At 45.9% G+C, this 140909-nt stretch overlaps 4 protein-coding genes across 9 annotated transcripts; all 4 read left to right on the top strand.

Moving 5' to 3' along the window:
• The first annotated feature begins 1130 nt into the window (after positions 1–1130).
• Rapgefl1 (Rap guanine nucleotide exchange factor like 1) lies at positions 1131–12777 on the top strand. Its single transcript, XM_076870965.2, has 15 exons — positions 1131–1650; positions 4382–4460; positions 5335–5470; positions 5687–5784; positions 8139–8251; positions 8466–8633; positions 9482–9579; positions 9682–9804; positions 10324–10502; positions 10619–10709; positions 11237–11287; positions 11615–11702; positions 11937–12001; positions 12374–12428; positions 12653–12777. The coding sequence occupies exons 1-15, from the start codon at positions 1131–1133 to the stop codon at positions 12775–12777; spliced, it is 1989 nt and encodes a 662-aa protein (XP_076727080.2).
• A 13960-nt stretch (positions 12778–26737) lies between these two features.
• Wipf2 (WAS/WASL interacting protein family member 2) lies at positions 26738–76906 on the top strand. 5 transcript variants are annotated; one of them, XR_013092676.2, is made up of 9 exons: positions 26738–26894; positions 46472–46603; positions 56891–57023; positions 57727–57843; positions 58818–59474; positions 68087–68293; positions 71495–71596; positions 71998–72339; positions 73303–76906. XR_013092676.2 is itself a non-coding variant. In XM_076870261.2 (9 exons), exons 3-9 carry the CDS (start codon positions 46541–46543, stop codon positions 72036–72038), a joined length of 1320 nt encoding a protein of 439 aa, XP_076726376.1. In that variant the 5' UTR covers positions 26738–26894; positions 45004–45363; positions 46472–46540; the 3' UTR covers positions 72039–76906. The 5 variants fall into 5 exon arrangements, 4 of the variants coding, with proteins under 4 accessions (XP_076726376.1, XP_076726375.1, XP_076966662.1 ...); XM_076870261.2 differs by adding an exon at positions 45004–45363 and having other exon boundaries at positions 71998–76906; XM_076870260.2 differs by having other exon boundaries at positions 71998–76906.
• A 2850-nt stretch (positions 76907–79756) lies between these two features.
• On the top strand, positions 79757–89840 carry Cdc6 (cell division cycle 6). The gene is made up of 12 exons (XM_076870969.2): positions 79757–79826; positions 80606–80822; positions 81636–81917; positions 82046–82245; positions 82869–83044; positions 83379–83485; positions 84180–84319; positions 85264–85364; positions 86520–86584; positions 88675–88877; positions 89216–89356; positions 89639–89840. Exons 2-12 carry the CDS (start codon positions 80645–80647, stop codon positions 89726–89728), a joined length of 1683 nt encoding a protein of 560 aa, XP_076727084.2. The 5' UTR covers positions 79757–79826; positions 80606–80644; the 3' UTR covers positions 89729–89840.
• Positions 89841–105453: 15613 nt separating this feature from the next.
• Positions 105454–140324, top strand: Rara (retinoic acid receptor alpha). Of its 2 annotated transcripts, XM_076869217.2 has the most exons (9): positions 105454–105633; positions 117494–118032; positions 131920–132068; positions 133249–133390; positions 135358–135518; positions 135767–135943; positions 137047–137251; positions 138051–138209; positions 138800–140324. In XM_076869217.2, the coding sequence occupies exons 2-9, from the start codon at positions 117855–117857 to the stop codon at positions 139015–139017; spliced, it is 1389 nt and encodes a 462-aa protein (XP_076725332.1). In that variant the 5' UTR covers positions 105454–105633; positions 117494–117854; the 3' UTR covers positions 139018–140324. The 2 variants fall into 2 exon arrangements, with proteins under 2 accessions (XP_076725332.1, XP_076725333.2); XM_076869218.2 differs by lacking the exons at positions 105454–105633; positions 117494–118032 and adding an exon at positions 126095–126801.
• The last annotated feature ends 585 nt before the right edge of the window (positions 140325–140909 follow it).

Here is a 140909-nt window from a genome sequence, read left to right as displayed (position 1 = left end):
ATTATTTGGAATGCAATCTGAATACACTATTCCCATTCTATTGCTATGTGACACTGTGCTTGGTGGGCTTGATGATGTTAGTTGGCAGGTGGGTTTGTCACCCATTTCTGTGGCCCTGCTTCCTTCTACCAGTGGGCTCAGGTGCCCTCATATTCCTGGTCTCCTCCCTTCTGCCTACTATTTCTTTTCACCCAAACTAGACCTGCCACAACCTGCTGCTCTCTACCTGGCTCTTACTTGCTTGCCAGTACCTGCCTCACAGGCCAGCCCTGCACCACCTACTATGCCCCACTAGAGAGGGCAGAAGGGCACCGCCCCCAGTGCCAAAGCCAATCCACCCAAGAAGGCTTCCTAGCCTTTCTTATTGGAGTTAAAGACCAAGTATTCCTGTGAGTATGGTAGAGGTGTGCAGGGTTCAGCAATCTTTGTAGGTCTCACCTGTTCTGTACAGGTAGGTGAGTCCAAGTGCAAGCTACAAACCATGTCTGGCTATTTGAAATGATGCTAAGAGACCCAGTAATTCCATAAACCAGGAATCCTTCTCCGTTATTAAGTCATTCCCTCGCCTTTGCCTTTAAATTCGCGTCTGCTCTGAACCCAAGCCCCTGTTTCCTTCATGGTCAGCCCCAGCACCCAAGTTCAAGCCTCGCGCGGCCCGGGGGGACGGACCCAGGGATGGTAGAGGCGGGAAAGGGGCGGGGACTGGGCAGGGACTAGAGAAGGGGGCGCGGTCTCTGTTCTGCCACCTTCCCCCCGGCGAGGAGCGCAGCCGCCGCCGCCGCCGCCGCCGTGTCCTCTCAGCCTTGCGCTGGGCACGCTGCCTCTGCCGCCGCAGCCCGGCCCAGGCGCGGAACCCGGGGCACTGGCCCCGTTGCGTGCCCACCCTTCGGCTGCAGCCGGCATGGGCAGCTACTGAGAGCGGGCTCTCCTTCCCTCTGGCACCTCCCCTGGCCACTGGCCACTGGACTTCGGCCAGCAAGCCTCGGCCACCTCTAGTCCCCAGTCCGGCGCCTGGCACGGCCCTCCGCTCTGCTCCTCCGGCTCTGAGCATCGCGTTCCTGCCCCCCCCCGCCCGCGCCTGGGACACCTGGGTCCCCCGGCGGCCCTTAGGAGAGGGGCGGGGGGGGGGTATGAAGCCGCTGGAGAAATTTTTGAAGAAGCAAACGTCGCAGCTGGCGGGACGGACGGTGGCGGGAGGTCCTGGCGGGGGTCCGGGGAGCTGCGGCGGGCCTGGAGGGGGTGGGGGACCTGGCGGGGGCGGCGGTCCAGCCGGGGGACCGCGGCCGCTGCAGCGGCGTCAGAGTGTGTCTCGCCTGCTGCTCCCAGCTTTCCTCCGGGAGCCCCCAGCCGAGCCAGGGCTGGAACCACCCGCTGAGGAAGAAGGGGGAGAGCCCGCGGGGGTCGCGGAGGAGCCGGTCAGCGGAGGACCTTGTTGGCTACAGCTAGAGGAGGTGCCAGGGCCAGGGTCGCTCGGGGGCGGGGGACCCCTGCGCTCCCCTTCTTCGTACTCCTCAGATGAACTGTCCCCAGGCGAGCCCCTCACTTCACCGCCCTGGGCGCCCCTGGGCGCTCCTGAGCTGCCGGAGCATCTTCTGAACCGGGTTCTGGAAAGGCTGGCTGGAGGGGCCACCAGGGACAGCGGCGCCTCAGGTAAGAAGTCCACAGGCTCATCCATCCCAGAGCAGGGGGTGCCCCTGGTTCCTCTTCTTGCCCTTGGAGAGTGGAAATGGCCCTGAGCCTGGGTGTGAATTTGAGGGCTCCCCCTAAACCGGGTAGGGACTGAGCTAAGCCACAGACCCTGTCTCAAGCACAAGAGGAGCAGCAGTGCCCACCTTCATTCCCGTAGCTGTCTCACCCATCAGGGAAGAAGCTGAGCCTCCTCTCCTTCAGCTACCCTTCCCCTCCTCTGGACATTTTAGCCACCATCTTCCATGGGTCCCTGCTGTTGACTGCCTCCTCCTCTGCCCTTAAATTGGGACCTGACATATTAAAATGGAAGCTTCTGAGCTCAACCTGTGCCGCCTTCGAAACGTGCCCAAGGCCTGAAAAACCTGACAGGAGTCCCTGACTGTGTAAAAGCCCCAGAGCACAGGCCAGCCCACTTGATAAATCAGCCTGGACAAGGCCCAAGCTGCCTTTGGGGGGTTAGGCAAAGGCATCTTCCTTAGCAGCTTGGTAGGGGCTAGCATTCTATTTGGGGATGGACTCAGACAGTGTTTGTGAAGAAAGGGGCCTCAGCATCAGGGCCTGTGCATCAGGGCCCTGCAACATCCAGGGGAGTTGGGGCTTTTCTGGCTCCCACCCTTCCGGTGTCAGGCTTTTGCTCTTGGCTGCTTTAAAAAATAATAACCACACCCTGAGAGGCTTATTCCCTAAATGATGATGCTATTTCACCCCTCCCCATCAGCACCTTACTAAGGGGCCTTTAAGAAAACTGAGTCCCAAATTACTGGTTAGTGCTGAGGTAGAAGACCTCGGACTCTTAGGTCCAACTCTAGACAGGCATTAAGCATAGGAGGGTCTGAGGTTAGAAGCCCAAGTTGAGACCCTAAAGATGGGTGAGGGATTACACTTTGCTCTTAGCCCTCTGCAAGGAACTCCAACCTAGGTGTGTGGAGTGGGACACCTCCCCTAGATTTTTCTCAAGGTCTGGGTCCTCTCCTTTGGCTCAGGCTACAGTCGCCCTGGGGAGCTGACACCTTTTGGATTTAATTAGAAAAATATCAGACACACACAGCTCTCCTAACCATAACTTCCCGCCTACACCACACACCCTGTGTCTCTATGACACATTCCCTGGGGAGGCTGTGCATTGGACCAGAGCCTGCTTTGGAAGAGACAGATGCCAAACTATAGCCCCCATATCAGCATCTCCCCCACTCTGTCCCATGCTCCTCTTTTGCTCTGTCTTTGCTTTCCTGTGAGATAAAGAGACCTCCTTATTCCTAGTCACTGTTCCTGGAGCTGGGGGTCAGGGCTGAGAGATCTCTGACTTACTTCAGAATATAGCAGTGTAGCTAGGTAAAAAGGAAAAGGGAGAAACTGTCTTTGCCCTTCCACAGGGGGCTGGTGCTACAGACTCTGCTCTCTCCCGTGGGGTGAGGCTCCTAAATTGATTATTACCCATATTATCTGGCCAAGCAGGCTGTATCCCCAGAGTAACTGGTTTGGGAAAGCCCAAACCAGTCCCAGAGTGAATTGAGAATCAGCTTAAACTACCACCCTGATACTTCCATTATAACCCATGTTCTCAAGCCATTTTGGTTTCCTCCCAGGGCGTGTAGGAGGAAAGGGCTTACAGAAGGTCCTCCACACCTAGCCAGAGCCTCTCGAACATCTGGGCAGCCCCATCTCACCACTAGGTTCTACCCTGACACTTTTCCCTTCTTCTAACATATTGAGAAAAGAGCAAAGATGCAGGAATCAGGGTTCTTCCAGCTCCAGGCAAGTCCCTTCTAGCACTGGGCCTCAGTTTCTCATTTGTGAAATGAATATGGTTGAAATAGATGATTTTGTGTTGGTTCTTCTTCATCTTCATAGCTAGAATAGATGGCCTGAGATGGTGAGCCAAGGTCTGTCAGAAGCCTTGGTTTTGTCCTGGAGCAGTGCCTGGGGACCTGGCCCTAACCTGTCCTGGTGAAGACACCTGGCTCCCTCCCTGTGCCCTGCCTGTGTGTGCCAGGAGGCTTTGCCCCACCCCAGGGCTGTCTGCGAGTCAGGGCGACCTTGTACCCGGCTGACTGGCTGAGCCAGGCCCAGACAGGGGTGTGGAAGGGAAAAGGGTGGTGAGAGGAGCCCCTCCCCTCCACCCTTCCATCATTAACCCTTGCATCTCTGGGCATCTAGAGTACACAAGCTTTCTATTTAAAGCCTCTGAGATCAAAGAGATGGCAGTCCCTCCCTCTCCATTTTAATGGGTCTCTTGTTCCCACCTGTCTGGGTGGAACTCAAAGTAGTGAGGTAGGGAGCAAGGAGGGGAGGAGGGATACATACGCATACCACTGACCCTAACCTCTCTGTTTGGAAGTTCTCTTTGTCTAGAGACCCTTCTGTGGGCTACTTCATTTTTCAGGCAGTTCTCAGGCTTGGTGTGCTATCTGACCAACTTTCCACATATACCAAAGAGAAGTATGCATTGCTGTCAAAGGCACACCTCCTTCCCTCCAGCTGCCTTGGCAGCTGCCAGCCCCACCCCCGCGACAGCTGCCCAGGATCTTCACACATGTGTGTGCACGTGTGCAGAGCATGACAAGGCAGGTGGCCGGGGCTCCAGCCTGCCTAAAGAGAACTTGCCCTTGGAGGCCAGAGAAGGAGTGCAGGAATTCCAGTCTGGTCCTAGAAGTGCCCTTCTGACATTCGTGGCACCCATTGATCTCCACAGATATCTTGCTTGATGACATCGTCCTTACCCACTCCCTCTTCCTCCCAACGGAGAAATTTCTACAGGAACTACATCAGTAATATCCTTTTGTGGAATTTGTAAAAGATAGGCCAGGAGGCAGCCCATTTTCTCTATCCCACATGTGACATCAGAGCCCAAGCTCTCCCCTAGAAAATATACTCAGCTTTTCAGTTCACCAGCTGTGTCTCTTTAGGTAGATCACCTCACCTCCAGGGGCTTCCAGTTCTTCTGTAAAATGGAGGTAAATAATACCTGCCCTGCCTACCTATGGCCTGCTACAAAGATCAATCTGATAGTAGATGTGAGAGTTCTTTGGCAACTGCAAAGACCTGTATAGATGTAAGGTGTTATTATCCTAATAAGGGTGCCTCTCTTCCCACTGAATTATTCTTCTAAACATCTGGTTGTCCAGTGCATTATTACAGAGTCTGCTGTCAACATCAGGTCTTGGCTGGGCTTCAGTAGGAGACCCTGGCCAATACAGATGAGCCACTGGCCAGCCTGTTCATTAGATCTCATATAAGCAGATAGCCTTTCACTGAGTTATTTTAGAACCTAATTCTTAATGTCAGGTCACTGAGTAAGTAGAATGTCTTAGATTCTCTTAGCAACATCAGGCCTCACAAAGCAATAAAGTCAGGTTTGTGGTGCAACTGTAAGCTCTGGGCCCTGGGCTGGCCAGAGGATGGGATGGGTCTTGGGCAGGGTATTCGGGTATTCCTAAGTGAAAAGCTAACAGGAAATGGATGTGATCAGGTGGATGCCATCACTACCTATTCTATGCAAAAACCTGGGCTGGCACAGGAGAAGGTCTTGGCTCCAGGACCCCTGGCTCCTAGAGAATATTTGGGGGTAGTTTAGCCTGCCATTGCTTCCCTTCCCAATTTCCTCAGGCTTGCCTGTCCATGGGTTTTTCTTGACTTAGGGGTCAGCTTTGTTCGGGCAGGGGTCCTGGAGGGCCCTGAGGGGCTAGGCCGGAAGCAGGCCTGTCTAGCCATGCTACTCCATTTCTTGGACACCTACCAAGGGCTGCTGCAGGAGGAAGAGGGGGCCGGCCACATCATCAAGGTGGGCCTGGGGAAGAAAAGGTGGGTGAGCAAGCTATTAGCTCTGGAAGGAAGCCCTTTTGAAGGAGACATACTCCTCAAGTTGGGTATCTGGAAGCAAAAAATGTCATTGGGTCTTGGATTATATGGTTCTTCTATGCTCAAAGGCATGGAGTCCCTGCCCCAGCCCTTGCAGAAAGTGGTACCTGGAATGAAACCCCTGTCCTCCTCTTCTCAGGATCTCTACCTGCTGATTATGAAGGATGAATCCCTTTATCAAGACCTCCGAGAGGAAACACTGAGGCTGCACCAGCTTGTGGAGACAGTGGAGCTGAAGTGAGGGAAAATGGGTTGCTGGAGGGGTCAGGAAAGAGGTCCCCTGAATTCCTCTATTACAGGGGCTACCTCTGGTTCTTTGGCTCAACATAGTGTTGTTGTTGTCCTGTGTATGTGTGTGTGTATATGTGTGTGTGTGTGTGTGTGTATGTGTGTGTGTGTATGTATGAGTATGTGTGAGTATGTGTTTTGTACCAGGGATTGAAACCAGAGGTGCTTAACCACTGAGCAATATCCTCAGCCCTTTTTATGTTTTATTTTGAGACAGAGTCTTGCTTAGGGCCTTGCTAAGTTGCTGAGGCTGGCTGTGAACTTGCAATCCTCCTGCCTCAGCCTCCCAAGTTGTTAGGATTACAGTTGTGTACCACTGCACCTGACTTCAATATGGTTTTATTTTAGCCCCTTTCTCTTACTGAAGGGTGACACAGAGCACTGTGTCCAGTCATTTTTATTGTCCATTCACCCATCCATTTGCCTGTTAATCCAGTGATGAACTAGTTAATATTTAACAACTAATGCTCAGGAGAAAGAGCCTTGATTCTTAGCTTTTGCTGATTCCATGGCATAAATTCTGTCATCATTTTGATTTTATGATGTCATTGAATATGGAATAGAGAAGAGATGTGTGTGGTAGCTAGATGTTATATAGCATTTCCACAGTACTGATACACTAGAGGTAAAAATCTCAAAAGCACAGATAATAATAAACTGTACCAAAATAATTAGCATACTTCCTTTTATGTAATAATTTATTTGAGCACATGTTTATAAAATGTGTGTTTATACACACATACATGCATATTTTAATGGCTGTGTTAAATATAAGTTGGCAAAATCCCTCAAAATTGAACTCATGAGCTGCCTTCAGGACACCACTGCATTTCTTCATCCCTTCTGCCCTTTCAGTTTTCTCTTTTCCATTCCCACCACCATGGCCCTTGTATAGGCCTCTTTAACTCTCACTTGGATTTTTTTTTTCTTTTTCTTTCTTTCTTTCTTTCTTTTTTTTTTTTTTTTTTTTTTTTGATACCGGGGATTAAACCCAGTGGTACTTAATCTTTGAGCATGTCCCCAGCCCTATTCTTTTTAAATTTTTCAAATTGCCAATGGACCTTTATTTTATTTATTTATATGTGGTGCTGAGAATTGAACCCAGTGCCTCACACATGCTAGGCAAGTGCTCTACCACTGAGCCACAAACCCAGCCCTCCCTAGCCCTTTTTTATAGTTTATTTAGAGACAGGGTTTCACTAAGTTGCTAAGGGTCTTGCTAAGTTGACGAGGCTGGCTTTGAACTCACAATCCTCCTGCCTCAACCTCCTGAGCTGCTGGGATTACAGGTGTGTGCCACCACACCCATCTCTTACCTGGATTATTGCCGTAGCCTCCTACTCAGGGCTTCAGCTTGTGGCCTTGCATATTTCTCCCTTTCTTTACATCGACAACAACAGAGAGATCTTTCAAACTTGTATAAACAATACCATCACACTCCTGTTACAAAAGCATCCACACTCTCTCACTACCTCCAAGACAAAGCTAAACATATGAACACAGCATTCAACACCCTTCTCTTTCTGCCTTCTGTTGAACCTTCCCACCTCATATCCCACATCTTTTTCTACCCTTGACACTCCCTATATAGCTCACCATTCTCTCAACTCCTGTGCTTTCCCAGATTCCTGCTGTTGCTTATATCATACACCCAGAATGCCTTCCTCCCACCTCTTTCACTTCCTGTTGTCCTTCAAGGCCTAGGTCAAATGCCATCTTCTCCATGAAAGTGTCACACAGATCCTCCTTTTAGGAATAGCTTTCAACATCTCTCTCCTGTGCCTTTTTCACATCACCAGTACCTCCTGCCTGGTGTTAGAAGTAGCTGTATGCACGTATGTCTCCCTCCCAGATTGTGAAGTCCTTGTTGGCAAAATTCAGAAAACATCTGATGGCCTACTACCTACCATGTGCCAAGCAGTGTGCTAGGCCCTGGAGGATGAAAAAAAAAAATTCAGTAAGAACAAATCCCAGTCCTCAAAAGTTCTCAGTCTCATAGAGGAAATAAGACATGAACATAAGCAATATTGTCCCAATATTTACAGCATTTGAGGCAAGCAAGTGACCTTTCCTGGTGGGGGGTGGATCAGAGAAGAACTGGTGGAAAAAGGGGCATTTGATTTGGGTCACTTGGTCACTTGTCCCATGCTGGTCATTGTCTTCTCTTCTGATCCCTTTAACCACCTTCTGAAAGTGGAGCTGGTATGTCCTTGACCCAGTTCTAATATCCTTGCTTAATGTTGCCTGCTTAATACTCCAAATGCCCAGCAGAGCTTGCTGATGCCCCACTGTGTCTGTACCAGGATCCCAGAGGAGAGCCAGCCACCCAGCAAGCAGGTAAAGCCACTCTTCCGCCATTTCCGTCGGATAGATTCCTGTCTCCAGACCCGAGTGGCTTTTCGGGGCTCAGATGAGAGTGAGTATCACCATTAGAAAAGGCAGGGCTTCCCAAGTGACTTGGGAGAATTGTGGGGTATCTGGGTCTTGGGTACCATCAGAGGAGTCTCCCTGTGTAGTGGAAGTAGATAGTACACTTATCTTCAGAGGCTAGCCTCTGGTATAGAACCAAGGTGCCCTGGAGGGGCTGGTACCTACCTGTGTTGAAAAGCTGCTTTCCTGTCTCTGTGCAGTCTTCTGCCGAGTCTACATGCCTGACCACTCTTACGTGACCATACGTAGCCGTCTCTCAGCATCTGTGCAGGACATTCTGGGCTCTGTGACAGAGAAGCTGCAGTATTCAGAGGAGCCTGCAGGGCGTGAGGATTCCCTCATTCTGGTAGCTGTGGCTTCCTCAGGAGGTAAGGGTCAGTGCCCTAGGGCTGAGACAAAGACTGAATTCTAGGTCTTTGCTACTCAGAGTATGATCCTGAGTCAAGCCTCATGTGCATCTCCTGGGAGCATTTAAAAAAATCTCAGACCCTACCCCAGACTTTCTGGATCAGAATCTCCATTTGGCTAAAAAAGACCTCCGGGGGATTAAAGTTTGGGAAGCACTAGCCCAGTACCCTGGGATTCTGATTTGAGTGCTGCCTCTCACTCACCTGGGGATTGGGTTCTAGTTCTTTTTTCAGGGTAAAGACAGGGTGGTAGGGCATGGCGGCACATACATGTAATCCCAACTGCATAGGAGACTGAAACAGGAGGATCACAAAGTCAAGGCCAGCCTGGGAAATGTAGTGAGACCCTGTCTCAAAAACTACAAATGGCTGGTATATAGCTTGGTGGTAGAGCACTTGCCTAGCGTATGCTAGGCCCTGGGTTCAGTCCCCAGTACCACAAAAACAACACAAAAAGATGCAGGGGTTCTAATCTCTGTGGGGAGACAGAAGGCCTACAGTGTATCTTATTTTTCTCTAAGAAAAAAAGTCCTGCCTTTCCAATGTCACAGGGACAAAAGAATGAGGAAAAAAAAAAAAAAAAGCTATGAAAGAATGTTGGAGGTTAAAAAAAAAGGAAGATCATAAATGCAAAAATAATAAATATGATAAGTATGGCAGATAAATATGGCATCAACTGGTGACAGCATGAGTCCCACTGGTCTAGAATGTGTCAGTGCAGGGCTAGGTGTTCTGGATGCGAAAGGAGACAGGGCCCGGGATGTATGAGGGAAGGGGTGGGGGGTGCTAAGCAGCCTGTTCTCCTGCAGAGAAGGTCCTTCTCCAGCCTACTGAGGACTGTGTTTTCACCACACTGGGCATCAACAGCCACCTGTTTGCCTGTACTCGGGACAGTTATGAGGCCCTGGTAAGACAAGGTTTTGGCTGGGAGCAAGGGCTGAGGGGGCACTGTGAACAGTCCCTCACCCTGCCACCAGGAGCCCAGCCCCTCTGTCCCTGCCTGTCACAGGTGCCCCTCCCTGAAGAGATCCAGGTCTCCCCTGGAGACACAGAGATCCACAGAGTGGAGCCAGAGGACGTTGCCAACCACCTTACTGCCTTCCATTGGGAGCTATTCCGATGTGTGCATGAGGTGGGGACTGAGGCTGGTGCTGGGCATGGGGCAGGAGGGAGAAACGAGCCAATGGGAGTCAGTGTTCCTAGCAGACCCTCCTGGTTAGATGGCTCAATTGTAGCATGCCCTTGAGCAGTGCACAGCCAGGACCTCCTCAAGCCTTTGTCTTCTCAAAAAAATGGCAGAGAGAGACTCCATACCTGAATGACTTAGGGCCAAAGCACAGCTTACCCAGAAACTGACTCAGGGTAATTTTAAAATATTCACTGTTAAAGAATTTTTAAAAAAGGTAAGCGACAATAATGTCTCTCAGGTGGTTGTCTTGAGGAGAAGTCAGCCTTTAGCAGGTGCCTGGCACCTAGTAAAATGCTCAATAGATGGTGATATCCTATTAACCTTGGTTCTCTCTTGCTTCTTGTCCCCCGCCCTCCGCTCACGCTCTGGGCTCCTGCCTCCTGCATTTCCTCGCTCCCTGTGCTGCCATCTTCCCACCCATGCCCTGACACCTCGGTGGCCCCTCTGTCACTTTGGGTGTAGCTGGAGTTCGTGGACTACGTGTTCCACGGGGAGCGCGGTCGCCGGGAGACCGCCAATTTGGAGCTGCTGCTGCAGCGCTGTAGCGAGGTCACGCACTGGGTGGCCACGGAGGTGCTGCTCTGTGAGGCCCCGGGCAAGCGCGCGCAGCTGCTCAAGAAGTTCATCAAAATCGCAGCCATGTGAGTGTGGCCAGCTGCGGCGGGGAGAGGGGCACACAGAGGCTCAGCAGCCGCAAGCTGCCAGATGCCCCCCTAACCTGCCAGATGCCCCCCTAACCCTGGCCCGCACTTCTCAGCTGCAAGCAGAACCAGGACCTGCTGTCCTTCTACGCTGTGGTCATGGGGCTGGACAACGCCGCCGTGAGCCGCCTGCGGCTCACCTGGGAGGTGAGGAACCACCTTCCTTCCTTCTCTTGCCATGGAGCTAGCTCAGTCATCCCGTTTCGGGGATCTTGGCATCCAGGGCTCACCCCAGTTCCGTCTCCTGTGATTACCAATAGTCTTTGTGCCGGTTGGAAGCAGGCGCCCTCTTCTGGCAACTGTAGCCCCAGGTCACAGCTTGTGTCACGTCTTCTTGGTGCAAATTGTTAAAAAGCCAAATTCCCAGACTGAGAGGAACTGACTTTAGGAGTAAGGCTGAGTTTCAGCCAGCAACCAGGTGGCTTTGCTATGCTCCTTGTCATAGTACATGCATGAGCAGAAGTCTCACTTTTCCCAGAAAAATTCAGTCCTCTGGGTTCTTTCAACTTCTGGACTTTTCCAAGGACTGACTGCTTCCCCATCCACTGGCTTCCCACCACTGAGCAAGATATGCCAGCCCTTTCCCCATCTAATGCTGGGAATTAGTCAGGTGTTCCTGTGAAATCCGAGGAGCTCCACTCTGACATCTCTTCTTCTTCCTTCAAACTCTGCAGAAGCTGCCAGGGAAATTCAAGAACTTGTTCCGCAAATTTGAGAACCTGACAGTGAGTGGGTTTGGCTCTTTCCACTGCCCTTGGACTTTCATCCCTGTTCTCGTAAACCCTCTGCCTTCAGCTTCCTTTTAAAGGTTTTTAGTGCCTGGGACACTGCTCCTCTACCCACCATGCAGGAAGGGGAAAGGTGGAAGTATTGCTACCCTGTTTTCCCTGGAGGAGGGGAGGAAAGCAATAAGCCCCTCCCTGTCACACACCCAGCTAGACACCCACACACCCCTCTAGCTGATTGGGCAGGGAGATGAGGGAAAGAGTGGGAGACATGTTTGGGGTACACTGAGCCCATCTGTCTCTTATTCCTCTTCTGTGGAATGCTAGGATCCTTGCAGGAACCACAAAAGCTATCGAGAAGTGATCTCCAAAATGAAGCCCCCTGTGATTCCCTTCGTACCTCTGATCCTCAAAGGTGAGAGAGTCACTGCCACACTGTGGTTCTCCTCTCCACATTTCCTTTTCCCAAGCCCCAGTTCTGACTCTCAGTCCCCTCTCAGCTCAGCTCTATATGTCCTACTGAGGAGACTTCCAGACTGAAGTATAGACTGGCATATAGGACCCTCCCCCATATATGGTTCTATATGCCATGGCCCTTTGGACCTCCTCTCCTCTGTGTGCCTCAAATTTGACTCTCTTCTTCCCCTAGACCTGACATTCCTACACGAGGGGAGTAAGACCCTCATAGATGGCTTGGTGAACATTGAGAAGCTGGTGAGTAGATCTGCCAACTCTCTGTCCATGAGTGAGGGGCTTTGTCCTCCCCCTCTCTCCTGTCACCTTCCTAAAATAGAAGTCTTCCTCCATGGTACCCAGCTGGCCTAACAGACTCTCGGCTGTCTCCCTGGTGGCATCACTGTGGCAACCCACCCATGGGTGGCAAAGCTGACAGGCCGCTTGGGGGCAACTCTACCCGCCAACCCACCTGGTACCCACCTACACCCTCTCCTTTGGTCCCCAAAACCCTTCAGAACTGGGAACTTGAGAGAGTAAAACCAACAGAGTTGGAGAATGGAGGTGGGGGGTGTGTAAGGGGGAAGCATCTTTCTGTGCCCTTTTCAGGGCTCATTTCTTGTCATCTCCCAGCATTCAGTGGCCGAGAAAGTGAGGACAATCCGAAAATACAGGAGCCGGCCCCTCTGTGAGTGCCTAGTACCCGGGGTTCTAAGAGGGTTTGGGGTGGAGTGCTGGCTGAGTGGGAAGGTTAAGGGGACCTCTGTCCTTAAACATGTTTTTACTTACACGGGTCGTTCTCTCCTTGTGCCTCCTGCCAAACACCTATCCTAATCTTCATGTTTTGCCTGGTGTATGGAGAGGAAGAAGGGAGGCTGGGAGCCTGACTGCCTCTCCCTCCCTGCCCCCCAGGCCTGGACATGGAGGCCTCCCCTCACCACCTGCAGACAAAGGCCTATGTACGCCAGTTCCAGGTCATCGACAACCAGAACCTCCTCTTCGAGCTCTCCTACAAGCTGGAGGCTAATAGTCAGTGAAAATGGAGGGGCTGGGCTGCCCCCACCAGAGTCCTTGACACCTGGCACTCAAGCACTTTGCACGATGTCCCAACAAATTCACATGGAATATATTTCCCCTGGAGCAACTTCCTGCCCCATGGGGAAGAGTCAGATGGACTTACCTGGATTCATAAGCTCATAAGCTTATTCATCCTTCTGAAATCCCTTTACCCTTGTTCTTTCACGCCCCAACTACACTAGGTGTGTTCCTGCCTTTTTGAGGAAAAGGGGATAGAGTGCTCCTTCCTCTGTCACCTCCCAGTGAGGTCTGTTCCAGAGATGGCATTTCCAGCCTCTTCTTCCCAAGCAGCAACTCACAAGACAGGCATTGTGGGAGGCACTGGCAGCTTTCTTCCCCACTGCCTGTCTGGCTTCCCCTTAGTCAGGGTTGGGAGCCCTGGATGTATCCCTGGGATTATTATCCTGTGTGTGTGTGTGTGTGTGTGTGTGTGTGTGTGTGTGTCCGTGTCCCATCTGGGGAAGCAGGAGTGCATCTGGCGATGGAGGGAGGGTGTTATGTATGCTGGGGGGATTTTTCCTTCTGTTTGGTGCTACCCTTGTCTGCTCTGCCCTTGGGACAGCGTGGTGTGCTCCCCCACCCACCCTCGTTCAGTGCCTCCTGCTGCCCTGCATGCCCAGGCTTGTGAGCCAAGCTGCTCCCAAGGGCAAAGAGCAGCAGCAGGTGGAAGGGTTACCCATCAGCCCTGTGAGTCTCCCACCCAGACCTCCCCAAGATCCCTAGATGGGCTCTCATGAGACGGTAAAAGATGCTCAGGGAAACACAGGCCTAAGCTGCCTATAGGACCCTTCCTCTGCCTTGCAGAGGGGCACAGCAGTCTCAGGAGTTAGGGGTGCCTGCTCTCCATACTCCTGCTCTTTGGGGTGTCTCTTTGCTAACAAGGGCATTGTTATCTTGTATCTGATGCTAACAACACAGTCTCTGTCCCTTTCTCCCAGTCTTGACACCCCTTGGTCCTCCCCATAGAGCTGGGTGGGGTGGATCTCTGTAAAATAACAGGACGGGCAGATTCCTGAAAGTGGGGGGGAAGGAGCAGGCAGAGACTGTAGAGGTGAAACTGGACTCGATGACAAAGCCTTTGTTACCTCTGTCTCTGCTCCCTCTCCCATTATAGGGCTCCAGGGCTGCAGGGTGCAGGGGCTCCTGGCAGCTACTGGGTGAGGTTTCCGGGCACAGCCTCACCCGCCTTCCTGGCACCACTCTTTCCCTTTTGAATAGGCAGTGGTGGCAGTGGCAGCAGTAAAAGTGGCTGCTGCTCCTGCTCTGGGGTGTATATATTTTTTACCCAAAGCTCTGGAATTGTAAATTTATTTTTTAAAACTCAAAGAGGGAAAGAGCTTTGTATAATATGTAAACATTGTATCATAGGTTATGTTGTACAGTCCCTTTTATACAGCAGTCTGGTTCCTGTTTCAAAAACTATCTGTGGATATACACAGGCACCATGCCCCACCCACCCACTGCAGCCCTCACAGTGACCATGGCCCCTCCTACACCCTGCAACTGCTGATGCCTGCTTCTGTCCTCGCAGCCCCAGACTTTCCACCCTTCCTCCTGAACCCTCTCAGCAGCCTTCTCGCTCCAGTTCCCCACCCCTCCTTGAACATGGTAACCCCCTGGCTGCTTGCCCCTTGCCTTGACACTGCCCTGCTGCTTTCCAGGGGCTCGCCAGCCCACACCCCACTTCCCACAGCTTTAACAGAGTGAACTGTGTGTATTGTACAGGCTCGGTTGTCATTGCAGAATCTGCTGGGTGGAGAGAAAGCCGATAAAGTCTATGAATCAACTGCCTGCTGTTCTCCGTTCTGTTTCTCTGAGGCTGGGGAAAGGCTGAGGGATGGGAGAGGGAGTGGTCTCTCAGGGCTCAAGACCCCTCAGCAGGACTGTCTGGAGTGACTTGGAAAGTGTGGGTGAGAGGAAAAGGAACCAGCCTCACAAGACCTGTCACTAGTGACTAGAACTTGGAAGAGTGGACATTTTTGTTCTTACATGGTATAGGTGTGTGATGTTTAATGCTAACTCTGTAAGGTAGAAGATGGAGACTGAGCAGCCCCAGAAGAAGATCCAAGTTATAGAATGAGAGATGGGACAGAACTTGAACCCTAACCCAGGCCTATCTGTTGCAAGTAGCAAGCACTATTCATTCAGCCAACGGCTATGAGTTCCACCAAGGCACATGGAGCCTAGTGTTAGTCTCGGGAGATGGTTAAGCTCCAGGAAACACACACTCAAACAGCTGCATGGAAGCCCTTAATCTCATCTGTTCAATCTTCTTCATCTCAGAAAACGGTGCTTTCATCCACCCAGGTTTTCAAGGCAACATTCTAGGGATCACCCTTGATGTCTCTTTTTTTCCCCCATCCTCACTCATCTCATTGGCCAGTCCCATCAGCTATAATTCCAGAACATATCCTGATTGACCCACTTCTCTACGTCTCCCTTGTGACCCCCCTAGTCCATCCCACCTTCATATCTTATCTTCCTTGGATGGCAACGCTGCCTCTGACCTTGTCTCTCAGCTTCCTCTCTCTAGTCCATCCCATCTGCTACCAATCAGGATTCCATAGGGCAGCCAGATGCTTAGTGTGTGTGTGTGTATGTGTGTGTGATGGAGCTACATTTCCAGCCCTGAGTCCCCTTAAGAGAAGTTGAAGTAATCTTTACATGAAAAGTAAAAAGTGGTTACTCAATGAGGTGGGAGGATCAACCAGGCAGGGGCATGAAGAAGCCCTCTGGTGTGATAGAAATGTTTTTATATTGTGAACATTATTATGAATATACTATGAACATTACACAGGGTGTATATGCACTCATTGGGTTCATAGGGTAAAATCTACATTTTATCATAGTTATGTTATAGCTCAAAGTAATTCAGATTGTAATCCTAAATTCAGAGTGTCACCTATTTTCAATAATACTTAAATTAAAAATCAAAATCCTCCCTCCCTGTCCACATCTCCTACCCTTTTTTCACTCACTCACTCTGCTCTGACTACACTGATCACTTTCTTGTTCCTGAATCACCTAACACTCATTTTTTTTTTTTTTTTTTAAAGAGAGTGAGAGAGAGAGAAAGAATTTTTTTAGTATTTATTCTTTAGATTTCGGCGGACACAACATCTTTGTTTGTATGTGATGCTGAGGATCGAACCCGGGGCTGCACGCATGCCAGGCAAGCGCGCTACCGCTTGAGCCACATCCCCAGCCCCCTAACACTCATTTTTAAGTTTGCTGTTTCCTCAGCCTTGTCTGACCATTTGATATCAAGATCCGGCCCCTCCCTCACTGCCCCTCCCTCACTGCCCCTCCAGAGCCTCCTTTTTTTCCTTCCAGGAACTCCTCATACATGTTTCTTTGTATATTTGCTTAGTGTTTACCTGTTCCACCTTAGCTCCATGAGTGTGTCTTGTTCATGATCTAGTACCCAGAATCATATCTGGTCTATAGAAAATGTTCATTACATATTTTTAAAAATATTTATTTATTTTTAGTTATAGTTGGACACAATACCTTTATTTTATTTATTTTTATGTGGTTCTGAGGATCGAACCCAGGGCCTTGCACATGCTAGGTGAGCACTCTACTGCAGAGCCACAACCCCAGCCCTCAATACATATTTAAAATTTTTTTTTGTAGTTGTAGATGCACAGAATGCCTTTATTTTATTTATTTTTTTATGTGGTGCTGAGGATCGAACCCAGGGCCTCACTCATGCTAGGCAAGCACTCTACTACTGAGCTACAGCCCCAGCCCAATACATATTTCTTTTTTAGTTGTTAATGAACCTTTATTTTTTATTTATTTATATGAGGTGCTAAGAATTGAACTCAGTGCCTCACACATGCCAGGCAAGCGCTCTACTACTGAGCCACAACCCCAGCCCTGTTCAATACATATTTGTTGAGTAAATAATGAGATTGGTTGAAATGGGAGCCAGAAGACAGGCACAAGACACAAGATGATAAGTGCTCTAGGTATTAAGCCAAGGGGGTTCACTCTTGGCCTGGGGATGGGGAGGACAGAATAAGAGACATTTTCTTGGAAGAGATGACCCAGACCTCAAAGGAGGGATCGGGTTTGGTAGTGAAAGCATGGAAGTAGGAAATTAGGGATGAAGCACTGGAAAGAACTTGGGAACTGGGCCTTTTTAGCATGGAGAGCTACTTCTGCCCTGTAGGACTGGTCATTAGGGGAGCTAGAAGTGTGGAGGCTGAATAGGTTCTGCTCTCCTCAAAGGGTGCTGGCATCTCACTGATGGACTCCTTGAGCAGGTGAGGATGGAGTCCTTGTTGCCCCTCTTCCCCAGGAAGGCAGACAAATGGTGTGGATTATTCTTACCCCATCTCAGCCACCTTCAGACTCATCTGTTACCTATTTTTCAGAGTCGATAACGAAAGTTGCCGTTCTTTGTGCTTGGCTTTGTGTGCATTCTCTTATTTAATATTCCCAACAACCTTTGAGGTTGGTTCTATCCGCTCCACTTCCACTTTCCTGATGAAGAATTGAGGTCTTGAGATTTTTTTTTTTTTTTTTAAAGCATACGCAGAGGCCAAGTCCCCAGATTTCACAACTAGCAAGGATTCAAAGCCAATTCATTTCTGACTTTACAGCCTATACAGATCACGCTCTATAAATCCTGGGAGTCTGAATAGTTGAGAATTATCTGCTTTGTTGCAGGTGGCTGTGGCTGGCAGAACTTTTTTTTTTTTTTTTTTCTTTTTTTGGGGCGGGCAGAACTTTTTCTATTCATTTCTTTATCCCACCTGTGTTCAGAGAGTCACCCAAGACCAAGAAGTAGCAGCAAAAGGGCTCTGTGGGCTGAGGCTGGGGGAATATGAACTTATATAGTAGCCTAGCACCTCCTAGACTGGTCAGCAATGAACAAAAGGATGAAAATGATCTGGAGTGGTCAGAAGACCAACGTAATAAGGTACCCTCTTGATGGGGTATAGAGGAGAGCAAGGAATTTAGGCAGTGCCCTAGTCTTCCACTAGGTGTCACCACCAGAATTACTTTCTCAAGGTACCTGGGGATGAGGACTAGCCCACAGCATAGAGAAGGGGAATTTACATTTCTTGGGGTCATTTATTTATTTATTTATTTTTGGTGGTACTAGAGATTGAGTCCAGGGGCCCTTTACCATTTTCTATTTTATTTTATTTTAATTTATTTTGGTGGTCCTGGGGATTGAGTCCAGTGGTGCTGTACCACACAGATACATCCCAGCTTTTTAAATTTTTATTTTGAAACAGGGTCTCGGCTAAGTTGCTGAAGCTGACCTCAAACTTACGATCCTCCTGTCTCAGCCACCAGAGTTGCTGGGGTTATATGTGTGCCTCAGCCTGCTCCTTTTAGGTGTAGTTCCTTGGTTGTCACTTAAGCCCTCTCCTCTTTTCTCTATAATTCTGAGCCGAGATTTTATTATTATATTTCTGTTTGGGGAGCTCTTGCTGCATAACAAACTATTCCAAACTGAGTGGCTAATGGACAACAACCATTTTATAACTTCTCATGAGGGCTCAGCTCTCTCTCTCTCTCTCTCTCTCTCTCTACTGGGCTTTGAACCCAGGGGCACTTTACAACTGAGCTATATCCCCAGTCCTTTTTATTTTTTTTATTTTGAGACAGGTCTCACTAACTTGCTTAGGGCCTCTCTATAGTTGCTGAAGCTGGCCTCAAACTTGCAATCCTCTTGCCTCAGCCTTCTGGAATTGCTGGGACCTGTAGTCTTGGCTTGGACCTGGGACTTGGCTCAGGGAATGATTCTGCCCGTCTTGCTTTAGGTCTCTCACATGGCACTGTCAGAAGCTGTCTGGAGCTAGACTATCTAGGATGGCTGGCTCCCATGTCTCTCACCCTGGTAGGAAGAGCTGGGCTGTTGGGATGGCTGGAATTTCTCTTTCTCCATTGCTAAGGTCTCTTCTTCCAGATTTCTCATAAGGGATCTTAGAGGTGCTGAGAGCACAACAGTGGAAGCTGCCAGGTCTTCTTAAGGCTTAGTTCCGGACATCTTAAGGCTTAGTTCCAGACATAGGATGGTCTCGCTTTTGCTGCATCTCACTGGCTTAAGAGAGTCTCTAGTCAGCTCAAAGTCAAAGAGTACCTGGAATCCTGCTTCACTGAAAGCCACTTTTTAAATAAATATTTTTACTTGATACCTTTATTTATTTATTTATTTACTTACTTATTTTTATGTGGTGCTGAGGATCAAACCCAGCACTTCACATGTGTTAGGTTAGTGCTCTACCACTGAGCTACAACCCCAGCCCCTGAAAGCTACCTTTGGAGACCACCTACCAGTTTATGAGTCCCAAATTGCTACGGCTCTTTTCAGTGACAGAACCAAATATCCACTGGTCTACCAAGCATCTCTTCTTGGGCATCCCAAAGGCTGCTCAGATTCCTTGACCTCCCCAAATCCTCTTCCTTTCAATTCTCTCCAGCCAACTGTTAGCCTCACCACCACATAGGAGTTCGAGCCGGAAGCTTAGCCATCATCTCTCACTGCTCCCTCTCTTTAGTCCCCACATTCAATTTCTTAAATATATCTAGAACTCTCCATCTCTACTGCTAATAACCTCTTGATCATGGCTAAGACAACTGCAAACTGTCCATGTGTGTACACACTTGGGACATATTCCGTTTAATATTATCTCCATTTTGTGGATGAGGACCCTGAGGCTGGCAGAGATTGGAATAAACTTGCCTAAGGTCTCAACCAAGCAAGAGAGAACTAAATAGTGACAAGAACTAAGTTTCCTCCAGCTCAGCCGATAGGCAGCTCTGCCTCTAAAACCTAGTGCCCCCTGTCAGTACAGATAACTGTCATCTCTCCTTTGGACTTCCACAGCTGCCTCACACCCAGCATTCCTTCCTCCATGTTGGCTCCATCTAATCCATTCTTCATGCAGTCAGAGGGATTTTTTAATTTTATTTTATTTTATTTTATTTTGAGAGAGAGAGAGAGAGAGAGAGAGAGAGAGAGAGAGAGAGAGGGAATTTTATTATCTATTTTTTTAGTTATCGGCGGACACAACATCTTTGTTTGTATGTGGTGCTGAGGATCGAACCCGGGCAGCACGCATGCCAGGCAAGCGCGCTACCACTTGAGCCACATCCCCAGCCCCCCAGAGGGATTTTTTTAGAGTACAAAGTGGTCATGGCACTTCTCTGCTTATAGTTTTCAATGTTTTCCCTCCTGCGGTTGAGGTAAAATCTAATAAAGTCTTTCAGAAATTGGTCCCTGTCAACTTGACAGTATAGAATGGGGCAATGGTCTACATGGGGACATTTTGGAAATTTGAGTTTTTGTCATTTTCAAGTAAAAAGACATGCTACTGGAATTTGGTCAGGAATTCTAGAGTGTTGCAATACAAGGGATGATTCCTTATAACCAAGAAGTCTCTTGGGTTTCACAAGACTTTTGGATGACCTGCTGGATGTACTATGTGAAAAACGTCTTTGTAATTAACTGATCCCAGGATCTATCTCCATTAACCGTACACTCAAGGGAGAAGGGAACAAGTTTATTTCTGGATTTCTGGATTACTCTTATCATGAGAATGTAGTCCTTTGAATCCCACCTTTGTGGAAGGAGAAACTCCTGCTAAATTCCTCTTATTGAGGTTGTTCTGGGGTGTTCCCTTTTCCCATGAAACATTCACAAAAATCTCAAATTCACCTAGTTAGGCAAGCACCTTCAGAACAAAAGCCTGCTTCAGTGTTCCACTTACATCTCTCTGTGTCCCCTGCCTTCACTTACTGTGTTTTGCCCTGGAAATTCCTTACTTTTCTAAGCAGTGCATCAAAGCATTTGAGATTTTTATTTTTTATTTTTTTGGTGGAGGGAGGGGTACCAGGGATTGAACTCAGGGACAGTTGAGCGCTGAGCCACATCCCTAGCCCTATTTTGTATTTTGTTAGAGACAGGGTCTCAGGGTCTCACTGAGTTGCTCAGCACCTGGCTAAATTGCTGAGGCTGGCTTTGAATTTGTAATCCTCCTGCCTCCGCCTCCCCAGCTGCTGGGATTGCAGGTGTGCACCACCACGCCCAGCTCAGCATTTGAGATATATTTTTTTTAAATATTTATTTTTTAGGTATAGATGGACATAACACAATGCCTTTATTTTTATGTGGTGCTGAGGATGGAACCCGGGGCCCGCCCATGATAGGCTAGCGCTCCACTGCTGAGCCACAATCCCAGCCCAGCATTTGAGATATTTAAAAAATATTTTTAGGGGCTGAGGCTGTAGCTCAGTGGTAAAGTGCTTGCCTCACATGTGTGAGGCACTGGGTTCAATCCTCAGCACCACATAAAAATAAATAAAGATACTGTGTGTTCATCTACAACTAAATAAATATTAAAAAATATTTTTAGTTACAGATGGACAAATACCTTTATTTTATTTTATTTTATTTTATTTATTTTTTAATGTGGCACTGAAAATCAAACCCAATGTCTCACACATGCTAGGCAAGCGCTCTGCCACTGAGCCACAACCCCAGCCTGAAGATTTTTTTTTTTTTTTAAGAGAGGGAGAGAGAGAGAGAGAGAGAGAGAGAGAGAGAGAGAGAGAATTTTAATATCTATTTTCCAGCTATCGGCGGACACAACATCTTTGTTTGTGTGTGGTGCTGAGGATTGAACCCAGGCCGCACACATGCCAGGTGAGCGAGCCACCGCTTGAGCCACATCCCTAGCCCTGAGATTTTTTTTTTTTTCAAACATTTTTTTAGTTGTTGATAGATCTTTATTTTATTTATTTATAGTGGTGCTGAGAATCAAACTCAGTGCCTCACATATGACAGCCAAGTGCGCTACCGCTGAGCCATAGCCCCAGCCCTCTGAGATTTTTTTTTTTTTAATATATTTTAGTTGTCCATGGACCTTTAATTAATTAATTAATTAATATGTAGTGCTGAAAATCAAACCCACAGCCTCTCCCACATGCCAGGCAAGCATTTTACACTGAGCCACAACCCGAGCCCCAGCATTTAAGATTTTTTTTGATACTGTGGACTGAATTCAGAGGCACTTAATCACTGAGCCACATCCCCAGCCCTTTTTTTGTATCTTATTTAGAGACAGGGTCTCACTGAGTTGTTTAGGGCCTTGCTAAATTGTTAAGGCTGGCTTTGAACTAGTGATCCTCTTGCCTCAGCCTCCCAAGCCACTGGGATTACAGGTATGCACCACGATGCCCAGCAGCGTTTAAGATTTAAAAAAAAGCAGTTTTATCCAGGATTTTAGTTGTTTTTAGGTCTTCCAGATTCTTAACCTGAAAAGGAAAGCACAAATATGCAATATTTTTGCACATATTTTATATGACCTGTCTTTTCCTGTAGTGCAACCACTATGTAAATTGTTTTGTATTGTTCTGAACTTTACCAAGAGTTGTTCACCATTTTGGAAAGTCAGACCAATGGCAATTCTGCCTAACTCAACTCTCCTCGGTCAGTCTATATTTGTCCCTATCGCATTCTTAGTGATTCTAGGGCTGGGGGTAGAGTTTCCTATTTTTCTCTAATTTCCATTTCAGAATAGTGCCCAAGTATTTGCATATTGAAATGCCTTCTTCTTGTCTTTATTTTTCTTTAATAGCCAGAAAATTATATTGATCTGCTTTTTAAATTGTGTATCCAGGTAATTTATATTGCTTGTTAATTTCACTTCAGAGTAGTAGAGTTGAATATTTGGTTTTTAAAAAGATGAATTGAAGCGAGGTATAGCAGTGTACCTGTAGTCCCAGCTACTTCCATGAGTTTGAGACCAGCCTGAACAATATAGTGAGACGCTGTCAAAAAAAAAAAAAAAAAAAAAAAAAAAGATAAAAAGGGGACACTAGGAGGGGACAGATTCATTGATGTGATCTTTAGAGTTCAAAATCTGGAGAATTTCTGCTATTTTGAAGGCATGTGACTTAGAGCACAATGGTTAACTTTTTGGCATTGGGGTGTAGGTCAGTGGTAATGTTTGTGCTCAGCATGTATAAGACCCTGGGTTCAATCCCCTCCCTATTCCCCTTCATCCCTCACCCCCACACACCTCAGAAAAGATGGTTAACACCCGCAGTTGTACACACCTGTAATCCCAGCAACTCAGGAGGCTGAAGCAGGAGGATTGCAAGTCAAAGCCAGCCTCAGCAACTTAGCAAGGCACTAAGCAACTCAGTGACACCCTGTCTCTAAATAAAATACAAAATAAGGCTGGGTGGCTCAGTGGCTGAGTGCCCCTGAGTTTAATCCCCTGTACCCCCCAAAAAAATAAAGAAAAGAAAAGAAATAAAGAAGAAAAGATGGTTAACATTTTGAGTCTTGGTTTCCTTGGTTTCTTCATCTGTAAAATGGGGGTGGTATTATGTACCTCAGAAAGTTATTGTGAGGATTAAGTGAGTTATGATATGTGAAGTTATAATAGGACCTGTCACATGGTATTAATGTCAGACCTTGCCAGGCATTGGGGACGTGCCTGTAATCCTAGCAATTTAGGAGGCTGAGGCAGGAAGATCACAACTTCAAGGTCAGCCTTAGCAACTTAAGTGTGGCCCTAAGCAACTGAGTGAGACCTTGTCTTAAAACAAAACAAAAAACAAAAAAAGAAAAGAAAAAGAAAAAGGGCTGGGGATATAGCATGGTGGTAGAGTACTCCTAGTTTCAATTCCTACTACCACACAAACACACACTTACACCCTCCTCCCCCTCACACCTACACACCCACAAAGTCACAGGCCCCATGATTATGTCTTTGACCCAATTTCTTGTCTCTTCCTGAAGTTCTAGCTCTCATCACATCAAAATACTTTTCTTGGAAAATGCCATGATTTTTCCTGTTTTGCATATACTCTCCCTGGAATCCTCCCTTCTTTGAAACCCTGTCTAATTCCTATCCATCCATCAGATCTCACTCAGAAAATGGGTAACAGACTTACTTAGCTCTTTCTTCATGAAGTCTATCGCTATCTCCACAAGTGATGTGTCCCTGTTTTCACCACAGTGGCTGCCCTTATCACAGAGTGATGTTACAGAGCACAGGGGCTTACATTAGCTACAGAGGGCAGGGAATGCCTTCTGTAGAGGGGCATGAGCTAAGGCCTGAAAAATTAAAGAGGATAGATAGTACAAAGGCTCTGAGGTCAGGGCTGCCTACAGGACCACAAAACATAAAAGGGATTGAGGAGGGTACAGGTAGGACATGAAGATGAAGATCTGGGAGGCTCTAGCAAGAGTTAGGATCCACTTCCACATTACCTCACCTTCAAGCATGCAGAAGTACATACCTGGACAGCTTTACTTTATTTATTTATTTATTTATTTATTTATTTATTTTATTGGTTGTTCAAAACATTATAAAGCTCTTGACATATCATATTTCATACATTAGGTTCAAGATGGTTATGAACTCCCAATTTTACCCCAAATACAGATTGCAGAATCACATAGGTTACACATCCACATTTTTACATAATGCCCTATTAGAGATTGTTGTATTCTGCTACCTTTCCTATCCTCTACTATCCCCCCTCCCCTCCCCTCCCCTCCCCTCCCCTCCCCTCCCCTCCCCTTCCCTCCCCTCCCCTCCCATCTTCTCTCTCTACCCCATCTACTGTAATTCATTTCTCTCCTTGTTAATTTTCCCATTCCCCTCGCAACCTTTTTTTTTTTTTTTTTTTAAAGAGTGAGAGAGAGTGAGAGATTGGGAGAGAGAGAGAGAGAATTTTTTTTTAATATTTATTTTTTAGTATTTGGCGGACACAACATCTTTGTCTGTATGTGGTGCTGAGGATCGAACCCGGGCCGCACGCATGCCAGGCGAGCACGCTACCACTTGAGCCACATCCCCAGCCCCGCCTCGAAACCTCTTATATGTAATTTTGTATAACAATGAGGGTCTCCCTTCATTACCATGCAATTTCCTTTTTTTCTCCCTTTCCCTCCCACCTCATGTATCTGTTTAGTGTTAATCTTTTTATATCAAAGTAGACATTTGGTATTTGTTTTTTAGGGATTGGCTAGCTTCACTAAGCATAATCTGCTCTAGTGCCATCCATTTCCCTGCAAATTCCATGATTTTGTCATTTTTTAGTGCTGCGTAATACTCCATGGTGTATAAATGCCACATTTTTTTTTTTATCCATTCATCTATTGAAGGGCAACTAGGTTGGTTCCACAGTCTAGCAATTGTGAATTGTGCTGCTATGAACATCAATGTAGCAGTATCCATGTAGTACGCTCTTTTAAGGTCTTCAGGGAATAGTCCGAGAAGGGCAATAGCTGGGTCAAATGGTGGTTCCATTCCCAGCTTTCCCAGGAATCTCCATACTGCTTTCCAGATTGGCCGTACCAGTTTGCAGTCCCACCAGCAATGTACAAGAGTACCCTTTTCCCCACATCCTCTCCAGCACTTGTTGTTGTTTGACTTCATAATGGCTGCCAATCTTACTGGAGTGAGATGGTATCTTAGGGTGGTTTTGATTTGCATTTCTCTGACTGCTAGAGATGGTGAGCATTTTTTCATGTACTTATTGATTGATTGTATGTCCTCCTCTGAGAAGTGTCTGTTCAGGTCTTGGACAGCTTTACTTTTGCATCCATTGATCTCTATGTCTGGAATGTGTTCCTTGCTTCTTTGATTATTAATAAAATCCTACTCATCCTTCAAGGCCAGTTAAAAAACATTATGAAATCTTCTCTCATTCTTTATCAGGAATTAATCACTCCTTTGTCTGATGTCCCCATGGCATTAATCACATGCTGACTTGTAGCTCAGCTAGCTGTTTACATGCCAGTCTGCCCACCAACAGGGTGAGTTCCTGAGTACAGAGGCTCTTAGTCATCTCTGTATCAATCTCCTGGTGCCTGGCCCACATCTGATACATAATGAGACAATGACTTGACTAGTGGGTGGGGTCCAGCACTACTCATGGTGGAACAGAGAAGGAAAATAAAAATAATAACAATTATGGCTTATCACGTGTTGTCCCATTCATTACCTGATTTGTGCCTTCCAACAACCCTAAGAGACAGAAGGGACAGGCATATGCATCAATTTTACAGACAGGGTCGCCAAAGCCTTTTAAGTTGTGGGGACTAAGTCCCAATCCTGTCTCTTACTTCAGATTCAGCGCTGGGAATGGAACTGACCCAAAGAGCAGTTTGAGGATATAAATCAGTGGGATAGGCTGCCGTGACAAAGTGCTTTTGTGGGTGGACTTGGGAGAAATCCTCAATCAGTTGCCAAGGAGTTAGCAATTGCGCCAGGAAGGGCAAAGTATTTCTGTCTCTGAGCCAAGCAGCTGAAGGATTCCGCAGCACCATCTCTCATCACTGCAAATGGGAAACCCTTGGCCTACGAAAGATACCGTTTGGGTCTGGTGGCTCAGTTGATGTAAAAGATGACTTGTTAGCAGGGGCCTGCTTCTCTGTTGCCATGACAACCAGAACTTGCCTATTGGGCCCTTGCAAGGTTAGTTGAGGCGTTCTCTTCGTTAACTCGAGATTAGGGAAAGACACTTAGGGAGAGGGTGTGTATGCGAGCGCGCCTAGTGGACTAAAGATGAAAAAGAAGTATATTCAAGAAACACGATAGCTGAGTGGTTCTCCACCTCGGTGACATGTTAGAATCACGCGCATTAAAAGTCCCGATACTAGGCTGCACTCGATCAATTAAATCAGAATCTCTGGGACTACAACCCTGACATCAGTAGCTAGTTGAAGCTCTCCAGGTAGTTTCAATTGTAATCAAAGATGCAAATCCCGGTTTTAGCTGCTAAGCGGAGTTCTTGGGACCTTCTCAAGATGGCGACCGATCCAGCCACTTCCGTCTTTACGTGCGCCGGCAGGGGGCAGGTTTTCCAGAGGCGCATGCGTTTAGCGTCTCTTTGCTCCCCGCTCCCTCCTCCTTTTTCCCCCGCCTCCATTTTGTTCGCGGACGCTGGGGACGGTGGGAGCACATCCATTTCCGGGTTGGCAAAAGGGGCGGCGGCGGCGAGAAAGAGAGCTTGCTGGGGGGGCGAGTGAGATAAGACGAAACCAGAGCAGAGGTGGCGGAGGATTCTCTCCCGGAGCAGCTGCAACCAGGTCGGAAAGAGGCTGAGAGGGCTGGGTCCGTCGCTGAGGTGACCTGCGGACCTGAGTTGGGAGGGAGACCGGGAGAGGGGGGCTTTGGGCGGGGCTTGAGGAGAGTGGGGGCACCGGAGGAGGGGCCTGAGGGGGAGAGAGGGGCTCTGGGGGCGGGATTTGGGGAAATGGGGGTTGGGTCTGGAGAAGCTAGAGTGGGGGCGTGGGTCATCTAAGGAGGAGTGGTCAGGAATTGGTACTGGGCGGGCGCGGACTGCGAAGATGGGCGAAGTGCTTTTTGAGAGACAGGAAATAAAACATCTTGAAGGGTTGGTTGAGGTAAGACGGAAACTCGCGGTGAAGAACGAGGTAACCGTGCGCAGAAGGGGAGATGGGAAGGGAATACCTGTTGGGAACAGGTAATTAGTAGGATGCTCTGGGTGAGGAGGCCCGTGTGACATTTTGAGAATTGATTTAGATAAAAAGTCATGGTTGGGAGGATGGCTCAGGAAACTGCTTACATTAGATAGAATCTTACAAGCGTTAGTTGAGAGGCAGTCAGAATGCAGTTAAAGGTTGGACTGAGAAATGTTGAGATACGCTTTGGTGCACCTGGAGTTGAGGGGTTCGTGTTGGAGTGCTAGATGTGGGCGTTGTGTGTGATTGAGTTGCTGATCAGGAAGGAAAATTCTGAAAAGATGACATTGTAGTGAGGAGTTGGAAGAAGCTGGGAATTCATATTTTTAAAGGGACTTGAAAAATACTGTTTTGGGCTCTTCCAGGGCCCATCTCCTTTTCTTTCTTTCTTTTTTTTTTTTTCGTGCTGTTATTTTTGACTTTTTGGTTTCCGAATGACTTATTGAATGTTTCCGGCTACTCTTCTCCTTTTATGAACCAGAATAGAGCTTAGAGAGTAAAAACTGTTCTAGCACACCTCTGGCTTTACTCATTAACTTTGAGGCAAATCATTAAACTCTTCATTTTTTTCCCCCTTTGTAGTATAGGAGGAATTTACTTTTGCATCCACTGATAAAATTCTACTCATTCTTCAAGGCCAGTTAGAAACCATTTATGAAATCTTCTCTCATTCTTTATCAGGAATTAAATCCTCATCCTGTTCCCTAAAAGACTGTGTTAAACAAGTGAGATGTTGAAGTGGTTGCAAACAAGTGCTCTGGAAACAAGATTGAGATATTGCTATTTGAAAGACATTTTTCTTTCTCTTGGTCGTGTGTGTATAATAATGTATATATATGCACACACACATATATATATACATTATTACATAAAATGTATATCTGTGTGTAAATATATATGTTTCTGTGTGTGTGTGTGTGTATTGCCAGGAAAGAGTTGGTTTAGATTTGATGCATATTCAGTTTTTAAATTATATCCCATATCCCCCCGCCCCCGCCAGTAGTGGGGATTGATTTCAGGGCCTTGGGTGTATAAGATGAGCTACATCCCCAGTCCTTTTATGTGCATGGTACTGGAGATTTTTTTTGTAAATATTTTTTTAGTCATAGTTGGATGCAATACCTTGATTATTTATTTATTTACTTATTTGTTTTATGTGGTGCTGAGGATCCAACCCAGGGCCTTGCACATGCTAGACGAGCGCTGTACTGCTGGGCCACAACCCCAGCCCTGTACTGGAGATTTGAACCCAGGAGTGCCCTACTAGTGAGCTACATCTCAGCCCTTTTTATTTATTTATTTAATTTTTTTTTTTTTTTGTCGTTGTAGATTGACGGAATACCTTTATTTGTTTATTTTTATGTGGTGCTGAGGATTGAACCTAGTGCCTCACAGATGCTAGGCAAGTGCTCTGCCACTGAGCTATAGTCTCAGCCCTTTTTATTTTTATTTTTTAATTCTGAGACAGGGTTTTGCTAATATGCCCAGGCTGGCCTTGAACTTGCCATTCTCCTGCCTCAGCCTCCTGTGTTGCTAGGATTACAGGTGTGCACTACTGCATCTAGCTTTTAACTATTCTTTTAAAAAATTTAAATATATGTATGTTTTTTAGTTGTAGATAGACATAATACCTTTCTTTTTATTTATTTATTTTTATGTGGCGCTGAGGATTGAACCCAGGGCTTCACACATGCTAGGCAAATGCTGTGCCACAACCGCAGCCCCAGTGTGAAACTTTTATAGTTGAAAATTTCTTATTATTGTGTTACATTTTATTGGCTACCATCAAAATGAAGATAATTAGAGTTGGGAATGAATGAGGTCAGTTGATGGAGACTAGGAGAAGGTAGTATTTTATTCTTGACAGAAACTGGGTTTTTTCATGAGCTCTTTTTTTCTTTATTTTTTTAGTATTAGATGAACATAATACATTTATTTATTTATTTTATGTGGTGCTGAGGATCGAACCCAGTGCCTCACACGTGTGAGTCAAGCGCTCTGCCACTGAGCCACAGCCTTAGACCCTCCATGAGCTCTTTGAGAATTCACTGAAAAATAATATTTTGTATAATTGAGCCTTATGCTTTAATCCAGTCACTATCTATGGCCTTGTTGTCAGTTGGTAGGGATGAGTGTGCTGTGGACAGTTTTAGCTGCTTTACTGTTTTTTTTTTTTGTTTGTTTTTGCTAATTTTTTTTTTTTTTTTGGTAGTGCTAGGTATTGAATCCAGGGCCTCTTTCCAACTAGACCACTCTACCACTGAGCTATATTCCTGCTTCATTGTTAATTCTTCAAAATCCTGTTTCAACATTTTTTTTTTTTTTGGCTGGGGGGGGGCGGGGGGGAGGGGTGGGTACTGGAGATTGAACTCAGAGGCACTCAACCACTGAGCCACATTCCCAGGCCGATTTTGTATTTTATTTAGAGACAGGGTCTCACCGAGTTGCTTAGCACCTCAGGCTGGCTTTGAACTTGCAATCCTCCTGAGTCGCTGGGATTATAGGCATGTGCCACTGCACCTGGCTTTTTTAACTTCTGTAGGCGTGATTCTCTCTACACTTTGCACATAGGTAAACTTATTTAATCTAGAAGTGTTCCTGAAAGTCTTGGCATTTCTGAGGTTCGAGGTGGATTTGCTAAAGAGAGGGCAGTTTTTAATTCTATCTCCCACTTAATATCAGAATGGTGTTTACCCTAGTTAGTACTGATTAGCTGTGTGATGTCAGCACAAAGGTGAAATGCAGGAGAGACTGGAAGATATTGAGAACACTGGGGTTTTCAGGTTTTACTGATGGCTTTCAAGAAGGGAAGAGAGGAGTCTTGTGTTGAAGAGAAAATTATAGAATGTTTTTCTTGATTTCTTCTGCTTTCTGGTTGGCTCTGGTGCACTTGGTTCTATTTTCCTACTGCTGAAGTAGTTCTGAAATTCAACAGGCTGTTGGTTCAGGCTGGTTGAGTAAACTATAGCCTTCACACCCACTCCAGGAAGAGCTGCAGGCTGTGGTATATATGTACTTATAGGGGGTAAAAACCTGTGTAATATTCAGATTTTTCAACCTACAGTGTGACTTTTTTTTTTAAACGATCCTGGGGACTGAACTCAGTGTCGTGCATACTAGACAAGCGTGCTGCCTCTGAGCCCTTCAAGTTTTTTTTTTTTTTTTGCAGTACTGGAGATTGAGCCCAGGGACACTCTACCACCAAGCTGCATCCCCAGCCCTTTTTATTTTTCTTTTGAGACAGGACCTCACTAAGTTGCTGAGGCCTTGAATTTCCTGCCTTAGCCTCTGGAGTTGCTGGGATTAAGGTGTGTGCTGCATCTTGGTTCATTTGTTGTTGTTGTTGTTGCTTTGGTATTGGGGATTAAACCCAAGGGCACTGTACCACTGAGCCACATCCCCAGCCCCCCCCCCCTTTTTTTTTTTTTAAGATTTTTTAAAAGATGGACACAATATCTTTATTTATTTTTATGTGGTGCTGAGATTCGAATTCAGTGCCTCACATGTGCGAGGCAAACACTCTACTGCTGAGCTATAACCCCAGCGTGCCCCCCAATCCTATTTTGTATTTTATTTACAGACAGAATCTCACTGAATTGCTTAGTGCCTCGCTAAAAAGTCTTGCTGAAGCTGGCTTTGTCTCATGATCCTCCTGCCTCAGCCTCTTGAGCTGCTGGGATTACAGGTGTTAGCCACCATGCCTGGCTATCTTGGTTCTTTTTTTTTTTTTAATAGTTTTCAGTTGTAGGTGGATGCAATACCTTTATTTTATTTGTTTATTTTTATGTGGTGCCTCACACATGCTAGGCAAGCACTCTACCACTGAGCCATAACTCTAGCCCTCTTGGTTCATTTTTTTTTTCCTCTTTAATATTTATTTTTTAGTTGTAGTCGGACACAATACCTTTCTTTTTACTTATTTATTTATGTGTGGTGCTAGGATTGAATCCAGGGCCTCGCACTTGCCAGGCCAGCACTCTACCGCTGAGCCACAACCCCAGCGCCCCCCCTTGGTTAATTTTTAAGAGGTTTCTGAGATAACTTACAGAGGCTCAGAGCTCCTGGGGAGGCTTTTGGTATAGCTTGCTTCCTTAATATAATGTTTTTCAATTTTTCCTGTTCTACATTTTCCCATTGCTCTGCTTGAGCTATTACTAAATGGAAAAGGGCAGATTTCACATTTTTCCCCCCTCCTTTTTAGTTTCTGGTGGATATCTTGTCTGTGTCACAGTTTGATATCACCAGATTGAAAAGATTCTTGACTGCTTCAAATGGGGAGGGTGACAGAAGCTGAGTTGGGTTTCCTGCACCAGAGAATGGACTCTGTCAAAGCAAAAAATAGTTGCAGATACACAAACCAGGACTTTGAAGCTGTGACTAACATTTTGGCAACATGCATCCCTTTGCCAAATAACTTCTTTTCTTCTTGAGTGTGATTGTTGATCTCCTTCTCAAAGTAGGCTCTTGTTGCTACTGTTCTTCACACAGCTCCCAAGCAGAAGTTGGCAGAGTTCCGGTTGACTGACTGTCTCTTGAGCCTGTATTAGAGTGGATGGGGCGTTCTATGGCAAAATGAGGTTCATTGGCAGATCCTGAGAGCTGTTCTGCAAGGAAAGAGAGGCAGCAGTCTTTACTGAATGTTCTTGCAATCATTTTTTTTTTTTTCTAAATTCAAATCTGGTTCTTATTCATCTAGTGATTAAATGCAGAATCATTGCCTTTGCCTAGCTTTGCAAGTCTAGGGCATTGAGGAAGAAAGGTAGTATTTTCCAATCTCTGCCCCAAATCCCAAGCCTTTGAGCCAAAGGAACCTTATAAGCTAAGTTTACGAACATTTCTTTCTTTCTTTTTTTTTTTTTTTTTTGCAGTTCTGAGGAATGAACCCAAGACTTTGTGAATGTGAGGCAAGTGCTCTACCATTGAGCTACAACTCCAGCCACCAATGAGCCTTTCTTTATATAATTTAAGAAGGTATATTAAATTGCTGGGCATGGAAGTGCATGCCTGAAATTCCAGCTAATCTGGAGGCTGAGGCAGGAGGATTGCAAGTTTGAGGCCAGCCTGGGCAATTTAGTAAGATCCTGTCTTAAAATAAAAAGGACTAGGGATATAACTCAGTGATAGAGTGCTTTCTTAGCATGTAAAAGGCCCTGAGTATGAACCCCAGTATGGCAAAGAAAGAAGGGAGGGAAAAAATGCTAAACACAACATTATGATGTTAATAGAGGAAAAAACTGTGGTAGGTTCTTTAATGTCTGTGTCACTTTTAAACCTCTCAAGATTTTTGACTTAGAATACAGAAAGAATCCATGGAGGCATATAAGTTATCAAATGGAAGAACCAGGAATTGGCTCCTACACTTAATATAATTTAGAATGACTGTCTCTACTTTGTAAATACCCCTTTGTTTTTCAGGGAATAATTAGCTGAAGACTACTTTGTTTCTGCTAAATCTTGGGATAGATTTTTTTTGGTACTGGGAATTGAACTCAGGCACTTGACCACTGAACTACATCCTTAGCCCTGTTTTGTATTTTATTTAGAGATAGGGTCTCATTGAGTTGCTTAGTGCCTTGCCATTGCTGAAGCTGGCTTTGAACTCACAATTCTCTTGCCTCAGCCTTCTAAGCCACTGGGATTACAGGCGTGCATCACCATGCCTGGTTTAGGATAGACTTTGAAGATCTTTTCTTGTAATGTATGAGTGGCCCTATGTTGCAGATAACCCCCAAATGAATCTTCTTATTAACTTTGGAATCAGTTTTTTTCCTGCCATCATTAGTTCATAGTATTCTGTTTCTAATATGCAGGTTCAAATTCAGAGATTTTGATATGGTTCAGGGCTTTGCTTGTGGTAGCAAATATTGGAGTTATGTTTAATGTCTCAAATCTTTCTTTCCTGAAAAAGATCTGTATATGTAAGTAATATAGTATACTTACATGTACAAATTCTTACAAGTTTTAGAACTATTTTAGTTTCTTAAACTTGGTGGATTCAAATAAACTTCATTTGGATTTTGAAGCCCCTCAGTGCAAATAATTTGTTTTTAGTCAATATTTATATTTCTTCAGTATTAATTTACTGACCTACTTTCTATGCTTATGAAAATGCTGAATCCAATAATCTTTTGTTTTAAAAAAATATTTATTTTTTAGTTGTAGTTGGACACAATACCTTTATTTTATTTATTTATTAAGATGTTGACAGACTTTTATTTTATTCATTTATTTAAATGCAGTGCTGAGAATCAAACCCAGTGCCTCACATACATGCTAAGCAAGTGTTCTACCACTGAGCCACAACTCCAGCTACTTATTTATTTATTTACTTATTTATTAAAATACTCTTTTTAAAAAAAATTTTTTTTAGATGTTGATGGACCTTTATTTTATTCATTTATTTATTTGTGGTGCTGAGAATCGAACCCATGGCCTCACACATACTAGGCAAGTGCTCTACTACCGAGCCACAACTCCAGCCCTACTTATTTATTTTTTATGTGGTGCTGAGGATTGAACCTAGGGCCTCACACATGCTAGGCGAGCGCTCTACTGCTAAGCCATAATTCCAACCTTCCTTTTTTTAAAAAAAAAAAAAAACCTGCTAATAATCTCTTCTGACTGGGAAAACATTCCCCATATGTATTCAGAATTGGGACACTTGGTTGTTGAAAAATGGAATTTAAAGTGGTACAATCTAGTATGAGGTAGTATGTCTGAGATTTGTGGATAAGTGAGTTTTTTCAGTTTCCATTTCTGCCCTCCCAGTGCTCATTAGGCACGTAAGGTGTTTTGTCATCTAAGATTCAGGTATGGGGTATTTAAACTGTTTCTGTCTCTCAGAAATAAGGACATGACTATTTTTAGAAATTATTTATTTAATTTTATTGATTGATTAATTGATGGGTACTTGGAATGGAACCGAGGGGAGCTTTATCACTGAACCACATTCCCAGCCCCCCCCCTTTTTTTTTTTGGTACCGGGGATTGAACTCGGGGGACTCAACCTGAGCCATATGAGTTAAGCGCCTTGCTGTTGCTGAGGCTGGCTTTGAACTTGGGATCCTCCTGTCTCAGCCTCCTGTCGCTGGAATTACAGGCATGTGCCACCGTGCCTAGCCTTTTTTTTAAAAAAAACTTTACTTATTTATTTCGGTGGTGCTGAGGATTGAACCCAGTGCCTCACACGTGCTGAGCTACAACTGCAGCTCAAATTTTATTTTTCAAATAGCATAGAATTCAAAAGGTAAAAGATATACCCTCAGATATACATTCTACCCTTCTCATCAGTCCAATTCATTGTCCTGGATGCAACTGATACTGTGTTCTTAAAATCCTTTCTAGAGATACCATCCATGTATAAAGCAAATGTATATATTTCTTGCTTGAAAAAAAAAAAGACCAAGTGTAGCACACTGTTGATACTATCTGCATCTTTTTTGTTGTTGTTCTGGTACCAGGGAACCCAGGAGCGCTTAAACACTGAGCCACATCTCTTACTTCTTTTATTTATTTTGAGATAGAGTATTGTTAGTTGCTTAGGGCCTCATTAAGTTGCTGAGACTGGCCTCAAACTTGCAGTCCTCCTACTCTCAGACTCCTGAGTTGCTGGGATTATCCTCATAAGCCACCATGTCAGGCTCTTTTGTTTTTTAATTTACTTTGGCCATTATCCTTATCAACAATAATGAGTTTGATACCTTCCCTGAACTGATAATCTTCTAATTGTTTCCAGTCTTTTGCTATTACAAACTATACTGATAGATCTTCTAATTGTTTCCAGTCTTTTGCTATTATAAACTATGCTCCAGTGAATAACCTTGTGTATGTGAGTATATCTCTAAGGGTAAAGTCTTAGAAGTAGAATTTCTCAGTCAAATGTGGTGGCTCATGCATAATCCCAGTGACTTGAGAGACTGAGGCAGGAAGATAAAAAATTTGAGGCCAGTCTCAGCAACATAGTGTTGACCTGTCTCAAAATAAATTAAAAAGGGCTGGAGATGTAACTCAGTGGTAAAGCACCCTGGTTTTCAATTCCTAGTATGGGAGTGGTGGAGGAATAGAATTGTTCAAGCTGATTTTTTTAATGTTTCTTTCTTCCTGTTTTGGAACTAGGGATTGAACTCAGGGATGCTCTACTGCTGAGCATCCAGCCCTTTTTTTTAATCTTTATTTTTTTAAAGATAATTTTTTTTCTTTTAGTTGTCAGTGGACCTTTATTTATTTATATGCAGTGCTGAGAATCAAACCCAGTGCCTCATACATGCTAGGCAAGCACTCTACCACTGAGCCACAATCCCAGCCCCTTCCCAGCCTTTTAATTTTTTTAAAAAATTTGGGATAGAGTTTAGCTGAGTTACTGAGGCTGACCTCAAACTTGCTGTCTTCCTGCCTTAGCCTCCTGAGTAACTGGGATTATAGGCATTTACCTTTTTTTTCTTTTTTTGATATTTCTTATTCATTTGTTTAACAGGAATTGTTGAGCTCCTATGTGCCAAGGACTGTGCTAGGTGCTGAAGATATAGCAGGGAGCAAACTGCAGATAGTTAACAGGAATCCCAGCCCAGGTTGACTAGATGGAAGGGCTGTCAGGGAAGATCTTTGAGCAATTGACTGTTTTTTGTTTGTTTTTTAAATATTTTTTAGTTGTCAGTGTACATCTATTTAATCTAACCCAATGCTTCACACATGCTAAATAAGCGCTCTACCATTGAGCTACAACCTCAGCCCAGCAGTTGACTTTTGAGCTGAAAACCGAAGGATAAGTGTAGTTCAAAAGACAATTCTAGATGGAGGGAATGGTTTATGTGAAGGTCCTGAGTGGGGAAGGAATGTGGATATTTTGAGAAATTGAAAGAAGTTTGAGCATGGCTAGTGCTTAAGGAATGAGAAGCAGAGAGGAGGCAAGGTTAGGAAATATGGGCTCTCCTAAAAAAAAAAAAAAAAAAAAAAAGGATAAATAGTATAGTGAATTTTGAGCACAATTTCTAGAGATTTTTTTTCTGTTGATTCTTTCTACAAAAGAATTCTTTATTAATTCTTTATTAGTGTTAATAGTGAAACCATTAGTATAATAAAGAAATTAAAATCTGATGCTTCTGCAGTAGAGCATGCTTTGTATGAGAACATTTCAGGATAAAGCCTATTCTTTTAATCTTGATTTCTCTCAGGTCCTGCAAATTCAACTTAGTTGTCTGGATTGGGTCTTACAACTTTAGGATCTTAGAAACTGGTTTGGAGATAGAATTATTGAGTAACAGTTCTTAGACTATGGGGCATGATTGGATTGCCGGTTTGTTAGATTATGCTGTTTTTAGGAAACAGAAAACTTATTTATTTCTAGGGAATATTGACCTGTTTAAAATCCTCATGGGACTAGGAAAAGAGCACAGATGTTCTTATTATGAACTGGTGAATATAGTATTCTGTTATACCTGTCGTCTAGGCCATATGTTTTAACATGATGCGTATGTCCAGCATCTATTATAACTCTGAATATATGAAAGCTTTTAAAATCTGGGACCATTATAACTCTGGATATAGGAAAGCATTTTATCTGCAAGTATATTGACTTTTGTTTGGAAATCACAGCATTCAAAGCCCAGATGGTCCTGTTTGATTTAGTACCTTTCTTATGTAACTGGATTAGCTTGTCCTGTTTTCATAACTTAAAAGTAGACTCTTGATTTAGTAGTCTGTCACTGGTGATCAAGGAATGAAAATGTGCATATTTCTAGCTTTTCAGGATGATAGAGAAGAGACTCTTCAATAGTGAAAGTCATAGCTTTGTTATTAGATTATCTGTGGGGCGTTGGGACTTTAATATATTATCTTTGCAATGAGGCATGACACTTCTCTCCATGTGAAGTCTGGATCAACATTTTATGAAGCATCTGCTTACATTTTATTTCAGTCCTTTTTTTTCCTTCTGTATTTTTTAGTTGTCAATATTTACATGCGCTGCTGAGAATCAAACCCCGTGTCTCACACATGCTAGGTGAGCCCTCTACTGCTGGGCCACAACCCCAGGCCACCATTAATAATCTTAGCTACCTTAAGCACCAAAGCAGGCAGTTTGTAGAACATCTGGGGCCATTCATTGCTATTGGAGGGTAATAATGGCATCTATCTGCCTTTCTTCTATCATTCAGATCTTAAACCACAGCCCACTGACAGAATTCTGGGAAATGTAGTTTCTGGGTCTCTAGCCTCTTATCTCCAGGTGAATCTAGAAGGAAGTAGAGGAAAATGTTATCAAAAGAAGGGGGGAAGAAAACAAAGAAAATTTGCAGTCAATCTAATGATGATGTGTACCAAGATTACATTTAATTTCTTGCACGGTTTTCCCCTAGATGTAACATTAGTCATTCCTTCCTTCCTTCCTTTCTTTTCTTTTTTTGCTTGATTTACTGAATATCAAACATTGATTCATCCCCAAATTTTTTTTAAATAATTTTTTTAGTTGTAGTTGAACACAATAACTTCATTTTATTTATTTATTTTTATGTGGTACTGAGGATCGAACCCAGCGCCTCGCCACGTGCTAGACAAGTGCTCTACTGCTGAGCCACAACCCCAGCCCCCAGCCCTAAATTTGACAGAAGGATAAATCTCTTCTTTTAAAAAAAAAAAAAATTATTTATTTTTATGTGGTGCTGGGGATCTAACCCAGTGCCTCCCACATGTTAGGCAAGTGCTCTACCACTGAGCCACAACCTCAGCCCTAAGTCTCTTCTTTTTTTTTTTTAGGAGAGAGAGAATTTTTTGATATTTATTTTTTAGTTTTCGGTGGACACAATATCTTTGTTTGTATGTGGTGCTGAGGATCGAACCTGGGCCGAAAATATAAAATATTATTTTGGATGTTATAGTTCTTCAAAAATTATAAGCCCTTGCTTTGTGGTATTATGAAATTTGATGGTATTCTAATTCTGGATTTTTTTGTTTGTTTGTTTTATTTAGTTGTAGGTAGACACAATAACTTTATCTTATTTATTTATTTTTACATGGTGCTAAGGATTGAAGCTAGTACCTCACCCGTGCTAGGCAAGTACTCTATCACTGAGCCACTACCCCAGCCCTGGATTTTTTTTTTTTAAAGAGGGAGGGAGGGAGAGAGAGAGAGAGAATTTTTTAATATTTATTTTTTAGTTTTCCGCGGACACAACATCTTTGTTTGTGGTGCTGAGGATCGAACCTGGCCACATGCATGCCAGGCGAGCAAGCTACCGCTTGAGCCACATCCCCAGTCCTGATTGATTTTTTTTTTTTATAACCTTTTTTTTTCCCCCCCCTCTGGACATTTTAGGATCTTTTTTTTTGTCCCTAGAATTGAAATACAATGATATTGTAGCTTAGTGTGGCTATTTTAAAACTCATCATGCTCAGTATTCAATGGGCCTTTTTAATTTTTTATTTTTTTGTACTTGTAGTTGGGTAGCATGCTTTTATTTCATTTGCTTATTTTTGTATGTGGTGCTAAGGATTGAACCTAGTGCCTCACCCATGCTAGGCAAGCGCTCTGCCACTCAGCTGCAGCCCCAGCCCCAGCCCGGACCTTTTCAATCTAAAAGTTTATTTTTACCTATTCTGGGAAATTTTCTTGTATTGATAGTTTATTCCCTCTTTGATAATAATTTCTGTTCTCTATCTGGGAACCCTTATCCAGATGGTGAAACCCCTAGGCTGGTCCTCTTATTTTTTTCCTCACCAATTTTTAATTTTTCATTTTTTTCTTTCATTGGATTTTTAGGAGGTTTCTTTAGATTTTTCTTTCAAATTTCTATTTCCTTTCTTTTTTAAAAAAAATTTATATTTTAGTTTTCGGTGGACACAACGTCTTTATTTTATTTGTATGTGGTGCTGAGGATCGAACCCAGCATCCCGCGCATACCAGGGGAGCGCACTACCGCTTGAGCCACATCTCCAGCCCTCTATTTCCTTTCTTTCTTTTTCTCTTTCTTTCTTCCTTCCTTCCTTTCTTTTTTTTTTTTTTTTTTTTTTTTGGTACTGGGGATTGAACCCAGGGGTGCTCTACCTCTAAGCTACAGCCCTAACCCTTTTTTATTTTTATTCTGAGACACAATCTCTCTAAGTTGCTTAGTACATCACTAAGTTGTTGAGGCTAGCCTTGCATTTGTGATCTTCCTGCTTCAACCTCCCGTGCCCAGCTTTGTAGGGTGGCTTTTTAAAAAAAATTTTTTTTTAGTTGTAGATTGGACATAATAACTTTGTTTAGTTATTTATGTGGTGCTGAGGATGGAACCCAAGCCTCTGCCACTGAGTGGCAAACACTGTGCCACTGAGCCACAACTCCAACACGGCTCCCAGCCCCCTTTTATTTTTTGAGATAGGATCTCAAAACTCACCTGAGTTGCCGAGGCTGGTCTTGAACTTTCCTTCCTCCTTTCTCAGCCTCCTGTGTTGCTGGGATTACAGATGTGGACCACTACACTGGGCTTATTCTCTGAATTTTATGTATCAGTATTTTTGCACGTCATCATAAGTTGTTTGTTTATTTTGATTCTGCCCTTCCTATCAGAGATTTTCCTCAAATATCTGATAATTTTTGGCTCTCTGTTTATTTTTTCAAAATATTTATGTTTTAGTTATAGGTGGATACAATATATTTTCTTTATTTAATTTTTTTTGTAGTTGTAGATAACAGAATACCTTTACTTTATTTATTTGTATGTGGTGCTGAGGATTGAACCCAGTGCCTCATGAATGCTAGGTAAGTGCTCTGCTACTCAGCTATAGCCCCAGCCCACACAATATATTTTACATTTATGTGGTGCTGAGGATCAAACCCAGTGCCTCACGCATGCTAGGCGAGTGCTCCCCTCTGAGTCACAACTCCTGCCCTTCTCTGTTTATTTTTAAGAATGAGACACTAAAAAGCTCAAACTAGGTGGCCCTGGGTTCGTCACTCCCGTAGGGTAAACTGGCAGGCTGGTCAGAATATTCTTGCCTATAGAGTATAGGCCCGTGGCTGGTGTTTGAGTGCTTCTGACAACTCCTGATTTGGAGCCACCTAAGAGAAGAGAGTTGGGGAGGGAGAAGAGGACTTGCTATTTGAGTAGTTAGATATTTTACTTGATCTCCCTATTTTCATTGTGGCATTCCTATCTTATCTGTGACTGGTCCCTTGGTTCAGAGGCCCTCTTGTTCAGTTTTCTCAATCTTCTAAGTGGTAGCATGGAAGAAGGTAGAGGAATATGTTGTTGTTGTTTTTAAGTAGACTTCCAGGCTACCACTAGGCCAAAAACCTCAGTCCTGTATTATACCCTCCTACATCCTCTTTTCCAGAAGTATCAGGCACCTCTAATTTCTGAGCCTTTTCTAAATGTTTTTTCTTCTTCCTTTTGGAACTGGGAATTGAACCCAGGACATTTTACTACTGAGCTACATCCCCAGTCATTTTAATTTTTTTGTTTTGAAATAGGGTCATGCTACATCGGCTAAGGCTGGTTTCGAACTTGTGACCTTCCTGCCTCAGCCTCTGAGTCTCTTGGATTCCATGCCTGGCTTCTGTGAAGTTATTTATTCCTAGTATATCTGCATTCCAGCTTTCAAAACGTTGTTGACATCTTTCTTCTTCTTCTTCTTCTTCTTTTTTTTTCCATTGTTCTTGTTTTGTTTTTAAATTTTTTTAGTTTTGGGATTGAACCCAAAGCCTCATGGTACATGATAAGTACTACACATTCTACCACTGTGCTATAGCTCTAACTTATTGTTTTTTCTTTTCTTTTTTTTTAGGTTTGTATCTTAAAAAAAAAAAAAAGAAAGAAAGAAAAGAAAAAGAAATCTCTAAATCTCTGTTCTGTTGCTGGCTTTTTTTTTTTTTTTTTTTTTTTTTTTTTGAGAGAGAGAGAGAGAGAGAATTTTAATATTTATTTTTTAGTTTTCGGCGGACACAACATTTTTGTTTGTATGTGGTGCTGCGGATCGAACCCAGGCTGCACGTATGCCAGGCGAGCGCGCTCCCGCTTGAGCCACATCCCTAACCCGTGTTGCTGGCTTTTCTTTTCTTTTTTTATTTCTGTATTGGGGATTGAACCCAGGGGCACTTTACCACTAAGCTACATCCCCAGCCCCCGACCTTCTTTTTTTGTTGTTGTTGTTGTTATAGATGGATAGCATGCCTTTTTTTATTGTTTATTTTATTATATGGTGTAAGAATCGAACCCAGTGCCTCACACATGCAGGGCAAGGGCTCTGCCACTGAGCTACAGCCCTAGCCCCTCCCCAGCCCTTTTTTAATTTTCTTTTTTTGAGAAAGGGTCTTGCTAAATTGCTTAAGGCCTTGCTGAATTGCTGAGACTGTTCTTGAATTTGAGATACTCCTGCCTTAGCCTCCCAAATTGCTTTGATTCCTGGTGTGCACAACCAGGCCTGGCTCTTTGCTGTCTTTTTCTTTTCTTTTTTTTTTTTTTTTTTTTTGGTAGTTGGACACAATACCTTTCTTTTTATTTATTTATTTTTATGGGGTGCTGAGAATCGAACCTAGGGCCTCTCACATACTATGCTAGTACTCTACCACTGAGCCACAACCCCAGCCCTTATTTTTTTTTTTTTAATTGTACAACCAATTAGAACATAGATTCTAATAGTTATCTCCAACACTTTTTTATAACTTTATTTTATTTATAATAAAGTAACTCACACATGCTAGGCAAGTACTCTACCACTGAGCCTCAACCCCAGCCCATCTTTGCTGTCATTTTAATGGTGTTTTTATGAGGGAACATTGATAAATGCATTTAGTCTATCATGTTTAACCTACACATTCATCAGCTTTTTCTTGCAGATGTCCATTCAAACACCATAGTATCTGTGCAGTGTAATACTGTGTCTGTAATTAGTAATACTCCTTAGATACAGTGTTTTCCAGATTTCCCTAACCCCAAGTATCACTTAAGGTGCTTCTTTAATATATAAAATATCAGGTCTTCTGGAAATTTTCTGATTTTAGTGGGTATGGATTTAGGGCCCACAGATTTATTTATTTATTTATTTATTTAGTTAGTTAGTTAGTTAGTTGTGGTTGGATACAATACCCTTATTCATTTATTTTTATGTGGTGCTAAGGATCAGACCCAGGGCCTTACATGTGCTAGGCAAGCACTCTACCACTGAGCCATAACCCCAGCCCCCACAGATATTTTTGTGTTTGTGTTTTAAACAGATCCTCTAAATGTATCTTATCTTAAGGCATATTTGAAAACCCTGATTTAGAAGAGTTCTTTCTCAACTATTAGTGACATCTCATGCTTCCATGACAAACTCCTTAGCTATCACCTAGCATTGCTTTTGTATTCAGATTCTGTTTTAGTCTGTCTAGCTTTGGTCTGCATTTCTAAATTAGGATGTGTTTTTCATCTGATTAACTCCCCTCTCTTCCCTAGTATTAAATATTGACTGATGATAATAACTTTGGCCTGTGTGACTCCATTTTTCTGGCTAAATCCCTAAGTCCCCTGGTTCTTATGATATGTGAGTGGGGAGGAAATATTAATTATGAGTATTTAGCTACTCTATATTTTGCTGCCTAAATCCAGGAATCTATTAATGCTTTTGGAAAAATGGAAAATTGACCCAGGCTTTGAAAATAGATGTAATAATCATCTGCCTTGGATTTATGCAACATCTTTTTTGAAGATGTTATAGCACTGTGATTTCAAGTTGTTTTTTAGCTTTGACAATACAAAGAGGCACATTTTCTTTTTCTTATTGTATTGTAGATCCTAGGACTGGAAAGGAAAAATGGCTAGTATCTTTTACTGCCTGTATATAAAATGTCTGGAAATGTGTGTGTAGCTTCTGCTTGGTTGCAGTGAATTGTTTGGTGGTCAGGGGCTAAATGGTACTTGGTTTGGTAACGGGACAGAGGACAACTGTAGTACTCTTATCTTCAATCTTAGAAATCTTGTGGTTATTATTAGCTAAAATTTAGCCTGAGGAAGCCATGGTGGCTTTGGCATAGAGCTGATATGCATTCTAAGATGAGCAGCCACTGAGCCACATTCCCAGCCCTTTTTATATTTCAGTTTTGGGGATCAAGCAATGCAATTTCCTAGCTGGATACAGTGATGCACACCTATAGTCCCAACTGCTTGTGGGAGCTGAGGCAGGAGGATTGCTGCAGACCAGCAGTTTTGAGACCAGTCTGGACAACATACTGAGACAGAAGGAAAGAAAGGAAGAAATGGGATTTCCTTGAGACCAATCATTTTAGAAGTAACTACTTTTATATCTTTGGCTCCTATTTTAATGTCTTAGGGTAAATTACTTTCCTGGTTTTAGCCTCATTTGTGAAATGTAGATTAGTTACAAACTATAATAGAGGGCTGGCCTGATAGTAAGTGCTTATAATCTCAGCAATTTAGGAAGCTGAAGCAGGAGGATTTCAAGTTTGAGGCCAGCCTTGGCAACTTAGACCCTGACTCCAAAAAAAAAGAAGAAAAAGAACAATAGTAGCAGCAGCTGGGGTGTAATTTAGTGGTGGCATGCCCAGGAGTTCAATCTCTAGTACCACCAAAAAAAAAAAAAAAAAAAAAAAAAAAAACTATAATAGGGGAACAGCAGTATATTTGAGTGCTGTTTTGTTACTTGATAGGTGGCTAACTTTTCTTGTGGTAGTTATGCTCTGATCAGCTTCCATGAGTGTGACTGTGGGGGGCAGCTATTGTAGTTTTTGAGTGCTGTTCTATGACTTGATAAGTGACTACCTTCTCAGGTGGTAAGTTATGCTCTTATCAGATTCCGTGAATGTGCTTATATCAGGCGTCAGTAAACTATGGCCTATGAGTCAAATCTGATCCATAGCCTATTTTTATTTGGCCCTCAAACTAAGACTGGTTTTTATTTTTAAAAGATTGTGAAAATCAAGAGAAGGAAAAGACAGGCCACAGACTGGGAGAAAATATTTGCAGAAGACATATCTGATAAAGGACTGTTATCTAAAACATATAAAGAGCTCTTGAAACTGAACAATAAGAAAACAAAACAACTCAGCTTTAAAAAATGATAAATAGAAAAAAAATGATAAATAGGGATTGGGTGTAGCTCAGTGGTAGAGCATGGATTTATCATGGTAGAGCCCTAGGTTTAGTCCCTAGCACACACATACAAAAAGTCAAAAGACCTAAACAGACAGCCTCACCAAAGATGATATACAGATGGCAAGTAAGCATATGAAAATATGTTTAACATCATGTCATTAAGGAATTGCATGTTAAAACAAGATACCACCACACACCTTATACAACTGCCAAAATTCATACATCTTAGTGGTAGAGCACATGCTGAATATGTGCAAGGACCTGGGTTCCATCCCCAGTGCTGGCAAAAAACAAACAAATCCTTTTTTATGTGGTTGCAGTAGTGCTTGCCTATATTTCCAGTAACTTGGGCTGAGGCAGGAGGATAGCAAGTTTGAGGCCAGCTTGGGCAACTTAGCGAGACTTTGTCTAAAAAATAAAAAGGGCTGGATATGTAGCTCAGTGGTTGAGTGCCTTTGGGTTCAAACTCCAGTACTGCAGACCAGCAAACAACGAAAAAAAGAATAGCCAAAATCCAAAACCACCCATGCTGCAAAGATGTGAAGCAAAATGGTACAGCCACTTTGGAAGAAGTCTGGCAGTTTCTTACAGAACACAACATACTTTTATCATGTGATCCAACAGTCATACTGCTTAGTATTTACCCAAAGGAGTTGAAAAACCCTTCACATGGATGTTTATAGCACCTTTCTTCAGAATTGACAAAATGAAGAAGCAACCAAGATGTCATTCAGTAGGAATGGATGAGCAGACTGTAGTATATCTAAACAATGGAAACTTAGTCAACACTAAAAAAGAAAAAGAGCTAAAAAATGGATGTAGTATCATGTGACTATTGTCCCAGCAACTCTGAAGCTGAGGCAGGACAACCACTTGAGCACAGGAATTAGAGATCAGCCTGGGCGATATAATGAGACCTCATCTCAAAAGAAGCTAAAAGAGATGTCAAGACATGAAGGACTCTTAAATGCCTATTACCAAATGAAAAGACAATCTGAAGATGCTCTATGGTATATGATTTCAACTATATGACATTCTAGAATCAGAAAAACTATGAAGATAGTAAAAAGATTAGTGGTTGCTTAAGAATTGGAGGGATTGGCTGGGGTTATGGCTCAGTGGCAGAGTGCTTTTCTAGCACATGTGAGGCACTGGGTTCGATCCTCAGCACCACATAAAAATAAATAAAGGTATTATGTCTATCTACAACTAAAAAATTTATATATAAAAAAGAAAGAATTGGGAGGAAAACAAGATTAATAGAATATAGGATTTATAAGGCCATAAAACTTCTATATAATACTATAAGATGGTAGATGTAACTCATTATACATTAGTCAAAACCCACTGAATGTACCATACCAAGAGTGAACCCTATGTAAATTATGGACTTTGGATGTTAATGATGTGTCACTATAGAGTTATCATTTGTAACAAATGTACCTGTAGTATGGGAGGGTATTCCTGTGTGGGGACAGAGGTATATGATAATTTTATGTAGTTTTTGCTCATTTTGTTGCTGAATCTAAAACTGCTTTAAAAATAAAGTTTAAGCTGGCACAGCAGTGCACACCTGTAATCCCAGCAACTTGGGAGGCTGAGGCAGGAGGATCTCATGTTCAAAGCCAGCCTCAGCAACTTAGTGAGGCCCTAAGTAACTTAGTGAGACCCTGTCTCAAAAGAGCTCAGTGATTAAGCTCCCCTAGGTTCAATCCCTGGTAATAAATAAATAAATACTTATTCATTTAAAAAAAAAAGAAGGGAACGGGCTTCGTTGTGCCTCAGAGGTCGAGAGAGTTCTTCCTCAGCATGCACGAGGCTCTGGGTTCAGTCCCCAGCACCTCAAAAAAAAAAAAAAAAAAAGAAAGAAACAGAAAGAAAGGTTAACAAAACAAAGGAAAAATAATATGCAACAGAGACTGTTGCCTAAAATGTTTTTATCTGGCCTTTTATCAAGAATGTTTACCAAGCTCTGGACTGTATTACATCACATCTAGAATATGAGGTGCTTAGTCTCTCTAGTGCCATGCCTAGTCCTCTAGTTCTCTTAAAGTGTGCGAGACTCCTCAGTGTCTTTAATGGAAAAGTAATTCTTATGGTTATCTATTTCATTTACAGGTATATGAGTGACCTAAAGCTGCAAATAAACACGGAGAGAGAGCAGTGCCAACAGGGAGCAGGGCAAGGATGCCAATTCCTCCTCCCCCTCCTCCCCCTCCTGGCCCTCCTCCCCCTCCCACTTTTAATCAGGTAGGTAGTCTTCTACTAGTCTATCTCCAAACCTTTAAGTAAACAGATTGATGGCCTTGGTTAAAAATTGGTTAAAAATTCGATTTTCCTGCCTATACCAATGTTATTTTGAGCTTGCCCTTTAATTCTGTTTTTAACATCCCAGATTTTTGGTCCTAGTATTCATAGATACTCAGGAATTCCTTGTATAGACATAGTATAATCATGACATTTGGTATGGGAAAATGGAGAACCAATATTGTCGGTCCTCATCATTTAGACTCATGATTTCTGAAGAGGTCCATTTATTACCGTAATGGCATGTTTTATTTCCTTGTCCTGGTTCATTCTAAATGGAAATTTGAACTGGTTGCATTGGATTAGGAACTTGTGTTTCTTCCTGAATTATTTGCTTTTCAAAGGAGATTGTGTCATTTCTTTGGTATCCCTGAGAAAAGAGACAGGGATTTTATGTAGATTCTTGGTTGTTTCTTGCTACAAATTCATTTTTTCCTTTTCTGCCCTGAGACAGTTCATTTTAAAGTCAAACATTTCATGTCTTACACCCTATTAAGAAAGGAAGGAGCCGGCCCTGGTGGCACACGCCTGTAATCCCAGTGATTTAAGAGGCTGAGGCAGGAGGATTGCGTGTTCAAAGCCAGCCTCAGCAAAAGAGAGGTGCTAAGCAACTCAGTGAGACCTTGTCTCTAAATAAAATACAAAATAGGGCTGGGGATGTAGCTCAGTGGTTGAGTGCTCCTGAGTTCAATCCCCGGTACCAAAAAAAAAAAAAAAGAAGGGCTGGGAATGTAGCTCAGTGATAAAGCACCCCTGGCCCTGGGTTCAATTCCAAGTGCCTATCAATTAATCAATAAAATTAAATAAATAAAATTTTCTAAAAAAAAGGAAGGAAGCTGGGAATGGTGGCTCAGGCCTATAATCCCAGATACTCAGGAGGTTGAGGAAGGAAGATTGAAAGTTCAAGCCCAGGGCTGGGATTGTGGCTCAGTGATAGAGCACTTGCCTAGCACATGTGAGGCACTGGGTTTGATCCTCAGCACCACATAAAAATAAATAAAGAAATAAAATAAATTGTGTCCATCTACACTAAATTTTTTTAAAATATTTTTTAAGTTGTTTGATGAACCCTTATTTTTTATTTGCTTATTTATATGTGGTGCTGGGAATCGAACGCAGTGCCTCACACATACATGGCAAACACTGTACTGCTGAGCTACGACTCCAGCCCCTACACTAAAAATTCTTAAAAAAAAAAAAAAGAAAGAAAGAAAGAAAGAAAGTTCAAGCCTAGCCTCCACAATTTAGTGAGATTGCTGCCTCAGAATGGAAATTAAAGATTACCTCTAGATAGGGAATAGGGGTGGGAGGGAAAAGGAAGGAGAATAGCAAGGATGGTGGAAGGGGATGGTCATCATTATACAAAATACATGTATGAAGATGTGAATTTGGTGTCAACATATCTTATATACAAACAAGAGATATGATAAATTGTGGTATAAAGGTGTATTAAGAATTGTAATGCAAAAAAAAAAAAAGAGCTCATGTATAATGGCATAATTTGCTGTGAACATACTTTATATACAGTTATGAAAAATTGTGCTGTGAATGGATCATTAAGAATGTAATGCATTCCACCATTTGTCATGTATGAAATAAAAAAAAGAAACACAATAGGTATATCTGTTAAAATGAAAGTTATTAATTCAGTGAATATTTTTAATAAGTTCTTAATAGACTTTCTATATGCCTGATGATAAAATAAGAATTAATAGAAAATAAAATGTTGATATTTGCTAAGTTTAATTTAAAAAAAAGAATGAAAATTAGAAAGGGCTGGGAATGTAGTTCAGTGGTTAAACATCTTACTCTGGGTTTAGTCCTTAGTAATGGGGAAAAAAGAAAGAAGCTTATGGAATTGATTGGTAAGAATACAAAGTTTCAATAATGGGAGGAAAAAAAATAGGGAGGCAGCCACTCTAATCTTACCTGGGCTGTGAAACCTCCTGGTATCACATAATAAAGAGGGAATCTGTAGCTGGATAATCTCAGTGGCTTGGGAGGGACTGAGACGAGGATCACAAGTTTAAGGCCAACCTTAGCAATTTAGTGATACTCAGTCTCAAAAAGAAAAAGGGGCCAGTTGCGGTGGCGTACCCCTAAATCCCAGTGGTTTGGGAGGCTGAGATAGGAGGATCGTGAGTTCAAAGCCAGCCTCAGCAACAGCAAGGCCCTTAACTCAGTGAGACCCTGCCTCTAATAAAAATACAAAAAATAGGGCTGGGGATGTGGCTCAGTGGTTAAGTGCCCCTGAGTTCAATCCCTGGTACCAAAAAAAAAAAAAAAGGGAAGGAATCTGTGCCTTCTCATTTTAGTAAAATTTACAAGTAAAAGTAACTTCTGACAAAAATGGTCCATAGGTGTGTGTGTACATAATATATATATATACATATGCATATGTGTGCGCAAATAATTATTTATATAATTAGGTATTTAATAGGTAAGAAATTGTGTCTTGAAGAGGAAAAGTGACTTGCTTAATTTGAGGCCAGCTTGGGTAACTTAATGAGACTCTGTCTCAAAGTAGAAAGGGCTGAGGGGCTGGGGATATAGCTCAGTTGGTAGAGTGCTTGCCTCGCATGCACAAGGCCCTGGGTTCAATCCCCAGCACCACAAAAAAAAAAAAAAAAAAAAAAAAAAGACTGGGATACAGTTCAAGAAAAGTAGGGAGTGAGAAGGGGAAAGTGACTTGTTTAATTAGATTGGTCTCAGAAGTAGGACTAGAGTTTAGATCTGCCAGCTTGTACTTATTTTCCCCATAACCTCTGGTTTTCAGACATCTTCTTAGGATGTATATGAACTTCATTTGAGGTGAAATTTTGTATGCAAGCCCATTAAGAGCTACTGTGGCATAGTGGGAGGAGGAAGGGGAGGCAAAGGCCCTGAGGAGAGGTAATGCTTGAACTGAGTCTGAAGTGAGCAGATTTTAGTCAGAAAATAGAAGAAAGTCACTTAAAGCAGAATGTGAAAGGATGGTTATTTGTGAGAAAGCGTATGGAGGTTTAGATTATTACTTGAGATGATGTGATAGGAGATGAAGCTAGAGAGGCTGAGGGTTTGGATTTTTCTCTTGTGATAATGGGAACTTGTTAAAGTATTTCAACAACTGGAGCAACCTGTTCAGTTTGTATTAGAAAGGTCACTCTTACAGTGTGGAAGTGGATTGGGGGTTGGGACTCCACAAAAGACTATTGTTATTAAAAATTGAGGTTCTGGGGGCTCCAATTGTAGCTTAGTAGTAGAGTGCTTGCTTAGCATGTGTGAGGCCCCGGGTTTGGTTCTCAGCACCACATAAAAATAAATAAAATAGAGGTATTGTGCCTATAACTAAAAAAAAAATAAAAAATAAAAAATTATAACTAAAAAAAAATCTGAGGGTCTGGACTAAAGCAGTGAGGATGAAGAGTGGTCATGATTTAGAAAGTAAATTTTTTTTTTAAAATTTTGTTTATTGTAGTTGGACACAACACCCCAATTTTATTTTTATGTGGTGCTGAGGATCGAACCCAGGGCCCTGCACATGCTAGGCGAGTCCTCCATTGCTGAGCCACAACCCCAGTCCTAGAAAGTGAAATGTTTTTTAAAAATATTTCTTTTTAGTTATAGATGGACACAATGCCTTTATTTTATTTATTTTTTTATGGGGTGTTGAGGATTGAACCCATTGCCACACACAAGCTAGGCAAGCACTCTACCACCGTGCTACAACCCCAGCCTAGAGAGTAAAATTGTGAAGAGTTTGGTGACAGAAAGAGGAAGGAGATTTGAGAGATTTGGGAGCTAGATTGATGGTTTTATTTAAAAAATAATTATGTTTGTGAAAGAGCTCAGTTTTGGACAAGTTTAATAATAATATTTTCTTTACAAAAGTAATATGTTCAGCTGGGTGTAATGCATACCTATAATCCCAGGGTCTCAGAGGTTGAGGCAAGAGATTCACAAGTAAAGCCCAGACTGGGCAATTTAAAGAGGCCTTAAACAACTTAGAGACCCAGCCTCAAAATAAAAAATAAGCCAGTGTGTTGGCACACACCTGTTCCCAGCAGCTCAAAAGGCTGAGGCAGGAGGATTGCAAGTTCAAAGAAAGCCTAAGCCCGGCTGGGGATGTGGCTCAAGCGGTAGCGCGCTCGCCTGGTGTGCGTGCGGCCCGGGTTCGATCCTCAGCACCACATACCAACGAAGATGTTGTGTCTGCCGATAACTAGAAAATAAATATTGAAAAATTCTCTCTCTCTCTCTCTCTCTCTCTCTCTCTCTCTCTCTCTGTCCCGCTCTCTCTTTTAAAAAAAAAAAAAAGTTAAAAAAAAAAAAAGCCTAAGCCAAAAGCAAGGTGCTAAGCAACTCAGTGGGATCCTGTCTCTAAATAAAATACAAAATAGGGCTGGAAATGTGGCTCAATGGTTGAGTCCCTTGGAATTCAATCCCTGACCCCCCAAAAATAAATAAATAAAAATGAGAAATGAAAAGGGCTGGGGACACAGCTCAGTGATAGAGCACCCCTGAGTTCAGTCCCTAAAACTGGAATGGGGGGGGAGATACATTTAAAAATTTAGAAACTGTGGATAAGGAAAAAGGAATAGCCATTCATAATCCAATCTCCCCCCTTATCAGGGATTGAACTCGGGCACTCAGCCACTGAGCCACATTTTGTATTTAATTATTTAGAGACAGGGTCTCACTGAGTTGTTTAACACCTTGCCATTGCTGAGTCTGGCTTTGAACTCGAAATCCTTCTGCTTCAGCCTCCTGAGCTGCTGAGATTGCAGGTGTGCACAACTGCACCCAGCTTATAATCCAGTCTTCATAATGGTTTTATGTATATCTCCCCCTTCTTCTTTCCCTTCTACTTAAAAAAAAAAAAGAGGCTGTGCATACTACACATACTGATTTCTAATCTGTTTTTTTTTATTACTATATTGTGAATGGTATGAATGGCTTCTCATGTCCTTAAATGTTTAATAGTGTCATTTTTGGGGGTATTGAGTAATAGTATTTTCAAAACTGTTATTGTAATGTGATTGTGGAGCTGGGTACAATGGCACAAACATGTAATCCCAACAACTCTAGAGTCTTGAGAAAGGATTGCAAATTCAAATTCAAGGCCAATCTGGGCATCTTAGTAGGATTCTGTCTCAAAATAAAAAGGCCTAGAAATGAATTCTGTACATGAGTGAGTCCCTGGATTCAATCCCTATTACCTCTCCCCCCAAAAAAGTTTGTATAAAATTAGGAAATACTAATAAAAGTAAAAAATGCCAAACTATGATTAACTTTTGTTAACATTGTGTTTTATATTTACTATAGGAAAATTAGAAAATACAAGAAAACCAAGAATTATTGCATGATAATAATCTTCAGTAGTATATCATTGTACAGTATATACTTGCAGAAATTTTCTGTGTATACCTTTTTTCCTCCTACACTATATATTGTTTATTGAGCTTTTACTATATACACTAAGCACTGTACTAACAATCTTTTTAAAAGTGTGACCTCATAGCTAAGGAGGCTGAGGCAGGAGAATCACAAGTCCAAAGCCAGCCTCAGCAAGACTCTGTCTCAAAACAAAAAATAAAAAAAAAGGGCTGGGGATATGGTTTACTGGTTAAGTGTGCATAGGTTCAATCCCTAGTATCCCTCCAAAAAGTAATAAATAAAAGTTTAATCTCACTAGGAATGTAGCTAAGAGGTAGAGAGCACTTGCCTAATGATGTGTGAGGCCTTGGGTTCAATCTCTAGCACCACATCGAAAAAAAGAAAAGAAAAAAGTGGCACCTCATTTAATTCCCAAAACTACCTGTGTGACAGGTTCTATTGTTTTTCCTGTTTTATAGAAGAGAAAACTGGAGTAACACTATTGTTTTGTAATATTTTTATGATTGTGTCAAAATGTTTACTGCTGAGACAGATAGTTCTACATCTTTAAGAGCTTAACTGGTACTCCATTGTATAGTTATATTTTCATTGTTCCTTTTTGTTGAACTTTTATATTATTTTCAGTTATATGCTGTTATAAATAATTTATTGCAATTAGTAGCCTTGCGTCTCCCCCCCCCGCCTCAAAACTAATTCCTGGGGCTGGGGTTGTGGCTCAGTGGTAGAGCACTTGCCTAGCACATGCAAGGTGCTGGGTTCCATCCTCAGCACCACATAAAAATAAATAAATAAAATAAAGGTATTGTGTCCAACTACAACTAAAAAAAAAAAAAAAAAAAAAAAAGTCTAAAAAAATAAATAAATAAATAAAAGTTAGGCTGGGTGCCATGACATTCACCTATAATCCCAGCAGCTTGGGAGGCTGAGACTGGAGGATTGGGAGTTCAAAAACAGTCTCAGCAACTTAGCAAGGCACTTAGCAACTCAGTGAGATCCTGTCTCTAAATTAAAAAAAAAAAAAAAAAAAGGATGGGGCTGGGGTTGTGGCTCAGTGGTAGCGTGCTTGCCTAGCTCTGAGAGGCACTGGATTTTATCATCAGTACCACATATAAATAAATAAACAAAATAAAGATATTGTGTCCATCTACAACTAAAAAAGGGGGTGGCTGGGAATGTGGCTCAGTGGTTAAGTGAGTTTTTTGGATTGGGTTCAATCCAAAAAAAAGAAAAAGAACAATAAAAAAACCAAAAATTACCTAAATAAATTTAAAAAATAAGAAGTTACACTAATAGTGAACCTGTTTAAAAAAAATACAATTGGGCTGGGATCACTGCTCAGTGGTAGAGTGCTTGCCTAGCATGTGTGAGGCACTGGGTTCGATTCTCAGCATTGCATATAAATAAATGAATAAAATTAAGGTTCATCAACATCTAAAAAATATTTTATAAAAGTACAATAATAATTATTATTATTTTGTACTGGGGGGTTGAACTCAGGGGCATTTAACCACTGAACCACATTTCCAGCCCATTTTTTGTTTTGTTTTGCTTTGTGTTTTGGGGGGGGGGGGCGAGTACTGTGGGGATTGAACTCAGGAGCACTCAACCACTGAGCTGCGTCCCCAGCCCTGTTTTGTATTGTATTTAGAGTAAGGTCTCACCCAACTGCTTAGCACCTTGACATTCCTGAGGCTGGCTTTGAACTCATCCTTCTGCCTCAGCCTCCTGAGCTGCTGGGATTCAGGTGTGCACCATTGCACCTAGTCTGTTTTGTTTTGTTTTGGTTGAGACAAAGTCTTGATAAGTTGCTTAGGGATCTTGCTGGGTTGCTAAGGCCGGCCTCAAACTTTCTTTTTATTTAGTTTTTTGTTCTTATTTTTATGTGCTGCTAAGAATCAAACCCAATGCCTCACACGTTAGGCAAGCATTCTATCACTGAGCTACAACATCAGCCCTGGCCTCCTATTTCAATCCTCCTATTTCAGTCCTCCTATTTCAGCTTCCTGGCCTCCCGAGACGCTGGGATTACAGCTATGTGACACTGTGCCTGACTGTAAAATTAATTTCAAGAAGTAGAATTCTTGTGCTAGACTTTCTTAAGGCTTTTGATACATATTGTGAAATTACTTTTTAAAAAGATTATACCAATTTATCTTGCCCCACATGGTGTGAGTGCTTGTTTCTCTGAATATTTATGACCACCATATGGTACTTCTTCATTATACACATTTTTTTTGAGCTCAGTGTACCAGGCGTGTACTGCAGTGAGCAGTGGTCCCTGCCTTCGTGAAGCTTGTAGTCTTTTTAGTAATGATGTAATCTTTACCAGTTTAATAGGCAACTAATGATACTCTGTTTTAGCATGCATTCTTTTTTAATACTATATATTTTTTGTTTGTATTGGTGGTTATTTGATTTCTTTTGTGAAGTATTGGCTATGTTCTTTGCTTATTTTCCTGTTGATTTTTAAGTCGTCATTATATGGTAAAGCTCCATAGGTAGGATATTACTTTTGTGTTTATCATATATTACATTTGTCCCAGATATCTTTTCCTCCCAGTTTGTCATCTGCCTATATTCCTAAATAAATAATTTGTAATAAGTAATTCTGTCAGTCTTTTCCTATATTTTAGTTGTCATGTTTAGAAGGTCCTTCCATTTACCTATTTTCTCCGTACAGTACATATATGGTTTTGTTTTTTACACTTAAATTTTATAATTCAACTAGGAATTTAACTTTATAAAAAGTTGTCATCCACTGTATATTTAGTAATCTATCTATTCTGCACTGAAGAAATATACTTTTATTCTTCAAGTACTGGGTATTGAACCAAGAGCCTCATTATAGCAAGCTCTCTATCACTGAGCCATATCCCCAGCCTTTTTTTTTTTTTTAATAGCTTTATTTTATTCATTTTATTTTATGTGGTGCTGATGTTTGAATCCAGGGCCTCACATGTGCTAGGCAAGCGTTCTACCACTGAGTCACAACTCAGCCCCTCCAGCCTTTATTATTACCATTTTATTTTAGATGTACTGGGGTTTAAACCCAGGGGCACTTTCTTTGTTACTTAGCTACATCCTCACTCCTTTTTATTTTGAGACAGGGTCTTGCCTTGAACTGGTGATCCTCCTGTCTTGCTCTCTCTGTTTTAGCTGGGATTATGGGCATGCACCATTTTCTTCTTTCTTTCTTTTTTTTTTTTTTTTTTTTTTTTGTGGTTGTGGAGATTGGACCCAGGGCCTTGTGCATGCAAGGCAGACACTCTACCAACTGAGCTATATTCCCAGCCTATTCTTATTTCTTACATTGACCTGGATCTGCTTATGAATTTCATATTTTATTGCATTTATTAGCTCTGTCCCTGTACTCCTGTTGTTACTCTTGACTTTTGGTGGCACACGTCCTATTTTTTTTGGCCGGGGGTCGAGGGGAGTACCGGGTATTGAACTCAGGGACACTCGACCACTGAGCCACATCCCCAGCCCTATCTATATTGTTTATATATATATATATATATATATATGTGTGTGTGTGTGTGTGTGTGTGTGTGTGTGTGTGTGTATTTAGTTGTTGATAGACCTTTTATTTTATTGTATGTGGTGCTGAGAAATGAATGCAGTGCCTCACATATGCCAGGCAAGTGCCCTATGTTGTATTTTATTTAGAGACAGGGTCTCACTGAGTTGCTTAGCACCTCACTTTTGCTGAGGCTGGCTTTGAACTCAGGATCTTTCTACCTCAGCCTCCCAAGCCACTGGGATTACAGGCATATGCCATTGCACCCAGTCATAAGTCCTATTTTCTTAAAAATTCAATTTGTTTAGTTTAAAAAGTTCTAAGCTTACAAATTATGTTAAGATTTAACACATGTATAATATTGGGTCTTCCTATTCAGGAATATCGTTATTGATGTGTTATATTTACAAGTAGAATATTCATTTGGAGATGTCCTATAGTCTTTGGTGCATATATATGGATATGAAGCTCAGATCATAGGCATGGGGGACAAGAAAAAAAAGATGTGAGATTTTTGGGCTTACATGTTGTATGCAAACCATTAGATGAGCTTGCTCAGAAACATTTAGATGGAGGCTAAGCATAGCTCTCTGGGAATTGACATTTAAGAGGAAAATAAATTACCTGAAAAAATACATGGTGTTGAAAGTTTCAATTGGGAGAGTAGACAAGGCAAGGACCTTTAAATCTTGGTTCTGTTTACTAATCATGTGACATTACTTTCCTAAACCTTTATTTTCTCTTCTTTGGAATGGGAATATTATTATCCATTCTATAATATTGTTTAGAGTATAAACTGAAGTAAGATGGAGACAACAGGATATGTTAGTAGAGATAAGATGAGCTTTGTGGTCACCATTGGGGTTTAGATTTTTGCTTTACCATTTGCAAAGTTGTACTGTCTTAAGAAGCTATTCAGCTTCTGGTCCACACTTTCCAAGTGGGGGATAATGATAATAATACCTTTCTCATAGGAATATTTCTAGGTTTCAATGAGATAATATAGACAATATGCTTAGCACAATTTCTGGGACTCAAATGTTTGCCTTGGTGATGGTGATATGTATAGAGTGGTCAATGCACAAAACCTAGCGTATGGATAATATTAGTGCAGGCCTTCTGTCTGAAACTTATGAGTAGGAAGAGATCTATACTCTTCACAAAAGTTTAGAATAGGAGAAAAAAGACTGGCACATTGATATGGCCATTTGGGACATATGTGTGATTGGGTCACACAGGCCTCTTATGGAATCCAGTTTCACTTAGGTCATTTATCTTGAGCTTGTGATGAAGGGAACTGTTTAGGTAAACATTTTATTTCCCTCTTCCTCCAGGCAAACATAGACCCTCCCAAGCTGAGTAGAGATGAGCAGCGGGGAAGAGGTGCCCTCTTACAGGACATTTGCAAAGGGACCAAACTGAAGAAGGTGACCAACATTAATGATCGGAGTGCTCCTGTCCTCGAGAGTGAGTCTAAGCTTCATTTCCTAGTGAGACCCGAGGATTCCAGAATTGACTTGGAGATTTATCTGGGCTGTCATTTTTATTATTGAGTCTTGGGTGAGAAACTTTTGTCCTGGGACTTCCATTGGCTCTTCCTGTTTGCTCATTTGAATACTTTAGAAGTTTCTTCCTGACCCTTGACAAGTATTCTCCAAGTTAAGACTCCCACCTTCTAATGGTTGTTGGGACACATCTTTGGCTGTTCTTTGAGGAGACTACTACATTCCTAGAAACCTCTTGACTGAAACCAAACATGATTTTATAATTGCTACAAGTTTCCATTCCTGTAGTCCTCTGGAGAGTTTCCTTGAACTGTTAGCTCTCTTACATCTGGGGTTTGGAAAGGAGAGCCCAGAGAACTCTGTTGAACGTTTCTTTATCCCACTTGTTATCACTTCACCCTAAGTAAGAGAAGAATGGCTCCTTGTTCCTTTTGTTTTTTTCTCTTTCATCACAGTGAAGCGTTCCATCCCCATTTGAAGCTGTGGAGTAGAAAGGTCTAGCTTTTTTAAATGAAAAGGCAAAAAACAAAACAAAACAAAACAAAACAAAACAAGATTGGTTTGTTTGCAAATTAAAGCCCAAATAGAGGAGGGATTTGTCCCGGGGTTGACTGGTCATCAAGCACAGAACATATGACATGAAAACTTAATGGTATGCTTTCCAGAGCCCAGAGGAAGCAGTGGTGGTTACGGCTCTGGAGCTGCTGCCCTGCAACCCAAGGGAGGTCTCTTCCAAGGAGGAGTGCCGAAGCTCCGCCCTGTGGGAGCCAAGGACGGTTCAGGTATCTGATAAATACTTTCTTAGGAGATTTCTAAAGTGCATTTGTTAATTTCTGACTTGTCCCAAGTAGGTCATCTGGAGTTGAGGACGTGGTTGAGGTGGGAACAGAGGAGTAGTTACAGGATAAACAAAATTTGAGAGGTTACATAAAAATGTATTCAACTTAGGTAAAGAAAATGTGATAGATATACAAAAGAATACTATTCGGCATTTAAATAGAAGGAAATTCTGTCATGCCTATAATTCCTATACCACTGAGCCACAATAAATAAGCTAGGAGGACAGTATTTTAAGTGAAATAAGCCAGATAGACACAGAAAGGCGAACACTGTATGATCTCACTTAGAATCTAAAATAATTGAATGTGGAAGTTGAGAATACAATGTTGGTTACTAGTAGCTCGGGTAAGGACAGAGGATATTGATCAAAGGGGGATAAGGACAGAGATATTGATCAAAGAGTAGAGAGTTTCAGTTAGACAGGAAAAATACATTTTAGTAATCTATTATATAGCATGGTAATTATAGTGAATAATAATATATATTTCAGAATTGCTGAAAGAGTGATTTCAAATGTTATTACTGTGAAGAAATAAATATTTGACATGCTAGGTTTGTTAATCAGCTTGATTTAATCCTTCCACAGAGTATATATCACTTTTTATACCCCATAAGTATGTATAGTTATTATTTGCCAACTAAAAATAAAATCAAAAAAATTATTCGGCTCATATCAGCAAAAATTTTTAAATGATTCTGAGCCAAAAATCAAATAAAAACTCAGAACTAAGTCTGGGAAGTAGCTCAGTGATAGAGGGAGGCTTTATATTTGTCAAGCCCTGGGTTTGACTCTCAACACCACAAACAAAACGAATTCCAGAATCATGAAGGTTGCACTGAGGAGGCAGGTGAAGTAGAGATACTGTCTAATAGATACCTTGCTCTGTTGACCCAGTGTTGTCTGATGTATTTGTAGAGAACATAGCTGGTAAGCCAGCGCTACAAGTCCCCAGTTCTAGAGCTGCTGCCCCAAGGCCTCCAGTATCTACAGCCAGTGGACGTCCGCAAGATGATACAGACAGTGGCCGAGCCTCCCTCCCAGAACTGCCCCGGATGCAGAGACCCTCTTTACCAGACCTTTCTCGGCCCAACACCACCAGCAGTACAGGCATGAAGCACAGCTCCTCCGCGCCCCCCCCACCACCTCCAGGGCGTCGTGCCAACGCACCCCCTACACCTCTGCCTATGCACAGCAACAAAGCCCCAGCCTACAACCGAGAGAAACCCTTGCCACCGACACCTGGACAAAGGCTCCACCCTGGCCGAGAGGGCCCTCCTGCTCCCCCTCCAGTCAAACCACCTCCTTCCCCTGTAAATATCAGAACAGGACCAAGTGGCCAATCTCTGGCTCCTCCTCCGCCGCCTTACCGCCAACCTCCCGGGGTCCCCAATGGACCTTCTAGTCCCACTAATGAATCAGCCCCTGAGCTGCCTCAGAGACACAATTCTTTACATAGGAAGACACCCGGGCCTGTCAGAGGCCTAGCACCTCCTCCACCCACCTCAGCATCTCCCTCTTTATTGAGTAATAGGCCTCCTCCTCCAGCTCGAGACCCTCCTAGTAGAGGAGCAGGTAAGTGTTTGGAAACCCCTTTAATATTTATTTTTTAGTTTTTGGCAGACACAACATCTTTGTTTGTATGTGGTGCTGAGGATCGAACCCGGGCCTCACGCACGCCAGGCGAGCGCGCTACTGCTTGAGCCACATCCCCAGCATGGAAACCCCTTTATTTCCTTTCATGATTTTTTCTTTTCACCTTTTTTTCCTCAGAGTATCCTTTCAGTGATTGAGGAGAAGAATAATTCATACACTTGTATTATTGAGAGCCATTTTTTTGGTACCTGGGATTGAACCCAGGGATGCTTAACCACTGAGCCATATCCCCAGCCTGTTTTTTTTTTTTTTTAAACATGGTGTAATTTTTTTTTAAATACCTTTATTTTGTTTGTTTATTTATTATTTTTATATGGTGCTGGGGATCAAACCCAGTGCCTCATACATGCTAGGCAAGCGCTATACCACTGAGCTACAACCCCAGCCTCCCAGCCTGTTTTTTGTTTTTTGTTTTGTTTTTTGATACAGGGTTATGGAAAATTGCTTAGAGCCTCACTAAGTTGCTGAGGCCAGCTTTGAACTTGTGTGATCCTCCTGCCTCAGCCTCCTGAGACACTGGAATTACAGGCATGGGGCACTGCACTCAGCTTTGAGAGCGGTTTTATATGACAGACTCTGTTGTTAGGGAAACATGAGTAAATAGAAAAGATAAAAAATTCTTGTTCTGGATAAAGTAGTAAAACAAATAGATAGTACATGGTCTACTTTGGAGAAACACAAAGGAGAGAAGAAATATGAGGGTGGAAATGAGGAAATACTTTGAGATGGAGGAGGAGTAGGTAGAGTCAGGACAAAGCCTTACTAATACAATGTGGTTTTTTTGTTTTGTTTTGTTTTTTTAGTTTTTGTTTTTTGGTATTGGGAATTCAACCCAGGGGTGTTTTACCGCTGAGCCACATTTCTAGCCTTTTTTGTTTTTCATTTTGAGATAGAGTTTTGCTAAGTGGCTGACACTGATCTCAAACTTGTGATCTTCCTGCCTTAGCTTCCTGAATTGCTGGGATTACAGGCATGTGCCACTGCATTCAGCACTTTATTTATTTATTTATTTATTTTTTGGTACTGGGGAATTGAATTCGGGTTCTTAACCACTGAGCCACATCTCCAACTCTTTTTATTTTTTAAATAGTGACTATTTGGCAAAGACCTGAAATAATGATGGGTAAGCTTAAACTCTCTGAAGAGTATAACCATTGCAGGCAATGGGGACAAGGGAAGAGGCCTCAAGGCATGACTGTTCTTTTTTATTTATTTTTTTAAAGTAGTATTTTTGACTCATTTTGGGGACAGTAGGGAGGTCATTTTGACAGGATGAGAAGGAGTAAGGGGAAGAGTGGCAGGAGTGGACTCATTTTGGGGACAGTAGGGAGGTTATTTTGACAGGATGAGAAGGAGTAAGGGGAAGAGTGGCAGGAGTGAAAACTAGATTTCCCTGAGAGAACATTGTAGGACTTTGTGAAGAGTTTGGACTGAACTCTGTGATGGGGAGCTAGCTACTGGGGGGCGGGGGTTAACAGAGAAGTAGTATTTATTTGATTTTCCATTTAATGAGACCACTAGCTTCTGTGTTGAGAACAGACTGTAGGAAGATTGAGGTGGCAAAAAGGAGACCACTCAGGAGGCTGTTGGAATAAATTGGGCTGGTAGGTAAGACAGTAGCAGATTTGGGAGAGGAGTGCTGTTTGGTTTTTGGCATTAAATAAGTTTGAGATGCCTATTAGACATCCAAGGAGAGAGAGTGAATTGGTGATTGAATGACACTTTAAAGTTTAGGGGAGAGATCTGGGCTAGAGAGGTTAATCTGAATGGCATCAAAAACCACATGCTTGATGATATCACCTAAGGAGGTAGTTATATATAGTAAATGTCTGTGGCTGGGGCCTCCTATGTTAGAGATGAAGCAAACCCAGCAGAGGAAATAAAAGTCCTCTAATGAGGAAGGAGGGAGAAAAAACCAAGAGAGTGATGGAAAAACCTCAAGGTAAAGTGAGCACCTCTTTTCAGTGCTGTTGAAGAGTCTGGTAAGTTGGAGGCTGAGAACTGACATTGGTCTTAGTATCAGAGGACCAAAACAAACAAACCAACAAACCAGCAGAGTGGGAACAATTTACCTGAATAGTCTTTGAGGAGACAGGAGGAAATGGGATCTGATCTATAGGTAAGGGGTCTTCCATAGAAACAAGAGAACAAGTAGTGCAGTAGTAGGAGCTTGTGAAGTTTCTTCTAATTTGCTTGTTTTCACAGTGAAGAACATCAGCTGTAAGTGATAGGGAAGGAGAGGACAGTTTGAGGATAGAGAGAAAAGACATGAAATGGTCATCTGGAACATGGGAGTTGAATGGACTAGCATTCTTGGGTAGCTAAAACGTAAAAGGCCTACTTCAGATTAGGGGCCATATGTTTTAAGTAAGAGTAATCAACATGGTGTGTGTTCAGCTATGCATTTGCAGGTACAGAATAAGGTTCAGAATTGTATGTAACCAGTGTTGGCATTTTTTGGGCATGTGTGATTGTAAGGGAGAGTGGGGTGTGGGTATATAAAGCTGTATTCCTATGTTATTGGACTTTGAACCCATTCCTCCCAAAAGTGTCTGTTAAGCTCTTTGTGTATATATATTAATCTTTATGTGTATAGAATGTTGATTAAGAAATTGTCATTGGGCATGGTATCATATGTCTGTAGTCTAAGTTACTCAGGAGACTGAGGCAGAAAGATCTCTTGAGCCCAGGAGTTTGAGTCCAGCTTGGGCAGCATAGTAAGATACTGTTTCAACAACAAAAGTCTTGTCTTCAAGAAGTATGCATTATAAGCCCATTAAGCCAGGCATGGTGGCGTACGTCTGTAATCCTAGCTACTTGGAATGTTGAGGCAGGAGGATGGAAAGTTTAAAACCAGCCTCAGCAATTTAGTGAGGCCCTGAGCAACTTAGCAAGACCCTATCTCAAAATAAAACATAAAAAGGGCTGGGGATGTGGTTAAGTGCCCCGGGTTCAATCCCTGGTACAAAAAAAAAAAAAAAAAAGCAAAAGTTCATTAACCTGTGCTGCTGTTTAGTTAGGTACATACAGATTTGTACTTTAGGAGTTGGCAATCTAATAAAGGCCAAACAGTAGTCTGTACGTTTTTGACCCATATTTCCCTAGTTTTTGCCACAAGGATATAGTCCTAAGGCGGCCCTTGATTCTAAGAAGTTCAGGTTTAATTAATTATTATTATTTTGTGTGTGTGTGTGTGTGAGAGATACTGGGGGTTGAACCCAGGGGCACTCTACCAGTGAGCTGCATCCCTAGCCCTTTTTTGAAAATTTAAGACTGGGTCTTGCTAAGTTGTTGAGGCTGGCCTAGAACTTGCAATCCTTATACTCTAGCCTCCTGAGTTCTTGGGCTTTCAGGTGTGTGCCACCATATCTGGCCTATTTTTTTTTTTTAATTTAATGATTTTTTTAAAAGACACTTTATTTGGAAAAAGCTTGTTATTGTTCAAACCCATCCAGGAGAGAAGCAGAGAAAAACACAATTTCTATTTGGTTTGAATAGTCTATAAACATCTTGCTTCTCACATCTCAGTTCTATGTGCTTTGTTTGGAAAATTTTGAAATTATGATCTTTGTTCTTCTGTCTAGTTAGCCATTACCAATGTTGGACTGGGAGAGGCCTTGGCTTATGTCTCATCAGTAACCAGAATAGCAGTTCTTTTTTTATCTATTTTATTTTTTTAGTTATAGACAAACACAATACATTTATTTATTCATTTATTTTTACGCGGTGCTGAGGATTAAACCCAGTGCCTCACATGCACTAGGCAGGTGCTCTGTCACTGAGCTACAAACCCAGCCCAAAACAGCAATTCTTTTCTTTTTTTTTTTTTTTAATTTTTAGTTGTCAGTGGACCTTTATTTTGCTTTTTTTTATATGTGATGCTGAGAATCAAATCCAGTGCCTCCCACATGTCCGGCAAGCACTCTATAACTGAGCTACAACCCTAGCCAGAGAACAGCAATTCTTAAGAGTTGTACATTGGGAAAAAAAGATATTTTTATCTGAGGTTTTCTGAGTAGTGACTCTATTTGTTGTATGGCTTTGGGCAGATCACTCTGATTTTCTGTTTCTTTACTTACCTGTAAGTGATTCAGGTATGGTGGCACAGGCTTGCCTGTAATCCCAGTAACTTGGGAGGCTGAGGCAGGAGGATCACAAGTTCCAGGCTAGCTTCAATAGCCTAACAAGACCCTGTCTCAAAATAAAAAGTAAAAAAGAGCTGGGGGTGTAGCTAAGTGTCACAGCACCCCTGCATTCAGTCTCCAGTATTGCAAAAATAAATTAATTAAAATTTAAAAATAAAAACATAATAAACTAAACAAAAGTATGTGTGAAAATGTGAGGTGCTGATGAATTTTACTGGTTTTATGCAAATTACTTCTAAGTAGTTTATGGATTTACCTCTTTTAGATAATATTGTGGCACTATTATGTGATAATGTCCTTTTGTTTCTATATGAATTATTTATATTTGAAGAGCATGGAATCTTTTACCTTCTCAAGAGTGCTCAGCCACCAAAAAAACTTGGTTTTTATTGATCCACAGAGTTTATTTTTTTAAATTTTCCTTTGAGGAGTAAAATACGGTCCTTTTAAAGGGAATCAAAAGACAAAATTGATCCATCATGTTTTCTTCAAAACTCGGATTATTTTGGATTCCAAAAGGCTATCTCCTACCCCAGGGCTTCTTTTGCAAGCTGTTGTTTTTTTAGGGTCTTTGGACTCTTGCTCTGTCATTTGAAATAGTCTTAAAACAGGATCTGACAAAGAGCTCAGAGGCTTATTGGAGAGAGTGGGACATGGTTGGGATGACCCTTTGTGAAAGGAGCTGGATAAGCCAGGCCGATCACTCTTGTCTTACTCTGTTTTGGCCAGCTCAGGTTGGCATTCCTCACTGTCTAGTGTCTAGCTGGTATCCTTGTGAACCTAGCTAACCCTCTCTGCCTTACAAGTAGATACAGTTTTTCAGGGCCCTAGGAAATCTAGGGTTTAGGGAATAAAAAAGAGCTTTGATTTGGGATAAAAACAAGGTTTAGAGATCTGCTAGGTGTTAAGGAGATTAATCTTTATTATATCCAATGACCCCTGCCCATATCTTAAACAGACCTTGAAAAGAATGAGAGAATTCACATTCTGAGCATATCTTATGAGAAACAAAAACTAACATTTATTGAATCTGTTGTGCTAGATTGTGTGTGTTCATGTGTATCATCCCATTACTGTGTTCAGCTATATGATCATCCTACAGGAGTTCTCACAGTATTTCAGGAGGAATGATAATATCCACTTTTATAATTAAAACAGTGTTAAGACATACTTCCAACACCTTAGTTAGGGCCAGGTGTGGTGGTGCATGCCTGTAATCCCAGCAGCTCAGGAGGCTTAGGCAGGAGGATCATGAGTTCAGAGCCAGCCTCAGCTACTTACTGAGGACCTAAGCAACTCAGTGAGACTCCCTGTCTCTAAATAAATACAAAAAAGGGCTAGGGATGTGGCTCAGTGGTTAAGCGCCCATGGGTTCAATTCCTGGTACAAAAAAATAAAAAAGTCTAGGGAGATAAGATCCCTATTGCTTGAGGTAGAACAGTGTGAGGATATTGCAAAGAGCAGATGTAGGTACTGGTGATATAGCTCAGTGGTAGAGTGCTTGCCTAGCAGGCAGAAGGCCCAGGGTTCAATCCCCGGTCTCTCTCTCTCTCTCTCTCTCTCTCTCACACACACACACACACACCCCAAAAAAGACCAGATGTGTGCTGAGTCTATTTTTATTAGATCTGTGACCTTAGACAAATAATCTGAGTCCTAGTTGTCTCATTTGTGAAATGGGGATAATAGAAAATACTTTGTAGGAGTGGTTGTAAGAGTTTTGAGTTTTTAAAGATTTAGTACAGGGGCTGTGGCTATGGCTCAGCGGTAGAGCACTCGCCTAGCATATGCGAGCGAGGCCCTGGGTTCGATCCTCAGCACCACATAAAGTAAAAAAATAAAGACATTATGTCCACCTACAACTAAAAAAAAAATAAATTTTATATATATATAAGATTTAGTACATAGTGAAATGCCTGGAATGTGATGGATACCCAGTCAATGGTAGCTGCTCTTGTTAATGAAAAGCCTATGATAATACAACCTAAACACTGTAGAACCTATTCCAGTGATATTGCCCTTTTCTCAGGCATGCTTTTTAAGTTTTTTTAAAATTAATTAATTTTTTTAGTTGTAGATGGACACAATACCTTTATTTTGTTTATTTATTTTTATGTGGTGCTAAAGATTGAACCCAGTGCCCCACACATAGTAGGCAAGTGCTCTACCACTGAGCTACAACCCCAGCCCATATTTATTTATTTTTATGAGCTGAGGATTGAACCCAGTGTCTCACATGTGATGGGCCAGCGCTCTACTATTGAGCTTCAACTCCAGCCCTTAGGCATATTTTTGATATCAGCTTCTTGGCAAAATTTTGTCTTTTAAGGATGAATTTGATTTTTGTAAATGGCCAAGAAGCAGAGTCAGAGATGGGTACACATTTTTTTTTTTCTTCCTTTTTTTGGTATGAGGATTGAACCTAGGAGCATTCCACCTAAACCCTCTTCCTACCCCCCCCCCCACCTTTTTATGGGTACTGGGATTGAACTCAGGGGCATTTCCACTGAGCCACATCCCCAGCCCTGTTTTGTATTTTATTTAGAGACAGAGTCTCATTGAGTTGCTTAGTGCCTTGCTAAGTTGCTGAGGCTGGCTCTGAACTCACAATCCTTCTGTCTCAGCCTCCCGAGCCACTGGGATTATAGGCATGCACCACTGCACCTAGCTCCCCTGCCTTTTTTTTTTTTTTAAGCTTTCATAGTGACACTTTTATTTCTGTGGAATTGACCCTAGAAATGTAGTGACTGATTACAATATGTGTATCCCCAATCTTTTTTATTTTTATTTTGAGACAGGGTCTTGCTAAGTTGCCCAGGCTGGCCTTGAATTTGGGGAGCCTCCTGCCTCCGACTCTTTTGAGTTGCTTAAGATTAAGGATATGCACCACTATATCCAGCCAAATGTTTTTGTTGTTGATGGTGATGTGACAACCTCAGAAGTGCAATGTGACTTCCCATAATAATATCAATGGCTCTCATAAACTGGCTTTGGAGGCACTTCCAAAAGATGTGTTCCCAAGTTTTTTGAGCAATGAGAAAAACACTGTATATATGTAACTTCCCAAGGTGAATCTACTATATATATTCTGGAAAACACTCAATTTAGTCTGTACTGTAAAGTTTTGGAATATATGCTGTAAGATACCAAAAAAGGAGAAGCTCAAATAGAGTAGATTGCTTTGAAGAAAGCCTTGAGAAGATAGGACTTGAATTGAACCCTGACAGATAGATAGGATTTGGGGGCTGAGGTTATAGCTCAATGGTAGAGTGCTTGCCTAACACGTGTGAGGCATTGAGTTCGATCCTCAGCACCACATAAAAATAAATAAAATAAAGGTATTGTGTCCAACTACAACTAAAACAAATTAAAAAAAAAAAAAAGATAAGACTTGGTATTAAGGAAAGAGGGATTTCAGAGTATTGCAGGGAGAGCCACAAGAACAAAACAGGGATTCAGTTTATTCATTAGACATGGAATACTTCCCATGTGCTGTACATTTGCACAGAAGAAGGAACTATTCAGACATTAGGGAATACATAGTATACTAGGGAAGAAGCCCATATAATGAATAGTTATAATGCAGTATAGTAGAGTGGTATGGATACACTGTGTAGTGCAGAAGAGGGGCACCTGACCCAGTGTAGAAATTAAGAAAGAAGAGCTGGACATGGTGGTGCTCTCCTATAATACTGGAGACTTGGGAAGCTGAGGCAGGAGGATTGCAAGTTTAAGGCCAGCCTCAGCAGTTTAGCAAGACTCTCAGCAACTTTTTGAGACCCTGATTCAAAATAAAAAATAAAGGGCTGGGGATGTGGCTCAGTAGTAAAGCTCTGCTGGGTTCTTTTCTAAAGAAAAGAGGAAGAAGGGAAAGAGGGAGGAAGGGAGGAAAAGAAGAGATCAGGCTTACTGATGTAGTTTACTATTTAAGCAAAGGGCTTGAAACTTTCTTTTGTTCAAGATGCAAAAGCCTTGAAAAGATTGAAGCAAGTATTTTAGGAAGTTAAATTTGAGCCGTAAGAGATTGGATGCAAGGAGAATACTTGGAAGGCTTTTGCAGAACAGGCTAAATGTGAGATGATCTGAATTAGAATTGTGGAGGAAGGGATGGAAAAGCTAGGGGAAAGACATCAAGAGTAGATAGGATTCTTGACTCATTTGTGGAAACTAAAAAAGGTCTGAAACTTTGATACCTGGAAAAGTGACAGTGCTATTCAAGAAATAAGCATGAGGGGGAAGGTGAATATGATATTTAACATGCTACTGAGGCTCATAGCACCCAGTTATTCAGGAAAGCACTAAGACACTTTTTGCCGTGTCTCTCAAATCCTCCTTCCCCTTGCCAGCTCAACACCCAAACCTAACTACTTTGAATTTTAATTGCAGCGCCTCCACCTCCGCCCCCCATGATTAGAAATGGTGCCAGGGATGCTCCTCCACCCCCACCCCCATACCGAATGCATGGGTCAGAACCCCTGAACAGAGGAAAGCCCCCACCTCCACCCTCAAGGACGCCAGCTGGGCCACCCCCTCCTCCACCACCCCTGAGGAATGGCCATAGAGATTCTATCACCACTGTTCGATCTTTCTTGGGTAAGTAGTTAGTTGTTTTGCCTCAGAGTTCCTGTGGTTACTTCACTGACTACAGTGTCTTGGCTGCCAGATGGCTAGTGTGGAATGGGAATGGCCACAAGATAATCTTTGTTTACAGCAGTTCCTTTCTGACATTTGCTCTCAATCATTTTTTTTTAATGTCTAAATTTTTTTTTTAATTTTTTTTTATTCTACTTGTTATACATGACAGTAGAATGCATTTTGACACATCATACATAAATGGAGTATGACTTCTCATCCATCTAGTTGTACATGATGTAGAGTTACAGAGGTCATGTAATCATATATGCACATAGGGTAATAATGTCCAATTCATTCTACTATCATTCCTACCTTCACCCCCTCCCCTCCCTTCTCTCCCCTCTGTCTAGTCCAAAATACCTCTATTCCCATCTCCATTGTGAATTAGCATCCACATATCAGAGAAAACATTCGGCCTTTAGTACTTTGGGGTTGGCTTATTTTGCTTAGCATAATATTACCAGTTCCATCCATTTACTGGCAAATGCTATAGTTTTATTCTTCTTTAAGGCTGAGTAATATTCCATTGTGTATATATATACCACAGTTTCTTTATCCATTCATATGTTGAAGTGCACTTTGTTGGTTCCATAGTTTAGCTATTGTGAATTGATCTGCTGTAAACACTGATAGAGCTGTGTCACTGTAGAATGTTGATTTTAAATCCTTTGCGTATAAACCTAGGATTGAGATGACTGGGTCAAATGGTGGTTCCATTCCAAGTTTTCTGGGGAATCTCCTCTATATTGCTTTCCATAATGGTTATACCAATTTGCAGTCTCACCAGCAATATATGAGTGTATCTTTTCTCCTAAATCCTCGCCAGCATTAATTGTGCTTGTATTCTTTTTTTTAATTGTTTTTTTCTTAATTGTTGATAGATCTTTATTTAATTTATATGTGGTGCTGAAAATTGAACCCAGTGCCTCACACATGCCAGGCAAATGTGCTACTGCTGAGTCACAATCCCAGCCCTTGTTGCTTATATTCTTGATGATTGCCATTCTGACTGGAATAAGATGGAAATGTAGGAGCTGGGGTTGTGGCTCAGTGGCAGAGTGCTCGACTAGCATGCATGAGGCACTGGGTTCGATTCTCAGCACCACATACAAATAAATTTAAAAAATAAAAATAAAAAAAGGTCCATCAACAACTAAAAAAAATTTTAAAAAAAAGATGGAAGTGTAGTTTTGATTTTCATTTCTCTAATTTCTAGAGATGTTGAACATTTTTTCATATATTTGTTGATCGATTGTATTTCTTCTTCTTTGAAGTGTCTGTTCAGTTTCTTTACCCATTTATTGATTGGGTTATTTGCAGGTTTTTTTGGTGTTGAGTTTTTTGAGTTCTTTATGTATCCTGGAGGTTAATAGTATATGGAGGTGCGTGTGGTAAAGAATTTTTCCCATTCTATAGGGTCTGTCTTCACATTATTGGTTGTTTCCTTTGCTGTGAAGCAGTTTTTTAGTTTTATTCCATCCTGTTTATTGATTCTTGATTTTACTTCTTGCATTTTTGGAGTCTTGTTAAGGAAGTCAGTTCCTAAACTGACATGGTGGAGATTGGGACCCACTTTTTCTTCTATTAGGCACATACCCTCAGACTTTCATGCCCCATCCATTGACATACCTTTTCTTCTGTGAATTCTAGGCATGGTTGCTTTGGAATAGGTTGAAATATAATCAGGTGTCATACTAACTTTAAAGCTCCTCTCAAGTCCCCCCAAGGATCATTACTTATGGTTAGTTTTCATGGCAGAGGCTGTTCCTCTTTAAGATTATTCAGACAAGAATTATATATCCTAGGAAGAGCTCCTTTTAGCTGTGTAAAAACTAAACAAGTGGGACTTGGGGTATATCTCGGTGGTGGTGCTTCCTTAGCACATGCAGGGTCCTGGGTTCAATCCCTAGTACCCCAAAACTAAGTAAAACAAGCTTAGTATGCCAAGGTTCTGTTTTGATCCCCAGTATTGAAACAAACAACAAACAAACAAAAAAACATCACACAACTCTTATCTAATCAGCAGAGATCACTGACTGACTAGCTGTGTCATTTTGAGGAAGTCACTTCACTTCTCTAGGCCTCATTTCTATTATTTGTATAGCAAGGAGATTGATTAGATCAGGAAATCACCAGATTAACTTCACCAAGTTTGTAAGTATTGGGACCCCTTACCTAAAAGATTCTGGTTGTGGAATGGAGCCATAGAAAATGTGGTCCAGAGAATATTATTTATCCTCTGTGGAGGACCCCTGGAATAGAGCTTATGTAAGCTCTGTTGTAGCCCTAGCACTCTGGATTCCTTAGTGGTTGTTTTCTTCCCTCCTGCCCACATCCCCCATGTTTCAGTCTGTTCCTATTAAATGCACCAGGTGTTTGCTTTGAACACACATCCATAATGAAAAAATCTTTGTAATGTGATTAAACTGCACTTATAGGAAATTTGAGCCTTCTTGTGGAGGGCCATAGAAAGTAGTAGTGGGACCAAGGAGGTGGCTCTCTCAAGTATGTTGCAGAACTAAATGAGGGTAACCTAGGCTGAAAGGGAACTATGTGGTCAAATCTCTCAGAAGCTGCAGAAAAATATTACCATTTGAGGTTAATTCTGTAATTTGTAGATTCAATTCAGATAGTTTCCCATGGTGACAATCTATAAAATGACCATGTTATTGAATCTTGGAATTCTTGTTTCTTTCTGCTTCCATGCAAACAGTTGGAAGCAGTTTCCTGTTCCTCCCTGATTTTTTTTTTTTTTTTTTTTAAGAGAGAGAGAGAGAGAATTTTTTTTTTAATATTTTTCTTTTAGTTTTCGGCGGACACAACATCTTTGTTTGTATGATGTGCTGAGGATCGAACCCAGGCTGCATGCATGCCAGGCGAGCATGCTACTGCTTGAGCCACATCCCCAGCCCTCTTGCCTGATTTTTGATGGGAAATTTTGAAGAATCACCTCAATGACTTGCTCCTTAAAATAATCAAGTTTGTGCATGGGAGCCACCTCGGGTGCTGCTGTTGCTGTCTTTAAGAACCTTGGTTAGATGGGCAAGGCAGGCCCTCCATATGTCAGAGTGCATTTAAAGATTAGTAAGGGGGCTCATAAGTCAGAGGTCTGTGGAGCAAGAAAGTTCAATATGAGGTAATACTCTGTTCTTTTTGCAGATGATTTTGAATCAAAGTATTCTTTTCACCCAGTAGAAGATTTTCCTGCTCCAGAAGAATATAAACATTTTCAGAGAATATATCCCAGCAAAACAAACCGAGGTAAGAGAAGTAGTAAAGAAAGTTTTTCCATAATTGCATAGAATATAGAATTTTTCTGTTTTCTTAAGTCAAAAATCTGCTTCTCCTCATCTTCATTTTCTTTAAAAGAAACAAAGCAGGGGCTGGGGATGTGGCTCAAGCGGTAGCGCGCTCGCCTGGCATGCGTGCGGCCTGGGTTCGATCCTCAACACCACGTACAAACAAAGATGTTGTGTCCGTCGAAAACTAAAAAATAAATATTAAAATTCTCTCTCTCTCTCTCTCTCCCTCTCTCTTAAAAAAAAAAAAAAAAAAGAAAGCAAAAAAAAAAAAAAAAAAGAAACAAAGCAAAACAAGAAGACAATCTAGTCCCCAGATTTTAAAAATTAGCTTAAAAAGTCTTTTTATTTTATTTTTTTCAGCTGCCCGTGGAGCCCCACCTCTGCCACCCATTCTCAGGTGAAGTCTGGCTTGGTCCTGTTCCTCAGGAAAAAGGATAGACCTCCTTTTTTTGTCAGATGGTCCTCTCCATTCCCCTGAAACCTGCATGAGAGCTCCTAACATGTTTCTCCTGTGCAAACAATCCTAGACTCCAAGCATCCTTCCAGCTCACCTCCATCTATGCATCTCATCTCTGGACTTGGTGATTGGACTCTTTGCGTCAGCAGTAGGGTCTCAAACTCTGTATCCATCCCTACTCTAACAAACCCTGCTGGCCAGAAGAGGAGAAAGCCTCCATGTCTCCTGCTCTCCTCTGGGGAAAGGTGCCTTGTTGTGGTGAATGAACTCATTGTTGGGCAGGGTGGAGATTGGTACCCTTATCTGCCCTTATCCACTGTGGGGGGAGCTTGGCAGGTAGATTATATTCCATCATTTAGGAGGCTGGCACGGCCAGAACTTTGGTGGGAGGGGAGGGGGCATTTTTAGTGAAGCAGTAAAGGAGTTTGCAGAGAATTGATCTGTTTTAAAGGTCAGCTTTGGAGAAAGGACAAGGAAATGGGTCTTCTTTATTTTTAGGGGTATTTCAATTTTGTTCTCACTGCCCACCATCCAATCCCAGGGGTAAGTTGGATATAAACACTAAATACTAATTAGTTGAACTAAAACTTTAATCAAATGAGAGGGCGAAATAAACCGAGGATCATTTTAGAGCTGTTTAGTTCTTCTGTAACTAAGGGACTAGGAGCCATTTGAGTCCTCTAGGACTTCCTGCCCCCTTTCCTCAGGGTGCTAGGCTGAAGGGTTCTACCCCATCTCCTCAAAAGAAAAATTCCTTTTTGTCAGGGGCATCATTCATTCCTGATTCACAAATTCCAAAAACTACTGGTAGGAAATAGGAAGACAGGGTCTGGGCCTTAACTTCAACTTCAAGTCTGCCTCAGTCTTGTCTTGCTGACCCTAGCCCTTTGAGTCCTTCATGCTCCAGAATGACTTAAGAAGGGAAGGGCAAAACACTCTGCAAAAGACTTTATGGCTTGCTCGCGCTGAAGTTCACAGCCCATCTGACTGAGAAAGCTCTTTCCATTCCATTCTTTACCAGCCTCACCTTCCCAAGATTTCAGGGGCTAATGCAGCAGAGTTAAAGGGGTGAGGAAGTGAGTAGAAGTTTGTGGAGATACTCAAAATTCCTTTATGCCAAGAAGCACAAAAGACTTTGGTGTGAAGTGTGCTTCAGTCTGATAGGTCTTCCTTGGTAGCCAGCAATATGTTGTTTCTTTGTCTTCCAGGTCTTAATTAAAAGAGCACAGAGAAAATGGAGGGACCAACTGAGGTTGGACGATGGGACAGTGACTTTCCCTTCTCCAACAACAGGTTGGCGCTCCTGGGCTTCACACACCAGATGGATTGGTTTGCTACAGCTGTTGCCATATATAGAGGCTACTCAAAATTTGGCATGAGAGCAGGGAGACCAGGCTGTTTTTGAAATGAAGGGGGGAAACTATTTAAAAACCTCTTCTGAAACATCACAGGCTTGAAATGCTGCAGGGACCTTTCTAATCCATTAGATCATAAACTAAGGATCTGAGCATGATGTCAGGTGAAACCCAAATCTTCTCAATGGTAGGTGAAGGAGGGCTCAACTTGGGTTATCTGTTTGGAGTCTCTCTGTCCTTTGCCATCCCTTAGACCACATTAACTCTGGATATAGACTCTCATGATTAGGTCTGTCACCAGACTTTTTCAATTATTATTTATCATGCTTCTTTTTAAATCTGTTAGCAGTTACCTCCCAGACATTTCCCCAGCATCCTGAAGTGACTAGAGCTGAGAGAGGAGAGTACAAGAGTTGTTACTGCAGCAGAGTTCCAGGGTAGATGCTGACAAGTTACTGAACTTTGACTGTGAAGTCTTCCCATTTATTTTTAAAATGGGAGTTGATGCCTTTTGTACAGTGTTTATCAAAGTGTGTTTTTCTTTTTCCTTTATTCAAACATACATAGAGCATCAAAATAAGAATCACAAATAAAACCAAACCTCAGCTTTTCATTGGGGCTGATATCTTCTTCCCCATGACCTGCTACCACTCATATTCCTCAGCATTTGGATTGTGTCACATGGATATTGATTGTACTTTAACTGTCTTGGCCTCATGAAAAACAAAAAGGCCTGGGTCTAGATCTAATCAAATGGCTTTTCTCCTTTGGAACATGTTAATGACACAGCACCTATTTAAATATCTTTGCCTTATACATTATTTCTTCCCACTGTTAATAACAGATTTATTATCATGTATATTTGCTATTGAAGATGGGAATGTGATCCTCATAATTATTGGTCTATTTTGTATGTTGTACAGAGCTTGTAATATAGGTTTAAGGTGGGCTAGCTGCAAGAGCACTAAAACTTCTCACCTTTAAAACTGTTCTTTTTATCTACTCATGGGGATGTCAAAGATCAGGTGGTCTCATGTTGAGGCTATAGCCCAGTCCCCATTAACTCCCTTCTCCGTTCCTGGAGGGAAGAGACATTGCCCAACTAAGCATCTGAGAAGCTGTGTTAACAGTGATTGTGTGGGCTTGGTTTTATGATGTTTTTCCTTAGTGGGAAAAACATAATAGTTGTTTCTTACTGCCCTTTCTAGGAAGCAGGGCAGTGACCTCCAGGTTTTTAAATGAGCTAGATGCCTGTCTTCCCCCTCTCTGGTCACCAAACCTGGACCAAGGCATGTTGATATTCCAGGTATGGTTTTCTTCATCAATGGGATTTGATCCAGCTGCATAGCCCCACCATTTTCACAGCCTACGCCAGCAGAGTAAGAGCCTAGGACTATACCAGCGGATAGACATGAGGCTGCTGTCTCCAGGAATTTGTCCCAGCCCTCTTAACTGGCAAAGGCAAGGAGACTGGCCATTGCACTGGGGGACTCCCCTCACCCCTTTGGCTTCTCAGCTTGAAACCCAGATTTACCTCCAGGAAGAGGTGAGAAAAAAATGTAAATAGACTTGCTACAGAGCAACTCAGGGTTGGGGTGTGTTTTAATTCTCCTGATCACTTGAAATAATCTGTAGGCTGAGTGCTTATGGGAGTGGGGGAGAAGTGTTACTCCAGGGTCCTTCCTTTCTGTGAAGCTCTGGGGGTGGAGTATAGGGGATCAGAGGCCCTTTGATGGCACTACACTGAGCTGTCCTGGAAACCCAACCTACAATCAACTGCAAAATCAGATTCTTCACATTCCAGTTGTAGTCTTTCTTTCCCTGTTGAATATTAGTCCCTAGTTATGTAGTTATGGTGGCTTTCTGTTAAGCCACTCTAATTTAGGGAATGGGAGGGAAAGGGAGGTGAGCATTATAGCTCTGCCTTCGAGACTTATATCTTAAAAACAAAATTAAACAAAACTATAACCACTTCAAAATCACATGCAAAAAATGAAAAAGGGATAACTGACTGAAGGAAGGGTTTGGTTCCATTCAACTCCACGTTCATTGTGCCTTTACTTGTGTTAGATTTCTGTGCTTTCTTCCTTTCCCTCTGAAGTAATTAAAAATCTTCCTTGATAACTGCTGTTTCCTACTTTCTACTCTTGTTGTGACAACTTGGTGGGTTCCTTCTCTAATTATCTTAAATCTCATTCCACTGATGGCAGAGAGTGCCTAGCCTTCTTTTCTCATGTCTAACCTTTGTCGTTTTCCACAGTGACCAACATGGAAGTCACAGTTAACACTGAATAAAAGACTAGAATGATGTATGTGTGCATGCGTGTGTGTATGTGACCATCCCATCTACATGTGGATCCACTTCTTTAAAAAATAATTTATTATATGATTTATTTTGGAGATATATTCTGATTATAGTGCTCCCTCTCCCAAATAGCACTGATTCTTTTTTTTCCCCTTACCCCCTAAAATGTATAATCTGGTCTCAGGTTCAATTCTTTGGTACATTTCTTTCTTCTGAATGCTGTGCAGTTTAATTAAACCTTGCTTAAAAGAAAAAAACTGAAAACTGTGTACTCTTGTCTGGAATACCATCACAAATGGGGCATAGAGAGGTGGAAAAAAACCTAATGCCTCATATTCTGGGTAAGTGTGATGGTTTGATTCCATGTCACTTGAGAAAGTAGATGTACTGACTTAAGCAGAAGCAGCATCTGTGGTTTCCTGAGAGTTTTTTCTCCTCTTCCACATGTTTTGAAATTGCAGTTCTAGTTAGTTGTGCTGACTAGGAGAACCTGACAGTCATTTATATATATATACACACACATATACATATATGTATATATATGTATATGTATATATATTTGCTACTGAACCACTCTTTGCCCAGGATTTCAGGGAACCCAGGAGGCCCCCTGACCTTAGGTCCTTTCCTTGTATCCCTTATGATTGTTTCTACTTGTGTTGTATGTCTGATTCTCAAATTTTTGACAGTGAAAGAAAAGATGGGGGCAGAGCATTTAGGTTCATGTGTACATTCTTATGTGGGTGTTGGTTGTTTTCCTCACTGCTTTTTAAGCTGAAATCTTAGCTGGGTGTGGGTTTGGTTTTTTTTTTTTTTTTTTTTAACTTTGATTTTAGGTGTAAAAAAATTCAACCAGACATTTTTGCTTACTGTGGTCAGCTGATACAATAACCTCTAAGGTTTAATGAGCTTAACTTGAACTTTCATTACTAGCAAAGGTCTTGAAATCATTTCCTATACTGAATCATAATGGGTGTGTGTATGAATCACTCTCACATAATTTAGGTATAAAAACCTATGAGGAGGGTGAGGGGAAGGAGGGAAAAAAAAATACTCATTTCATTTTCATCCATACCTACCAGATTGGCTGAATTCCTGATTATTTGACCCATCATTGTTATTAATATGATTAATAAACTACCTATTTATTGATTTAATTGTTCTTCCTGACTGCAAATGGAGCTTGCCTAAGTGACTCTCAACTTCTTAACCATATAAGCTTTCTTTGCCTCACTGGGTGGTATTGCTTGTATGCAGATGCTAGACAGGTCCTTCCAGTGCACTTTGTTTCCTCCTCCATGATACTGTGTATGAGTGAAGTGATAAGCACACCAGTTTGTTCACTCTAATTACTACCAAGGCAAAGCTGCTTGCCTTGAATGTGCCTCTTCAGTATTTCCTGACCCAGTCTAGCCATGAACTAGCTCACTGGAAGGAAGTTGCCCATCTCTGATTCCTACTTTGCAGACAGAGGTAAGAGAACTGAAATATTAACCTCAGGACTCTGAAGAGTCCCAGAAGATAACTTGGAGAAGGGCATCACCTTTGACATCACTGAAGCCCAGTCTGGATTGCTTTTATACATATTGAATTTCTTTTTCACTCCTAGATTTAGGGATGTGAGATTGATTTACTGGTACTGAGGATTGAACCCAGGAGCATTTTACCACTGAGCTACTTCTCCAGCCCTTTTTATTTTTATTTATTTGTTTTTTAAAATTTTGAAATAGGGTCTTGCTGAGTTGCTTAGGGTCTCACAAAGTTGCTGAGACTGACCTTGAACTTGGGATCCTCCTGTCTCAACCTCCATAGTTCCTGGGATTACAGATGTATGCCACTGTGCCCAGCTGGGGTGTGATATTTAGAGGACTACAAATATGCTGTTCAACCACACACACACACACAAAAAAAAATTTTTTTCACACAAAGAGTGGATATCTACTTGGCAAGAATGTCCTTTTCATTTCTTCATTTGGCAAACATTTATTGTGTACTTCACTGTACCAGACAACCACAGTGATGATGAATAAAGCATGGTCTTTGCCTCCAAGGATCCTACAGTCTAGTAAAAGACTTAAAGGCAGCTGAGAAACTTCTAAAGTGTATTAAAAGTTTTCATGGGATTTAGCACAGAAGGATGGTGAGTTGCATTCCAGACAGTGGGAACAGCAAGAAGAGAGAGAAGCAATTGACACTGACGGTTGTGTGCATAATGTTAGTGGAGGTTCATTAGAGTGAAAAGAGGGAAGTTCAAATAGATAATCTTTTAGAAACTTTTCAGTCCTGACATTCTGTGACACTTTTGTCTGCTTCCACCGGGGTCAAGTCACTTTTCTTTGGCCAGTGCTGTTATTTTCTGGTGGTTTCATCAGCTCCAATATGCACTTTACGTACTTAAGTTCTGCTCTCTCCCACTGTGAATGTAGTTGTTTACCCAAATCTCTCAAGGCTGGCAATTATTAATGGCAAGTTTTAGATGCCCATGTTTTAAAAATATGAATAGTGAAGGTGCATCCGGGTTCTGTTATTCTGTTAGGTCAGAAATACCATCTGATCAGAAAGCATTCTAGTTACTCTTTTTCCATTCATGGAAGCCTGTGTTTTGTAGTTTTTAGCTGCTAAAAAGCTCCTTCACCATCTCTTCCTATTTAGAACCTGCATCTGTTTAACCTTACTCCTATGACTAAGTGGTCAAGAATTTGATTTCCTGTCAGTACAAATTCTGGCTCTTCCACTTGGTAGTTGTGTGACATTGGACAGGCTTATGCAATCCCCTCTATATCTTGGTTTCCCCATTTATAGAATGGAAATACCAACACTGTGGATGCTTGTGAAGATTAATAAACTGATAGTTGGTAAAATACCAAGTTCAGTTCCTAGCATATACTTAAGCTTTCTGTATTGACTCATCTATATGAACTAAGTTAACAATTAACTAACAATCATATTGTTGTGTTCCTATTTCTCAGCTTTATGAAAAGGCTCTATTTGATATTGCAGGGTAAAAGATAAATGTTTATCATCACTTAGAATTGGGTTCTGGCCTTTAAAGGAACCTGAGGCTTAGATGAGTTATTTATTAGCTTTGTAAGCTGACCTTCAAATTACTGCTCTAGTTTATATTGTTCATTAAATGCTCAACTTGCCTCCTCTGTAACTGTCTTTCCTCGCCCTGAAACCCAGGGTTTGGCCACAGAAGATTTTAATATTAAGAGGACATAATTCCATTCCCCACATGTGTGGATTAATGATAAGAAGGTGCACAGGGTATAATATTCTTATCCTGAACAGAAGTAAAGCGCTGGGATAACTACTTCTCACTTGTGAAGCACAAAAGATACTGTGTTGAAGCCACGTATAAAACTTTACCAAAAAATAACCAGTTTAGGTGCCAGGACATCAGAGTCCAAGGCTCTTCATTGCCACTAAGATGGTGTGGTCTCTAATCCTGTGCACTCCTTTACTTCATGCCTTGCAGAACTGAATTAGAGGTGACTAAAATGCTAGCATCATTCCTGGCATACAGAACCGCCCCCAAAATGGTAGGTATTATGTAGTGTTACCCTGAAAATCTAACACATTGGGATAATGAAAATGGATACGTCTGGCAGCGAGAAGGACAACGACATATTAATACCTGTAGTCCAAAGAAGAACGCGGAAATAGAGTCTTATGGGACAAAGACTACATTCCCCGCCGGGCTTTGCGACTTGGCGGGTTAACTAGAACCGCATCCGCCGCCACCGCGCGCCTTTCCGCGGAAGCCCCGGATGCACATGCCCTCTCCGGTAATGGGTGTGGTCTCGCGTTGGCTCTGAGATCTGGGGCCGTCTTATTGGCTGTAGGCTTTCCAGCTGGATTGGACACGAAGGAAGGGGTGGTGGCCAAGGCTCGTGGCGCGGCGGTGTCAGCCAATGGGAAGCGTGGCTGGGCTTTAGCGCGAAGCGGGAATGCTGCGACTGCGTGGATTTGGCGCGAGCTGACTTTTCTACCGCTGGTGTGTAGTTTGTGTGGAGCTTGTGGTAGAGAGTCCCTGAGGCCGTGTGAGACGTGAGAAGGAACCTGCACTGAGGTGACGCATCCCTGAGGGGTGGAAAGGAGAGGATTTCCCTGTGGTGCCTGGGGTCTGGGAGCCAGCGGGTTGGGAGAGGGCTGCGGGCTCCCACGAGGCCCCAGGTAAAGTTGAGGAGATCTGAGATCGCAGCAAGTCTGAGGTCGGCGTCCTTAGGAAGAGGGATGTGGGCCCTCGGAATGGTGGAAAGGTTCTGGCAGTGCTGCGTGATGTAAGGAACTGAAAACTGTAGAAAGGAAATGTTCCAGAATTGAGGACTGTGTGGAGTTAGGACTACAGAGTCCAAGAGCGGAGTGAAGACCGAGCTGTGCTGTCAGGGCACAGGACTGTCAGGGTGGCGGTTATGGGCTCAGATGAAGATGCCCCGCATGCCTGGAGTAAGGAGATTAGAAGTACTGTAAATGAAAATAAACTTATTGGGTCGCTCTAGCGAATAAGAAAGTGGGCTGGTGCCAGAATGCTTGGGATTAGTTAATCCCTGTTTTCCTGTGATTTGGGGCCTCTGTGCATATCAGTTGTCTCATTTGTTAGATGGGGATAATAATTGTACCTACCTCTTAGGTAGTTGTAAAACTTAAATGAGTTAACATGAGAAAATGCTTATAACAACCTTTTACACATACTAGGTAGGCAACACTGTTAGCTGTTATTGCATAGATTTGAGTGTGAAGCAGAATGCTAAAATATTATAACATGATTTACTTATGAAATGAATGTTGATCATAGGTATAAATAAATTCCATGTTAGTTATTTTCTATTCTCTTTAACACATTTACAGGCTGCTCTGTTCTTTTATGAATCCTGCTGTGTTGCCATCATGCCTCAAACCAGATCCCAGGCACAGGCTACAATCAATTTTCCCAAAAAGAAGCTATCTCGGGCTTTGAACAAAACCAAAAACTCTAGTGACACTAAACTACAACCAACAAATGTCCAGGCTATACCCTCTTCTCCTGGTGTAAAGAGTCTGCCTCTCAGCCCTAGAAAACGTCTAGGTAAGCTTTCCTTTGTATGAGTACAGCTTTTTGACCAGTATCTCTCAACCTTTCTTTTCTCAGTGATAAGATGCCTGTCCTTCAAAAGACTTTCCTAAGTTCAGTTGAGTCTGCTCTATAAATTTTATTTATTTTCAGCATAAAATAAAGATTTGGTGCAAGCAAAATGGTTACTAAGTGCTTACTGAACTTCCAAGTTAAGCCACTTATTGAGATCACTTTCTGAACTACTTAATAGATCTGGTCTTCAGTTACCTAATACTGAACTTAGTTCTGTCATTATTTTCCATTATGTTGCAGTTATATGGTATTATGAAATTTGCCTTCATATTGTGAAATCAAGAGAAACAAATGGGTCTCGTTCTTAGTATTTTCAGACCTTTTCTTATTTTAGAACACTGATTGGCACCCAGGACCTCTCACATACTTGGCAAGTGCACCCTAAGCCCCAGAGCATTTGTTTTTAATGGGGTGTGATTAGGTTATCAGAGCTTGGTGCAATTGGCATAATAAGTAAAAGCCAGGGGTGCTGTGAAGCATCCCATAATACACATGACGTTCTCTCCACAACAAATGAGTCTTTGGTCCAATATGTCAATGAAGCCAAGGTTGAGAAATCCTGTTTTTTAGAACAGTTTTAGAATTTTTACTGCATTACAACTCATTTGATTTCTATGAAATAATACGATTCAGCGATGCCATCTAGTGGCCAGTATTAGCTTCTAGGTGAGAAGGATGTTTATTTTGTGGTTTCTCCTCTCTTTTCACTATCTACTGCTGTGAGTGACCATGTTTTGATTTTTTTTGTTTCAGGTGATGACAACCTATGCAACACTCCCCATTTATCTCCCTGTTCTCCACCAAAGCAAGGCAAGAAAGAGAATAGCCCCCCTCGTTCACATACACCTAAGGGTCGGAGATTGGTATTTGACAATCAGCTGATAGTTAAGTCTCCTAGCAAAAGAGAACAAGCCAGAATTCATCAAAATAAAATACTTCCTTCAGTTCAAAAAGATCAGGAGATCATAACAAATTCTGAACAGAAATGTGCAATGGAGAAAGACTCTGCACGTTTGAGATTATTCAAGCAAGAAGGTGCGTTCTTACATGGCAGCTGTTAGTGCAGCTGTTATAAACAAAGCTGATGACTTCAGATGAAGCTCAGTGAGTTTTTTTCAGTCACCTTCCGTTCTGTCTAGTTGTCCTTTTTATGTCTGATGCAGGTACTTGCTACCGACAAGCAAAGGTTGTCCTGAATACAGCTGTTCCAGATCGGCTGCCTGCCAGAGAAAAGGAAATGGATGTTATCAGGAATTTCCTGAGGGAACACATCTGTGGGGAAAAAGCTGGAAGTCTGTACCTTTCTGGTGCTCCTGGAACTGGAAAAACTGCCTGTTTAAGCCGAATTCTGCAAGACCTCAAGGTACATTGAGAATCTGAATGTTGATGCTCTTGCTAAAATGATACTTGGGTTTTTTGTTGTTGTTGTTGTTGGTGGTGGTGGTGGTGGTGGTGGTGGTGGTGGTTGTAGATGGATACAATACCTTTATTTATTTATTTATGTTTTTTAGGGTGCTAGGGTTGTGGCTCAGCAGTAGAGTGCTCACTTAGCACACGTGGGGCCCTTTCAATCCTCAGCACCACATAAAAATAAATAAGATAAAGGTATTGTGTCCAACTACAACTAAAAATATATATATATTAAAAAAATTTTTTTTTAGTTGTCAATGGACCTTTATTTTATTTATTTTTATGTGGTGCTGAGGATCAAACCCAGTGCCTCATACATGCTAGACAAGCGCTCTACCACTGAGCCACAACCCCAGCCCGATACTTGGTTATTAAGGGTTCAGGAAGACAAACATTTAGGAGATTGAAAATAATAAGACCTTTTTGTTTCATTGTCTAAATCTTTCCACATGAAAGTAGAACTTCCTCTCTTATATACTATTATCTCTCAAAGATAGTTCAAATTTCATCAAATCTTTATCTGAAGCCAAAATAACTGCCAAGTTTTTTATTTTTGTTTGTTTGGTTTTTTTCTAGAAGGAAGTAAAAGGCTTTAAAACTATCATGCTGAATTGCATGTCCTTGAGGAAAGCCCAGGCTGTATTCCCAGCTATTGCTCAGGAGATTTGTCAAGAAGAAGTATCCAGGCTAGCTGGGAAGGACATGATGAAGAAACTGGAAAAACATATGACTACAGAGAAGGGCCCCATGATGTAAGTATTTCTCTGCTACATATTGCTCAGTGAAAATCTGCAAGGTCTATTGCTTACCAAAAGAATATTCACGATGTTTGCTCTATAAGAAGAGGTAGTTACATAAAAGTACCCTTTCTAATTTTTTAAATTGGAAAAAATGTTTTTAAAACTAATTGCTTGAAAACACTGGGGTGTTGGGGGTTTCGTTCTAAGAGTGACTAGAGATTTACATAAATTATAGTCTTCAAACTTGTCTCAACTTTACAAATGTGATATAAAATTAGTCCAAATCAAACAGATTGAAGGTTTAAGAAAGTAACTATGGATGCTAATTGTTTTTCTTTCTATATAGTGTGTTGGTGTTGGACGAGATGGATCAACTGGACACCAAAGGGCAGGATGTATTATACACACTGTTTGAATGGCCATGGCTGAGCAATTCTCGATTAGTGCTTATTGGTTAGTTCTTAGTTGTTAATGTTACATGGTGGTTCTGAAACTTTTGGGTTTTTGTTTGTTTCCAATACTGGAGATTGACTCAAGGATGCTTTACTACTAAGCTATATCCCCAGCCCTTATAATTTTTTATTTTGAGGCAGAATCTGTTGCTTATGGCCTGGCTAAATTGCTTAGACTGGCCTCAAACTTGTTGTCTTCCTATCTTAGCTTCATTCACTTTGGACTAGGCATGTAGCTTAGTGGTAGAGTACTTGCCTAGCAGGTGTGAGGCCCTGGGTTCAATGCCTATATTGCAAAATAAATAAATAAATCTGTCCAGCTTTTGCTAGTAATTTTAATCTAAGGTAAATTACTTTTAAGTCTGAATAAAAATGACTTAGGAGCTGGTGCTATGATGGCATATGTAGTCTCAGGTACTCAGGAGGCTGAGGCAGGAGGATCAAAAGTTCAGAGACAATTGGATAACATGGCAATACCCTTTAAAAATGACCTAGGGGCTGGAGGTGTAGCTCAAGGTAGAGTGTGTGCATATATATATCCTATCTAATAGGTATATTTTACCTTTGGAATGGGGAGGAAGGCAGGTGGGAAGAAACAATTGAATACTAGATTATAAGTGGAAGTTTTTTCTTTCAGAGGTTTCGTTTTTCTTTTCAGATGATTTGACTGATGATGCTTCTTATCTCCTCCTCAGGTATTGCTAATACCCTGGATCTCACAGACAGAATTCTGCCAAGGCTGGAGGCTAGAGAAAAATGTAAGCCACAGCTATTGAACTTCCCACCTTATACCAGAAACCAGATAGCCGCAATCTTACAGGATCGACTTAATCAAGTGAGTGCCAACCCTTATGCCAAATTTTATTCCTCAGATGACCTTTGTTGAGGAAACCTAACTGTAGTTCTAAATTATTTTGCTTTGATTGCTTTACTAATGGTATGGGGCATACCTATGGACCCATAGTGGGAACATTTTTGTGTGAATTTCCATTTATAGCTCCATTTATTGGATCTTCAGTGTTGAAATAAAAGAAGTGAAATAATTCACTCATGCTTTTTTTTTTTTTTTTCCTGGAACTCCCTAGTTCCTGTTGAACCCAGGGGCACTTAACCACTCAGCCACATCCCCAGCCCTTTTTATTATTTATTTAGAAACAGGGTCTCTCTGAGTTACTAAGGGTCTTGCTAAGTTGCTGAGGCTAGCTTTTTTAAAATCTCTTAATACACTTTTTTTTTTTTTTTTAAGTTGTCAACAGATTTTTAATTATATGTGGTGCTGAGAATTGAACCCAGGGCCTCACACCTGCTAGTCAAGCACCCGACCACTGAGCCACAACCTTAGCCCTGAGGCTGGCTTTGAAATCTCAATCCTCCTGCCTCAGCCTCCTGAGTAGCTGGGATTACAGGAGTGCATGCTACCATGTCCAGCCACTCAAATGCTTCTTTAATGACCTTTATAAATAGGGCCTATGATAAATTTTCTTCTGAAAGTGACTAAATAGTTTTGTGGGTTTTTTTTTTTTTTTTTTTTTTTTTTTTTTTTTTGCCAATTTATGTTCTGATTCAATTGCTTTTTGGTTTTCCTCACTCATGAACCTTTGCCACATTCTTATAAAAATTCTTAAATATGTGAAGACTGAAATATCTTCATTTATTTACAAATAGAAAAGACATCTCCTAATGGGTAGCCAGTCAGGTTTAGTCTTAATTGTGAAAATATTTACATCTAGAACCTAAACTGCAGAGAGATTCAAATTGTCTTCTATGTCTTGTCTAAAGGTGTCTGGAGATCAGGTTCTAGACAATGCTGCAATTCAGTTCTGTGCCCGCAAAGTCTCCGCTGTTTCAGGAGATGTTCGCAAAGCACTAGATGTTTGCAGGTGAGTTATGGCACTGTAGGCTGCTTTTATTTAAAGAAATCTAGAAATGGCTGTTAATTGTCTCTTGTAACTCAAGTGAATGTGGCTTAAGAGGCTCCATTCTGCTACTTTCTACACTCAGAAAAGAGGACTTGTTTCTCAGTGGGGAGCTCTGGATTTCCACCGTGTTAATGTCTGAAACATTATCAGTCCATTACCTACAGAGGGAGAAACAAATGAGATGTTGCTGGCACTCCCTGTGGTGATTATAGATTGGTTAATTACATTTGTATTAAAAAAGACTCCAGTTTACTTTTCCATTAGCTGGTTTCAAGCAGGTTTATTTATGGACCTGAACCATCTTTGCCTTTAGACTTTCTTCCCCTTCTTTCCTTTTGTAGGCACCCCTTCTTCCCTCCAGTTGGTAGTCCCCCACAGTATTCCAGACCTTTCTCCTTTCCCATCCCCCTCCCTCTCCTGCTGGGGAAAGCCTCTGTGCTGACTGATGAAATTTCTTCCCTCCCAGTAGGGACACTGGGTCCATTAAAATGATACTTGCTGTGCTGGCCCTCTGGTCCAACCTCCCCCTACTGCCTTGCAGAAGATCCAGGTCTGGCTTATGGCTTCCTGTGGGCAAAGCACTTTGGAGAGAGCAGTGGGAGAGTAAGCTCTTCCTATTGCTAGATTGCATGATCCTGAATTTAAAAGTTTCCCTAGTCAGCAAACTACTTGAGTGAAGACTATAGCTATGAACAACATTCATGTAGGCTGGCATGATTTAGCCTTTACATATCCTATGTATATATAACTCATGACTCCCCTTTTAGGTCTGCTGTGTATGCATGGTGCTAGTTTTCTTAGTCACCCACACTAATATCTTCTCTTCTACCCATGACATTTTTCCTCCTCCAAAATGTTATTGGCTCAATGTATGATGACCTACTTGGCATCTAAAAGAGGAACCATGTAGTGTGTTGAAATTTCTCAAATCCCTGGTCCATGAATTATTTCAAGGCAATTAAATCCCCTTTAGCTGAGACATAACCTAGTTTTGTTTGGGGGCTTTAAATTTTTAAAACATGTTTTTAGTTAATGTGCCTGCTTTTGAGCTTGGTGGTTGGTGTGGTATTTAGTTTGGCTCTGATGAAATTAATTTTAGAAAAAATTTTTTTATAGGAGAGCTATTGAAATTGTAGAGTCGGATGTCAAAAGCCAGACTATCCTCAAACCACTGTCTGAGTGTAAGTAGTTTATCTCCTTTTTGTCTTATTTTATAATTGGAAGCTTAACTTTGCTGAGGAAAGAGGTATAAAGATAAAATGAATGTAGTTAAATATACACTCACCCATTCCTGTATGTGTGTGTTTAGTCAGTTTCATTTATTTTACTTTAATCTTGCCTGCCAATACCATAGTCTATGAATTACTGGAAATGAACTCCCCAGGGTGTTATATAAATGGCTAGGATAGAGTCAATTTTCTTTCCAGGATCGAGGAATGAAAGCTGTCAACAATAAGCTTCTTTGTGGGTGCTTAAGTTGAGTGCAAGAAGGTGAAAACAAAGTCTGATAAATAAGAGAGGTAAAAAATTGTGAGTTCATCTTGGGATATCTTAAGCCTTTAAACAAGTCTAGGAGGGTAGAGGTACAAAGATCATATTGCTACAGTAAACAGAAGGCTATCACAAATGGCAAAATTAACTTTCTTTCCCCTCAGCTTTGTTCTTTTAGATGTGGCAGATGTAAAATGGCCATGAAATACATATCTTATTGGTGTTTAATATCCAATGTTAATCTTTAAAAACAGGACAGTTTGACTTGGCTGTTTCTTCCTTCATTCCTGCACTGGTTTGGAGTTATTAAAGTTGTTTCTATCACTATAGTTCTGGCATAAAATCTTTCTCTTTCATCAACTTGTTAAAATAAATAACTTAGAAAAGAAAATAACTTAAAATATTTCAGAAGTAGACAAACTTGTGTTTAGACTGAGGATAGGCAATATATGCCAATGTGTATTTAAACTTAGATACTGGTTTCCTGATTCTCTTCACCTCCTCCCTCCGCCACCTTTTTGCTGTACCAGTAACATTTCGGCTTGTCAGTGAGCACCACTGGCACAAACATTGTTAAACGAAGTTGTAAGGTCTAGACTAGCCTAATTCCTATCTTGACCTTTTTTTTTTTTTTTTTTAGTTGTTAAAGGACCTTTGTTTTATTTATTTATATATAGTGCTGAGAAGATTGAACCCAGTGCCTCACACATGCTAGGCAAGTGCTCTACCACTGAGCTACAACCCCAGCCCCCTCTTTTGACTTGATATGGGTGGGGTTAACTTTATGGTTCCAGAAAGCTATAGGAACATTGAGTTCAACTAAGTAAAAGAGGGAACTTTAATATATAGAAACAACTTCTTTGAAATATAGTGGGTTCTGCAGCAATGAAGATATTCAATCAAAAGCTGGATAGGTGACCACATGTTGGGATTGTTTTAGAGCAGACTCAGCCATTGGGTAAAGGGTAAGAATAGACCTCTGAATTCCTTTCAATTTTAAGATTCTGTTACTTGATCTGTGAGCTCTGGTTTCTCCATTAGTCCTCTGCAGCATCCCGTTTGTGGTAATGAAATAGAAGAATTGTGTGGGGCAATTGCAAATGGTCTCAGGAAGTAACTTCAGGCAAAGGTTGTTACAGAGCAAATCCCTCCTCTGTCTTACAAGTCATGCATCTCCAAACAATAAGCCCATAGTCCTGTGCAGCTTGTTGGCAGTTTCCCAACCTCTGACTTTTGAGAGGGTGCTATCTGCTAGGATATCCAATGACATTTTCTCAAGTGTTACTCTCCTGCATATCAGCTTGGGCAAGTGAACCAAACCTCAAAGGTCATTTCGGAGGTCATCTGGATGACTGATATGGGATTGACTTTATTGTCCACACTTATCTACTCATTTGATTCAAAATATTAGGTAATTTTTCCAACTATTTTCTTTTTTACGTTCTTAATAGCTGGGCATAGTTATCATTTTTTCTTTGAGGTTCTATTCTTTACCTCTGAGGCATTAAGAATTTCCAAGGCAGAAAACCATAGCTCTCTGTCTGGTCCTTACTTTATTATGAGGTAGATTTTGTCTCTCCAACATTGAATTACATTCTGTAGGACCAAATATCACTTAAATAACCCTACTTCCCAAGTCTTCCCACATTTATTTGGCATCTTTCTGAAGATATCATTGTCTTTTATCCTTTGGCTTCTAGTTAGAGTTGGAAACTTTGCTTTGCCATCATGTGACTGACATGGGTTTCCTTTAGCTAAAAAATTATTATTTACTTTGTAGGTAAATCATCCTCTGAGTCTCTGATTCCCAAGCGTGTTGGTCTTACTCACATATCCCAAGTTATTTCAGAAGTTGATGGTAACAGAATGACTTTGGGTCGAGAAGGAGCACAGGATTCCTTCCCTCTCCAACAGAAGATCTTGGTCTGCTCTTTGCTGCTTTTGACCAGGCAGTTGAAAATCAAAGAAGTCACTCTGGGGAAGGTAAGTTGGGAATCTCAGCAGAAGAAGCTGAGGTAGAGATGAGGATCTGCTTTGCAGCACAGGTATTTTCCAAAGGCTTATCATGTTCCAACTGGTGTTTTAACAGTAAGAATAATATTGGTACTGTATAAAAGGCAACTGACTCAATTTCCCTTGAGATGTGCTTAACTTTAACCATTAATCACTACCCTGTCCTCCCTGATATTTCTTCATCTCTCTACGAAGTTATTTTAAAGTCCTCTTCCTACATTACAGTATAGGGTTTTGGGAATATCTACTGAATGCTTATTCAAGGATGGTGACTTTTAAGTAACAATTCTCCCTCTTTTTCCTCCCAGTTATATGAAGCCTACAGTAACGTCTGTCGTAAACAGCAGGTGGCAGCTGTGGACCAGTCAGAGTGTTTGTCACTTTCAGGGCTCTTAGAATCCAGGGGAATTTTAGGATTAAAGAAAAATAAGGAAACCCGATTTACAAAGGTACGACCAACTGCTTCTTTGTGACAGTGCTTTTAATTGTACTATTTAAATGGCAATAATTAGATAAGCAATTTTTTTTTTTAAAGTTAAGTTTTAAGGTGTTTGAGAATAGGAGTGTGATATGAATGAGATTACCCCCACCCCCACCTCCTAGGCCATTGTAAAAAGCAGTATTTAACTTGCTTGCCTCTAGGGAGAGAAGTTTAATATGGTAGAAGTTAGTGTGGTAGCAACTTTGCTTTCATGAGTTCTTCACCATGCAAAATCCTTTTCTCTTTTCAGGTGTCTTTGAAGATTGATGAGAAGGAAATAGAGCATGCTCTGAAAGACAGAGCTTTAATTGGAAATATCTTAGCTACTGGATTGTCTTAAATTCTTCTCTCACATCCCCCCAAAAGTATTCAGCTGGCATTTAGAGAGCTATGGAGTCTTCATTTTAGTACTTTATACATTCGCTCCAAAACCAAATATGACTTTTTTTACTCAACAGCAAGGAATTTTAATCTATAGATTCATGAATATTAGCACAGAATAATATCTATGGGTCTTATTTTTATACATAAATGAATAAGTAAACCCTTTTTAAATTAAATTAACTGCCTCTCCCACTTGTTTGTCTCTAACCAGCATGTTTGCAAGTATACAGAATTATGTTGTGGAATGTGTAAATCTTTACCTCTAAGTTTCCTCAAACATTGGTATATTTTCTTAAGAACTCGGAGGTTAGGGTAAGAAGAATGAAAAAGAATGAGGGGGAAAAAAAAAGTCTACATGGAGATTTGAAGGACATTTCATTTCTTTATGGAGAACTACTATGTTCATGGTGCTGAATTACCACATTGTGACACTTTAAAGACGGTCATCAGAGTTTTTTGGATACTCCTAACCTTGTGGGGGTAGTTAGAAGAATGTAACTTTACAGATTGTGAATATATTTATTTATTTTCAAGTTGTATTTGTCTTTTGTGTGTGTGTGTGGTGCTGAGGATTGAACCTAGGGCCTCCTGCATGCAAGGCAAGCACTCTACCAACTGAGCTATATCCCCAGCCCTGTATTTGTCTTTTTAAGCATTCATGTTTTAAGAGACCCCAGGCTTTCAGAAAGCAATGTGAAAATTCCTTACCAAACATTTCCAGTCTTTGCTGCCCTCAACTCTAAGCCATTGGTTCAAGATGCTGCCACTAGGGTTGGATTTTCATCTGAACATATGTTTTTCCAGTCTTATTAGATGAATTAATCCTTATGGTTACCTAAGACTCCTCTGAGTTTGGTTTCTAGTAGCATTAAATGGCAGTTTATGACAGGAACACCAGAGGGCACCATTTCAACACTACTTAAAGTAGTGTTGGGGCTTGGGGCTGGGGTGGTTTTGAGGGAAGAGGTGGAAAGGTACTTAGGTTTGATTTGTTTGGAAGTTTGCTTGTATTACTTGAGCAAATAAATGCTTGAGATATAAACCGTGTGTGATATGAATGATCTGAGAGCCAGCACCAAGACTCTGCTTCTCCATGAGCTCTTCAGTTGCCTCCTGCTTTTCTGACAGGGCCTTGGGTTTGGGAACTTGATATGTGTATAAATGATCTGTTGGCCACTGTTTCATTCATTCTGCCCACTGTATCTTTGTAAAGTGATCTGCACTACAGCAGGTGGTATGGGATAGAAGAAAGGCAAGCAGAGAGGACTCTGAAATGAACACTACCCACTGGTGTGTTGTAGCAGGGGAGAATCTGTGGACACAGGGCTGGATGTTGTTCTTACACTATATTAGAGCATTAATTCACTCAGAGGGCAATTTTGCAAATGGGGTACACAGTCCTATATTGAAAAAGTTGGAAGGCATCTGGGGCTATAAGGGTTAACAAGCATTGTCCGAAGGCTGATGGAAAGCAGAGACTGAATGGGATTGAGAACAGATGCGAGGCTTGATTTAAATTACATTTTATTGGATGCTGCAGCCTTAAGAGACGTGACTGCTTTACAGTTTGTTTCCACACTGTGGGCAGCTGTCTGTTCTGTGTCCACAGTAGGATCCTGCCCAGAAAGGAGCGGCCTCCCCACCTCGTGTTTGAGGCTTGGCGCCTTCCTCTTAACTGTAGAGCTTGAGTCAGGAACATGGCTTGACTCGCAGTGGGGCTGCTATGTCTCCTCCCTGGCTTCCATCCAAGATCACATTTACAGATTCAAAGGGGCCAAATTTCTTTTCCCCTCTCCCTCCTTTCTTTCCTTCCCCTGGTATTTGGAAATAGGGCTTTCTGTGGACTGGTTTGTTAGTTTCCTTTCCTTCTGTTCTCCCCCCACTGTCAATTTCTAGGTCATTGCTGCTCTTAAGACTTCAGCAATTGGAACAGGGTTGGTTCTGTCAATGATGCGTGAAGCAGACTTAGAGTCCCTGCTTGGCTTCCGCTGCCCTTGTGGGAGCAAAGGCTGATATATGTTTGTCAGTAAAGTCTTAAGTGTAATTCAGACAGCCAGAGAAGAAAAGGAAGAAAACTCTTTCCTTGCTGTTTTTTCTCACTGAAGCTGAGAGCTACAGGAAGGTGGTAGGAATTTTAGTGGGATGGGATGGGCCTGTGGTTAGTAGTTTTTGCCAAGATATTAGGCTACTTCATATGGAGTGGTGGCAAAGATGCTGACCTACTTTTTTTTTTTTTTTTTTTTTTTAAGATGCTGGGGTGTGTGTCTGCCTATATCCTGGTTTGTCTTTTTTTTTTTTTTTTTAATAAGTAGATAAAGCTTCCATAGTGTTGGGTATTGCCATGGAAAGAAAAAAAAAAAAAAAAGACACAATAATGTTGGTGTGAGTTTCAACCCCAGAGCTGCCACTGACATTTCTGGCTCAATGAAGACTCATCTGTGGCTAGCTAACTGCAAGAGTGTGTGAGGTCCAGACTACCCAGAGATCAGGAAAGTTGGTAGAGCCCTATTTTCTCCAACCCTCCTCCCTCATTACTCCCTACCTTTAAAAACCCTTTTAAGATGCACCAATAAGAACTGGGAAGTGAGCTAGCTGGGTATGTATTACACACCTGTAATCCCAGCTACTCAGGAGGCTAAAAGGATCAAAAGTTTGGATCAGCCTAGGAAATAAGTGAAAGACTTTGTTTCAAAATAAAAAGGGCTAGGGATGTAACTCAGTAGTAGAGTGTTTGCCTTGCATGTATGAGGCCCTGGATTCAAGCCCCAGTATGGCCTGGAAGTGGAAATAAGTTATGGCTTCAACCATATTTTTTAAAAATATCTAGGAGTGGAAATGTAGCTCAATGACAGAGCACTTGCTTAGCGTACGTGAAGCTCTGGATGTGATCCCTAGCACTGAAAAAAAAATTCCTTTTTTTTTTTTTTGGTTTTGTTGATTACTATGGGAGGAAAAGAAGTCCAAGATTAAGAGGTTTTGTTTTTGTTTTCTGGTGTTGAGGATGGAACCTAGGTCTCATGCCATGCATGCTAGGCAAGCACTCTACCAATGAACTACATGCCTAGGCTCAAGATTGAGATGTCATTTACATTTGTATTTATCCTCACAGTGCCTGGTGCCTAGTAGGGGTGTGTGTGTGTGTGTGTGTGTGTGTGTGTGTGTGTACGCACTGTGGATTGAACCCAGGGCCTTGGGCATGTGTGAGGCAAGCACTCTACGGAGCTATATCCCCAGCCCTCCTGCTAAGTATTTAACAATTGTTCAATGATAGATGAACCAAGTAAGATGCTGTCTTTCCCATCTTGATAGTTCTCAGCTGAAGGTAAACATTGTTGGTGCTTTTGTACAGAGGTAGAGCAGGCCCCTGCAAAAGAAGGGTACTTCACCTACAAAATGTGTCTTGGCATAGTTCTGGAGCATTTATTGGCCTCACAGATGCATTCCAATCACTCCTCTGATGTAGTTGTATTTTGCTTGAGACAGCCTCTATGTTGCTTGTTGCTTAAGGGAAACTTTGGCTATGGGACAAGGCTTACCTTCAGGCTGGGAAGAGGTGTGCCTGTTACCAAGTGTCCCTAGATATTGGAAACTGCCTATAGTTGACAAGGACCTAGGAAGGAACCCACTTTTGATGTCCTACTTTTTAACATTTGGGGAAAGTAGTGATCTCAGGTTCCTCTTGAAAAGTCAGGACACCCTCTAAGATACATTCTCTTGAGCTGCAAACACAGCAGGTCTTCCTCTTAGAAGTACATTCTGTAGGGGGAGAAGGTGTACTCCTCTGGCCTCCCCTTGATTTCCAGCCCCAGCCCCAAGGCACTGGCAGTAGAAGCTAATTGGGTGCAAGGGGCCTGGGTAAAGGCTGAAGACTGGCAAAAGGAGAGGCAGCTCCGTTTTTTAAAAAGCTCTAATTGAGTTCTGAATCAGCCTCACTCCCTTTGATCCCTCCTCTGTTTCCCACACTGCCTGAAAGAGCTAGATCAGCACTTTATAACAAGGGTGCGCCTGCTCCCCACACCCGCCCCCCCTCCTGACGCTCTCTACTGCCGCCATCCACTACTTGTCTCCTTCAGTTAAGATAATGAAGATGCTGAGAGATAAAATGTGTATTTAATAAGGGTGGGGGTAGGGAGGCAGAAAGGGGCAGCCAGGACCTTCCCTAGTTTGGGGCCTCGCCAAGACTCAAGCTGAAAGCAAAGCTAGAGTAAGACTTGGCCCCAGGGTGTGGGGGTTTCTGGGCCTCAATCCAGCTGACTTCACTGCCTGCTGTTTGCCCTAAATTCCCCCACCTCCACCCTCTCACCCCCACACTCCTTTCTTTCTCTCCTTGCTCCCAATGGGAAAAAGGAGCCTTGCTTCCACTTACTTTAGAGCTGGTAAGTTGGCCTTTGGTGCAGTGCCCCCTACCCCAGTGTCAGCTGCAAGGTCGGGCTAGGGCAGCCCTTGTAGCCAAGGCCTGTAGAAGCTGTGGGTTCACAGTGGGGGGTGAAAAAGCTGGAGTTAATGAAGACCAGCTGCTCGTCTGGGTTCTGCCTACAGCTAGCTGGAGGCCAGCCTTTGGTGGTGGTTAGAGGTGGGGGGGGTGGAGTGTGACCTCCATCCATGGGCACAAGGATATCCTGTGGCAGCTGGGCCTGTGCTGCTCTCTGAGCTTGGTTTCATCCTTAGTTTGTAAGAGAGTAGTCTGTTTCCCTCTTCCCCTGCTCCTCCCCTCCCCAAGTAACACTCAGCCCTTATTGAGCTTTATAACTGTAGTGGTGGCCCAGCTGAGATCTGAGGATCTCCAAGTCCCTTTTGTAAACACTCATTAACTGCCTGGGAAGGACCAAGAGCCCTGTTTAACAGCTGGGAGAGAACTGAGGCACATTAGGGTGAAAGGCTTGACCTAAGTTCACCCCATGGACTCCACCCTGGGGCCCTCCATCCTTACTGTCTAGCTCCTTTCCCTAGTTCTTTCCACAAGACAGAAGGGGTGGAGGCCTTGTTGCCCTCTCCCCTTCTAGGAAGAGGCAATGATTTCTCCCTTCCCTCAAGTCTGTCCTGGACTTCCCCTGGCCCTTCACCCCATGACATTTTCCCTGCTCTGCTGCTGGAGATAATGTGTAACTCTCCTTGCAAAATGTTCTCAGTCCAGTATTGTGCTGATTTCTCACCCATCATTTCCCTGGCCCACCTGGCCCATCACACCTGAATTCTCCCTTTTGAGCTACAAACAAACTAACTATCCTAAACTGAGTCAGCGACCTGGAAGCTGATCTTTTGTGTTAAGAGGTCCTCTACCCCCTGTATTTATCCAAAATGATACCTGGGAAAATACTCTTTAACTTGTGCATTTTGGTAATAAAGATCCAGAACCCTGTTGAGGGCTGGGTCAAGACACTAGTTGAGGGGCTGGGGATGTGGCTCAAGTGGTAGCGCGCTCGCCTGTGCGGCCCGGGTTCGATCCTCAGCACCACATACAAACAAAGATGTTGTGTCCGCTAAAAACTAAAAAATAAATATTAAAAACTTAAAAAAAAAAAGGCACTAGTTGACCTCTTAATTCTGCAGTAGTCCACTGACAGTTGCTATTTCTAGTTATGGATATAGCTCAAAGATCTTTTTTGATTTTTTCCCCCTTCCTCAGCCTCTCAGACTCTCACCTGTATAGGTATATTGGTATACCCCACACCTACACACACACTCCTCAGTTTAGTGATAAAATTCTGCCAGTTTTTTGGGTGTGGGTTGTAGTTCAGTGGTAGAGTGCTTACCTAGCATGTGTTGAGCCCTGGGTTTGAATCCCAGCACTGCAAAAACTAAATAAAAGATTTTTGCAGGTTTCCAGCTGCCAACAATGGTCATCCTGCCATTTTTACTTGCTGACCATCAATTTTCCCCTGGCATGGCCTCCTAGGTACTTAGGAATAGTAGGGCAGAATGAAGGAGACTGCTATAGTCTCTGAGGAAGAGGACAGAAATGAGTATCCATCAAAAAATAACATCTCCTTCCTCAAATTCTCAGTAGCTGAATGGCTCAGCACAAGTGGTAGAGATCTTAACCTCTTCTCTAGCACCAAAGGTCCAAATCCATTGGCTCAGGGCAGGCAGGGAAAAAATGTCTTTTCCTCCTACCCCTTGCCATCCTATCCTTAGCTTAAAGCATTCATATGCTTTATTTGAGACCAGGAATATACCTGTCCCTAGCCTATGACTGATTTCACCTTTCTTCCAGTGGGTTATTTCTCCCCCATGGGTCCTCAGCTCTGCACCTTAGGACTTCAGAGCTGATAGTAGAGGGCAGGAGAGCCTACTGTTTAGAGAGTGGACTTTAGGACCCAACGGGAACCTGTGCTTCTTGCAGCAGCCTAACCCAGAAGCAGGGGGGAATCCTGAATCGAGCTGAGAGGGCTTCCCCGGTTCTCCTGGGAATCCCATCGCCCCCCTGCCAGCACACACCTGAGCAGGTAGGATCATGCACACCCCTTCCCAATTCTCCTTTTGCCACCTTTTGCCCGGCCCCTCTGCCTCTGATCTTGCCGTTTCCCTTTTCACCAGTTCAGGCTCTCATCCCTCCTCCCCCATTTTTCACTGTAGTCCTGGGAGGTGGGAGCCTAGGAACAGTGGGGTGTCTGAAAGATCAAAACCCCTGCACCCTCCAGCACCCCTCCCACATTTCCTTGAGGCATTCTTCATTTTCTAAGAAAGGAAAGTTGGGGGAAGGTCTGCCCAGGCCCCACACCCTTTGTACCCACCTTTGCAGTATTGCCCAATACCCCTTCCCCCATCACCTAGACTGGATAATTGGCAAGTGTTGGGGTAACAGAAAGAGTGGAAAGAGCTTGAGGGACCTGAGCCTTCCCAAGGGATTTCTCTCTTGCTTTCCTGCCCAAAGAGCTCAGGACTTTGCCCCCACTCCCTACTCACCTTGTAGGAGACCAAATGTCTCCTTCCAGGTTCATGTCACACTTCGGTAGCCAAGGGGTTTGCTAAAGGGTAGTGGAGGTTATGAGCATTTTGGTGACCTTTTCCTCTAGGGTAAATTCTTTCAATTTAGAGCCTTTATTTCTGCCAATACCTCAATGCCAATTTCAAAAAGCCCCCTCCACTCTGTGTGTGTGTGTGTGTGTGTGTGTGTGTATGTATAAAGGCCATGTGGTGTAAGAGCTATAAGTTTTGGGTAGAGGTTTCTGCATGCATCTCAGAGGAGAGATCCCAGAATATGGCCCAGGCCAGAAGAGGCTCAGTCCAGATGGCTGGGAAAGGGGGTGTAGACAAGACCAGGGAGGTTGACCAGCCATGCCAGCTCCCTGGGCTCCTTGGCTTTCAGAGCCTCAGGCTCCTGGTGTTACCCTACAGCTGGGAGGTCCCCAAGCTTCTGCCCTCCTGCAGGCTCTTTGGAAGAGGTCTGGATTTCACCTACTGTTTATATTGGCATATTTTTCTCTTCTGTTGTGGGCTGACAGTCCCTGCTTTCTGAAGATCTAGAGCATATTCTGGTTTAGTGGGTTTATAAAAGGGGTGAATGACTTGTCTGAGAAACCATGTGTAAGGGTGTATCTTGCCTTAGGGAGTAGTAGACTATGGAGAAGTGTGATAGAGACTGGTCACACTTTGAGGGAACTCCTCAGGTTCTCAGTGTGTAGTGGGGGTGGGTGGTATGGACCTATCCGGTAACTGTCTGGGTATAAAGTGTACTCTGTATTCCTTCATGGCTCCTCGGGTCTCCTGAGGGTTGTATTTGGAGGAAAGGATAGCTAATGGAGTAGCTTCAGACTTTATTCTGCTTTCGACCCAAGAAGGAAAATAGAGATTGAGTGTGAGCAGCGAATCGGGAATCAGGCCTGAATTTGAAACTCAGCCCAGGGTCACTTAACTTTGCATTTATAGTCTTTCCTTTTTCCACGCCTCAGTTTTTTCATTTGTAGAAATTATCAATAGCAAGCCTGGCTTGCCTGGCAGGGACACTGCCATTAAGACCCCGTAAGATAATGTATGGTAAAGCCCAGTGCAAATAGGAGTTATGGCTGAAAGATTCTAGGATGGGATCCTTTTCTTAAATCTAGGTCAGTCTCTCTGCCTTCAGTTTCCTTCCCCCATCCTGTCCATCTGGGGGACTGAGGAAACAGGCATAGCTGTTGCCCCAGGTACTGCAGAGTTCCCCTAATGCAGATTGTAGGTGTCTCCAGAGCACTTTGGTCGGAGTACAGATCTCTCCACCCTGCTGTTTTTCCTCTGAGGCTCCACAGCTACTCCCCTGAGCCCTGTCTCCACCTTCCTTCTGCCATTCCTGCTTTGTGTCCTTGTCTCTGTCTCTCCCCTGCCCAGTGGCCTCCTTGTCCGGCTCACTGGGCAGGAGCTCTAATCGGATTCGACAGCTGAGATATGTGTGGTGGCTGAGAGTGGGCGGGAGGGAAGCCAGTGGGAGGATGGTATGAGGGCTGCCCCTGGCATTGCCCAAGCCTCCTGAGCACCACCTTGAGCCCGCTGACTGGTTGTTTGGCTTGGCCCCAGGGAAGGGGTGCCAAAGGAAGCTCAGTAACTAATAGGCCAGGGGATGGAGATTACTGCAGGGGAAACACACTGGGCACCTGAGGACCCTGTTAGTATTTGATGACCTTTGACAAGGAGGTGAGAGTTGGGCTTACCCTACACCTTCCAATTCCTCTGGTTTCTTTTTCTTCTCTCCTCTTGTTGAGAAATACATTCATTTTTCCATCCAGCCTTTTTGGCCAGTACCTTCTTATGGGGTAACATCTGGGAGCTGCTGGGGGTGCTATGTGTCTGCGTTCATCTGGGTCATTTCCTCCCCTCTGAGGTATTTCCCTCATTCACTCTCTGGGCTAGGTGCCAGGACTCCTGGGTTTCCCGCCTGCTTCATGGACTGGGCTCCCTTGCAGGCCTCCAGAGAGTCGCTAAGCTGATTTCCTGCCTCCTGTATAGGGAGGGCATTCCCCTAGGACTGGGAGGTGTCAGGAATCCCAGGTGGGGTGGGGTGAGGGCACTGTAGTCCCTGGCACCATAGCACCCAGGCTTCTCCCTCATAGCCTCTGACTCAGCTTGGGGGCAGCGCATGCCCAACCTGGCAGGCATGGCCTGTTCTCGCCTCCAGGCTTCTATCTTTACATGTGGGTAGCCAATATCTTCTGCTATCCTTTTTAGTTTTTTTCCCCATGGTATCTGGGGTGGCCATGGAAACCCCTGTATCTGCACCCGTGGGTGTGTTTTGGGGAGCAGGGGATTAGCATAATTGAGGTTGGGGCACTATTTGTCTTCCCTCCAGCTGGGCCAGGATAAAGAAAACTGGCACAAACTTCTCTACACCAATTCCCTCTGCCTCAAAAGAGCAGCCAGTGGAGCCAGGACCTGCCCTTGTGGTGCCCACAATGTGGTTGGCACTGATTTGTCAGAAATTGGGAAGGTTTCCTTCTAGACCGCTTTCATCCTTTCTCCTCCTCCCACAGAGTAGGGGCAGCTCTGTGATGTAGGCACTTATGGGCAAACCTCCCCCTAGGGAAGGGGTGTGTGATGCCCCTGACATGGCCAAGTTGGCACTGGCCCCAGGTTGGAGTGCTGGACATGGTTCTGAGCTGGGAGTTGGTGGGGGAGGAAAGGGCATGAGCATCCCTGCCCCCCTCATTTCCTGCTCTTTGGGCAGCTGTGGGCAAGAAAGGCTGCAGGGACTATTTTTAGTTGGTCTGTCCCCTGGCAGGAGGGACGTGCAGAAAAGCACGGGGCAGGCAGAGGGGCTGGCCAAGGTGAGGGTAAGAGGCAGGCAAAAGAGTACGTGGGGGCACAGATTGAGGCATGTTGAGCATGAGCAAGAGCTTGCTAAGAAGGGTCTCACCAGGTAGATGGGCTGGACTTGGCAGGGGAGTCCTGTGACCCCTCAAGGCTCTCTGTCCAACTTTATGGAACTGGAAGGGACTTTAGAGGTTACCAAGGTTACAGAGGTTACAGAGAGGGAAACTGAGGCCTAGAGGGGGATGTGGTGTGCCCTAAGACCCTCAACCAGCCACAGACTGCATTGAGACCTGAACTCAGGCCCCTTGGTCATTTCTCTGGTCACTTTCCCTCTCCACACCTCCTTGGATTTCCTTCCCCTGCTGCAGGGAGGGGGACCTCAGGCTAGCACACATAGTCTATTTCCCTCTCTGCTTGTTTATACAGGGTCTTGGGTAAACCCCAGCCTGTTTTGTTTATTAAGTCTCCACTGTATGGAGAGAGTCCATGCTCAGGCTGGAAGGAGGTTGGGGTTGGGGTTTGTTTGGGTGGTCTGTGGCCACTGGTGTGAATGGAGGTGCTGGACAGGTTCCAACACACTCACAGGCTGGCGAGCTGTGGGGCTTAGAGACACCTTACAGAAGGGACGTCCCTTCCAGCTGCTCCATTTTAGAGAGCTAGAGAGGGTCAGGGGTTTGCCCACAGTTGCAGGATGAGTTAGGGACAGATGGAAAACATTGGACACAAGTCTCTAAACTCTCCAGAGCCCTTTGTGAGTTCCCGCCTGCCAAGGCCAGCACCTCCCTCTAACAGCCCAGTGGGTCATGGTCCTGGTTTGCCACTCCCCTCAACAAAGGAAGGGAGCAGGTCTGAGGAGTGGAGAGATTAGCACAGGCTTTTGATCACTAGTCTGTTTTCTTTCTTTCTTTTTCTTTTTTTGGTGGTGCTGGGGATTGAACCCAGGGCTTTGTGCATGTGAGGCAAGCACTCTACCAATTGAGCTATATCCCCAGTTCTTGATCACTAATTTGCAGGGAGCCCTCCTCTGAAGCCTGGAGGCAGGAGTGGGTATTTGAGAGTTCGGGGGATAGGGGGAGAAATTTGGTGGGGAATTGTGGTCCTTCGGAATTCAGTTTGTGTTCTGTCTCCCAGAGGGCCACCATGTCATACAGTTGCACAGGAAGCCATTCCTTGAACTATGAAGTGAATGGTGCTCCCTGGAGTTGTCCAGGGCCCTGTCCGTGTAACCAAGCATCTATCTCCCCACCTTCTTTCTTCAAATCAGCTTCAGATTCAGCTGGGAGGAGGTGTTCCAGACAGCCCTTAATCCAACACCCTCTCCCCCATCCTATCTCCTGCCTCTCAACCTCTCTGGTTCCTCTGCCACACACCCCTCCCCACCAAGCAGCTCCCAGTAGGTCACAAATTATGGCGCAGGAACCCCTCCCCCATCTCCACTCAGTTTCTCTGTGTGTGGGGGTGCTGATTTATCATGCCCCTCCCATCAGTCCTGCTGCAGTGTGTGAGAAATCAATAGTGCAAATGGATTGAGGCTGTTCAGCTTGTCAACTCCCCTTGGGCCACACCAACTCCACTGGGACTCTTGAAGTTACTCAGTCCCCTTCCATACATATACATAGATACACACACCTAGTGTGGAGCCAGAGCACTGAGCACAGGAATTAGTCTTTATGTCCATCTCTGTCTCTTTCATCCTCTTTCATATGCTGGGCTGGTCTTAGCATGACAAATACTCTTGAACATTTATTTCCTAGTTTGGGTGGAGTGGGGGTGGAGAAGCTCAAAGGGCAGTAGGCTGCCAGCCAGAGGTGGGGAGGGAGGCAGGTGGGTGAGGGAGATGGTGGGGGTACTAGCTGGAGAAGGGATTGGGTGACAGCCCACCCCATTAGCTCTAGTAACTCAATCCTTGTACCCCACCCTCCTGATTTCCCTCCCTCTCAACAACTTCAGCAGCTGTTGGCAGAAGCAAGGCTGGCAGAAGTATATGCAAGTGCATGTGTATGTATGTGGGGGGGTGAGAGGGGCTGTGGGGGCAGGGGTGCTGCCAGGACATGTTAAAGGAGACTCAGCCTGGGTACAACTTGGGTGGCAGAAGGAGGTGGGGCAGGTAGGAGAGTGGGTGGTGAGTGATGGGCAGGGGGCAGGCTGCAGGAGGGCAGAGCAGCCCAGGGGTCTCACAGAACTTGTCAGCACTGGAGCAGGGCCTGGTGTGATGGGGGTGGATAGTAGTGAGGGGGCAGGGACAGGCACAGCCTCAGCTCACTCCAGGATGCTGAAGCCTACCTTCACCAGGGGGCGCATGTAACCATGGAAGGGCACAGCCTGCCCCTGTCCCTGATCCCTGGACCATGCCTGTAGGGCAGTGCAGTCCCTGTGGTGACTAAGTCGCTTCTGTCCTGGGGCTGGCAAAGGGCCAGACTCTGCTCTTCTCGGTAGGTGAGTCACTGCCCTGGCATCTCCCCCGGATGCGGCTGAGTCACCCAGCCATGCCTGCTAGGCAGGTGGGCACCATGCTTGGGGAGGAGGTAGAGGGTTATATGTGTAGTCCCTAGTGCTTTCTCTGATCTCTCCTGGCACGAACTGGCCCCACCCATAAACCTGCAAAGCTAGGCAAGAATGGTGTTTCTCCCATGTGCTCTGTTGAGAGGTTAAAGGAAGAAGCTGCAGGCTACAGAATGATGTGGAATGTTTGATTTGGCGTAAATGCTGTCAGGGTTGGGCACAGCGAGCATTGGGGAAAGGACTGGGGTTTGAATCCCAGCTCTATATGAACTTGGAAAGGTAACTTACTTTTTGAGATTATATATATATATATATATATATATATGATGTTGATGAGCCTTTGTTTTATTCACTTATTTATATATGGTACTGAGAATTGAACCCAGTGCCTCACACATGCTAGGCAAGTGCTCTACAACTGAGCCACAACCTCAGCCCTTGAGCCTGTTTCTTCATCTATACAATGGAAACAAGAGCCATGCCCCCTCAGGACTGAGTCAAATGAGATGGGGCCTTGAAGGTAACTGTGAGAGGAACACCTTTTTAAAATAATCTGGGAGCCCTGAGAACACATCTCTCAAGAGAGCTGGCACTGTGCTCCGAGTATGTGTATATTCACCTTTCATTTGCTAATAAAGCTCTTCCTCTTTGCTAAAAAAAAAAATAATAATAATAATAATAATAATAATCTGGGAGGCAAGGGAAAAGAAGGGTCGATGGGGCTGGTTTCAGTAGAAGTCGCCTCCTACCCCACCTGCATCCAGGTGGTCTTGGAGAGACAACTGTTTCCCATTCTTTCTTTAGATTCCACCTAATGAAATGCCTAAAGAGGCATTCCCACAGGCTATGAGAAGAGAAGGTCTTGTTTTGCTAGAAGTGTGGGCTCTCCTAGGGCTATTTTGTATCTCCTTTGACTACTGGGACCTGTCACTGGATGTCCTACCTATCCAAGCTCTCTCTGGCTTCCTGTCAGTCTGAAAAGGGATCCTTGTTTCACGAAACCAGGGCTCAGACGCTCTGCCAGCCTATCTCCTGTATGCAGGGGAAGGGTAGGCCTCCTGGAGGAGTGTCTTTCCTAAAGACTAAGGTACCTCTTGCCTGGTGGCTCTTCTCCCTCTGCTGGTCTTCTGCTGCCACTTCCTGAGCACTCTTCTCCATTATCAGGGTCCTTGGTGGGAGGGGCTAGAAGCTCAAATTCAGCACAGCTGGAGTCCAGCACAGCTGGAGTTCAGCTGCTACTGGGGATTGGAAATTCCTTCTCCCCCAACTTCTCCTGCTTCCAGGAGTCAATTTTGGTAAGACTGGACCCCGGACAGGTGGTACTGGGTGCCCTGGGGAGGGAATACTCCAAAGGTGTGCTGGCTATGTGTTTGTACATATGGGCACAGTCTTATGAGTGTCTGACCCTCTGTAGGGGTGGGTTTGTGTGTGCATGAATTTCTTTCCTCATCTGCACATGGGCTTACTGCTGTGTCAATTCAGAAGCATGCCCCACCCTCTGCTTCATGCCCTTGTGTGTGCACACATGTCTGCATGTGCTTGTTCTTGCTGGATGTGCATACATGTGTTTTGAGGGTGTATACATTTGTTCTCTGAATGTGCAGGTAGGTATGCATTTATATGAAGATGTCTGAATCTCTGCGTGCACGAATGTACCTGAATCCTTATGCTGGCAGGTGTATGTGAAGGTCGTACATGTTGGAGGCAGTGTAACTGTGCATACCCACTTGCATTTTTCAGTCTATGAACCTTCCCCTCTGGTCTCAGCTGGTAGGAACTAGGCTGGCTGGAAGAAGCTTGTAGAGGCTAGAAGTGGGCTGGCTCTAACCCCCCTGGCAGGCTGGATCCTTACCTGAGTGGAGGCCCCTGTGGTCGATGGGGCTTAGGCTGGAAGGCCCTGGGGGAGGGGGCTGGGATGGAGGGGAAGGGGTTAAGCGTCAGCGTCCACATCTGGGAGCCATTGGCGCATTCCTGCCGGCTGAGCACATGTTTGCGGATGGATCTGGACGGGACAGGGCGGGAGAGACTGGGCGGGAGGTTCGCACCGGCAGACGGAAATCCAGACGGGAGCTGGAGACAGCCCCAGCCCAGCAGGCAGGAAAGGGTCTGAGGAAACGCTGCTCGCACTGCCGTGAAGGTTTTCCCTTGCGGACTTCTGAGCATAGCGTCCCACCGACCCGGCCTATCCTGCCTTTGCTTCCTTCCAAGACTAGGGGACTAACAAGACAGAGAGAGCAACCAGATACTTCAATTCTAGAGCCGGTTCTGCAACCTGTGCGACCATGGACAAAACCCGGTGTCCACTCTTGGCCTCCTTTCCTAATTTGTCATGAGGGGGTTGTCGGATCGGCGGGTCAGGATGAGAGGCTCTTCACTCGGGTGATGGCTTGGGAGTGTGGCACTTCCCTTCCAGTGGGAAGTCCTGTGGGGACACTTGTGGTCACTTCTCTGTCCTGGAACGTGGCGGTGGAACGTTCCTAGGGAACTCATTAGGCTGTTCCCTAGTGAGAGTGAGTCTGATCCCCTCACCCACCCACCCAGGAAGGTTCTGCTAACGGTGGGGATATGATCCTCCCAAACCGAGTAGCAGGCAGGGAGGGAGCTCCTGGCTGTGTTGGAGACTGGGGTCTGCAGATGAAGCATGATCCAGATCCTGTCCAGCTGGAACATAAATGAGAAACTACCCACTTTGGGGAAACTACTTCAATAGGTCCTGGGGGTTGGGTTGGGCCAGGATTCCTTAGACCCTAAAGAACTGGAGAGTATTTTTTTTGGGGGGGGGGAAGGAGGTGTCTCTAAGGGAGATTTACTCCTGTGCTCCTTTTTTACAAATGAGAAAACTGAGGTCCAGAGAAGGGAATTGACTTGCTCAAGGTCACGCAGCTTTCAGATCCAGCTAATCCTGGAAAATAGTAATTATGAGATAGGGCCTTGTCAGCGAGGGCACCGCATTCACTTCCATATTTCACCATCTTCTTTCTTCTTTCTCTCTTCCCAGGTTTAGGTGTGGTGTGTGTGTGTGTGTGTGTGTGTGTGTGTGTGTGTGAGAGAGAGAGAGAGAGAGAGAGAGAGAAGCACGTCCCTATGAGTGTGGGCGTATGTGGTTGGAAAAGGGAGTATAGGATACCACACACTGCGATCCTTTCTCCACTGAGCCCTATTTTCATTCTTTCCGCAAAACTTCACCCGCTTCTAGCTCTGAATCTCACATTCTGGCGTTGAGGGAGAGATTCTCTCAGATTCCCACGGTCTAACCTTCAGCATGGAGCGTCTCCTTTAAGACTCGCCCTTCCCTAGGTCTATTAAGGAGAGAGGGGCGGGCGTGAGCCTGAGAACCCGCCCCTGACTGGTGATTGGCCGGTGGACGGGCAGGGGCGTTCCTGAGGGGGGCCTTCCCCCCCCACCCCAGCTCCATACCCTCCGCCCCCCCAGTCTGGGGCTCCGGGTAAAGTTTCAGCCTCCGCACGTGACTCGCCATGGCCGCTGCCGTCGCCCCGCGCCCCTGAGCCGCGGCCCCCCGGACGGCTCCTCTCCCGGGACCCCACAACCCTGACGCCAAGCAGCGCGGAGGCGCCGGGTTAGGGCAGACGCCGTGCCCGCTGACTCTCCAGACGTGTTGCGTCCCCCTGCTGCGAGGTAACCTCTCCCCCGGGATTCACGGGAGCCCTCGGCTCCCTCTGGCTTCGGGGCCCGGTGGCCTGCTCTTGATAGGAGCCACGGGCAGGGACCAAGTGCCAGGCAGTTCCGACCCGAACCTGAGGGTTCCTGGGCTTCCCAGCCGTCCGCCTCCGTGTCCAGGGTGGGGGAGCCCCATCTGTGCGTCTGTCTGCGCCGAGTCTTCGCGCGCAGCCTTGAGGCGTCTGGGGTAGTCTGCCGTGCGTGTCCCCGGCGCTTGAGCCGTGTCAGAACCGCCACTGGGAACTCCTGCTCTCTCTTTTCTCCTCAAAACCAAGCAAAACAAAAAGACTTTCAAACCTGTTTGGGGAGAGATCAGATGCCCAACGGACTAGCCCCCCCTCCTTCCTCCTGTTACCTGAGCCGCCCTGTGGTTTGGGGAGAATTAGCAAGGGGACCCACCCCCACCAGAAAGAACTGGTTGGGGGCGGGGCCCACCCAGCTGGTGTCCCCCGTGGAGTGAGGGGAGCCGTCAGAATTGGGTGCGGAGCCAGTGTAGACGTGTGGGGGGTGTCCTTGGGTCTTGTGTTACAATGGGGTTTTGGAAGCCTTTTAGGGTGGAGGAGGACAGAATAGACTGGCCGACCTTGCTCTGCCTAGGATGTCTGGGACCTGGTGCCACCCACGAGGCTTGGAAGCTGCTAGCCAGATGTGTGTATGTGTGTCGGGTGCGGGGGAGGGAAAAATCAGCTTGGCTATGTCCCCTCTCCTCATTTCTGGGTACTGCCCTGTTGTCAGGCTGCTCCATAGGAAGAGGGGCAGGCCCCCATTGTACTAACCTGGGGGTGGGGACCAGCTTACATGAAAATCAGATTTTAAAAAATCCACCAGCCTTGGAGAAGTTTCTTCATTCTTCATCCTGTCTTGGGTAGGATGCCCAGTATGTTGACATGTAAGGGTACCCCCCTCACCCCACCTTGTGTCAACTCCCTCTTCTGCCACCAGGTTATCTTCTGCCTGCTGCCTGTGTGTACGTGTGTGTACACACACAAAGCATATAAATATGTCTATGTTTGTGTGTGTATATATATATATAAATGTTTTCTGAGGGGATTGTACCTGAGAACACTTCCTGACCGCTCACCCTTTGTTGCTTACCCCAGCTCTCATTTCTGCTGCTGACTCCCCCCACATTAGTGGGGAGATTGAGAGATGTCTCTTGCTCATTTTCTTGGCTGCAGTCTTTATAAGGGTATTAATACCCTTTGGGGGGAAGTGGTTCAGTAAGGACCCTCCTGGGGCTTGCTGGGAAACTAGGGCCTAGGTCCCCAAACTCCTCAAGCTCCTTCAGGACTGTATGGGGAGGCTGGACTGGGGAAGCCCCAAGTTGGAGTTGGGGTGGCTTAGAGCTTTGGGGCTTCCCCCCCTGGAGGGGTGGAGATGAGTCTGGGGAAGGGAACAAGAGAAAGTATTTGGACTTGGGATCTGGTTCTTCCTCCTGGAGGAAGAAGGGGAATGGATGTGGAGTCAGGGAGTTTGTGGCTATGAAAGATGGTGCACAGGAGAGTTGGGACATCAGTACTGCATGAGAGTCCTGGCTATGAAACAAAGAGGTCAGTAGGGTCAGACATGAGTAGGCCTTTGGGAGCTGAGGATCTTGGATTTGCAGGGACTTTGAGGGTGTGAGCTTGTGCCTGAGGTGGTCATTGCAGGGTTGCACCACCAGACTCTTGAGGCAGTGCAGATGAAGTGGCAGTTCTGAGAGGACCCTGGGATTGGAACAGCTTAATCCTGGCCACCTCCTCCTAAATCCTTTATATCTTGCTCCCTTCAGTCTGACCCTAAATGCCCCTGCTGCCACTCACTCTGGGATACCTCTCTAGTTTCCCTCCTACTCCCAACCCTGCGGCACTCTGGCAGGAAGCTAGCTGTAGGCAGCCCCATCCTGATCGCCCCTGTTCCTCCCACGCTGGGCATAGTCACCCACTCATGCCATGACGTGGTTCCTGCCACCCAATCTACTATGGGGGAGAGAATATTGTCTGAGTGGCCTTCAGGTTTGTTTGGGGGATATCAACCCAGAGAGCCCAGTTAATTAGCTCCCCTTCCCTAAACCTTTTGGTCTCTGAAGCTGGCTCTATTCCCTGGGACTTATCTCCCCAGGCCACTCTTTGCTCAGGTTCTAGAGTCTTAGGTGGGATGGTCCTCAGAATTGTGTGATGTGAGGGTAGGGCCTGCCCCCAAATACAAGGCTCAATATCCAGATTTCTGCCCTCTGGGAGGCATGAGCAGGGCAGGACTTAGGCTTGGCTGGAGGGGTAGGTATGTTGAGGGCTGCCTTGTGGAGTCTGGTTGGGAGCACTGCTTGTGATTTAGGGTGACCGGCATTTGGGGAAGATAATCCTCTCCCTGTGACGAGGAGTAAGTGGGATAATCTCCACTTGCCCAGCACCTCACGCCCCTGTCTGGTGGTAATGGTTTGGGAGTGTGGGAAGTTGGCAGGGCCCCTGGCAAGACGTCCAGAGTTGTCTTGGCTTACTGGGTTTTGGGAAAGGAGTGTGGCAACTGATACCCTCAACTCCCAGGGCTTTGGCTGCACATCCTCTCTGACGCCTGCTCCTTCCTCCCTTTGCTCTTCTCTCCACCCTCCGGCTGCTGTCTGGAGCACACAGGGTTTGTGGGGGGGATGTGGGGCGGAGGGTAGAGACTGGATCTCTGTGTGTGTCCAGGGAGTGTTCTGGGAATTGGCAGGACTGACTGAGGGTATTTGGGTGTCTCTGCAGGGTGGGCGGCATGTGGGGACCTGGCCCAGAGTGTGAGAATGTGTCAGAGTCGGTGTGTCTGTCCCTAGTCTGGCTTGGGTGTGGGTGTCTCTTGCTTCGTCTGGATCTTGCCTCCTGCTCTAGTCTTCATCCCCCTCCTCCCCCCCACCCCAACCAGGACCGCCTGCTTACTCTCCTTCTCCTGCAACTGGAGCCTCCCTTGCCTGTTCCTGGAATTTGGAGAGGAGGAGGAGGAAGAGGCAGGCAGACAGACCTCCCACACTCTAGCCTGCCCGCCCGCCTGCCTGGCATCATGGGGAAATGAAATAGGTGCTGTGGAACTAAGTTTTCCCTGGCTTCCCCAGACCCTCCTGCATACAGTAGCCAGCTCTTACAGACGGGCCATGGGCTGCCCGCCTCTCTGGGCAGTGACTCTCCTTCTACTTAGTGTCCTGCCCCACAAGGCCCCTGCTGGACCTCCAGGCACCACTGTCAGCCTGGGGAGCCAGTAAGGGGATTAGGCTGCTGCCAGCTTGGCCAGCACCTGTTGCCAATCCCAACCCTGTAACTGGAGCTGGCTAGGGAGGGGGCTGCAAAATGACAGGTGGAATTTCTGCAGCTAGGCAACCTTCCCACCCAGCCCCCAACTGGATAAGTCTTTCCTTTCTGGCCTGAACAAGGAAAGCCTCCCCAAGTGTCAAGATGATCTTAGGGTTGATGCCCAATGACTCCCATCCCCATCACTGTCTGCTGAGCCGGGATGCCCTCCTCCAAATTTTCAGAGCTCTGCTGCTCTGGCAGGCTAGGGTGTGTGTGTGTGTGTGTGTGTGTGTGTGTGTGTGTTGGGGGATGGCTGGGGGTGGTTCTCTGTTAATGTTTTAATTGCATAAAAACTGGGAGCTCAGCTCTGGACCAGTGGGGAGTCTGGGTCTGGCTGGCCGCCCAGTTTGGGCTAAATATAGTCTGGGACATCTGCAGAGAAGAGGAGGGGGGTGGAGGGAGGTTCCATTCCCCCCACCTCCAGCCAAGGTGCCCTCGTCTGGGCAGGCACCTTGGAGCAGGGAGGGGGATTCCTCAGCACAAAAGGCAGAGGAGAGGTAGCAGGGGCTAGGCACAGTTGGAACCGTACCTGCCTGGAGACTAGTAGATACCTGAGATGAACCCAGAGGCTCATTAAAGGACCTGAATCGGGTGTGCCTGCTGGATCCTCCCCCCCCCCAAACACCCCCCCCCATAGCTGCCTGAGGTCAGGTTGTCGCCATATGTCACTGCGCCCATCCAGCGTTGTGTCACAGTGACCCATTCACTGTGTGCCTGTGTGTACACACCTACCTTGGAGTGGCTTATTTCTAGCCCCTCCCCCTGAAGCCTCTGTCCCCTGGGTCCTACTGCAGGTCCCCAGCCCTCCTTTCCTCTGTCCCTTGCCCCACAGCGAAAACTTCAGTCCAGGAATCGAGACTTGAGAAGGGGAAGCTGCGGTGGGGAGTTCTCTGATCTCCAGTCACGGCAGGAAGTGGAGAGGAGGGGGACCAAGGGGGGAACAGTGAGTGGCAGGCAAGGAGGGAGGGCCCTGTCAACCCTGCACTGACTGACCGTGCGTATGGTGATGGAGGATGGCAACCCTCCCAGCGGTGCTCCCTTTCCCTCCAGCTCCAGGTGGAGGAAACTTGAGGGACAGCTGATTCCCCAGGGGCTGTGAACAATCTTTGTCACCCCCCCAACAGTGAGAAAAAAATGTCTTCCTGTCACGTGGCTGTCACTTCCTGTCCCACTGTGGTTCCCTGGGTGTTTGTTGTTGGTTGTCATGGTGACGGCTGCCGTAGGCACTACCCCTGGTTCTTGTGGGGAGAAAGCTGCCCCTCCCCTCAAAGCCCACAGTTGGGAGGGGGACTTGGGGGGCCTGACTAGGGGGCCTTTTCAGGCTGAGTGTGTGTGGTCTCTGATGCCCTAGGTCCCCCAGGGCCCCCCAGACTTTTGTCTGTGGGAAGGAGTCACAGCCACCTACTCAGACTGAGTGTTGGGGAGATTGTGACCGCATCTGGCTGTGCTTGACTATGGCTGTGACTGTGCATCTGACTGATTTGGCAGCCCCATCCCTTCCAACCCTCTGCTTCCTAAGATCCCAGTTCACGAAGTCCCTGCCTTCCCTATTTCCCTCATACAGTTTGGGAGCCCTCTCTCATCTTGTGTTTTGATTGGCACCACCTTCCCCAGGGAGTTTCTGTGGCTTCTTGGGATCAAGTCTGGAGTGTGGAGGGACTCTGGGCAGGGTCTCCTGTGTGTTTTGGGGGTGGGAATGGATCTGTAGACTGTGCTTTCTCCTACACAGCACCAGTACCAGCTTCTCCCTTATCCTGCACCCTTGTTCTTTAGGGAAGGCCATGAGCTCTGTGACCAGATTTCCCCACCCACTGTGGGCTTCCCTGATCAGCTGGGGACAAGAGATTTCCCTTAGTTCTAGCCCCAACTGAGTGGTTGGGTGTGGAGTAGGAAGTTCCTGGGGGGTCGATGGGTGTGGGGTATGGGGCGGGGCACAGTCTGACTCAGGCCTAGTCTGGGGTCAGAGCCAAAAGGATATCCTGAGGTAGGAAGGGGGCTGTTCCTGGCTTCCCTGCAGCTTAGGTCCCCAGGGAAGGATGCTGGGAGTGGGCTGGTAGCATCTAGTCCTGTTGGCGGTTTGCCCTAGGATTCAGAATATGGCAGGCTCAGGGTTGGGGCCCAGATGAGGCCATGAGTGGGTGAGTGCTATAGCCTGTTCCTCTACTTGCTGTTCTGTCCCATTTCTCTGTGAGCCCTCTGCTCCCCAGTGCTTCCTGCTTGGTGTATTGCCCGGAGGCGGGGGACAGGGGCAGCTGCCAAGGTGAGGGTGGGGAAAGCCCCATGCCAGGCTGGGTGTGATGATGGTGGTTTCCAAACTGGGGGGTCCCCTTAGTGCCCCTCTGGTCCCCCACCAGACAGAGGTGCCTTTGTGTGGTCCATACACTCTTGTGGTCTGGCTGTAGCCTCAGCAGGCTCATCTCTTCCTCTTCCTGTTTTCTTCCTTCCCCATTTGGTCCCTCTCCCTGAATCCTGGGCTGCCCCCTGCCCTTTCACCTACTCTGTGCTTCAAAGGAAGACCTAGTGGGAGGTCTTCAGCTCTGGTTCTGGGTGGGCATCGCAGCTAACCTGGGCTTTAGAGGTCCTTAGCATGGCTCCAGAGGGCTCTCAGGTGCCATCCTTGGGAGTACCTGGCAGATATCCCCACTTCTTCCTCCTAGAACCTGAACTGTCCTAGGCTTGGGTTCCTGCCTGGATTCAGTCACTGCGGACATTATGGGGACTGGGAGCCAGGCAGCTCTGTGGACGTGGGGCAGGACTTGGGGCTGTGTGGAGTACAAATTGCAGGGACAACCATTCTTCTGGAATAAAGTGCTGTCTTGAGGCAGTGGGCAGTGGGAGGCCCCAGCAGCACTACTGCCCTCCCCTGATGTCTGTGAGGATGTGCTCAGGGCCTGGAAGATACTGGTGCAGGTTTTCAAGCCAGTCCTAGCTACAGAGAAGCTGGGATTCTGTGAGGCTGGTAGTGAAGAGGTGCCCTCCACCTGTACTAGCCTCCCCCAGGTGATCCTTCTCAAGCCCTCCTCAGGTGTTCTCTTTGAAAATGAGGCTGGGCTTGCCTTGGAGGAAGAGTGAGAGCCATGGCTAAAGCGGCCTCTTGCAAAAGGGAAAAAGGGAATAGTGGTCATCACACTCCCCAGCCCGGTCTGCAGATGGAGAAGAGTGGGGGAGGGGAGATGTTGTGGCTTTGTGTGTGTGTGTTTTCCTGGAAAGTTTATAAATAGTTCCAGCCCACTGTTCTAGTTTGAAATGTGCCCTGTCCCGCCCTGCTTGGCCAGCTCGGCCAGCTCAGCCAGCTCCTGGCAGAGTAGGGGGTCCAGAGGAGGCAGGGCTTTGTTTCTGCCAGAGCTGGAGTCCCTCCCACCCAAGTTGAGCTTGAGCTCTGGGTGTCATTTGCATATGATTCATTAACTGTCTAGAATGCTTAGGAAACCCCCTGTCTCCCCTTCTTATAAACTCCTCAATCCTTGCCTCTTTCTCTCACTCCCTCCGGAGGGGACTGCTTGACTTCTATTCCTGGGCAACTGTTGTTTCAGGGAGCCAAGGGAACAGAGAGGAGAGAATGAATGAAGAAGAAGGCAGGCTGGGCCCAGCTGAGCTTGGGGATCCCTGGATCCATTCCCCTGAGGATAGGGGAGGAAATGGTCTATTTCTCTTCCCCTTCTTCCCTCCCCAAATCCAGAGATTTCCCTTTTTTGGTTTGTGAAATGCAAGAAGGGAATTTGGGAAAGGGTTGTGGTCAGGCCTCCACCCACACCCCTAATATCCGTCTCCCACATCCCTCTCCTCTGTCTGGGGGAAGCAGACCCTGGAAAATGGGTAATGTTTCCTCCCTGCCCTGTCCACAGAAGCAAGCAGGAGAGGACCAAACTGCTGAGGCCCTGGGTGATAGTGAAAGGCGCAGGGAGGGAGGGCCTAGGTGCCCAGTTCTCCCCATGCACCAGGCTTCTGCTAGGTGCTTTCCAGGGCTTCATCTCTTAAATCCCACAACCAGCTGTTGAGGTAGGCCGTTCACAGGCTTGAAAATAAATGCTTAGAGAGGTTAAGTGACTTGCCTAAGGTCGCCCAGAGTGGCAGAGCTGAGATTTGACCTCTGTTTTTTCCTGTAATTTTTATGATTCAGTCAACTCTTACCTTTTTCCTCTAGTGTGTGTGACTCTAGGGTGTGATCCTGGCACCTTTTAGAGGTGAAAGAGGCCCCAGCAAACAGGGGCACATGGCTAGTGATAGGCATTCTCGCCCCCACCCTTTTCTGTTGGGCTCAGTATATTGGAGTTGTGGGCCTGTGGTTTTCTCTCTCTCTAGGGAGGTGTCGTGGGCAGTGGAGGTGGCTGGCTTAGGGTGGGGGTTGGATGTGGGTAGTTTGTTTTCCCTCTCTTTGGTGCTGGTTTCGATTCTCTGATGGGGCCTTCTCTACCCCTGTGTACAGGGTGCTGGGGCCCAGGCCCCTCCATGAGGGTCATGGCTCCTAAGGGACTTCTGAGGCGGGGCCTGTGCCCTTTCAGTCCCATCCACCATCATCCCTGTCCTTGCCCATCCCTGTTCCTTGGTTAGCCTGGCCCTTGGCCCATTTCTATGACCTTTGTCCCCTCATTTGTTTCTGGGTCCTCCCTCTCCAGGGAGCTGAGCAGCTTTGTACTGAAGTCTGCTGCAGGTTGAGCTGGGTTAGGCTATTGGAGGTTCTGGTAGGGGGCAGGGAAGGACTTTCAAGCCTGTCCCTGGGGTGTTTGTCTGGAGGGGGAACCTTGAAACCTGATCCACTTTCAAAGTCTTCGGGATCAGAATTGAGGTGTTCATTCTAAGGTGACTGTAGTTACCTCTTTCCTGGGAGCAAGGCTGAGCTCCAGAAAGTGCCCAGCTGGGCTCCAAACAGTCCAGGCTGGTTGTCTTCCAAACCCCCAAAGCCTGGGGTCTGGAATGAATGGCTTTCTGGGCCTCAGCCTTGACTCAGGAGGCCTCACTTTGGGTCAGCTGCTGCCTGGGCTTCACCTCTAGGGAGGCAGGCTCTGGATGTGAATCCATTTAGTCTGGATCCTGGTGTGCATGGGGAGGCGATGTACATGGGCTCGGCCCACAGGGAGGACTTTGGAGCATTTCTTGGCAGAAGAGGTAGACAGAAGGGCCAACCTGGCTGTGTGAGGGCCAGGGAATATGCACTTTGGGAAACTGTGGGACTATGGTTATGTGTCTTCTGGGAGTGTGTACAGGGGCCCATGCAAATTCTGAACTGTGTTCACTACTTGGTGGAGCCCAGGTGTGAAATGGTATCTCCAGGTTCCCTCTCCTCACGTGCATGCCTGCACACATAGGCTGGGGTTGCAAGCATGCTCTTGCCCACCTTCATGCTTTCTAGACCTGCATGGTGTGAGTTTCTGCAAGTGCATGGTGTATGTGTGTGAGGGTCCAACTATAGACACTGATGAGGTTTGGCCAGCCCCTCCTTTGCTTGCCTGGCTCCCCCAGCTCAAGTTCCCTTTGTGTGGGGCCCCACTGGAATAGGGGGTGGGGGGGGAGGGTGGCAGCTGGTAGCTGGTCCAGTGGGTGGGGCCCCTTTTCCTCTGACTTTAGCTTTTTCTGCCTGGGAGGGAATCAGCAGGGCCTGGGAAGGGAAGAGGGCACCTCATTCTGGAGTGAGAGTGAAGAGAGAGGCCTTGTGCTTGTCATAATAAGTAACAGTAAAAAATCACGGTCATTAACAAAATCCAGATTTTACTCCAGAGGCAGCTGCTTCCTTCTTAGCCAGTACCTGTGCCTTCCCTTAATCTCTCCATCAGTCTGACACAGGCTGGCTGGCTGGTCCAGCTGGACTCAGAAGTCTTGGCCTCTTCCATAGTGGCCTTGGCAGAAAATCCCCCATCCCAGTCCTGGTCTCCAGCCAAATGCTGGCCATGTACGTGTCCTCTGGTCTCTGGGTTTGAGCCTAGGGCTTGGAGCTTGGAACCTGGTATATCCTAAGCTCAGTGGGTGAGGATGGAGGATGTTAGAAAGGGTCAATCCTTATTTTGGGTCTCTGTAGCCCTTTTTCTTTTCTTTTAACAGCTTTATTGAGACGTAATTCACAAACCATAAAATTCACCCATTAAAGTATATCATTCAGTGGCTCTAGTTTATTCACATGGTTGTGCAACTGCCACAACACTTTTTTTTTTTTTTTTAATGTTTTTTAGTTGTAGAGGGACACAATAGTTATTTATTTATTTACTTACGTTTGTGTGGTGCTGAGGATTGAACCTAATGCCACACACTTGCGAGCAGGCACTCTGCCACTGAGCCGCAATTCCAGCCCCACAGTCACTTTTCTAGCATTTTCTTTCTCTTTTTTTCTTTTTCTTTTTCTTTTTTTTTTTTTTTTTTTTTGGTACTGGGGATTGAACCCAGGAGTGCTTTACTCCTGAGCTATATCCCTAGCCCCTTTTTTAAATTTGATATGGTATCTGGCTAAGTTGCTGATGCTGTCCTCAAACTTGTGATCCTCCTGCTTCAGCCTCACAAGTCATTGAGATTACAGGCATGTCCCACCAAGCCCTGAACCTTAATAACATTTTTTTAATATTTATTTTTTTTAGCTTTAGATGGGTACAATATCTTTATTTTTATGTGGTACTGAGTATTAAACCCAATGCCTCATGCACAGTAGGCAAGCACTCTACCACTGAGCCACAACCCCAGCGCTTTAATAGCACTTTTATCACTCCAAAAAGAGCCCCTGTACCCATCAGCAGTTACTTCCCATTTCCCTCATATCCACACCCTGGTAACCACAAGTCTACTTTCTGCCTGTATAGCTTTGTCACTCCTGGATATTTCATATAAATTGAATCATACAATAGATAGTCTTTTGTAATTATTATATTGTTTTCAAGATTTACCCAGGTTATAGTGTGTGTTAGTACTTCATTTCTTTTTTTGGCAGAATAGTAGTCTCCTGTGGATAGTTGACATTTTATTTATCCATTTATCAGCTGATGGACATTTGAGTTGGTTCCACTTTTTGGCTATTATGAACAATGCTGCTCTGAACATTTATGTACAAGTCTTTTGTGGACTTATATCTCTTGGGTAGATACCTAGGAGTGGATTTGGTGGGTCATATGCTACCTGTGTTTAACCTTTTGAGGAATTACCAAAGCAGCTATACTATTTACATTCCCACCAGCCTTGTATGAAGATTCCAATTTCTCCATATCCTCAACTATACTTGTTATTTTCTGTCTTCTTTATTATAGACATCCTGTGATGTGTGCATACCTTGCATACCTTTCTTCTTCTTCTTTTTTTTTTTTTTTTTTTGGTGCTGGTGATTAAACCCAGGGCCTTGTGCATGCAAGGGAAGCACTCTACCAACTGATCTATATCCCCAGCCCATCCTTTATTATTCTTGAGATAGTACCTGGTGGAAGAGGAAGGGAAAGAAGCAAGACTGGGCAGAGTTTCTTGTGGTTTTTATTGGCTGTGATTTATTTTTACACACATATACACTATATATATATATATATATATATATATATATATATATATATATATATATATATATATAAAATTTGTTATTTGTAACCCATAATCCAAATGAATTTAAAATATCCTGTTGTGGATCTGTTTCTCATTTTTCTTCTCTCTGCTTTTTACTGCCTGTCTCACTGTCATAGAATCTCTGGGTTCACCACTGCCTATCTACTCCTTGTGTATCCTCTTCTCCCAGCTGTTGAAACAGGGTGTGGATCTGTGTACACACTGCTAAGGGGGTCATCTAGCCTTTTATCTTTGGCCTACCTCCCTCCCCGTTCCTTGGTGTGTTGCTTCTGCAGACAAAAGTGTTGTGGTGAACTCCGAGATCAACCTCTCTTGCCCCTTCATTGCTGGAGGTGGGAGACTTTCCACCCTGGGCAGTACTGGCCCTCTTGACACATTGCTCACCCCCCCCAATCCCGACCATCCATGCTCTTAGGCATTGGAAGTGATACCTAGGGGTCTTTGATCTCCATTTTCCCCTCTGTGTGTATGAAAATGGGTCTCGTCCCCAGGCCTGTGGGACCAACCCATCTGGGGTGCTGGGAATTAGATTTGGGGTGGGAAGTGGTGTAAGAGGGGCCTCTTGGCTTAGGAGTCATTTTTCTGAGAAGTGCCAATGCTTTAGGGAAGCGGCTTTTTCTCCACTCCTCCCCCAAAGCACGTTCTTTGCATCTTGACCTCAGGTAACCCACACTGAGGAAGGAGAGCCAGCTGCCTGCCTCTGCTGCATTGATATTTTGAGGTGGCACTGTGGACCCTTTCCCTGAGGATTCTGGGTGAGAGGCCCTCTGATACTCTGGGCTATGTCCCCAGCCTGGCTCTGCTATCCTGCCACCCCCAGCAGTGCCTGGGCCCTGCTCCCAGGCTGGCTTTGCCAGCCAGGCATGATGCCAGCTGTCTGCTCAGCTGGGTGCCACAGGAAAATCTCCGGTCACCCAGGTTAGGGAGCTCCATGGGGAATCCCATGTGCCTTCTCCTCAGTGCCCACTCACCTGTCTTTTCTCCTTTTGCAGCACCACAGGACATGGCCCCCCCAACTGCCTAGCTGGGGTCCGTCTAGGAGTGGCATCTCTTTTGGTGCCCTGAAGGCCAGCTCTGAACCTTCCCAGGAAAGTGACAGCTCACAGAACTGCTTCGCCAAAGGACCAGCTCTTGGGATATTCCCCAACCCACCTGGCCCCCCAGCTAGGGTGGGGGCTCCAGAAGGCTGAGATTGGTTTGTTGGACAGCAGCTCCAGGACAGAAGAGGGGGGTGGGCTGACCACCCAAACCCCCTCTGGGCCCAGGCCCCATGCCTCGAGGAGGGGCAGCCTGAAGCCCGACACAGCTCCCTGCCAGACTATCTGCCTGCCCTTCTGACTGTGGTCGCTTGGCATGGCCAGCAACAGCAGCTCCTGCCCAACACCTGGGGGTGGGCACCTCAATGGGTACCCGGTGCCTCCCTATGCCTTCTTCTTCCCTCCTATGCTGGGTGGACTCTCCCCACCAGGACCTCTGACCACTCTCCAGCACCAGCTTCCAGTTAGTGGATACAGCACACCATCCCCAGCCAGTAAGTCTGGGTGTCGGGGGAGGCTTTGTGGGAGGGAGATGTGGAGGGCAGCAGGCTCAGGGCTTGGGCTCTTGGCACATCTATTCTGCTGGGAGCGTAATGAGTGGCAAGGTCTTTTCCAGACCAGTGGGATTATGGTGTGGGGAGCTCAAGGATGAAAGTCCCACTGCCTGTAGGCTTGTTTGCAGTGTTTGACATTGAGGGTGGCAGAGAGATGAACCATGCTGTTCCCAGCTCCGTGGAATCCCTTGTGCCCCTCTCCTGTGCTATGCCATTGAGGGCCTTTATAAATAGTTCCAAGGACTGGACACAGAGGCTGGAGGTGAATAAACAAACCTCTCAACATTTGGTGGAAATGGCAGCTCTGTGGAGAGCTAGAGAGCTGTCCCTCACCTACGTGCCCCCATCCACTACTCTGAGGGAAAGGGCTTCTGAGTAAAGGCAGGTGGCTAGAGCCCTCTGCTCTACCCCACTAGCATCCCCCACTAGCACCCCGTTTCTTTTTGTGGGAGAGTGAGAGAGGGACTGGCAGTTGAGCCTGGTGGACAGGGTTAAGTATCCCAGGAGAGGGCGCTGGGATTGGACTCTGGCTTAGACACATGCATGGTCTTGGCAGGGTCTGTGTTTCTGCCTCCACCCTTTGCTGTGATGGTCACCCATTGGCTGGGTGGGGGTCTCAGTACTCTTCCCTGGCTGGCCAAGCCAGGTAGTGGGAGGTGGCGGCAGCTATGGCCAGCTGGCAGAGTCCAGGCCTGAGGCCTGCCAGGCCGCTTACAGTAACTCTGGCCCCCAGGGCCCAGCTGGGCGCCAGGCCAGGGTTGGGGAGGAGGGAGCCAGGCCTGGCCTGGGGTAGGAGTGGGTGGAAGCAGCAGAACAGGCCATGGACGGCTGGCTGGCTGGGCAGCTGCTGACCTGGGAAATGTGTCCCACCTCTCCTGGCCATCAGGGACTGAACACCCTGCCCTGGGTACCCACGGCCCCTCCCACAGCTATTGGCAAGCTGCCTGGCACCACTGCCTTATGTGCCTGGCTGGGCTGGGTTAGTGTCCCCTTCTCGATGTGGGGGCAGAACTCTCTCCCCGGAGCCAGGGAGTCTCTTTGTCCCTGGGGCAGGCCCTGGCTGGGCACCTCACTGCCCACACTGGCCGTCAGCCCACTGCCACCACTGCTTCCTGGATCGCCTCCTCTGGCTCCACCACAGCCCCCTCCCTCCAGGCCCCACCAGCCACCAGGAATAGGGACTCTATATCTCTGCTCCTCTAAAAGTTCCCTGTACTTTGTGCCCTGGGGCTAGGGGACAGACAGGTGCTGCCTCAGTTTCTTTTTGCTAACCCTTTCTGAAAGCTTCATCTTCTGTTTCTGCTCCTTCTTCTGTCTACCTCATATAGGAGGGTGAGGCAGATGGAGTCTGGGAACCCCAATTCTGGTCTGGTCTTTTAGTTTGTGTTGGTGACAGGAGAAAGACAGTCTTTGGGGTTCAGGGTTGCTGGGGATTGGGTGGGTGCATCTATGTGGAATATTTGCTGCATTTGAAGGGAGCAGGATTAATAGTCCAATCTCAGGTCATTGCAGCTGGAAGAACATCCACTTCTTGTCATGGAGGGATTTTTAAGGAGTAGAGGAGTTGGGATCCTGCAACCTGGTGCCTGTGGATAGCTTTTCCTTCCCCAGGTGATGGGAACACAGCCCTACCTGGGGCCTATATTCACTGGAGAGTTGGAGGTGGGGGCTAGGGCCTGGTCCTTGTCCTTGCCCATTCTCTGCAGACAGAGCAAATGCTTTGCCCTCCCCTGAGTGTTGCAAGCTTCTTCCTCTTTCTTAGAGGTGGGTGGGGAGGGATTCCTACCCTGGTAACCTTCTACCCCCAGGGTGGGGTACCCACATTTCGGGCAAATGTGGCCTTCTTTGGCTTTCTCCACCCAAGTTAAGCAATGCCCCCTTCCTGTCCCCTCCTCTGTGAGTCTGTTAGTTTCCCAGCTCCTCCCCCACTCCTAGTAAACAACAACAATTTCTCTTCCTATTTAGACCCCCAGCTTCTGAGCTTCCTTTTCTGAGATCAGAGGCATGGCTTTGGGTTTGAAGGCATTTCTTCCTTCTCCTGTAGGGGTGGAGGAGCCTGGTGATCAGAGCTCTTCAGCTCTGGGTAGGGAAGCAGGACTGATAAAGATGTCACATGTCTGTCTTGGAGATGGAGGCAGCTTAGCTTGCCCCTTGGGGGTGATGATGGGGATCAGGCTGTTCTAGGAGAGATGAGATTGGTGGCCTTCCATTCCTGAAGGGAGCAATGGTATACTCTGGTCCTCTGAGGAAAACTCACTGAGGATGCTGCCTTTTCTTGTTCCCCACTGAGCAAAGGTGTTCCTCTAATCCCTTTCAGCTCTCTACCCAGGTGGGGTGGAGGCAACACCTTAGGTGTGCTGGGTGTGCCCTTCAGAAACCAAGTGGCCTGTGGAAAGACAGAACTCCTCTTTGGGTCACTGCGGGGAGAGGTGGGCATTATCCTAATGCCTGCTGCATCCTCCCAGGGAGCCAGGTGGGAGGCCCCCAAGAGAGTATGAGACCTTCCTCTCCCCTTTGTGCTTGGCCTCTGAGGACTGGTGTTTACTGTGGCGGTTTGGGATGCTGTGTGCATTATGGAGGGTTTTAGGGGTGAAGGTCAAGGTTGATTTTTTGTGTTAAGAAGGAAATTAAGGGGCTGAGGATATAGCTCAGTTGGTAGAGTGCTTGCCTTTCATGCACAAGGCCATGGGTTCGATCCTCAGCACCAAAAAAAACAAACAAGAAGGGAATTAATGACTAGTGTGTATTTGGTGAAAGAGTTCCAGAGTTGAGTGTGTTTTGGGAGAATCAAATCCAGTGCTCCAGAGGGGGTGTTGGCTAGCTTGTTTATATGCCAGGGCTCAGGGCGGGACATGATTTATGGCATAGCTTGTGTGCTTAAGGGGGAAGTGATCTTTCGACTGTTGTGTTTGGGAGGAGAGGGTCTCTCTTTCTTATGCTTGTGTCATGGCTCTGCTCAGCTGAAAGGGAGAACTAATCTTCCTTTTTTGTTGCTTACCCCGGGAATTCCATGAGCCAAGGGGTCTGATTGGGGGCCATGGAGTGGGCATTGGAGCTTGTCGGTCAAAACTTGGACATACTATGTGTGATTACCTCTCAGAACATGTTTCCTCATTTATAAAACAGGGATATTACCAGAACCTACCTCAGAGGTCTGAGTTAGGCAAGATTGTCAAGGTATTGTATTCAGCTGTGTGTGGCACATGACTCTGTGCCATTGGACCTTCGTTGTTTGTAGGTGGGAGCTGGAGAGAAATGGAGGCTATGGAGTACCTGCTGTGGGTCAGGAACTTTATCTGGGTTTTACAAATCTTAATCCCTACAATTTTGGGAGAGGGAACTTACTCCCATTTACACAAGTAAAAACTTAAGGTATGGCAGAACCCAATCTGGAGGACTGTAAAGCCGGGCTGTTTCCCACCATCCAGATAGGCAGGTGTGGGGGAGACACTTCCTGGGTGGAGAGCCTGGAGGGAATTCTGTGCCAATGTTGACACTCCCTCCTGTTGTCCTATTGCTGAGGCCCGTGTCTCTGCTTTAGCTTTCCTGCCCCACCCCACCCCAGGGGGTGCAAGGAAGGCACCAAGCCACACCCCCTCTTCTCTGTTTTGGATTCTGAAGGCTGGAGGAAAGGGGAGATAAGATGCCAGCCCATCTCCATCCTGTCCTGGAAGTTGTGGCTACAATCTGTTCACACCCATCCCCACCTCCAGTCTGCCCGCTGCAGCCCACAAGAGTTTGCAGAGCTCAGTGGGCACCCTCCCCCCATCTTCAGACAGACACTGAAGGAACAGCATGTAAAAGCCACAGTTCCTATTCTTATTTTGTTTCAATTTGTGGGGTGGGTGCAGGGAAGTTCAAAGCAGTCAACAGAGGAGCCAGGGATGGGAGCCTGAAAGCGTGGCTCCAGATTTTCCATCTAGGAGTTTGCTGTGTGTCCAGAGACTGGGGAGTGTCCCCAGGGTTTGGGTGAGCCTGGACCTGAAGCACAGTGGAGGGGGCTATGCCTTCCTCTTTTCTACTTCCTCTCCTTTGCAGTCTGTGCATCCTCCCTCCCTTCTTCCCACTCCCAGACCAGGGGGAGGGGATGCTGCCTAGCAATGCCTTTTCTGGGGGTCCAAAATGCAGAGTCAACTGAGAGCCCTTGGGAGAGGGAATTGTCTGAATGAAAATGGGATCCCTCACCTTTAATCTTGCAGCATGGATAAAGCACAGGCTCTCTCAGTGCAGGTCCCTTCATGGAATGGCAGTAGAGGCTCGTGGAAGGAAGCCTCTCTTTCTCTTAGGGGAGTCAGGTTCTGAGGCATTGTGTCTACCTCATGCCAAGGGATATGTGCCCATGTGGATGTGCTAGTACAGGACCTGACAGCCCTGTGGAGGGTTGTATCTGTGGAAAGAGGAAGTAGTACCTTCTCCAAGTCATGCTGGGGTGGTACCTTCTTCTCCTCCATGGCCAGGATAGACTGGAGGTCATTCACATTCAGCTCTGGCTATATCAAATAGAGGTCTTCCTCTTCCTGAAGGTGACCTGAAACCCCTCTACCTTATCTTCCCCCAAGGGCAGAAGTCCTAAAATATAGTTCTTCCTGTGTGGCCTTGGGCAGGTCACCTAACCTCTCTCTGAGTCTGTTTTGTCCTTCTTGAAGAAAGACTCCTAGTTTGTCCCTGGCTGGACTAGTTGTTGTGAGGCCACAATGACCCACTTGCTGGTGATAGCTTCTGTGAGTTTCAAATACCTTCAAGACCAGTGATAACAAGGGGCAGGGTGGAGCTGGGCATTGTCTTGGGAGATGGCCACCCTGTATTCAGATCTGGCATCAGGCCTCATGATCTGTTTAATGTCCCCTCTAGTTGAAGGTGGGGACAGAAGGGAAGACACACTGCTTAGCACAAGTGGGAGCTGGTTCAGCCCACTCTTGCTCTGGGTTTGCTAAGCACAAAGCCCTGGAGGAGCTGGAGCTGGAAGAATGAAGCAGAGGAGGATGGGGTCCAAGCTTCCACACCCTGCTGCTGGCCAGAGCCTTACTTTTCTCCTCTTATTGCCCCAGGATACTGTGTTCTGCCTTGACCTGCTGCATGACCTTGCAGTTGCCCAGAACAGGCACCTCACCCCAGCTTTTCTTTTCTAGCTCTGGAAATCCTATCCATCCTTCAAGGAACATCTTGAATGCTGCCTCTTCCCCAAAATCTTCACAGATGTTCTCCTTTCCTTGCCACCCTCTTCCTCCCTCCCTCCTTTGAATGCCTGTGGCTCCTTAGTTTTTTCTTTCTTACAATACTCATCTCTTTACCAGTTACTTCTCCCTTTCCTACAGTGAGCTATAATCATTTGGGAGATCTTGCCCTGACCACAAGGGACAGTGTCAGGTCCCTTACCACTTTGCAGCTGTGAGCATAGAGCCTAGCACATAACTGGTGCCAAAGAGCTACATCATTGGACGGAAAGATACTAAGGGCACAGAAGTACTCTGTCCTCTTCTCCAGCAGCCTCATTCACTGCCAAGACTTGCATACCTATCCCAGCCCCCAGTATTCCTTCTGCAACTTTGACCTTCAGTGCTGTGCCCCAAACCCATCTATCTGCCCAGTAGCAGAAGGACTTCTCTATAGTGCTGTCTCAGGAACTTAGCTATTGTGTAAGCTATACCAGATACCCTTTCCCACTCCACCCCACCCCCATTGGTTCTTCCTGTAAAATATCTTGTGAATTCACCTTTCTCTGTCCCTCACCACTGCCAGTTTCTTATGCTAAGCTACCTTTGCCTTAGCCTGGACTCCTGAAGTAGCTTCTAAATGGTCATTCTTGCCATCATTTTTGGTGGTGCCAGGGATTGAACCCAGGGCCTTGTGCATGCTGGGCAAGCACTTTACCAACCCCACTCTAATTCATTCTTCACACAGTATGAATTTCTTCAGGTCTTGCTTCTTTGCTTGTAATCTTTTTATGACTTCTCCTTGCATTTAGGATAAAATCCAAAAGCCTTATTGAAACCTACATAGTCTGGTCTTAGTCCACTTTCCAGCCTGGTCTGATGCCTCTTTTTCCTCTTGAATTTCATCTGCATCCATCCTGTCTTCTGTCAGTTCCTTGAATGAATCATCAACTTCTTTACCTCCAGGACCTTTGCACAGGCTCTTTTATTGGAACTGTACTCCTTCCTGCTCTTTTCCTGATTTCTGAATTTCTAAAATGTCTCTGCTTTGAATTTTTCCTTGACCTTGACACCTTTCTTTCAGAGCACACTATACTTGTGACATAATTCTCTCTCTCTCTCTCTCTCTCTCTCTATATATATATATATATATATATATACACACACACACACCATATGTACATATAATGTTTTCATATTACACATTAGTAGATGTTACTCCAGAAGGTCTTCAGGATATCCACTTTATAAAAGACACTTAGAAAATACAATTCATATTGAGTTGCTTTGGTGGAAGCATGTGCTCTGGTGACAGAAACTTGCATCTTTACCCATTATATTAGTAGTGTGATCTTTTTTTAAAAAAAAATATTTATTTTTCAGTTTTTCGGTGGACACAACATCTTTATTTTATTTTTATGTGATGCTGAGGATCGAACCCAGTACCCCATGCATGCCAGGCGAGCGCATTACCGCTTGAGCCACATCCCCAGCCCCAGTAGTGTGATCTTGCAGGACTCACCTACTCTTGCTGAGATTTCAGTTTCTTTTTTTGGTGGTATTGGGGATCGTCGAACCAGTCTCATGCAAGCTAGGAAATGCTCTACCATTAAGCCACATCTCCAACCCAAAATTGTTTATTTTTAAAGCCTCTTGCAGTTGCTGTGAGAATTAAGTGACAACATATGTAAAGCACCTGGCTTCTAGAAGAATAACCTTGTGTTTTATGTAAATTCATCTCCTTTTTACAGAGCAGGGTAATAGGATACCCCTCCTCCAGGGGCATCCCCTTTTTCTAAGGACCTACCCAACCAAGGTCCTTCTTTCAAAGAAACAGACATCCTAGGCATCCTGAGGGCTTCCGGGAGGAAGTGGTCAGCTGGAAGACACCAGACCCTCCTTTTATCTCTCCAGGGCTGGACCATTTGGCTGTGAATCCTAGTTCCCTAGTGGGAGACACCCTGGGCGGGGCTTTGCTCACCGGAAGCACGCAGAGTGGGGAGGAGAACCCCTCTGCTTGTGTTTGTGCCAACAGTACTGCGCTGCCGCGTTGGGTTCCGGCGGGCGGGCTGGTGGCCGGAGTCACACATGATGTCACAGACCGTGACACAAGCCGGGTGTCTCATTCAGACACAGTAACCAAGTTGCACAATGTCACAACCGGGACACTAGGCACGCTGCATTCGTGGCTCTAATGCTTGCCCACAAGCACCACGGCCCAGCCCCACCTTCGGCCGTTCTCTGCGTGTCTGGGAGAGCTGGCCCGGTCGGGCCGGGCAGGGGACCGGCGGGCGAACCCTGCGGGCGGGCTGGCGAGCGGGTGATGTCACGGGCAGCGGTGGGTGGGTCACTTGGAGGTGAGGCGCCGCTAGGCGAGTTCAGCGAGAGTTCAGCCGCATTGCATTAGGCAAATGAGGCTGGGGCTGGGTGGGGGTGTGTGTTAGGGGGAGGACACGGGGACCACCCCACCTCCCCGGCCTCCGCAGCGTCTGCCCGGGGAATGACCAAAGCTGGGTGGGGGGGAGGCTGGGAGCCGGAACTCGGATGGGTGAGACGCCCGCGCCTCTTCCGCCCGCACCCCTCCTTTCCCCGTACCCTGCCTCCGTCTGTACTCGGCGTACTCCTCCTTTGGTTCGTTTTTCTCTTCCTTCCCCTCTTCTTCCCCTTCGAGGATCTCCCCACTCGCTCTTCACTCGTCTCCCTGTGTTTCGTCGTCTACAGTCTGACCCGCCCCAAAAGGGTTAAGCCAGGGGCGGTGCCTGATCGGGGCGGGGCAGAGGAGAGGAGGTGGGACCTGAGGGAGGGAGCTGTCGGCCGGGGGCGGGGGCTGGGGGGGCCGCGGCGCGCACTCGGGAGACCCATCTAGCCTCCCGCGGCCCGGCCTGGCGGAGGCGGGGCCGCTCGGGGTTCCCACCCCCACCCGGAATCCTCGCCCAGGAGAAGCCCGGGAGTCCCGGAGCGTTGGAGGAAGTGCTCGGAGACCCCCCCACCCCGCCTGCTCCTTACCGAACCCGCCTCCCGCCTGCGGACTTCGGGAGCCGTCCGACTCTTCCTCGGACACGGGAGACTTGAGATGGGAGCCCCCTCGAGGTGAAGCCGCCGAGTTCTCTGGCCTCCGCTGAGCGTCCCCTCCCAGGGACCCCAGTCTGCACACGCAACTTCCCGCTTTCCACCTGAGACTGGTGGAGGGACTGGTGGAGAGACCGGCGGACTTAGACGTTGGCACTTACGGACAAGGGCGCCCCCACTGCCCGGCTGCCCGGGTCGCCAGTCGGGGCAAGGGGACGTATTCCTTGTCCCCGCCTCAGCTCGGATGGCGCGGCCGGCTGAGTGAGGGGGCGGCACGCAGGACTTCCCCACCTGGACCTCTTGTTTTCAGGGGGGAAGATGTACGAGAGTGTGGAAGTGGGGGGGCTTGCCCCCACCCCTAACCCCTTCCTAGTGGTGGATTTTTATAACCAGAATCGGACCTGTTTGCTCCCGGAGAAGGGGCTCCCCGCCCCGGGTCCCTACTCCACTCCGCTCCGGACTCCGCTTTGGAATGGCTCAAACCACTGTATGTACCGGCCTCCGCTCTGCTATTGTAGGAGGTGTGGGTGGCGGTGGGGCTTCCACTTCTCCCCGGGGATGCAGGCCTGGGCACGGTAGGGGTCTTGTCCCTCCCCTTCACTTTCCCTTATCTCACTTCCACTTGAGTGCCCTAGCTGGACAATTGTCCCCAGTAACCCTGGGGTGCTGTTTCTGTTATAACCGGGCTGAGGAACTTTGAGGGTTCCTCCTTTCAAGGAAGCGTTCATTCACCTCTCTTGCACTTCTTCCAGGGGACTTGAAGCCCAGCCTCTTGCCCCCAGTTTATATCTTCTTGTTTGGAATCCCATAGCTTACCAGCAGGCTGGAGGGTGGGATAAAGGTGCTCCTGTGAGCTTGTCTGATCCCAGGGGGAGGGGCTATCTCCCCAGATCCCACCCCTGCTAAAGCCTGGGGGAGAGCCCCCTCCCGTGCACATCTGCTGACCCTAGCCCCCACTCTTGTGTCATCAGAGTGGGTATCAGGAGAGTGCTCCGTCTTTGGTGCTTCCAGTGGGGTGTGGCAGAAGGGGCTACTTCACCAGATCCTAGTCTACTGTCCTGACCCAACCCTTAGGTAGGGACCAATCTTAGGGAGGGGTATCTGGTTCATCTGGGGGTGATTTGGCCCCAGACACTGGCTGGCATCCCAAAGGATTCTTTCTCCAGGAATGGAAAGAAGAGGCTGCTCTGTTGGGAATAATCCTCCTTCCTCTAGTCCTAATCTGGGTTGAGTTTGTCTTTGTGGGTCTGGGGCTGTTCTGGAAATGAGGAATATGTTATTCTCTCCTAACCCTACTGGCCACCAAATCCTTTTGTTAGTCTAGGAAAAGAGGGCCAGGTGTCTTTTGCTGTCCCTAAGAGGGGCACTGATGAGAACCCTGATGTCCTGGCAGTTGAGTACCTTCACCAGTCAGGGTTTAGGCTGGAGAGGGAGGGGTTTGTGTATGCCAGGGTGAACACCTGTGTGTATTCATGCCCATCTGTGAGGTGGGCAAGAACAGGCGCTTGGGGGGTTATTGTTAGGTGACTCAGATTTCTTACCCTATCCATCTGTACTTGGCTCTTCCCAAGAGGTTCTCCCACCTTCTTAGACCTGCTGCCACTCTCTTGCCTGCCAGGGAGGAATGGAGGGGGTCTCTGGGGATCTGACAGATTAGAAAGATTAAATGGCAAAGGACTTACCCACCCTCCTGTAGCCCCTCTTGCTTCAGGAAGAGACCTGAGGTGGACAGATTGCTCACCTCTGCCCTCCCAGAGACTCCTCTACACCAGTCTTTCCTATCGTCCTGCCCCCTGACCTTTGCCTCTGGGGCTGAATCAGCTGTGAGGCTGCAGACCAGAAGGGAGGGGTGAGTGATAACCACTAGCTTTGAAAAAGAGGGAGGTGAAAGAGGTGACATTAGAACCCTTTCCATTATCCCAGCAGTGGAGGAAAAAGTCCCCTCTTTACATGCACACCCTCCACAGGGATAACTGGGGCAGGGCTGCCAGGCCCACTCCTTTCACTGCCTTCTCTAGAGCACTGGGGATCTGGGAGTCTGAGCCCTTGGGCTTCAGCCCCTGTCTCTTCCTTAGCCCATGGGGACAGCTCATCTCTTCCTGGCCCAGAACTAAAAGGGAGGAGGTTTGCAGAGTCCTACATGTGGCCAGTTTGGTGAGCCTGCTTCCCCCAACCACTGGATATGAGGAAGTGGAGACCTGCTTCATACTCAGCCTGGAGTGGGTTTGAGCTAGAGGCCTGGGTTCCAGTTCCCCTAGTCAGCGTGGGGTGTGTATATGGCAGCCATGGGGTATGAGTTTGCTCTGAGGCATGCCGGAAGAACCTGGAGTTGTGGTGGCCACTAGACCCTGTCTAGATTGCATAGGACCAATGTCACTCCTTGGTATGGTGAGGCTCTCTGGGGACTGGAGTCATTTTCCAGCCCCCTCATGGAGAATTCTCCACTCACCCCTTGCCTCCACCAAGGGTGGAAAAGAGCAGGTTTGTGTGGGAGGAGACCTACTGTATCCTGCAGGAACCTGGAGACCTTGATTCTCTCTCCGCAGCCCCCATTTCTGTGCCCTAGACAAGGGGTGCATAGGATGTGGCGCCCCATCTGTCCCCCACCAATCTCCGCAGCTCACGCCTCCGCCCGCTCCCAGACGTCCAAGAATGTGAAGCACGTGGATGCCCGTAGTGGGGGAGGGGAGAGATGCTTATCGAGCGGCCCGCTGGGCTCAGGGCTTTCTTTCCCTGGTTGGCTGGCTGTGCTACACCCAGAGCCACCCCCACCCTCTTCCCCGGTGTAAGCAGGGCGGTTGAGAGAGGGTCCTTCGCCCCCTCCCCAATTCTCCCCAGGGTTTGTGGAAGGGAGCTGTGGAGGAGAGGGCGCCAGCTGGATTGGGAGGGGTGCCGCTGGCCAGGGGCCCGGCTGATTTCCTGCTGATCTCCTCCAGGAAACCGGCCCCTTGCGCGAGCCTGCGAAAGGCTCTGGGGCGGCTCAGGGGCGTGGGGACTCCGAGTGCTCTGCGCGCCCGCCCAGGAGCGGGAACTGGGGAGGGGCACCCTGGCAGCAGTGGCGGGAGGGGACGCCGGGCTTCCTGGGCCAGTTCCAGCCCTCTACTGGGCGCTGGAACTTTGAGCTGAAAAGGTGTGGTCCTTCTTCTGCTTTAGTCCTGATTCAGGAAGAGGAGAGATTTGTGGGCTGGGGCCTCTCGGGAGGGAGGCCTGCAGGGAGAGGCCAGGGTAGTCCCTCCTGGGTGGTATCTTTCCCCTTCCCTCTAGTGTGCAGAAGTATAGCTGTGCTCTAATTCGTGCAGAAGCAGAGGGAGCCTGGAGTCCCCACACCTCTGCCTTGTCCCTCCTGCCTTGCTGGTTAGAAGCCTGGGGAGGTGGGGACTGTGCCCCAGGCTCTGGGTTCAAAGGGCAGAGCAGGAAACCTTGAGCTGGGTTATCTGGGTGACAGGTGGGGATATGTTGGGGTGGGGGTATAGCTAGACTGTATTGCAGCCTATAAGGTAGCCAGTCAAGCTGCTGTGGGATGGCTGAAAGGGGCTTCACCCAGCCTAAACTGTAGCCCCAGCCCTGGGTAAATTGTAAAAAGCACATTTTTTTTCAGCTCTATAAACAACCCCTGGACTTTGCCTTAGCTCCAAATTTCTATGAGCCTTTGCCCCTCTGGTGTGTCCCTGACTGGCTGCTCCTCATCCTGGTATCCTGTGCCTTCCTCTGCTCCCCCTTCCTATCTGTACCCCAGAGCTCCCTCAGTTCTCTCCTCCTCCAGTCTGGTTCATTTTAGAGGGCGGGCTTAGGGCAAAGGATGGGTTAGAAGGGGAGGGGAGGTCAAAGCTTTCTTCCCCTGCCTGTTGGAATGCTGACCAGGATTCTAGGCCACAACCCCCCCACCTCCTTGTCCTTGATGCCCCCCCTCCCCAGTCCGGATTGTCTATTGTTACTGCTTTTACATCTTGGAAAAAGTTAGCACAACAAAGGGCTCCTTTGTTGCTCACCCCTCTGCCTCCTGGCCTCACCCAGGCCCCCCAAACCCCCCCCCCCAGCAGCTGTTCATTGGCCTCCCTGCCTGTCTGATTTGCTTGTCTGGCTTGGGGAGAATGAGATGGGGGGAAAAACAGGCCAGGACAATTTGGTGTTGGGGTGAAGAGCAGAAGGCTGGGGGTGTAGTCCCTTCACTGCAGGTTGCTCTCTGGGCAGGAAAGAGAATATGGGCTACAGCAGTACTGGTCAGCTGGGCTGACCAGGAAAGTGGTGCCCAGGCCTTACTAAGAGCCAGGAAAGCCTGCCAAGGTTGTTGGCCTGCTTCCCTGTCATCAACTGCCTGGCATCCCCTGGTATGTTTGCAGGTAAGGGGGGAGGGTGCTGCAGCCCCCTTGTCCCCACACGTCCTTTCTCTGTTCCTGGACTTTGGGGCCATAGGACTCATGTCTGTAAGGTACTTGGACCAGGAGCTGGGGGTACTTTAAATGCCAGTTTCTTATATGCTAGAGTATAGAGTGGAGCTTGATTGGGGTGTGTGCAGAAACATATCCCTAGGGAAGCATCCTTACTCATCTTTGGCCCCAAAGAAGTGGATGTGGCAGACCTCAGGAGGACACTGGATGGCCCCTTGGGGATCGAGGATTACCTGTGTTGTAGTTCTTATCCAGCACACTACACCCCCAGTTGCCCAGGCTCTAGACATAGACATCCCCCACCCAGGCCAATCCTGTTTGGCCTGGGGTGATGGGCATGGAGCCAGGCACTAGGGAGATTTGGCCAGTGGGGGCTGCCCATGCTGGCTGGGTCACCCCTCCTGGCTGCCCTCTTGGAGCCGAATAACAGAAGGAGAGGGGGTAGTAACCCGGACATAGTATTGAGGCCAGACAGACAGAGCATTGATGGGAACAGACCCCTTTTGTCATGATGCTTCCCCCCAGACATCGGGCACCCAGAGTGATGGGTTCCTGGGGCCATAGGAACTCTTTTCCTGTCTTCAAGGGATCTCCCTAAATATCTCTAGGAGGCCTAGCTTGCTTTACCCCAATATTTGTGATTCTTCTTTGCACACCCTGCCTTGAGTCCCTGGCCAGGGGATTGTTTGGGTGGAGGAGGGGCTGTGGTTGCTGGCAGAAGGGGTGGAGGGGGGAGCGGAAGCTGAGGGGGCTGAGGGAGTGGCCGGCTTTGAATATCCTGTTGACCCCAGTTTCCTCTGCCCCCAGCTTATGTCCTCTTCTCTCCCTCCCTCATCAGGCCTTAACTCCTTCCTACCTCTGGGGAAACCAAGCCAAGATGCCTGGAGGCCCCAGCTTTGGAACTGGGCTGCTCCTGCTCCCCACCCCACAAAACAGCCATACACACACACACACACACACATACACATCTCTGATGATTTATAATCTGATCTTTCTGGTGTCAAAGGTGGGGTCCTGGAAAAGTAGTCAGGAGTGATGGGGGAAATAGAGGTGTCATGGCAGCCTCCTTCCTCAGGGGAAGGCTGAGAGTGCCAGCTTTCCTGAGACTGTCCCTGCCCCAGGCTTTGAATCCTGCTGCAATGGTGAGCATAGGCTCCTGGATGGGACCAGGAGGCAGGGTGGGGCAAGGTCTCTAACTGCTCTCTTCTCTTTTCTAGCCATTGAGACCCAGAGCAGCAGTTCCGAAGAGATAGTGCCCAGCCCTCCCTCGCCACCCCCTCTGCCTCGCATCTACAAGCCTTGCTTTGTCTGTCAAGACAAATCCTCAGGCTACCACTATGGGGTCAGCGCCTGTGAGGGCTGCAAGGTGAGTTGAGGAGTCATGGGGAAGGGCAGTCTTGATTAGATAAATGGGATGTCCCCAAAGATGTTGCTCTTGAGACTTGATAGCAGCAGTGGAGGCGTAGGGAACACCTGCAATAGACCCTCCTCCTTGATGCCAGGGCTCCCCGAAACCAGTGGTGCCCTCCTGCCTGAGCTGCTTTCCCCATCTCCATCCTCCTGCTGGCAGGGCAAACATTGCTCTGCCACCGCTGCCCAGGTTACCATGGTGAGCTGGCTGCCGACAGGCTCTTGGCTGGGGACCCAGGAGACCTGCCCCTGGCGGCCCTGTCTGAACCTCACCATGGCAGCCAGGCAGAAGGCATTTGGGAGCAGGCACCCTGCCTTGGCCTCCCCTTCAGGCACCCAGTCTGTGGTGTGGGCTCCTCATGTCTGGCTGGCCCCACCCATACCTTAGACTCCAGGTTAGATGTAGCTGTACCTTCCCAGCAGTTCCTCTCCCTGTGAGTCTCGTACTGGGTTCTTCTTCCAGAAGTAGGGCTTACAAACTGCACAGCTTCGGGGCTGTGTTTGACTCTGGGTCACAGCCTAGAGTAGCTGATCCCAGGTATGAGACTCAGGTCAACAGCAAAGCCAGGCCTCAGACTGTGTGTCTTCTTGTCCTGTCTGATTGTTCCTGGCTTCTTCCTACCTAGTCTGACTGACTGACTCTATCTGGGTGAACATGTGTATCAGTCTGGTTAGTGAACCTGTCTCGCTGCCTTCTCCCAAGTCTGTGTGATTATGAGTGTGTGCTTCTCATCTTCTTGGCTTCTTCCTTCTTCTCATCTCTTTCTGTGTTCTGAGTGCTGGGCTGTGGGTTCCAAATCTCTGCCTCTTTCCCATCCAGGCCCATGTGTTCCTATTCCTGACTCATCAGCAGCCTTGAGGTCCTGTCCCCTCAAGGGAGGAGTCGTTTATGTGGGTATAGGTTGGGAGAAGACTCCTGCCCACGCTGCAGGATTGAGGCGGGTCCTGGGATTCTCCTGAGGAGTCTCCTTCTCCTAGGTGAATCATCTACCCACCTTTTCTGGCCTGTTCAAGGCTCAATGGGCAAAGGCTTGGGGGCAGCAGCTGCTGGCAATCTTCCCCAAACTGAGACTCCATGCTGGGCACTGCTCCCACTGAGGGTGCGGATGACCTGACTCCCTGCCCTCCATACCCAGGGCTTCTTCCGCCGCAGTATCCAGAAGAACATGGTGTACACGTGTCACCGGGACAAGAACTGCATCATCAACAAGGTGACCCGGAACCGCTGCCAGTACTGCCGGCTGCAGAAGTGCTTCGAAGTGGGCATGTCCAAGGAGTGTGAGTGCCACAGGGCTAGGGGCCAAGCCCCACCCCAGGTGGGGCCAAGGTGCTCTTGAAGGCCAGTGGAGCAGGGCCATGTGGATGTGTGTGCACATGCGTAGACATGCGTGCTATGGCATGCAGGCTCGTGGTTAAGAATGGTTTGTGTATAGCTGCAAGGGTCTGTTTGTGGTGCCAGCTGGCTGTGTGTCCAAGTGTGGGTCAGTGCTCAAGCCCAGTGTGCATATAACTATTCCATTTGCACGTCCAACTGTAGTATTTGTACAATCGTGCATGTGTATCTGCTCCCAGGATAGCTTTCTCCCAGGCCCTGCTTGGTGTTAGGGTGGGGCTCAGAGGCATACCTGATTATGCATTTTTGGGAGGGGCCCTAACTCTGGGAGGTGCTAGGTTGGTATTTCTGTATGGAGTGGGAGCTGGTACAAGGATCCGAAGCCATTGTCTAGGTAAGCCTGGGACCTGGAGTAGGAAGAGAATTAGAGCTTCTCAGATCCCAAAGGAACAGGGGTTTCCAGTTTGGGCTCAGCTGAGGCCCAAAGGAGGGAGGGAGGGGAAGGCTGGACAGGGAGACCCTCTTGTGTTGAATCATGGGTGTTGCCGTGGTGACCGGTGATTGATGATGTCAGAGATAAATGACGCTGACAGACGCCTCCTTGTCTGCGTGGCCGTTGCTATGGAGCTTGAGCCTTGGGGGATGGAGTGGGGGAGGGGGACACAGGACCCCCTAGCCCTTTGTGGGGAGGGTAGTGAGGAGGGAAGTGGAGTGGGGGTTTAGGGATGAGGTGGTTCTGACTGATGCACCAGGAGCCCTAGACAGGAACAGAGGGGACCTGGAGTATCCTGCCATCTCCTGCCTCAGGAGGCTGGGCGAGCTTGGTTTTGAGCTCAGGAAGTGGTGCTCCCTGCTGTAGAGTGGGTGACAACTTGGGACCTGCAAGTCTGAGACCATCCCAGAAGGGCTGTCACCTCCTCCTCCCTCAGGCCACCTTCCGCTCTTTTCACTTTTTCACTGCTGAAGGACCAGTATGGGGACCCCCTCTCCCTCCCACTGACAGCTCCCCGTCGCTCCCTCCTTCCCCTCTCCCGGCTGCTCTGTGCCCCGGAGCTGAGCAGCTGCCATTTCAATAGAATTAAAGCTTCCGAATGATAAACGTCTTGTCACAGCTGCAATTTTCTCTTCCCAAATTATCCCCCCACTCTCCCTCTCCCTCTCCCTCCTCTCCCCTGCACTTTATTGAATTTGCAGAATCGACATGAGTGATCTCCAAATTATGCCAGCTCCCCCCACTGCTGCCCCCTTCCTGGGCCCCCACCCCCACCCTCCCTTCCTCCCTCGTCAGCAGCCACCACCACCGGTCCTGTGAGTGATTGTGTGTCTGGGATAATCGGCTGGTAACGACCCCATCGCTTCTTTAAAGCCGAGTGGTGTGTGCGGCTCAGCGCCCCCCGGTGATTTGTCAGTTCCCCAGCTAATGGACCGAGAGAGTCACCCGCCTAGCCCCCAACTCAGAGGCTGGGGAGCCCTAGTACTCCCCACCTGCTCAAGGAGTTACTCTGAGCCTCTTAGTACTAGGGATCTCCAGGGAGACTGCCGGGAGGCTGGGTGCCGAGGAAGGTCCTTCTTAGGGGGACGCTGGCAAGCAAGGTACAGAGGAGGAAGATGTGTCCTGCAGGTCCCAGCCCTGCTCTCACTCCCGAGTGTAGGCTGAAGGGGGTGCTTGGAAGGACAGCGTGTCACTGGCTGGCTGTGGGGCCTGTGTGGGGATGGGTGGGGGCATAGCTGTGGTCATGGGGCAAGATAAGGCTAGAGCGTAGGGGATGCCTTTCCTGTCCGAGCGTGCATCGCGTGTCTTGTGTGTTCGTGACAGCCAGGGTGACCTCAGCAGCTCTGTATGGTGGGAAGTGCTAGACCTGCGGTGGCCGCTGCTACAACAGCTCTCTAAGCCGCCCCTTGCCCTCCACAGCTGTGAGGAACGACCGAAACAAGAAGAAGAAGGAGGCGCCCAAACCCGAGTGCTCCGAGAGCTACACCTTGACGCCGGAGGTCGGGGAGCTCATTGAGAAGGTGCGCAAAGCGCACCAGGAAACCTTCCCTGCCCTCTGCCAGCTGGGCAAATATACCACGGTATGTGCCCCCTGGAATTGGGGGTGGGGAGCGCCCTGCAGGATGTCGCTTCTGGTATGCTTTCCCCCTCACGCCTGGCCGGGAGCCTGGCCGGGAGCCTGGCCGGATCTCCTTATCTCCCTTCTCCCCTCTGCTGCCACTGCCTCCAAGGAGCTCTCAGGAAGTGGAGGCTGGCTGGAGGGCAGGTCAGGGAGCCAGGCTGAGCATGGGTGCCACTAAGGAGGCCCTTACTCTCCTCCCTCTCCCAGAACAACAGCTCAGAACAGCGTGTATCTCTGGACATTGACCTCTGGGACAAGTTCAGTGAACTCTCCACCAAGTGCATCATTAAGACTGTGGAGTTCGCCAAGCAGCTGCCCGGTTTTACCACCCTCACCATTGCCGACCAGATCACCCTCCTCAAGGCTGCCTGCCTGGACATCCTGGTGAGGGTCTGCCCCCCACTGTCCTGGGCACTGCCCTGTTCTTGGGGGATGTCCTCTCAGCTAAATAGTTGCTCTTCTGAATGTCCATATTGAATTGACCTGTCCAAATGCCCACCACCTAAATATCCACCTTTCCTCCCCCATGTGTCCACCTGCCCACTCATTTGCCTGTGCATCTGTCCGCACAGCCACTCAGCAGCTAGTGTGTATGCATTCACCCAGTCACCTTGCTCATAGTAAGATTCACCTACACCCATCTGGCCAATCCTTGAGCTGTGTCGGGAGCCCGAGGTGGATACACCACTGTACCCTCTCCTGAGAACCTCCCAGTGGAGGAGGCCACAATGAGTAAACAGAGGATACAAAATTGCTAAGTGCTACCCAGAGGGAAGGGGAGGCTGTGTCCTCCCCATCAGAGAGGGTTGTGACTCCCTGGCCACCAGGGAAAATGTCTGAAAGGAGTGCCCTCTAGAAGTTGATAGAAGGGACAGGTGAGAGGGCGTCCCCTTTCCAGGAGCAAAAAAGGCCTGCTGCTGGGAGACCAGTTCCCTTTCAGACATGTCCAGGGTGAGGCACCTGGGATTTGGTGAGGCTAGTGGGTGGTAGGCAGAGAGCGTGCTGTCCATGCGCAGCCACCCATCTCCATGCCCAGATGTGGAAGGCACCATCAGGGTGCACCTGGTTCAAGTCAGGACACCTCGACTGAACTTTGTCCTGTGAACTGTGGACACAGATCTTCCTAGTTCCTTGTCTCCTGGAAATTTGTGTCCCTCTGATTCTCTGTGGAGGCAAGATGACCTAGATCTGCACTGCCCAATACAGTAGCCACTTGCTCTGTGTGGCTATTTAAATTTAAATTAATTACAGTTAGGCTCAGGCCAGTTTCTCAGTTGCATTACTCACATCTCAATACTCAGTAGCCGCATAGGTCTGGTGGCTACTGTGCAGGATGGTGCAGAGAGAAGCTTTCCATCATTGTAGAAAAATTCTGTCAGACAGCACTGCTCTGGCTGCCTGCCAGGTGGTCCTCTGGGGAATGCTGGTTCTGTGTGCCAGGGGTAGATGGAGCTTGAGTCCCTGAACTTGTGCCTCTCTGCACCCAGATCCTACGGATCTGCACGCGGTACACGCCCGAACAGGACACAATGACCTTCTCGGACGGGCTGACCCTGAACCGGACCCAGATGCACAACGCTGGCTTCGGCCCCCTCACCGACCTGGTCTTTGCCTTTGCCAACCAGCTGCTGCCCCTGGAGATGGATGATGCTGAGACTGGGCTGCTCAGTGCCATCTGCCTCATCTGTGGAGGTGGGCAGGGGCCCGGGTGTGGGGACCAGGTCCAGGGTGGGAGTGCAGGCCTTGGAGCCTTTGCAGAAAACTTAGACATCATCTGCCATGTCCCTCTGAGAGAGGGACACTGAGGCCTTGAGGGGCAGCAAGACAGCAGTGTCAAGGGCCTGAACCCTGAAGCCCTATTTCTTCTAGGGAGTTCAAGAATGAGGACTGGAGGGTCAGTCTGCCCAGGTTCAAGTCCTGGGCAGCTGTGTGACCTTGAGCAGGTTACTGATTTTTTAATGTTTATTTTTAAATTTTAACTTTTGGTTGTTGAGCTTTTCCGAGCCTGCTTCAGAGCCTCTGTTTCTGTCAAATGGGGTCAATAACAGTCGGTCTACCTCATGAAGTCGAGGTGGGGTTAACGAGATTTTCAATAAGGCAGAGTGTGCCTGCAGTAAGACCCGGTTCATGTTGATTGCTGTCACCATCGTGTGTGATTTCTGCTGCATTGTGCCTGGTGGGATTGGGAGCCTGCTGGGAATCCTCCCTCTGCTTGACAGTGGTGCTGCCTGTTTAGGGGTCCCAGACCCACAAAAGGGGCTGGTAGGGAGGGCTTTGGTAACTCTGGTCCTAACTCCTCTTTGCTTACATTTAAGGGCCTCTGTTCCCACTGGGCGCTCAGAGACCCCCTGTCTTGTGGGGAGGTCTGAGGTACCCTCTGGGCTGCCCTAACTGTGGCCTGTTCAGACATGCCCCCCAGTGGCCGATACTGGGAATGCAGTTGTGTGCTAGTTGAGGGCATCTGCTCAGGGGACAGTTCTGTGCTTCTCAGACCGGCAGGACCTGGAGCAGCCTGACAGGGTAGACATGCTGCAGGAACCACTGCTTGAGGCGCTGAAGGTCTATGTGCGGAAACGGAGGCCCAGCCGTCCCCACATGTTCCCCAAGATGCTGATGAAGATCACAGACCTGCGAAGCATCAGCGCCAAAGGTGAGGCTCCCTGACCTAGAAGGGGTGGCCCCTCCACCTAGCCTGGGACCTACTATTCATGCCCAGGGTCTGGCCCCCAACAGCTTGGCTGGCAACAGCTCACCCTGCCCAGACAATGTGCTGCTCATCTGGATCCACCTGTCCCTGTCCCTGTCTACGCTACACTTCCCTGAAAGCTCTCTGGCCAGATGCCTTTGCATGGTAGTTCAGGGCACGGCTCTGGAACTAGACCCATGGGTGTTGTCCATGAGCCAGAAACTAGCAGCTCTGGACCTCAGTTTCCCATCTGAGGAGTGGGGATGGTGATAGTGGTGATAGTGTCTGGAGGTGGGAGTGGGATAATCAGCAGGCCCAATGTCAAACCCAGGTAGGCAGTCTGACCCTAGAGCCCAAACTTGGTACCACTTTGCCCCATTGCCACAAGCCCCTGGACATGGGGTCTAGGAGAGCTGTTATGTGTCAAATAACTAAGTCCCAAGTATAGTGTGTGGTGGGTGCTACATTCCTGTATTGTCCTCCCGCCTCCCATGGCCCTCCCACCCTTGTTGGCCAGGGTGGGGCATATTGACCTCCACCTTCCTTTCCTGCAGGGGCCGAGCGAGTGATCACGCTGAAGATGGAGATACCAGGCTCCATGCCACCTCTCATCCAGGAAATGCTGGAGAATTCAGAGGGCTTGGACACTCTGAGCGGACAGCCGGGGGGCGGGGGACGGGATGGGGGTGGCTTGGCGCCCCCGCCAGGCAGCTGTAGCCCCAGCCTCAGCCCCAGCTCCAACAGAAGCAGCCCAGCCACCCACTCGCCGTGACCACTGCACCACTTGGACACAGCCCTGGCCCATGCCCCGGCTTTCTCTGCCTCCTACCAACCAAGCAACCCTGCCCGCCCTGCCCCCACCGGCCTCCCAGACAGAACTGGGGACCTTCCCAGGGGACAGGAGGGAGGAGGCAGCAACTCTCTGGACAAAGGCCTGGGCCCGCGATGGACTGCCCTCTCTGCAGCCTGGGCTGACGTCGGGGGCCAGGCAGTGAGCCAAGCGAGGACCTGGGCCTGGACCTTGCGTTTGTCAAGACAGCCCTGCCCGCCTCGCCACATCTTCATCACCAGCAACGCCGGGACCTGGCTCCCCATCCTCCGAACTCAAGCCATTGCTCCCCGGTTGGGGAACCTCCCCCCGCCTCGGTTGGTGACAAAGGGGTGGCCGGGGTGGGGGGTTCCCCCTGTATATACCCTGCCATACCAACACCCAGGTATTAATTCTCGCTGGTTTTGTTTTTAATTTTTTTTGTTTTGATTTTTTAATAAGAATTTTCATTTTAAGCACATTTATACTGAAGGAATTTGTGCTGTGTATCGGGGGGAGCTGGATCCAGAGCTGGAGGTGGGTGGGTCCTGGGGGAGGGAAGTGGCTCAGAAGGGCTCCCGCTCGCTCTCCCTCTGCGTCCCTGTCCCTCCAGCCCTCCTCCTCAGCCTTCTCCTCTTCAGTTTTCTCTTTAATACTGTGAAGTACTAACTTTCCGTGGCCTGTCTTCCCCTCTGTGCTGGGGGAGCAGCCAGCCCCTTCCTCCCTCTTCCTAACCACTGGGTGTGGACAGTTTCGGGTAACCCTTGGAAGGAGGGGTCCTGGCCTTTGGCATCTGCCTCCACTCAATGACAAGTGGGGTAGGGGGAAGAACTGGGGTCCCTGGGGACATGTAGAGTGCTTCTCTACAATGTCTCTGCCTGTCAGGGCCCAAATCATCCGAGCCCCCAGCCCCATTGTGAAGGGGCCAGCCAGGGGTTCTGAGCTGCCTCTGCCCCCAGCCTCACAGCCACCAGCACCCCAAGGGGTCCCTGGACACACACACACACACACACACACACACAGAGTTGATGGGCTGACACACTTAGCCTGAGTTCCTCCATTTCCCTGGCCTATCCCCCAATCCTGGCTTGCCCCACACCCATGCCCCCTTCTTTTCCCGCAGGACGGGTGTTTGGGGGGGGTCCCCTTTCCTTACCCCTGCACCTCTGGGCTGGGGGAGCTGGCTCTGCCCTGCCCTCCTGGCCCCAGGGCTGGGGTCCCATCCCCCAGAGCCCACTGGCGCACCTATTACTGTTGGACTTTCCACTGAGATCTACTGGATAAAGAATAAAGTTATATTTATTCTACACCTGCCTCGGCTTCGCTGCCTCCACTCCCTTCCCTTGGTGTCCAGGTAGGGGGCTTGGGAGGGGGGCTTCCTGACAGGCTTTTGGCCCCTGCTGTCAGGCACAGGCACGGGGGTGGGGGGCCACAAGGGTTAGGCCTGTGTGCTGCTCGAAGCTGTCCTTCCAACAGGGTGAGGTTCTTTGGAGACTCTGATGGAGGAGACAGCTCCCTGCAGTCAGGGAGCCCCCAGGCTGGGAGTGGGGAGGGGAGAGGAGGAAAGACTTCCCCAGCCCTCAGGAACCTCCAATCCGAGGGAGGAAGCCAGTCCCTGGTCCATGGAGAACCAGAGGCTGAGCTTGGATCTCAGAGGAGATCTCTTTTGGAAGTGACCACAGACTTGATCTTTATGGCAGGAGTGGCAGGTGGCATAGGGGTGGGGGTCAGGCCTTATGTCAACCTATAAGAACATGAGATTGGGGTAAAAGTTCAGGCAGTCAGCCCACCCATCCCTCTGCCTTCAGGAAGGACTGTCCAGTCCTCCCCTATCTACCTGAAGCCCATTTGTGGGC

This window comes from Callospermophilus lateralis, chromosome 11 (genome assembly GCF_048772815.1).
Source record: "Callospermophilus lateralis isolate mCalLat2 chromosome 11, mCalLat2.hap1, whole genome shotgun sequence".
NCBI classification, from domain to species: Eukaryota; Metazoa; Chordata; class Mammalia; order Rodentia; family Sciuridae; genus Callospermophilus; species Callospermophilus lateralis.
Note: the sequence above shows the minus strand (reverse complement) of the source record. Positions and strands in the feature narration are given on the sequence as shown.

Coding starts and splice junctions, on each gene's coding strand:
- Rapgefl1 (XM_076870965.2), top strand. CDS start 1,131: ATGAAGCCGCTGGAGAAATTTTTGAAGAAGCAAACGTCGCAGCTGGCG. Junction 8,634..9,481: donor AGCTGTGGCTTCCTCAGGAG/GTAAGGGTCAGT, acceptor GTTCTCCTGCAG/AGAAGGTCCTTCTCCAGCCT. Junction 10,710..11,236: donor GCCTGCGGCTCACCTGGGAG/GTGAGGAACCAC, acceptor CAAACTCTGCAG/AAGCTGCCAGGGAAATTCAA.
- Wipf2 (XM_076870260.2), top strand. CDS start 46,541: ATGCCAATTCCTCCTCCCCCTCCTCCCCCTCCTGGCCCTCCTCCCCCT. Junction 46,604..56,890: donor CCCCTCCCACTTTTAATCAG/GTAGGTAGTCTT, acceptor CTCTTCCTCCAG/GCAAACATAGACCCTCCCAA. Junction 57,024..57,726: donor GAGTGCTCCTGTCCTCGAGA/GTGAGTCTAAGC, acceptor TATGCTTTCCAG/AGCCCAGAGGAAGCAGTGGT.
- Cdc6 (XM_076870969.2), top strand. CDS start 80,645: ATGCCTCAAACCAGATCCCAGGCACAGGCTACAATCAATTTTCCCAAA. Junction 81,918..82,045: donor GAGATTATTCAAGCAAGAAG/GTGCGTTCTTAC, acceptor TGTCTGATGCAG/GTACTTGCTACCGACAAGCA. Junction 83,486..84,179: donor TTCTCGATTAGTGCTTATTG/GTTAGTTCTTAG, acceptor TCTCCTCCTCAG/GTATTGCTAATACCCTGGAT.
- Rara (XM_076869217.2), top strand. CDS start 117,855: ATGGCCAGCAACAGCAGCTCCTGCCCAACACCTGGGGGTGGGCACCTC. Junction 118,033..131,919: donor CAGCACACCATCCCCAGCCA/GTAAGTCTGGGT, acceptor TCTCTTTTCTAG/CCATTGAGACCCAGAGCAGC. Junction 137,252..138,050: donor CATCTGCCTCATCTGTGGAG/GTGGGCAGGGGC, acceptor TGTGCTTCTCAG/ACCGGCAGGACCTGGAGCAG.